This window comes from Anabas testudineus, chromosome 9 (genome assembly GCF_900324465.2).
Source record: "Anabas testudineus chromosome 9, fAnaTes1.2, whole genome shotgun sequence".
NCBI classification, from domain to species: Eukaryota; Metazoa; Chordata; class Actinopteri; order Anabantiformes; family Anabantidae; genus Anabas; species Anabas testudineus.
The window spans coordinates 18215556-18358230 of record NC_046618.1 but is presented as its reverse complement, the minus strand read 5'-3'; the positions used below and the strand labels follow the sequence as shown (position 1 = coordinate 18358230).

Genomic DNA, 142675 nt, shown 5'->3' with positions numbered 1-142675 from the left:
AGAAACCACTGGTGTACTGAATGACACTAAGGACTATGTCCAGCAGTTGATGTCAGGAACCTGAGGTATCACAATCTGCTTTTAACAGGAGACTTCATGAACAAAGGTATAGACAAGTCCAGAAGATACAAATCAATCTAATAAGACAAAGATAAACCTTTAAAAAAGTGATGAAAATGCTAAAGTTTAAAGAAACATAGAGTCTGTTTATGATCCTAAACATACAATTTTGGTCATGTTATGACTTGGGCTCACATGGATTCTTCTGTGACAGGCTCAATAATTCTCATTGATGACTGGTAAGTGACAAGTGGTAACTGTTTACCACAGACTTCCATGTGAAGTTCATCCAGATACATTTTTATATGATGCTTTTGTCCATTTTACTGACTCACGTTTTTGCACATTCAGACCACATCCTCCTAGTAGAACATATAAAGAGAAGAGTGTGCAACGAGGTGGGTTTCAGTGTGTTTCACCCTCTCATCAAACAGGGAAACGAAAACGAAATGTTCTGCCTAACGGGTTTTACTGCACTTATTCCCTGCACGGTCCTCCTCATTGTGCAGACAAGTGAGTAATATTCTAAATATTGGACTAATTTATTATGTGACCATTTATTCATGTAATAAAGTAATGTTACTGATCTCATTTTATCACCTGGCTTCTTTGTTAAATGAAACATTGGAATATTTTTGCCTCAGGTGATGGTTCTGGGATTATTGGTGGGAAAGAAGTGAAGCCCCACTCGATGCCTTTCATGGCTCTGCTGGAGAACGACAACTATATCTGTGGAGGGACACTGATCAGTCAGTCATGGGTACTGACTGCTGCCCACTGTGAAGAGTAAGAACAAGATATATATCTTTTGCAAGTTTAGATATTTTGGCAAAAACACACAAAATACATTCTCACTGATCATAATTTCTGATAAGTTTATTATCAACTTTCATGATACATTCCCTTTTGATATTTCTTGGTTATGTTAACAGAAAACACAATACAGTTGGGTTCACTAATGAACTTTAGATGCATATAAACGTAATATCTAAGAGTCAGGATTAACTACGCAGTCCTCATTAACTTAATCAGGGTCAAAAGTATGTAAGACATGTAGCTGTGACTTTGCACATTGACTTTTAAATGGCCTTATTGGTGTTTTGAGGTTAAAGCCACTTCAAAAAGCACAGGGCCTAAGACAGGATGTGCTCTTGATCTTTATAAGCCAGTTCAGGTGCTGTTGGTACACTGACCCTTAGTGTATGTGAATTTTAATATAACACTGCTGTGTTTTTGCTTTTTCAGCATGAAGACGGTCTTGCTGGGGGTGCACTCCTTCAAGAACGAGAAAAATGAAAAGAAATCCAGGCAGGTCCGAAAGGTTAAGAAACAGTTTCCTCATCCCTACTATGATGAAAAAAAGGATATCAATGATCTCATGTTGTTAAAGGTAAGATAACATTATACAAACCTGTAGTGAATACCTGCTAAGATGAAAGTGTTTAAAAATATTTGGAGCAATTTGTTTAAGATCAGAATTTGCTTCTTACATTTGTTTAGGCAGAAAAAAACTGCAAACTGCACAGTGGCGTTAAAAAGAAAGGAGGCATTAACTGACTGTTAATATCTAAGTAAAAAATATATGAAGTTTTCATGTTTTGGTTGTAATCTAAAAGAGAAATTTTGTATATTTTAAAATCTACTTGTGGTTTTGTTTTGCGACTCTGCAGCAGATTCTGGGCAGTGTGACCTATGAATATTCATTCATAAACATATCAGCTTTGTTAGTGGGGATGTTATGTTTCTTTATAAATCTATTTGTATTGTTGTGATGTTAGTAGAGTCCAGATGAAAGAAAATACAAAGGTAGTACAATTGGTGAAGGTGACAAAATTTTCAAATAGCTCTGGGTGCAGTATGATACAGTAGACTATACAACATAAAGGCAGATTTAAAAGATTTAAACCTGGTCAAGCTCCAAAACCCACCTGGAGACCATATGTTGTCCCCATGTTCCCCACCTGCATTGATTTGTACAGTTGTATATTGACTTGAATTTTTCATTAAAGCTGACTTAGCTACAGTATGCCTCTAGTACACGTAATATGTCGGTGAAGATTCTCAATCGTCCAGGTGAAGTTATCTGGAAGTTGAGTCATGGCAACTGGACTTCCTTTAATTAGTTGAAACGTTTCGCTACTCATCCAAGTAGCTTCCTCAGTCTGAAGATAGTTGGATAGAGGCCGCAAAAAATGGAGTACAGGTCAGTCATTGTGGACTTTGTGGACTGGTGTGAGCGCAACCACTTGTGCTTGAACACCAGTAAGACAAAGGAGATGGTGATTGACTTCATGAGGAGAACACCACAACACACACCGGTGAGCATCCAGGGTCTGGACATTGAGGTAGTAGACAGTTTTAAGTACCTGGGTGTTCACCTCAACAAGAAATTGGACTGGACTCACAACACCGATGCCCTGTACAAGAAGGGCCAAAGTCGCCTCCACCTTCTGAGGAGACTGAGGTCCTTTGGAGTGTGCAGGCCTCTCTTAAGGACATTTTATGACTCTGTGGTAGCCTCTGCTATCCACTACGCCGTGGTCTGCTGGGGAGCAGGCAGCACAGACCGGGACAGAAAGAGGCTCAACAAGCTGGTCAGGAGGGCCAGTTCTGTCCTGGGCTGTCCACTGGACTCTGTGGAGGAAGTGAGTGAAAGGAGGATGTTGGCCAAGCTAACATCCATCATGGACAACACCTCTCACCCACTACATCGGACAGTGGAGGCACTGAGCAGCTCCTTCAGTTGCAGACTGTTACACCCTCCATGTAGGAAGGAGCGGTTCCGCAGGTCATTCATTCCAACAGCTGTTAGACTGTACAATGCCACAGTTTAAATATACGTGTACAAAACCGGTTATCATGCATCCATAGCCCACCTGACTGTATTGTTTTTTACTTTATTTATTTTATTATTACGTATAACATATTATATATGTTAAGTCGTAATAGTGTATATAGTTGTAGATTCTCATAAAATGTTTATTAGTTTTGTATTTTTGCACACCCTCTCATTCTTTTTGCACATCACTGTTGTTCTTTTTGCACTGACCTGCTGTAGCAATTGAATTTCCCCAATGTGGGATCAATAAAGAATATCTTATCTTATCTTATCTTTCAAGTAGCAGTATGCTACTGTGAGGACGGTATACCACAGTATCCTATACAACAAAAAACCAAAAATACAAAATAAAGAACAGTGGTGGGTATTTAATCTCCAAAACCCTCAACACTGACACTGCTCAAATTCTGTGGATAAAAATTGTATTACCAGATAAAATTTATTTAGTTTGATAATAAGTAATGTTCCTTTTTTGACAGCTTGACAAACCAGCGAAGAAAACCAAAACAGTGCGATTGCTTAAGTTAGATAAGACTATTCAAGATCCAAAAGCTGGGACCATCTGTGTCGTGGCTGGATGGGGGAGAACAAACAGCAAGAATAAACAATTGTCAGATGTCCTGATGTCTGTCAATGTGACTGTAGTTGACAGGGAGAAATGCAACTCTCCTGAACATTATGACCACACTATCACCCGTGACATGATATGTGCTGGCTCAGATGGTAAAAACATAGCAGATACTTGTGAGGTAAGAATGCTTTGAATTCACTGTCTGCCCACCTTCATCTCTGTACCCAAACTAAATAGAAATAAGTATCTCTTCTCTCTGCAGGGGGATTCAGGAGGCCCACTGTTGTGCAACGGAGCTCTAGTTGGAGTCACTTCTTTTGGACAGGACTGTGGTGATATTAAATATCCTGGAGTTTATGCTTTTCTTTCAGCAAAACAACTTATTTGGATCAAAAATACAATGAAATCTTAAACATGGTGAAATGAGCGCTCACTGCTAATTATTCATTTTACCCTGAATTTTTGGATTCTTGTGCTGAATTCATTTTATCCCAATTAGATGTGTATTTGGGGGTTTATGTTATTATGGCTTCCCCTGCTGGAATAAAAAAACGCTTCTCCGTTAGTTTTCTTTTTGATGGTTGTACTGCATATCTCTGTTGCTAAATATATTCTCATAGCTTCTGGCTTCTCGTTGTAGCTCCAAATTTCAAATTAAAATGCTATCACAATTTGTGATGTTTATCAAAAATTTTTTTTGGTCACGTCTGATCATCAACTGAAACCTTCGAAACTTTTATGTGTTTTCTTTCTTCCACCTCCTTAGTTAGCTGTAGATGATGCACAAATGATTCAAATGAGACAATTGCAGTAATATGATCACAGAGAACGGGAAGCTCTGAATCACAAACAAATAAGTTTATCATGCACTCACTCAAACCAAACCACAGAAGACAAATTCACACACCTCATCTCAAACAGGAAACATGCAAAATGCTGCAGCGGTTTATACTGTTAAGTGCTTTTATTCTAAGACTGAAGGAGGTACTGACAGTGAACACTGTACAGTAACTTAGAAACTTTCTTCTTTGCCAGACGAAAAAAATAGATGTATTGTATTAAGAGAAAGCACAAAGTACCAGAAAACACACATTGGATTGGGCAAAAATAAGTCAAAAAATAGATGTCCTAAATTATTTATTGTATTTAATAATTTCACTGGCTACTGTGACAGCATGAACATCCACTGAACACTCCCTAGAGTTCACATTTGCAATATTTTAACATGTAGAGAACATCTCTAACCACCAAGTGTCAGTGTGAGTCAAGCTTTGAGTTAGACAGTCTGTCGGAGACTGGACCTGGACTCTCCACACAGACACCTTGAACCAGCAGAGGGAGTCCTGCAGAGAAACCTTGAAGCTACAATTTTAACATCACGTCACGTCACAGAGGAACAGAGATGATCTGATCCTGTGATACTGATCTTATAGTCACACAAAAACTATCCACAACAAATCAGTAAAACCAGGGAGTCACACATAACTCAGCTTTGATATGACGTGATTTTTGAAAAACTGTTTATTTGCACATTTCCACGGTGTCACTTATGTTTCAGCTTCCACATTAGTTTGATAAACAACATAGGAAATCAGTTTAACTCAGCTTTTCTGTGTGTGGACATTATTGCAGAAAGAGTAAATGTGAATAAATTAGTGTTTATTGTAACTGTCTTTAATGTGGATAACAACAGCAAAACAAAGATCCAGGACACTGTGACCATGTTTTTATCACACCGCTCTAAATCTGCAGGGAAAGTTAGTGATGAAGTTGGCAGCACCGACACTGCTGGACGACTACTGTAAGAGACATGTGGTGTAGTAGGTTCTCTATTTTGTGTCTGTGTTTGCTCCATGTTCTTGGTACAGTACATTACATTCTATTTAATGGGGACTATTATCAACCACAGATTAATACACATTGGGCCTTGTGGATAGTTATGGCAGCAGGATCATGTTTGTGTGCAACATCTTTATTATAATGAATCAACATATTAACAAGTACAGCATTATATTGTATGGTCTAGTGTTCTGTATGTCCATAGGTTGCACTGAGAAACATTTCATAATGATTTGGAATTTTATCAAATTTCCCCAAAGGGATAAATAAAGTAGGTCATTATCATTATTTGAAAGAAAAATATAAAAAAAATATTAGATTTCCAAGCATATCCTTTAAGTGGGACATCATAATGCACAAACTAAACTAATGCTAAAAGAAACTTGACTACTTGAAGGTTCAAAACATAATCTTCAAAGTCTTCTGCATTATTTCCTAGAAATGGGTTTGTGGCACTGTGGAGAAGACTCATGCACAGGAAGTTTGTTTAACATTTAGTTTGTCAATTTAAAGAATTTAAATAAAATTGCCAAAATCATCTGATGGTGTGTGGTGTGTTTTGGAGGACCTGCATTCATGGCCTATACGCTTTAAAGAATAAGTCAGAAGTTCCTGTTATCTGTTTGTCTTACCTTCACACGCCCCCGTTGACTCCTTAGGTTGTCAGGCACAGAATAGCTCTGTAACAGTCTCTCTTTTGTCCCATGTCTTCTCTCACTCATAGTCTGATGGGACATTTGGATCAGAGTCCCCAAACAGAACAACAGTCCATCTCCTCTCTGTGCTGGAGCAGAGACGACAGAGCTCTTTACATTGGAACGAAACAAGGGGAGATCCAGGTAAACGCCTTCAGCTTGATATAAAACTAGAACACATAAACCGTAGAAACTGAATCAAGAAAAGTGTGGTAAGTGGGCATGTGTAAGAGGAAGTGGAACGCTTGGTGAATCAGCACCATGACAGTTTGTGGCGTCTTTGTCTCTTTGTGTCTTTAGTTGTGGGATGTTGAACAGAAGTGGAATATGAGGTGTCTGCTCTCACACCTGTCTGTGGTCAGAGCACTTTCCTGGAAACAGCAGTTACTGAGAGAAGTCAGTACACTACATGTATTATACACAAAAGGACTCATTGAAACAATATTAAGTCTCATTTTGAGTGAAACTAACACTAAAAGCTGATACTTAATGAATGTGGAATGAGATAATAGGGGTGAGGGTTTTGGGGGTGTTAATGTTTAGCAGTATGAGTTAGTTTCCATGTTAATTTAGCATGTCGCTAATCAATCTGACGTTGTGTGCTGAGTAATATTAAAAAGCATCAGTGTGACTGAGAAGCTTCATGACCACCAGTGTGACAGTTAAACCATTGCTGCAGGCATTGTTCTATCTATCGTCATTCATGTCCTCGGTTTCCACTAAACATGCCACTATAAGTTTAACTCGTAGTCACACTTTCCCAAAGTATTGTTTATTAATATACTCACATTGTCTCTGCTGGAGCAGACCAGTGCTTTCTCATCTGGGACCTTTAAAATTCAGCGTTAATCAACATGGACGTTGAATGTTGTTGTGATCTGGTCAGAACTGTGAGAAACCTCTGTCCACATATATGTTACTCTCATTCTTAGTAATGTAACTGTGTCAAGCTTGTTCATTTCCTGTTCCTCTCTCTTAACTAACAACTGTGCAAAGTCATCTTTCCAACTATTCAAACCAATTCTCACAGAAAGATCCACAATGTAATTTATTTTTCTAGATTTTGAGGCTAAAATTGTGATTAACATGCCAATAATTGGACTAATGACACTGTTGCCCACTGTAAAGAGTAATAACAAGATACATATGTTATGCAAGTTTAGATGTTTTGGCAAAAACATACAAAATACATACAATCATGTTTCCTAATATATTTAATATCAACTTTCATGATACATTACCTTTTGATATTTCCTGGTTATGTTAACAGAAAACACAATCCAGTTGTGTTTCTTCACAAATGAACTTTAGTTGCATATAAACATAATATCTGGGAGACAGAATTGACTATGCAGTCTTTTGTGAGTGTAACAATTTTGTACTCACCAACTAAATCAGGCTCAAAAGCATTTAAGACATGTAGCTGAGACTTTGCATATTAACTTATAAATGGCCTTATTGGTGTTTTGAAGTCAAAGTCACTTCAAGAAACCACAGGACTCACAGGGCCTGAGACAGGATGTGTGTTGATCTTTATAATATTTGTATCTGCACTTTGGGCAGCAGTTTACTTTACATACATTAAAAAACTAGATGAGGAAAAGGCGTGAGATCCACTGGCATGTGACTGAACCAGTTCAGGTGCTGTTGGTACACTGACCATATGTGAACTGTAATCTAACACTGCTGTGTTTTTTCTCTTTCAGCATTAAGACGGTCTTGTTGGGGGTGCACTCCATCAAGAAAGAGAAAAATGAAAAGAATTCCAGGCAGGTCCGAAATGTTGAGAAACAGTTTCCTCATCCCTCCTATGATGAAAAAAAACATATCAATGATCTCATGCTGCTAAAGGTAAGATAACATTATAGGAACCTGTAGTGAATACCTGCTAAGATGAATCTGAAATACAAAAGAGTTGAAACCTTAAAGCTACAATTTTAACAACACGTCACATCACAGAGAAATGAAGTTGATCTGACCCTGTGATACTGATCTCACAGTCACACCCAAAACATCGACAACAAATCAGTAAAACCAGGGAGTCACACATAACTCAGCTTTGATATGACGTGATTTTTGAAAAAAAATGTTTATATGGGAAAAAATTGTTTTTTTTTTTAATGCAGAACATATTTAATCAATTTTTGTTTGTTGTCACATCTGTACTGTATAAAGACACAGAGTGCAGGTTCATGTTTTCGTGCCAGGACATTGTGAACCATGCAGCCTGCAAATGTTGCTTCGACCTCACTGAACAACTCTGTGGGTAACACCTAAGCCAGCAGCTTTGCATCACAGCTGTACAGACAATGTTGCTAAGAGACACATTTGTAGGTCAACTCTTGAATACATATATATTTATATTTATTGATACAATAGCACATTTTAACATCATGTGATATGAAAGTTTGACAGTAGCCATGTCATCAGAGGACAACCCTTGTTCCAAAATACTCACACACTTCACTGTATTTCCTCTGTGCCACGTAGGTTTTAGCTTCCACATTAGTGTGATAAACAACATAGTAGATTAGTTTAACTCAGCTTTTTTGTGTGTGGGCATTATTGTTATTAAAGATAACACGTATTTGGACAGAAGTTGTTCATAGTTCTGACCAGATAGCAACAACATTTGTGGTTCACGTTGATTAACGCTGAAGATTAAAGGTCCCAGATGAGTAAGCGCTGGTCTGCCCCAGCAGAAAACAATGTGAGTATTATTAGCGTTTAATGCCACATGCAGAGCTCGATGAGAATGACCTAAAAACACAACATGACTGAAGGTTTTACGTTAAAATATGCTTCCTAAATAAAAACTAAGTGCCTTTGTGTTCATTGTGACTATTAACATTATTAAGCAATAAAAAATCCCTCGAATGTTTTGGGGCCTTTGATGAGCTAAGTGTCATATGTATGTCGTGTCAACATCAGTTAAACAAGGGAGTTCTCCACAGAGCACCACAGGAGATCCTTTCTGCCAGTGGCCATCAAACAGTACAACGAAACCCTCCTCTGTAAGAGGGATAGGGACTGACAGTGATCACAATTTATGTCATATTTACATTTTCATTTTCCACCCCCGACTATCACTGACCTACTGTATAAAGTTGTTCTTCACACATTTAACCTTCATTTATCAATTGTTTAATTTATTGTTTTATCTTCAGTGACAGTGAATCAGTGCAAAACGTCATAGAGACAGATGAACAATATTTGCAGCAATGGTTTAAAATGACTGAGAGCTGTTTTAGGAAATCTATGCCGAGGTGAGGTAAAACAATGTCAATGTTTTGTTTCATATATTTATTTTCTTATTTTATGCTCACCTCCTGAGATATCCTCCTGATATACAGTATATAAATGTTTTTACATGTTGCAAATCTGGGTGCATAATTCTAGCCTATGAGCATGAGGTTTATTAGGTCTTGTGCTGCTCCTTCATTATCAGGCTAATTTTATACAATATTTGTTCATTATGTGTGTCACTTTACACACAATGCTGAGTTAGCCTGAAGTAACTTAACTGGATGATACAGTGTGACAGTTCTTACATTAAAGTTTATATGAAATACAGAGTGAAGTTTTCCTGGCAGAGACCTGTATAATACTATGTGTTTCCCTTGCAAGTATGTGACCAGACTAGACTTGAAAGCACACTTTGTGCAAACATGTCTGTGGTGAACACTTATGGTAAACAGTGTATTTGTTATGATGTTTGTATTCTATTGTATGAGTAACATGTACACCAACATGAAGTGGAGACGTGGTCATACATTGTTTGAGGTTTGGTATTTGTCCCCTCAGACTTCAGAACACCACAACACTTTACATCAAGATGCAGATAATTAGCTAGAGTAGCTGGATGTGCAACTTCTCACGAATAAATCATTAAGGTAGAAATCATAAAATAGAAACAACAAGATGGATCATTTTTTACAGTATAACCTGCTGCATAGTGCAACAGAAAATACACATTCTACTCTATGTTATATTGATGATATTTTTCAGTCAGAACTTCATGTGATTTCATATCCACCCGCCGTACAATCTGTACTGAGATGCACATGTAGACAGATTATGAGACCAGTCACACAGTGTTGCAAGTATCTGTGGTCGTATTGCATCTAAATGTAGTTGCTAAACTCCCATCCACAAGAATTGGAACCGTGAGACCAATTCCTTTATTTTTGCTGTAGAATGAAAACATTTAGGTTTGACATCAAAAGATGAATATGAGACAAAAGATTACAGTTTTTATTTTCATCTGTTTTCTATGTTTACATCAGAATCCAACAAACAACTTACAAGCTAGCAGCTAAAGTTTGAACCCACCCATTTTCCATGTGAGCAAAAGTGTTGGTGTATTGTTGTCCACGTGTCCTGTTACATTGATATTCAAACAATAGCACTGAATGTCTATGCTCAGTTTTAGATTAGGGTTTTGGTTGTTCAGACTGCATTAATAGTTTATTGAGGTTTACCAACATGAAAACCAGAGAGCAAAAAACAAGCATTTGTGAAGCTGAAATAAAACCAGAGCCATTGCGCAAACATTGGTCACAGCCAGTACAATGATTACTGAAGAAGAAATAAACCACTGGTGTACTAAGTGATACTAAGTCGAACAGGTAGACTAAGCAAGACAACAGCAGTTGAGGTCAGAGACATTGTGAAGTATCATTATCTGCTATGCACAGAAGACTTTATGAACAAAAGTACAGACAACACCAGAAGATGCAAACCAATCATTAGCAAGAAGAATAGGAAGGTGAGGCTGGAATCTGCCAAAAAATACAAACATGAGTCTTATAATTCTGGGAAAAGGTTTTATGGACTAATAAGATGAACCTTTACCAAAGTGATGAAAAAGCTAATGTTTAAAACATACAATGTTATCTGTGAAACACAGTGGAGGTCATGTAATGACTTGGTCTTGCATGGATTCTTTTGGGACAGGCTCAATAATTCTCATTGATGACTGGTATGTGACAGGTGGTAACTGTTTACCACAAACTTCCATGTGAAGTTCATACACATACATTTTTATATGATGCTTGTGTCCATTTTGCTGACTCACACATTTGCACATTCAGACCACATCCTTTGAGTAAAACATATAAAGAGAAGAGTGTGCAACAAGGTGGGTTTCAGTGTGTTTCACCCTCACTTCAAAGAGAGAAACGAAAACGAAATGTTCTGCCCAACCGGTTTCACTGCACTTATTTCCTGCACTGTCCTCCTCGTGGTCCAGACAAGTGAGTAATATTCTATATATTGCACTAATTTATTATGTGACCATTTATTTGGGTAAACACGTAGAACACAAAGTAATGTTACTGATCTCATTTAATCACCTGGCTTCTTTGTTAAAAGCCTCAGGTGATGGTTCTGAGATTATTGGTGGGAAAGAAGTGAAGCCCCACTCGATGCCTTTCATGGCTCTGCTGAAGAACAGAACAGACAAACCAGTCTGTGGAGGGACACTGATCAGTCCATCATGGGTGCTGACTGCTGCCCACTGTAAAGAGTAAGAACAAGAAACATATGTTTTAGTTTAGATATTTTGGCAAAAACACACAAAATACATTCTCAGTGATCATAATTTCTGATAAGTTTATTATCAACTTTCATGATACATTACCTTTTGATATTTCCTGATTATGTTAACGGAAAAAGCTATACAGTTGAGTTTCTTCACAAATGAACATTAGATGCCTATAAACATAATATCCAAGAGACAGACTTTTGTCAGTGTAAATAATTTGTTCTTATTAACACTAATCAAGGTCAAAAACATGTAACACATGTAGCTGAGACTTTGCACATTGACTTTTAAATGGCCTTATTGGTGTTTTGAAGTCAAAGTCACTTCAAGAAACCACAGGACTCACAGGGCCTGAGACAGGATGTGCTCTTGATCTTTGTAATATTTGTATCTGCACTTTGGGCAGCAGTTTGCTTTACATACTTTAAAAAAATAGATGAAGAATAAGTCTGAGAATCTCTGGCATGTGACTATATAAACCAGTTCAGGTGCTGTTGGTACACTGATCTTTAATGTATGTGAACTGTAATCTTACACTGCTGTGTTTTTTCCTTTTCAGCATTAAGACAGTCTTGTTGGGGGTGCACTCCATCAAGAAAGAGAAAAATGAAAAGAATTCCAGGCAGGTCCGAAATGTTGAGAAACAGTTTCCTCATCCCTACTTTGATGCCAAAAAAAAGAGCAATGATCTCATGTTGCTAAAGGTAAGATAACATTATAGGAACCTGTAGTGAACACCTGCTAAGATGAATCTGAAATAGAAAAGTGTTGAAAAATATTTGGAGCAATTTGTTTGAGATCAGAAGTTGCTTCTTACATTTGTTTAGGCAGGAAAAACTGTAGATACTGTACACATGCAATTTTGCAAATCAATTCAAAAGACGTAAGTAAAACATTTGTGAGCTTTTCATTTTTTTGCTTTAATCTAAAAGTGGGGATGTTATGCTTTTTGATCAATCTCTCCATATTGTTGTGATTGCTAGAAGAGTCCATTTTCACATAGCTTTGAGTATAATATGTTATAGCAGCCTATACAACATAAACAGAGATTTAAACCTACGCAACCTCCAAAACCCTCATGTTTTTACAGATGATTGATGGATGAAAGTTAAATAAATAACGATGTATAAAGAATTTAGTCATGTTCATCCATTAATCCATAATGTTTTGTTGTTTCTTTTGCAGCTTGACAAACCAGCGAAGCAAACCAAAACAGTGGGATTGCTCAATTTGGGTAAAAGTGTTAAAGATCCAAAAGCTGGGACCGTCTGTGTCGTGGCTGGATGGGGGACAATAAACAACAGTGATGAACAAATGTCAGATGTCCTGATGTCTGTCAAAGTGACTGTGGTTGACAGGAAGAAATGCAACTCTCCTAAACGTTACAATCATCTTATAACCAGTGACATGATATGTGCTGGCTCAGATGGTAAAAACAGAGCAGATTCTTGTCAGGTAAGAATGCTTTGAATTCACTGTCTGCTCACCTTCACCTCTGTACCCAAACTAAATAAAAAAAAAAAATATTTCTTCTCTATGCAGGGGGATTCAGGAGGCCCACTGTTGTGCAAGGGAGCACTAGTTGGAGTCACTTCTTTTGGACGGGGCTGTGGTGATATCAATTTTCCTGGAGTTTATGCTTTTCTTTCAGCAAAACAACTTATTTGGATCAAAAGTACAATGAAATCTTTAAAATGGTAAAATGAGCGCTCACTGCTAATTACTCATTTTACCCTGTATCTTTGGATTTTTGTGATGACTTCATTTTATCCTAATTAGATGTATATTTGGGGGTTTTATATTATTATGGCTGCCCCCACTGAAATAAAACTGCTTCTCCATTAGCTTTCTTTTTGATGGTTGTACTGTATATATCTGTTGCTAAATATATTCTCATAGCTTCTGGCTCCTGGCTTCTTGACCCTCATTGTAGCTCCAAATTTAAAATAAAATTTTTTAAAGTTTTTAACTTGTGGTAGCATTTTTTTGATATAAGACATAAGTCAAAATATTTAATATTTAAAATACTACAATATTTTAAAATACTTAAAATATTTATTATTTATTGTCTTTAATAACTTCACTGGCTACTGTGACAGCATGGACATCTACTAAACTCCCTGGAATTCACATTTCCAATATTTTAACATGTAGAGTACATCTCTAACCAGCGAGTGTCAGTGTGAGTCAAGCTTTGAGTTAGACAGTCTGTCAGAGAATGGACCCTGGACTCTCCATACAGACACCTTGAATCAGCAGAGGGAGCCCTGCAGAAACCTTGAAGCTACAATTTTAACATCAGGTCACGTCACAGAGGAACAGAGATGATCTGATCCTGTGATACTGATCTCATAATCACACAAAAACTATCCACAACAAATCAGTAAAACCAGGGAGTCACACATAACTCAGCTTTGATATGACGTGAAAAACAGTTTATATGGGAACAAAATAACGTGTATTTTTTTCAATGCAGTACATATTTGATCAATTTCTGTTTGTTGTCACATCTGTACTGTATAAAGACACTGAGTGCAGGTTAATGTTTATGTGATGGGACATTGTGCACCGTGCAGCCTGCAAATGTTGCTTCAACCACACTTAGCAACACCTAAGCCAGCAGCTTTGCATCACAGCTGTACAGACCATGTTGCAGAGAGACACATTTGCAGGTTAACTCTTGAATACATATATATTTATATATTGATATAATAGTACATTTGAACATTGTGTGATATGAAAGTTTGACAAAAACCATGTCTTCAGAGGACAGTTTTTTATTCTAAAACCCTCACACACCTCACTGTATTTCCTCTGTGCCGCTTAGGTTTCAGCTTCCACATTAGTGTGATAAACAACATAGGAAATCAGTTTAACTCAGGTTTTCTGTGTTTGGACATTATTGCAGAAAGAGTAAATGTGAATAAATTAGTGTTTATTGTAACTGTCTTTAATGTGGATTACAACAGCAAAACAAAGATCCAGGACACTGTGACCATGTTTTTATCACACCGCTCTAAATCTGCAGGGAAAGTTAGTGATGAAGTTGGCAGCACCGACACTGTTGGACGACTACTGTAAGAGACATGTGGTGTAGTAGGTTCTTTATTTTGTGTCTGTGTTTGCTCCATGTTCTTGGTACAGTACATTACATTCTATTTAATGGGGACTATTATCAACCACAGATTAATACTCATTGGGCCTTGTGGATAGTTATGGCAGCAGGATCATGTTTGTGTGCAACATCACATTATATTGAATCAACATATTAACAAGTACAGCATTATATTATATGGTCTAGTGTTCTGTATGTCCATAGGTTTCACTGAGAAACATTTCATAATGATTTGGAGACTATTTTTATTAAATTTCCCTAAAGGGACAAATAAAGTAGGTCATTATCATTAATTGACAAACACAAAAATATAAAAAATATAATATTTCCAAGCATATCCTTCAAGTGGGACATCGTAATGCACAAACTAAACTAATGCTAAAAGAAACTGACTACTTGAAGGTCAAAAACATAATCTTCAAAGTCTTCTGCATTATTTCCTAGAAATGGGTTTGTGGCACTGTGGAGAAGACTCATGCACAGAATGTTTGTTTAACATTTAGTTTGTTTTTCAATTTAAAGAACTTACATAAAATTTTCAAAAACATTTGATGGTGTGTGGTGTGTTTTGGAGGACCTGCATTCATTGCTTATACGCTTTAAAGAATAAGTCAGAAGTTCCTGTTATCTGTTTGTCTTACCCTCACACGCCCCCGGTGACTCCTTAGGTTGTCAGGCACAGAATAGCTCTGTAACAGTCTCTCTTTTGTCCCATGTCTTCTCTCACTCATAGTCTGATGGAACATTTGGATCCGAGTCCCCAAACAGAACAACAGTCCATCTCCTCTCTGTGCTGCAGCAGAGACGACAGAGCTCTTTACATTGGAACGAAACAAGGGGAGATCCAGGTAAACGCCTTCAGCTTGATATAAAATTAGAGCACATAGACTGTAGAAACTGAATCAAGCAAACTGTGGTAAGTGGGCATGTGTAAGAGGAAGTGGAACGCTTGGTGAATCAGCACCATGACAGTTTGTGGCGTCTTTGTCTCTTTGTGTCTTTAGTTGTGGGATGTTGAACAGAAGTGGAATATGAGGTGTCTGCTCTCACACCTGTCTGTGGTCAGAGCACTTTCCTGGAAACAGCAGTTACTGAGAGAAGTCAGTACACTACATGTATTATACACAAAAGGACTCATTGAAACAATATTAAGTCTCATTTTGAGTGAAACTAACACTAAAAGCTGATACTTAATGAATGTGGAATGAGACGATGGGGGTGGGGGTTTTGGAGGTGCTAATGTTTTGCAGTATGAGTTAGTTTCCATGTTAATTTAGCTTAATTTAGCATGTTGCTAATCAATCAGACGTTGTGTGCTGAGTAATATTAAAAAGCATCAGTGTGACTGAGAAGCTTCACGACCACCAGTGTGACAGTTAAACCATTGCTCCTATGTCGTCATTTTAAGCTGACTCATTCATGTCTTTGGTTTTCACTAAACATGAAACTATATTTTAAACTCGTAGTCACACTTTCCCAAAGTATTGTTTATTAATATACTCACATTTTCTCTGCTGGAGAAGACCAGTGCTTTCTCATCTGGGTCCTTCATCTCAATCTTCAGCATTAATCAACATGGACGGTGAATGTTTTGTGAGAACTGTGAGAAACTTCTGTCCACATACATGCGACTCTCTTTCTTAGTAATGTAACTGTGTCAAGCTTGTTCATTTCCTGTTCCCCTTCTCTCAACTAACCACTTTGCAAAGTCATCTTTCCAACAAGTAAAAAACCAATTCTCGCAGTAAGATGCACCACAATGTAATTTCTTTTTCTAGATTTTGTGGCTAGAATTGGGATTAACATGCCAATTATTAGAATAATGACTTTTATTAGTTAGCCATCACCCCATAGAACAACAGCATAAAAACAATAATACAACAGAGCTTTGTTAAGAAATGTCTGCAGGGGTCTTGCCTAAGGGACCCTATTGGAGGCAGGGCATGGCCGGGATTCGTACCCCAGTCTCCAGCACGGAGAGTGGCGATGTTACAGCTTCACTATCGAGCTGCATACAGGCCACACAGGTCTGCTCAGAAAGGGAACAAGGGGGTATAAAACCGAGACACCAGAGATTGTGTGGGAGCTTGTAAAACAGCACACAGTCAACGAATGGTCAAATAGGCTTTAGCATTAGCTGAAGTTAGGAAGAGCAGGTCATTTTAGATACCTAGGCATACAGTGTCAGAAACAAGGCATTGAGTCACCAGGTGGAAGGGCAGATGAACAAAATGTCCATGAGAATCCATTCGAACAAGGCCGATGAAAAGCTTAAGAAAAGTGAAGCTTCATGTTTGCAAGACAGTCTTGCACAGAATGATTGGCAGAGTGTGTGTACAGTTTAAGCAGGGAGGGATGGATGTGGGGGTGATTAGCCGACTGACACCAAAGACAGAGCAAAGGAGAGGTAAGGCATGCAGTAAGTCACAAAATTATGAAAATGACAAATGAGTCATGACAATATCTCTGCTGGTGTAATTTAGTGGGGAACTCACATGTAAGAAGCACTGCACATTCAATGATGCACTAAATGCAAATTACAGGCTGCTGGAACATTTATCAGGTAAATATTTTCTGCCTTTAGGCCACCATGATTTTCATGATAACATGTGTTTACTTTTCAGATCAGATATGACATGTGCATAAATCACAACCCTGATGTGTTCTTTCTTTTTTTTTTTCTTTTTAGCTTTCCTAGTTACTTTTTAGTAATTGATTACCATGTTTAAAGTCACAAAGTACACAGGGGAAAAAGAAAAGACCCTTAACTCTCCATTAATACCTTTAACTCTTAGAAACACGTTGTTTATCTTTATCAGTCAGCTGTTTCACACAATGTTATCTGCAGACTATTTATTCATTCTGTCCACTATTACAGGGATTGGAAAAACTCTATACACACATATATATATACATGCTTGTCCTCTAATATTTAATTTCCATGTCATGATCTTTCACCTTCACCGGTCAGGCTTCACATTCACTTCACTTTTCTCCAGAAGTCTTTCTTTTTTTCTGATTCATAACATGAGGTTCTTAAAAAGACTCAAAAATTGCATCTGACGTTTGCTGTTCCATAGTCGTCCCACCCTTACCGACATATCTCACAGCTCATATGTGTGAGCTGATTCACATATAAAAAGCCTCCACCATACAGCCTGTGGCAATGATGACTGGTAGTTGACAACCGTGGTTACCACAGACCTCCATGTCAAGTTCATACACATTAATTGTTAGACGATGCTTGCGTCCATTTTGCTGACTCATGCATTTGCAAATTCAGACCACATCCTTTGAGTGGAACATATAAAGACAAGAGTGTGCAACAAGGTGGGTTTCAGTGTGTTTCACCCTCACATCAAAGAGAGAAACAAGAAGAAATGTTCTGCCCAACGGGTTTCACTGCTTTGATCTCCTGCACTGTCCTCCTCATTGTCAGAACAAGTGAGTAATACCTCTACTATATACAGTGTATTGCACTCATTTATTATGTGACATTTTGTCCATTCATTCATGCAAATATGCAAAACACAAAGTAAGGCTACTTTCTATGTAACAGTGCTGTGTTTGGCCAATCATCTGGCTTTTTTGTTAAATGAATTATCTGAATATTTTTTGTCTCAGGTGATGGTTCTGAGATTATTCATGGAAAAGAAGTGACGCCCCACTCGATGCCTTACATGGCTCTGCTGAAGAACAGAACAAACTCACCAGTCTGTGGAGGGATACTGATCAGTCCATCATGGGTGCTGACTGCTGCCCACTGTAAAGAGTAAGAACAAGAAACATTTGTTTTATGTTGCAATTTAATCTTACAAGTTAGATGACGTAGTCTCAGTAAAACACATATACTGACCTTGTATTCGTCATGTGAACTGTTGATCATTACGTTTAGTACTGCTGGCACATTAACCTTTAATGTCAGATTAACCTACTGCTATAGAAACCTACTCTTGACCCCACCCTTGGAGAATTACAGCCCTGTCTCTCTTCTTCCATTTCTGGCCAAGACCCTTGAATGAGCACCTTTCATTCAACTGTCTGACTTCTTAACAAAATTATTCACCTTGATGTCAACCTTCAAGAGTGGCCACTATACAGAAACTGAGGCTTGTTGATTACCAACAGGACATCTCCTGTCTTAAGGGCATGCAGACCTGCTCTTATCAACATCACACCCTGGCTTTCTGAATATGCAACCCAAGTCATTGTGCAGGCATTGGATATATATTATGTTGACTACTGCAGTGCAATGCTGACAGGGCTACCAGTATGCATCATGAAACATTCCTCTTCTACAACTTACCATGCACTTAAGTCTACAAGAAAGTCTCATCCCATCTGGCGTTTGTATCTCATGAAATAGAAGCATTATTATTAATGTTAGTGTTATAAATGTTGTGGTGTGATGTGAACTGTGATCTAACATTGCTGTGTTTTTGCTCTTTCAGGATTAAGACCGTTTTGTTGGGGCTGCACTCCATCACGAATGAGAAAAATGAAAAGAATTCCAGGCAGGTCCAAAAGGTTAAGAAACAGTTTCCTCATCCCTGCTTTGATAAAGAAGATAAGATCAATGATCTCATGTTGCTCAAGGTAAGATAACATTATAGGAACCTGTGGTGAATACCTGCTAAGATGAATCTGTAACAGAAAGTGAGTCAAGAAATTGAGAAAAATGTTTGCAGCAATTTGTTTGAGATTTACATTTGCTTTAATTTGTTCAAGCAGGAAAAACAGATACCATGCAAATTTCAAAACTAACTAAATTTGCAAATTGATCCAAATCATGTGATTGGAGACGCAACGTTGGGCAACTAAGTTGCTTCTCTGAACTGCTTGACTTTGGTTTCCTACATATTTAATTCACCTTCTTCCAGCAGTTAAAATCCTCACCAACACAACAAACAGACCACACATTGTCCCCATGTTCCCCACCTGCATTGATTTGATCTGATGTATATTGACTTGAATTTTTCATTAAGGCTGAATTAGCTACAGTATGCCTCTAGTACATGTATGTGGAAATGTTTTTTTTATACAACTAATACAAAATAAAGAACAGTGGTGGGTATTCAATCTCTAACCTCCAAAACCCTCAACACTGACACTGCTCAGATTCTATGGATGGAAATTGTATTATCATGATGATACCAGATAAAATTTATTCATGTTTGATAATAAGTAATGTCCCTTTTTGGCAGCTTGACAAACCAGTGAAGCAAACCAAAACAGTGGGATGGCTCAAGTTGGGTAACAGTGTTAAAGATCCAGAAGCTGGGACCATCTGTGTCGTGGCTGGATGGGGGACAACAAACAACATTGTTCAAAAAATGTCAGATGTCCTGATGTCTGTCAATGTGACTGTGGTTGACAGAAGGAAATGCAACTCTCCCAAACATTATGACCTTAATCCTGTTATCACCAGTGGCATGATATGTGCTGGCTCAGATGGCAAAGACAGTGCAGATACTTGTCAGGTAAGAATGCTGAAAAAAGCCTGTTGAATTCACAGGCTACAGTGCCTAACCTCATCTCAGTACCCAAACTCCATAGAAATAAATATTTCATCTCTCTGCAGGGGGATTCAGGAGGCCCACTGTTGTGCAACGGAGCTCTAGTTGGAGTCACTTCTTATGGACGGAGGTGTGGCATGAGGAAATTTCCTGGAGTTTATGCTTTTCTTTCAGAAAAACAACTTATTTGGCTCAAAAAAACAATGAAATCTTCAATATGATGAAATGAGCACTCACTACTAATTACTCATGAATCATTTGAATCTCTTCCTTCTTTGAATCTGTTTGTTCTGAATTAATTTATATGCTTGGATGTTTATATCATATATGACTGCTGCTGCTGTAATAAAATCTTCTTTTCTAACCAACTGAACGAGACTGCTCTTTAATGTTAAAGTAATTACTGTTATTACAGTTTCCGAGTTTCCAACATAAATTAGTCATAGAATTGCAAAAAAGGGAACTTTAAATCAACATGATCATTTCCGAGTGGTGACGTAAGTCAGAGTGAGCATCGTACTGTAGTGAACAGTGGGGGATTATCCGAGTCAGAGGAGAGATGTTGCAAAGCAGATACTATTGTCAAAATTATCTTTATTGGATCTGGTATTAGTGGAATATAAAGAAAACAGCTAATCTCTGTCCAAAGACCAAGTAATCTACCCATTAAAAACATTAGCCCCTCTTCACACATTATTTTATCTTTAAAAAACTAAGTCTAATCAAAGTAGAAACCATTCCTCTGTCATGAGGTTTTGGTCCTGTTGGAGTACTGTTGGAGTTTTCCAAAACAGTTTTCGTGGGTTGGGTTGACCATAATCTACCTCATGTAAAATTGTCCAAAAAAGTATGTTGTACTGATACTGAAAACCAAATATCTATTCAGCCGGTCATTTAAGTCAACATAGTAATACTGCTCTTCCAGGAAGGAAACCATCTTCAGAGTCTTCATTTCCATTGCTTGATGATTCACCTCTAATAACCTGGGTTCACATGAACATTTTCAGTTTAGCTGAAATTCCACAGTGGGCCCACCCTTACCGACATATTTCACCCTGATGATGTGAGTGTGAGCTGCTTCACATTTAAAACGTCTCCACCACACTGCCTGTCAATAAAATGGCTATGATGACTGGTAATTGACTGAACTGTGGTAACTGTTTACCACAAACCTCCATGTGAAGCTCATACACATAAATTTGTAGACGATGCTTGTGTCCATTTTGCTGGCTTGTTCATTTGCATAGTTAGACCACATCCTCAAGGTAGAAATTTTAAATACAAGTGTGCATCAAGGTGGGTTTCAGTGTGTTTCACCCTCACTTCAGAGAGAAACAAGAAGAAATGTTCTGTCCAACGGGGTTCACTGCTTTTCTCTCCTGCACTGTCCTCCTCATTGTCCAGACAAGTGAGTAATACTTCACTCATGTAAATATGCAAAACACTAAGTAATGCTGCTTTATATATTACAATGCTGTGTTTTACTGGGTTTGCCAATCATCTGAAACAATATTTTTTGCCGCAGGTGATGGTTCTGAGATTATTGATGGGAAAGAAGTGGAGCCCCACTCGATGCCTTTCATGGCTCTGCTGGAGAAGAAAAAGCCAGTCTGTGGAGGGATACTGATTAGTCCATCATGGGTGCTGACTGCTGCCCACTGTAAAGCGTAAGAACAGGATACATATGTTTTGCAGGATGGGAATTTCATGATACATTACTATTACATCATTATTATTTCCTGATTATCTTAACAGAAAACAAAATCCAGTCAGGGCCCTTTAAAAACATATTTGCTGTTACAAATGATCTGCATAAGCCCTGTGATAGACTGGTGACCTGTCCACATTGTCCCCTACCTATTGTCTAATCACTCCCATGTAAGACATGTAGCTGAGACTTTGCACAATGACATTTAAATGACCTTATTGTTGTTTTGAGTTCAAAGTCACTTCAAGAAACCACAGGACACACGGAGACAGGATGTGCACTTGTAATCTAACACTGCTGTGTTTTTGCTCTTTCAGCATTAAGACGGTCTTGCTGGGGGTGCACTCCATCAAAGCGAAAAAAAAAGAAAACAAATCAAGGCAGGTCCGAAAGATTAAGAAACAGTTTCCTCACCCCTCTTATGCAGAAAGAGATCGGCTCAACAATCTCATGCTGCTAAAGGTAAGATAACATTATAGGAACCTGCAGTGAATACCTGCTAAGATGAATCTGTAATGGAAAGTGAGTCAAGATCATTAAGAAAAACATTTAGAGCAATTTGCAGGAGAAACAGAGAACAGGTGCTAACTTTAAACTTCATTTGCAAATTGGTCCAAATCATGTGATTTCCAAAGCAGCCAGGCAACTTAGTTGTGTATGTGTATGTGAACTGCTTCTTTTTGGTTTCCTTCCTAGACATTTGCATTTCAAATTCTCACTGACATCCCAAACAGATCCTACATCATTCTTGTGTTTGCATTGGTTTTCCTGTGCTGCATGTTGACTTTTATTTTTTTTATGCCTCAGCTGGCTGTGGTTTTTCATTATAATTTTAGTGAATGCAGAAACATTTTTAAGTACAGTAGGAATATGCTGAGTGCAGTATATTACAGTAGCCTATATGACATAAAGACAGATACAGTGGTGGTTGATTAACCTCCAAAACCCTCATTACATTATTTTTATACTATACTGATGGACACTGTATTCACAAGGATGTTGAATCATTTTTTTCTTTGTCCATCAGTTAATCTATAATAAGTAAGATTCTGTTCTTGGCAGCTTAACAAACCAGTGAAGCAAACCAAAACAGTGGGATGGCTCGAGTTGGATAACACTGTTCAAGATCCAAAAGCTGGTACCATCTGTGTCGTGGCTGGATGGGGGACAACAAACAACAGTGATGATCAAATGTCAGATGTCCTGATGTCTGTCAATGTGACTGTGGTCGACAGGAAGAAATGCAACTCTCCTGAACATTATGACCTCAATCCTGTTATCACCAGTGGCATGATATGTGCCGGCTCTGATGGTAAAAACAGTGCAGATACTTGTCAGGTAAGAATGCTATGAATTCACAGGCTACAGTGCCTAACCTCATCTCACTACTCAAACTGCATAGAAATCATTTTTAAGTATCTCATCTCTCTGCAGGGGGATTCAGGAGGCCCACTGTTGTGCAACAGAGCTCTAGTTGGAGTCACTTCTTATGGACAGAGCTGTGGCAATATTAAATATCCTGGAGTTTATGCTTTTCTTTCAGCAAAACAACTTACTTGGATCAAAAGTACAATGAAATCTTAAACATGACTAAATAAGCGCTCACTGCTAATTACTCATGAATCATTTGAACCTCTTCTATATGTGTTTGTGCTGAATGAATTTGAGGTTTGTGAGCAAAATGGATTTTATTTTTTTAACTGAATGAGCCACCTGTTTAACATGAAGCCATCAAAGTGACTATATTCAACCAGACATATACACTGCTTCCTTCATCAAATGCTTACATTGATTGAGACAGTGAGCTCAACTATTGTATTAAGGCTTTGTGTGTTTGGTTTTGGAGCATGTCTTATAATATAAAAGTTACTTTTTTTTTATTTCCTTGTCTTTTAGCTTTGTTGTCATAAGGTCTGTCTAACAGATTGTGTAAGATCATTGTTCAAAGTAAAAACTGAAAATGAACTCTGTTGTGTTTTCTTTCTTGCACCTCTTTAGTCAGCTGTAGATAATGCAAAAATACTTCCTGCATGTAATGATTACAGTAATGTCTTAAGAGAGAACATGAAGCTCTGAACCACAAAGAAAAAAAAAACTCAATCCATCATCAAGCAGTCACTCGAACCAGACCACACAAGACTAATTCACACAGCATATCTTCAGACCCCATACAGGAAACATGCAAAATGTCACAACGCTGCATGTTGTTAAGTGTTTTATTGAAAAATAAAGGAGATACAGACAGTGAATACAGTACATGTCAAACATTTCTATTCTATTAAAATCTAATGTTTGCCATCTTAGCTGTAACATTTAGTAAGAATTATTCATCAATATCTTTGTCTCCCTTATCTTAAACATTCCTGTGAGCTGACAGCAGCCCATTCTCCCTGCAATATTTGCTTCCCACACATTTTGTGCCTTTGTTGTGTCGCACAGGTCAACTAATCATGTCAATAAACCCTCCTTTATTAACCTTGGACCTACTGTTGTGTGATGCTCACACTCCCTCACGTTCTCCACACTATTTCTGCAGCCTCACTAGATGGTGCTCTCTGTTGTCGTGTGGTGCTGCTGTCATTTACATAAAGGAGTTATTGTGGTTGTTTCTTATTCTAAGAAGAAATGTTAGCTAAATGCAAGGACTTTGGTCCAGGTCTTGGTCTCCTTGAACCCTCAGACCTGTTCCTGGTATGATGTGTAGCCAGATGATTTCTGACTGTCTATACCAAATTATACTTCAGTGCATCTGATAGTTCTTGAGATATATTTAAACCTGAAATATTTATGTTATAGTGGCACTAAGTGTACCAATGTGTGTATCCATTCAGTAGATGGACCAAAATTGGGGGCTGTTTAACAGCCCTGTGTTATTTTACCAAGTAAAAAAATTAAAACAAAAGACATCCAAGCTTTGGCAACTGACCAGGTCCATTAAAAAGATGTTACCACACCCAGGAAATTCCAGTATGTCTTATTTGAGCTGGAAGTGAATTATTACTGACCAACCACCCTCCTGAGTGTTTACTTTGCTTCCATGGTCACCCACAAAAACATGCATGCCCACCTCGGTGCCACTGAAACTATCAGTATCCACCACACCCACATCAATGGATGAATGTTGTGTGCGTTGTTTATGAATGAATGGTTTTTGGAGTGTTTAAATACCTATTTCTGCCACGGAGGTCACTATCACACCCCCACATGCACATGAGAGTAAATGTTTACCTGGGCTTGCATCACCTGTGTCAGATGAGGTGACCATCTTGCTTCACCTTTACCTGTCCAGTGACGCAACAAACACAGTGTGAAATCTTGTTTTACAAAGGTAACTGGAAACAGTTTTACTCTGACAGGTGAGTCAGAGGTTTTATAGGTGTAAACACAGAGCCTCTTCTATAATATTAACCCAGATTCAAGATTACAAGACAACTATCCATTTTTCAACAATAGTTTTAGATGAAGATTTAAAAAATAGGGCCTGATTTCTAAAAGGAACTGATCAACATTTTGGGATATACATCGATTTGAATATTTCACCAATAAGCACCTGAAAAGCTTTGTCAAAACATGACTACACATAAAATCATTTTTGAAGATACAGTTGAAATGTTGGGTTCCTTTGCAGTCATTGGTATGTCGTGATTTGGGATTTCTTTCACTGCTGCAGGGCCTTGACAGTTTGCCCTTACTTACACTGACCCCAAACATCAAAGCAAATCTACAACAGAATGACTTCAGAGACACAAAACCTACTTTTTGGGTCGGACCCGTTAAAGCCCAGACCTCAACCCAGCAGAGATGCTGTGGAGTGACATCAAGAAAGTCATTTACACCAGACGTCCTAAGAATTTGACTGAGATGAAGCAGTTCTGTGAGTTCATCCTGAAAATTTAATCCACAGCTAGAGGACGAGCCTGTTTGAGGTTATTGCTGCCAAAGGTGGTTTAACCAGTTATTAAATCACTGTTGCCATTACTTCTTCTACCAATACTCTGTATACGTAATGAATGTGCTCAATATAGACATGAATGTTTGTGATGTACTATAATACAATATTTAAATGCATAAAATAATGCACCAAACAGGAAAATCTTGAAAGTTGAAACAATCCAATGCAGAATGTCCAATGTATGACATATGACAAAATGAAAAATAAGTTATTTATGGAGAACTAGAACAGAAAAAAAAAATCTCTACCACGACAATTTCCAAAATATGCAAAAAATGCAAAATGCATGTATGATGCATGGGAACATATTGGACTGGTGGCTTAATAAATACTACACGTAACTCATAGACTATGGTTTAGTGACACCTGCCAGCTGTGTTTAGTGATGAATTGCTTTCTGCTAATCACTCCCATACAGTTCCAAAAATAGAGTCAAGTGAGGGTAAGCCCATATCTTCAAACAATGCCTTTAAAAGGGCAGCCTGACGTGTGCTCAGCTATTAACCTCATCAAAGCTCAACACTGAGCTCAACTTCTAGTTTTCATTGTGCAGTTATGATGTTAAGGTAGTGTCGTGTTTTTCTTGACTTTATGTGTTTTTCAAAGCACTGTCTTCCGATCCCTGCACCACACAGAATGAACCTGTGTCTCTCCAACTGTATGCCACAGTCTATTTTAGGCTCCTTTGTCCTGAACAGTATAATTATGTTCAAGTCTTTGTTTGCACTTGTGTTGGGAGAGAACTTCACGTTACCTGGACATTGCCAAAATAGTTCCGACCAAACACACCCCTTGCTTCTTTTCCCAGTCCACCTGAGCCTCAGTATGTCTTCTATCCATTCACAAAGCTTTGGATGTCAACCCACTGTTGAAAACATTGCAGTGTCATAGCAACACAATGGTTGGTGTGTTTGTGAATGTGGTTTAATGCCAGCGTGTATAGCTTAATGTTTTTCATCAAGATAAGTTGTTATATCTACTAAGACTCAAGCACAAGGGGTACTGATTAATTCATGATCCAGCTTGCCAAACACACACACACACATTCACACCTAAAAAGACGTTCTGGTCGCTCATGCTTTTGTGTTGCCCTCATGATTCTCAGAATTCCTCAGTGATGTCAGAAAGGTTTCTCAGGATTTCTCGCTGTGTTATTCTTGTCTGCTCAATCTGTGTTTGGCTAAAAGGCCGAGATGTTTGTGTGAGCACGCTGCTGAAGTATGGGACGCATCCATAGATGGGAATGTAAACACTAAACTCAGACAGAGACACATCAACAAATAACACTTTCACATAACACTGAGACATTTTATTGGTGATCAAATTCCATCCCTTTTCCAGAGTGAGATGAAGAGCGCTTTCTCTGACCTATGACAACAGCAGTGCAATAAATAAAGACCGAACCTACAGGACATCGACGAACTGAATGCTCAGCATTCGCACACAATATTATAACAACAATCCAAACATACAAACAGTCATACAGTGGTTAGCAATAAATAATCACACTAAATAAATTACATTCTAACAAGTTCTGGACAGTGTTTTTTTTCCACAGCATCTAATGAAGCAGTCTATTCACGCTACTTCTTTCTTGGGTCCTCAGACTCCTCTGGCCTGCTTCATGTTTGAGTCACCTGAGGAAAAATGAAGAGAAATCAAAGGTCAGCAGTTATATCGACAGAGAAACAAGACAAAACAAGCACACAGTAGAAAACAAGATCATTAAATAAGACAATTAAGATGAAAATCGGCTTTGAAATGCATTCAAAGCTGACTTAAAATCATAAAGAATAGATACAGTGTATTGCATCTAATTCAGTCTTTACTGCTATTGATGAATAACTGTACATGCCAGGTTAATATAGATCTGCAAATGCTGGATTAGTTAAATGACGGTGATAATCATGAGGATGTTAATTATTATTATTTTACCATTTCGAGTGTGGTTCATTTTAAATCAGCCAAACCAATAAACCATATAAAGTGGATTAGCAATCTGTTCAGCACCTTCCCTTAAATGTTGTCCTCCCATGTGTTAGCAGTTGCTTTACTAAGGCCTACAATCCAATTACATGGCCAACAAGATATAATAAAAGACGCCTTTGTCTGAGGTTCAGTTCTCATGAAGTGACAGATCACCATGTTCCCAGTATTTGCTGTCTGTGCGAGCCAGACTTGCTTTTCTCAGGGTGGACAGTGAGTGACAGACAATGAGGAGAATGCTGCACGGCCACATTATTGTTGTCTTCAGGCTAGTCTGTCTAAACACGTGAAGGCTGCATGTGTATGTGTCTCACTCGTGGAGATCTGACCACACACACGGCAAGTTTGGTGATTAAGCTCTTACAGCAGGGTCATCACGTGTGCAGCGTGTCAGTACTGTTATTGTTTGGACACACAGGTGAATGTGTACTACCGAGTGTGTCATTTTTCTTTACGCTGGTATGTAGTGCTGAAATGGGACAGGCTGAGACACCCCCATCTAATCTGCACTAATTCCTCTAGTAGGGTTTCCTCTTTGCGTGATGCAACAAATTCAATAACAACAACAGGCGTACGGGCTGTGCTGTCATTCTCCGAGCCCACTCTTTCCTGTTTGGCTTAAGAATCACGTGAGCAGAGGCCAGAAGCCGCCCTCTGAAGACTTGAGCAAGAAAGACATCACCAAAATACCAAAAACCACCGGAAATGCAGGCGTGCGTGATTACATGTCCTTCAAATGACATTAACAGAGCATCGGTTTTGACTCCTTTTTTTGAGAGCAACTTCGAAATGAGGTGCAGCAAAATGTAGCTGCTCACCTGGGAAATTGTCAGTATTTACCACAGATATATCTTAATATTAACAGGTTGGGCCACAGCTGTTTAAATAAATCTAACACATTGTCAGCCTACACACTGATTTTGCTGTGTGAGTCCCACGCAGTAAGGAAATGTTAGACCAATGGAAGTTTATTTGTGAGCAAGCTTTTTTTCCTTTATTAACGTCTAACTTGACTAAATAATCTAGTATCAAATGTTCGTGTGGTGTCAGAACCGAATGATACGATGCAACGTGAACACTCGCGTTTGTGTGATAAGGTTCTCACAAGTAGGTCAGTAGCTCAACAACAAGACACCTACCTCATCGTAACTCTAAACTCTCACACCACCACGTCACCGACGGGTTTCTGTAGTTTCTCTTGCTCCGTTGCAGTTCCCAGGTAGGATGCCATGAAAGTTTTATGTGACCTGTAACTAGAAAAGACATTCAACATGAATATAAAAGGCAGGCATTGCTCTTGTGATTATCAGATGATGGCACTAAAGGTATTTTGACATGGTTCAGGCACCAGGATTACAGTCCATAAAATGCAACCACCCAGTTGTTCTTATTAGAAAATAAATTGGGGGCAGTTTTGCTTTCACAGTAATAAACTCTATTTTCTCTCTACATCGGTACTTCTGGCTAACTGTAGCTATAAAGCTTTAATTGCAATCCAATCTCAGTTGGACTGTTGACTTTGTCCCACATTCAAATAATATCTGTAATTTGGTTAAACACTGATAAGGAACTGCAATAATACAGTAAATTTATTGGCACAGTATTACGGTAAGTAATGTAACGTTGTTGTGTAGGTTAAAATACAGCAGGAGTAATACATGCAGACACAGATTTACAGATTTTAGATTTCAATACAAATTCTACAATACAACTAAGAATGAAACACAAACGCTGTAATAGTCGTTAAGTCCATTCTGTGAAGGCGGTGAGCAATACCTGTATCAAGTGGGTGCGTTTGGGTGTGTTATGTGCCTTTTGATGTGTCAGTCTGTCTAGATGCCAAAAAGTGTTTCTAGGCAGGATATTTAGGTGTAAGTTGAGATTTGCCAGGGTGGGGATGGTTGTAGTGGTTGAGAAGTTGTGTTGTTATTCACTATATCCAGTTCCTACGTTTCTTCCTGATGTATATGCTGACACTTGATTTCTAAACTAAAAATGGACACGAGGGGAGAAGAAGTTGCTCGTAGAACGAAAGAAAGATAAATGGTTTCTGTGAATCAGAAACTGAAAAACGAACTTTGAAATAAAATGAGCTTATTAATGAGGTTAATCTGATCTCACGACAAGCAGCTTTACCGTCACACGTTTTCCAATTTTACCACAGGATCCCTCACTGGCTTCCCACCCACAAACACAATTATTCCTATAGAGTGTGGGAATGAGACCAGGTCACTGCAGCGTTTTGTCACCACATTTCTTTAGCTTTTAGTATCGCTTTGAAACAACTGTGTGGCACTTGTATACTTACTGAGCACAGGTCATGAGCAGGATAGCGGTGCAGCTGATGACTGACAGGACCACAGCAATGATCACCAACACCATCTGCAGCAAGTCAGTATTGCTCCGACCTGATGTGGTTTTCGTCTCCAGAGTCTGGATGCCGCAGCGTTCCCCATCATAGCCCTTCATACATCTGCAAAATGGAGGCAGAAGAAACTGATTAGCCACGTCAAACTGTTACCTGGACAATAAAAAGAGGGTTAAAACTTCACACACAAAGCGAACTAATGCTGCACTCACATGCACACTGGTTCTTGCAGGCCCTCTATGTGTTTGCAGTAACCATGAATACAGTAGCCCAGGTGGGTGGTGGTGCAGGGATCTTCTGTGGTGCTGAGAGTTGACATGTGACCGTTGGTGAAGGTCATGTGCTCCGGGTTGAAAGGAGTTGTGCTTTTGCCCCTGTTCCTGTTCCTCCTCTTGCCTTTGCCTTTCCTGATTTTCCTCTCATCTTTATTTGACTCTGGAACCGGATAAATTTGAAAAAGACACTGTAGAAGCTTCTAGACGGTTTTACATGACGATTATAAACAAAATATAACAGGAGGCTGTGTATTGTTCACGTCAACGTCAAACGTCAACATTCCTATTTGAAGGTTAAGACAACGACATTGAAAGTTGAAGTTGAAGACTATTTGAAGTATTTTATGACTTGAAAACATCTGGAGAATTTTGATATCATTATTCTGGATATTTCAATTCAAGATCAACAAAATGATCAGGTCAATAAAGGCACCCTGAGAAATGGCACACTTCATTCAGTTTACTTTTTGAAAAATAATGTATGTTTGTAATAATAATTATTCATTATTATTATTATTATTACATGTCACTATTTTGTGAAGTGGAATTTTTTAAATTGTCAAATAGAAAAGAAATGGTTGTCTTACCATGAGAGTGGAAATTTTCATGGTCCCCTCCTGAAACTTCTTCGTCTATCTCTTCATCGTAGTTCAGCGCACTGTGGAGGCCCTCCCCAGAGGCCGGACCCCCAGTCACTCCAGCTAGTTCACTGGAGACGATGGCCTCAGATCCCTGCGTACCTATAGCACTGCAGATGACTGTAAAACCAACCAAGACACAGAGAAAAAATGGTTTAACAATCACATCAAAGCTACACAGAGATATGAAAATGCAGCAATAAAGAGGAATTGGGTTCAAAGTTTACATCATGTCATGCAACTTAATTTGACCTCAGTTTTTTATGTTATATAATAATTTTTTTTTTTCAAGTTAGAAACCAAATTAAGACACAAACCAGTTTGCTGTAAGAGATTAAAACAATACAACTATATGTGAATTTTACTTTTCTGCTAAATAAAATAACACAAATCTGGAAATGATGTGTCAATGTTTTTTCATTCTTCTTCTTCTTCTTCTTCTTTGGTCACAGATCACCTAAGGTTGCTTAGCTACTTTCTGTTGCTATTGTATTCAGAAATCTTGGCTCATTTACATGTGACTCATCCATTCATCTTAAAATATTAAAGGCAATCTGAGCTCACAAAATAGACACTCGCTGTATTAGCGCTGAAACCAGTAGAACCAGTCAACATCCCGAATTGTTGTGGATGTAAATGCATCGTTCACACCAGACGAGAACAATGATGAATAAGAGACAGCGAAAGGCTTATGAAGTATTTGAAATATGTTGACCTTTAGCACCATGTGGTGCTGTTGTACAAAGACTTGACTTGGTAAAGAGTTGGTTCCACAGAGACAGGAGTTTCTGAGAGATCTTTAAAACACCTGAGTATCTTCCGCCTGCCTCACAAGTCCTCTCTTGCAGACACATTTCTTTCTTCCTCACACCTGTCATCTGTCCTCATGTCATTTTACCTTTCTTCTCCTTCCATTTCTTTGATTTACACGCTTTACGCACGCTCTCGCAGCAACACACACAGAATACAGTTACACGTCCAGACTTACCTAAGCACAGCAGACAGGTGAGGATGAGAGGGTTCATATCCTAGGAAGAGAGTGTTGTGTATGACAGTCCTGTGTGGATCTCTGTGTGGAAGTGTGTGTTGGAATGTGTGTTTGTCCTCTGCTGGTGGAGATTGTGCTGTACCGTATTTACCTTCAGCTTGGGTGCAGCTTTTATAGACCAACGCCTGCCTCTAAACTCCAGGAAAAAAGAAGGGTGTGTATGTGTGTGTGTGTAACAGAGAGAGAGAGAGAGAGAGAGAGAGAGAGAGAGAGCAACCAACGCACTTTGTGTAAGTGTGTGTATGTGTAAGTGTGAGGGGGTGGGTACAATGATTAACCTGCCTGAGGTGACACATTTTGCAGTCACATATAATGATTAGTCTAAACAAGACTGAAGCACTGTTTGATGTATTCTGACTTGTTTCTCGTCACCATTAAAACACACAGAAATAACCATTACTGCTTCTTTAATTGTACTGCTTCCTCACCTCTGCATCTCTGGTCGCAAAGAAGGCTATAATTAGAGCTGCAGTGCATTAGTGACACACACACACACTCATAACACAGTCCGTTTCATGTAACATTTCAGAATCTGAACAGCAAAGTAAATTTTACAGTGTACTTTTTGTTTTATTGTGGATTTTTTCAGGTGTTGTGGGGAGATTTAATCACCATAAAAATACCTTAAGCTACACTGCATTTCACTCAAGCTTCAAAGATGCTCAATAGAAAAACTTTACATGATAGTGAAAGCAATACAACCATAAAATAGATTTTTATGATTGTGAATGATTGATGATTTGTAAAATGTATAGATAGTAACGCGACAACATAAACAAATTAACCTCTGAGCTAGCATTTTTGCTTTTGCTTTAATGTATATTCAATTCAGTTCCATTTTATTTGTATAGCACCAAATCACGACAGAAGTCATCTTAAGGCACTTTACAGTGTTTACAGTTCAAGACCTTACAAAATATAACTGTATACAGAATTATATAGAACACCCAACAGCCCCACTTGACCGACAGTGGAGAGGAAAAAACTCCCTTTAGCAGAACCCGGCTCGGGGTGGGCGGCCATCTGCCTCGACTGGTTGGGGTTGAGTGGAAAGAGGAGAGAGAAAAGAACAAGCAGGCAACAAAAAACAACAACAACAAGCAGCAAAAGCACTGGACAGGTCTGTAGGACCAGTAATTACACTCTGGACATACACAGCTCCAAGGCAGAGGACACCTGCAGAGGAGAACAGAGAGGAGGATTATACATTGTTGTATTTGTGTTTTTATTCAGTCACTGGTTGAAAACACCAGTAAGGCTGACCTAATGTTGTTTTCTTCAACAGGGTGTCTTTCTGTGTCTGAATTATTGTGTGTGGTTTTATTAAGCGATGCTGAGTGTTACTATTTCAGTACCTGTAACCAAGAGGAGACATTAGGGCGAGGGCGGGGATGCTGCACAGAATCGTGGTTAGTTACATGTATGTTGTTGTGTCTGCAGGCAGAGGCTGTCCCATCCGTCGTGCTCCGGTGGAATCCAGTAGAAACCTGCAAGGAATGCTGGGAACTTTTCCATCTCATTTCTCGACCAGAAGCTCCTGACACATTTTGTTTATAACAGCCAAGGAATTAAATTGTTTGGATTATGTGTAATGGCATTGAGTATATGTGATATGAATGTGTGGAAAGTCTGACACAAGCCAGGAGAGAAGCACCTCATAACAGCCGCCCACTGTAAACACACTGCTGTGTAGCTAACAGCATAAAGGATGAACATCTTCCGACTGCCGTATCTGTTTGGAATTAATCTTTGAATCATTTATTGTCACACATGCTCAGTAACTGTCTGCAATTTCTCTGTAAAGGGGATTATTGCCTGCATGCGTATGTGCAAATGCAGACATTGACAAAATACAAGACAAAGCATCAACAGACATGCAGACGGTGCTGTGATATTTATCATGTTTGAACAGACGCTGGTCTTCCTAAGACTTTCCTCTTAAGTTGATTGCACTGGTATAAACTGGTATAAATGCTGTGGTTTTAACATTTTATTACAATGGTGGAGCACAAGTTGGGGATCACAGTCATTAGACTTCTTCTCATCTGAACCGTGAATGTCTAGTGCCAGTTTATGTCATATTGGTTGAGATCTTTGACTGGATATGTGAAAAAGATGCGTGCTGGAACAACTAGAGGAAAAGTCAGGTATTCAGCGAGGTCACTAGGGTTCATCTTCTCGGCAACATCGGTGTCTTTACAAAGTGTCATGACAACCGTTTTTTAGAACTGTACATGTATCAGTCTGGACCAAACAACAGCGCAGTGTTGCCATGCCTATTCACGCTACTGTTAACAACAATAACAGTGAAAATGAACCAGTCTTGCAAAACAAATGTGTACATGGTACACGTGGATATTTTGTTTTGTTAAAGGACACGCAAAGATGTAGCTTAGTGGAGCTTCCACCACACTCCTTACTGCATGAGCAACTACTAGTACTTATGCAATAATTAGGTGATCACACTTGTAATGAACAGAGTGCGGAGATTAGAAGGCATTTCCTGAATTTTGAATATGTTTAGTCACAGGTTTTATATTTAGAGCAAAACAGACACTAGTGGAAGGGTGTGTTTGTGGGTCTTTGCGTGCGTGCTTATGTGTTTTTAAGTAAGTGTCTGCCGGTGAGTTAATGTTTACATGTAATCACTGTTGTTCATTAGCATAGAGAGGATATAAAAACGCTCCAGTCAGGTGTGAAAATGGTTCATTGACTCTGGTTGGAGCACTAATGAGGGTGCAGAAAGTAAAATGATGTTAGTGATTAACTTGACACCGGACACTGCTATTTATAGGGCAGACATGAACATATTGTATAAGCTTAGAAAGAAGCAACTTTAAATTTCAGCATTTGTCATGTTTAACAAACTGGCAACCATTTGTTATTGTCATAGCTTTTTGCATGAGCATCAATAAGTTGCTATAGGACTGGTGTATACATGTACTGTAGTAGATAACAATAAAAATATAAAACTTTAGAAAATACTGCAGGAGAAGGATGTTGAGATCTAAATTACATTACAGTGTATTTTAAACTAGTTATTAAACCATTGTGCACTGATAATGGTAAATAGGATGAGTCAAAGTGTTTCTTAAGATCTTTAGAAGAGTCACAGTGTCCTTGGTTTTATCAGACAGATCATGATATGAATGATCTTCATAATTTAATCACATCTGACTCTGCCTATTGTAAAGTCATAATTTTCATAGACTTTTCCATTGCAAGGCCAGAGGTGTGTATGTCTTTTACTGGCTACCAAAGGCATAGGTCTTCTTAAAATTCCCCTCACTGTTGTTTGATATCCATGTAAACCACTTATTTCTGTGGTATGCTGTATTACTCCACATGTCTTCATTCTCTCTTCATTACTGCCAACAATATGACTTGTTAGAGGCAGAAAATTCACAGCTGTAACTAACATTAAGATGAGAGAATTAGATGCTTTTAAGGTACATGAAGCTAAACGTAGAGAGTTTTAAAAAAGAGTTGAAAAAACAGTTTCATATGGTTGTAGCCCACATTTACCTCAAAGTACTCATTCAGTGATTACACTTTACTTACTGTATAATACTATTTAGTAGGCAAAACTATTTCAAAATAAAACTTGCATTTGTGTACCAAATAAAAACAGTCTAGAAAAGATAAGATTAGATTTACAAAACTAACATAAAAACAGAGAACAAGCTGGTAAATTGGAAATATATTTGCTTTAATTTTTTTTATTAAATATGTTTCCCTGCTGCATGTGAAGCTAATACTGCCATCGCAAAAAACATCATGTAAAACATGCTTTTGTTCATGTGTATAAATATTTAATATGTGTGAAGCCTGTCAACTAAATAAAAAGAAAAAAATTCAGTAGCAAAAAAGTTGTAAAAGAGAAGTTGTATTCATTACTGTAGCAGTAATGACATGCACAAGATCGCAATGTACATTATAATACTTTAAAATAACTTATCAAAATTATAATACATTCAGACAAGTTCAAGATGAAAATAAAAAAACATGGAATTGATACACTCAGTAGCCAGTTTAATAGCTGTAATAATGTAACAATAAATAAAAGCTAAAGAAAAATACAAGATATAAATTAAACTGGGATTTAAATAATAAAAAAAAAAGTTTTCAGTAGAAGTAGGCAGCTAAATTATTTTTATAAATCTCTGAACTTGATTCACTTGAAGACAATCTGCAACCATGCCAAACTAAAAAAAGAAATTTGCTCTTTAAAATCTTGAAATTCAACCTCACATAAAGAAACTACAGCACGACCGTGTGAATGATCAACATTTTGTCACTTACTGTCAGCAGTGGTACAAAGACTTGATGATTAATGCTTGACCGTACTTTCTGAAAGCACAGACCTCTACAATGTAACAGAAATGTTTGACACTTTAACTGATCCACTCTAACCTTTCATGATTTTCCATGACCCACCATAACTGTGGGTGGGGTAACTGAGTATTGTCTTCGTACATCTCACTTTTCATCTTTTCAATCATGAGGGTGGCAGGTAATGTAACATTAGAACCCATGCAGCTGGAAACAACACTCCCAGCGCACACAAAGCTGTTCCTTTTTGAACATTTTAATCTCTTTGTGTGGCTGTGTCTGCTCGATAAAGTGAACCAAAGCCGCATGACGTGAAGTAGCGTACGAACAATCCAGTAAAAACCAGCCAATGAGTGTAAACTTGTCAGGTAACGTCATAGTGTGTGCAAACCGATGATCATCTTGGTTTTCCGTTTCCAGCAGCAGGTGTGTGATGCTCTAGACAAGCTGGACTCCTCTGTAACCCTGTCGCTTCTGCTGACTTGCGAATCTGTTTTTCTTATACCTGTAAAAAAAAACAGCAGCATGTCAAAGTGTTTTATAAGTCGCCCTGAAAATCTACAAGCTCACTTTATTTAGTATGTATTCTCCAATTTTAGTATTAAAATTAAGTATTTTTCTTAACATATAGTGAAAAATCTGCTAGTATAGATTATGCAGACTATGAGATTGCGGATAAAAAAAAACATCACCTTACAAAATTCTTAAAACAGCTGACTAAAAGATTGAGATGGTACTCAATTGATGATTAATTTAAAGTGTGTGTAGCATATGAAATACAGTGAAATACTACAAAGTGTCTCCAGCAAATCAGTCATCTGCAGTAGCATAAAAAAGTTCTGGATGTACAGTGTGGTAGATGAAGCCTATAAAGTACCTAGGACTCAAATGAAATACCTCTCAAAACTACTTAAATCTGCAATGACTGGTTTGTTTGTCCACTTGGGGGCAGTGTAAACACACTGTAAACACAACAATGGCATTGTCGCAATTCAAATTAATATGGTGAGTGTGTGAATTCAATTGGTGAATTTTTCAGCAGTTCAGCCGTGGGCCAGGTAACAAAAGAATAAGATGAACTCAAATTTAAAACAACTTAAGCTAGAGACAGCACGTTTATCCCTGAATGAGAAACCAGCCTATGGCAACAGAAGTACTCCAAGAGGAACGCCCTCTGAAATAGTAAAGTCACATCAAAGGTCATAACTATAGTAAACACACATATTCATTCACAGGATAAGGCCTTACCATTTGCAGAAGAAGTACAGAGCTCCAGCCAGGCCTATAATTAGCAGGCACACACAGAAGATGATAACAATGATCTGTGTTTCTCCTATTGGTTGACTGACAAATTCCACTTCAGCACACCTGTGTCCATAGAAACCCCTGTCACAGCTGCAACACACAGAGACGAGTCATTAATACTAACACATTATGACTAAAAGGAGCACACACACAGACACACACGCACACACAAGATCGTACTTGCAGTGGTGTTCATTGATGTCCACAAGCAGCATGCACTGGCCGTTGTTGAAGCAGTAGTCCTCATACGAGCTGTCACAGCTTTGCGTTGTCCGCTTCACCACGTGAGGGAGTGCTTCTCCCTGCCCTGCAACAGCCGCAACAAGACAGCTGTTTAAGTCGTTCTTTAACACCAAACATTTGATGATTCAGGGTTCTGACTTTTACAATTGTGCATTTTCTGCAGGTGCAACTTGGATTACAATATGACATCACCATGTGCCCTAGGACATTGTGGTGGCCCTTTGTTTTATGATATATTATTGACCTCAACAAAATGGCGAAAATAGTTGGAAGATAATAAAAATGTTCAATTGTTTTGTTATTGAGTTTATAAAATTATTAGGAATGTTTGTTTTTTTTTTCCTTTCACCTTGTCCCATGAGGCTAGCCACTATAGTGGATCATGGTTGTCTATTTAATTCAATTAAGTGCTAACAATGTATGTTGCTTAAAGGTTTTATTTGAACAGGTCTGTACTGTATAACACATGTTTAAAAAACACACATAATATTGAATTTTACATATTTTTTCCATTGAGAGCTAATATATTTTTAACTCTACATTAAAAAAAACTAAGTGTATGATGCTAAAATGAACTTTAATGTAATGTATGACATCCCTAATAATTTCCTTTTGAACTTGCAAAAATAATAATAATCATAATCACACCAGTTGTTGGGGTAATTACCTGCAGTTAGAGAGCCAGTGTCTTCATTTGGCACTGTCACACTCTTGGTGAGAACATATGGCCAGAGCAACATGACACCTGTAGAAGAGAGAATACTTGTCAAATACTGATAATTTTATATGAACTTTGAGTTTTACCAGTGCTGTGTAGGTTGCTGTTATACCTCTGTATAGTGCCACCCAGAGTTCTGTTCTTTAACAACCCCATAAAGAGCTGGTTTTGGGCTGTACAGTAAGTCAAAGTCTTCACGTAACCCCTTGTCATGGGTTATAAATTAAAGACTTGCTTATAAAAGTGGTTGTCCCTCAAATTGTTTGATTAAAATCATTTCACAGTCTTAAAAAGTGAAATTATCCAGCATTGCCTGAGAAGAGTACGATTGTTGAGGCCAGAAAAGCATAATAACATAATATTTTTAATTAATTCATTTTGCACTGCACATTAACAAAATATTCAAAAGTCACAGGTATATGGAAAAGCATCAGATCTGCCAAAAGTTTCTCTGCGTAATCTTGGACGTGTGGCTTGTGTTGCCTGCCCCCTGCGCCTGTGCTAACCTGCACAACTTTATAATGCGTGGCATTTGCAAACGCCCACATTCCTGCAGCCAGGATGGAAAAACATGAATCTCAATGCTGAGGTTACAACTGGTTGCGAATCTGGTTATACTCGAAAACTCTCGGTTTCTGTTACTGTCTGTTGTTATGGCTGCAGAGATATTTTCTTCTGTTTTCAATAAGAAGACCCACGCTGGTTGTTGGGTGTTTCTGACATGGCTGACTGGGGTCACGTATACAGTAAGCATGAGCTGAAAGTATTGATAAAGCGGCTCTAGCTTATTAATCACTGTTCAACCAGCCCATTTACATTATTAGCTAATGTTGGCACCTTGTCACTGCAACTGTGTGTGAGGATTATATTTGTTTCTTTCCAGCATTTTGCACAAAATAGAAATACACAACATGAACATTTGGCTGGATGACCTTGTTAGGTGCTGAGCTGGTTTAAAATTTGGAATATGATCTTTGCTTCGTAATGAATTTTCAGCAGCAGTGTGCCTATTTTACAGCAAGCAAAAATGGGAGGAAATCCAAAACTGTGGTGCAGAACGTGTGTTTGTTTTCTTAGTCTCACAATCCCTAAGATTTTACATGACTCTCTAGAGGGGCCAGGAGATACTGGACAACATAAATGTAAATAAAGGACTCAATATAAACCTCTAAACCAGCTACAGCAGTGAAATTGCACTAATAATATTCCTTCCTTTACTTCAAGCTGCAAAGTAATGAGTAGTGTAGTAGTAGTGGTAGTAGTAGTAGTAGTAGTAGTAGTAGTAGTAGTAGTAGTAGTAGTAGTAGTAGTAAATGTGGTAGAATAAAAGTTAAAAAATTACAACAGAGGAAAGAAGACGTGTTCAGTTCCTTTATTCAACTTAGTAGAAATACAGTATGTACAGTAGTACTGTATGACCTGATTGTGTTAAAGTATTAAATGTTATTTAATTTTAGTTAATTTAATAATAACCATGTACTGATTGGTACTTGAATCCACTTTGACAAATCAATGGTAAATAAATGTGGTATCCTAACAGAGTGTTTCTCTCTCTGTTACAGTACAATGAGCACAAACTCCACATATACTCGTCATGGCTCCAAACTGCGCTGTAACTGCGTTACTTACATACTTAGTTACTTTTACTTCAATAGCTTTAAGTAACTAAGTAAAAAACGTGGTTTTGACACATTTTCGTGTGTGAAACCGCTTCGGGTTCACGTTTAAAGACCTGATCTCTCACTTCTTGTGTTGATCTCGGTCCACAGCTGAGCCGACGCGTCACATCCGAACCGAGACCAAGGTAAAACTAAAAGTGAAAAACATAAACCAACACTACTCACCGATCAGAGAGAGGAGAGTTGAGGGTCTGCTGCTGTTCCTCATTTCAGAAGCCGAGTAGTGACCGACAGGACCGAGGCTCAGGTACAGAATGAGTCAGTCCGGATTACAGACGCTTCCGACTTGTCAAAATAACCATCAAGGGGAAGGTGATGCCATCTGGAAAGGAGTTGCTTCAGTGCTGCGGTCTGGGTGTGGTGATGCACTTCTGTAATTCAGCAAATTTCACACTTCCAAAGCTCCAAGTAAGAAGACAGAGCCTGTACACTGACCCTACGGGCTCCTGATTTCAAGCCATCACTGTGAAGTCTAATAAATCTCTTTCTACATGCAACATGTTAAAGCAACATTATCATTTCTATGGTTTGCAACAGGCTGTAACAACGCCTTCCATTGAATTAGCTCATATTTTTGTTTTGTTTGGCATATTTTTAATCTAAAAAGCCAGTAAAAGCTCATTATTATTGTAAAAATAATATTAATATTATAAAAAATGATTGTGCTGTAGTGAAGCAGATGAGTTACATTAAAAAAAAGTAACTTATTACCAAAGTATGGTTTTGAGTTAATTTACTTACTTTCCTACTACGACCTACTAGTATTTTAACTTTTATACTCTGCTCTGAAAATGTTAACAATGAAAAAAATTTATAAAAAGATTCTTGAACCTTGTTGTAAACTAAAACCCCATCGTCTCCAGTAATAGATTACAAAAAAGGGTGTTTGACAGTTGGGTGTGTGTTGTGTGACTTTTTACCCACAGTAATAATTTTGGACAACAACTCATTTTTAGACCTTTATTACAAAACTTTAAATAAAATGAACATGTTCAATAAGTTAATTTTTATATTACATTAAATAAAAAATATTTTCTTCTCCTCACACCTTGACAAATAAAATAACACGTACAATAGAGTCTGTTTAACATGTCACACATTTTGCTTTAGACTGCGTCGTTTCACGGCATTTTACATATTTGAAAAATTAAACTGAGCAGTGGATTTCTCTCAGTGCTGTGTAGGTGTAGGGGGTCACACCGATGTCTCAGATGGTGCAGATTTTATTAGTGGTGCTGATTTCACACACCTGAAACAAAAAGACATCATATGAATTAGAAGTTATCGTCCTGATGTTTCTGCTTTTAGCTCATTAAAAGTAAAATTAAACACTGAAAACCCATCATTTTATTGTGATATATAAAAAAACAGGCAGATGAGTAGATACATGTTCACCATAAAGGTGTGACTGACTGACTTATTAAGGAAAGTGTCAACTAATAATACATTTCTCTGCTCTAAAAGGGCTCTAGAGAGAGAAAGCAAGAAGAAAGACTCACCTCTTTGAAGCATAGCAGTATATTATGATGGCCAGGGCCATTATGAGCATGGCTACCCCAAAACTGATGCCAATCAGTTTCTCTAACTCGGGCTCACTGTGACTCTGATCACTGAAGAAGAGGCAGCGAGGCCCGCTGTACAAAGGCGTGCAGCTGCAGACCAGGCAGAGAAATATGTGAGTGCATTCCAAACATGAACACGAACCAACTTGTGCATGTGCATATGAAGCACGTTGCTCACTGATCTTATCTCTAACTTACACAGGGGTGTGTAGGATACCTACACAGAAGGCGTGATGTAGAAGGTATGCATGCACGTTTAATAAAACTTCACACTTACATGCAGGAAGGTTTGTCGCTGTCTTGGGGATACATGCACTTTCCACCGTTTTCACAGTATTTCTCATGTTCGCCTCCACATGGTCTGTGCAAGGGCAGAACCACGGGGGTCTCCATGGTGCCTGCAGACAAAGAGAGACAGAGTAGCATTATAATTAATTATTAAAATGTTGTCTCACTAATAATTAAGTACTGAATAAACAACAAGAGCCTGGAAGTCATGGATCAATGTCAAAAACAATCCAAGACAAATAAAAAGGCATGATCATGCACGTTGTCTGCTTGTGATTTAGCATTTCCCCTGGTGGCAGGTGCTCGTCAGGCTGACTCACATCCCATTAGAGACACTCACTGTTGTCAGGCTGTGTGGTAGGAGCCGTCACCGTGGTTTGGAGGTCGTTAGTCAGCACTGCAGATTGTCCCGCTGTCGTCAGGAGAAGCAGCGCTGCCACTGATGACAGGAGGCCTGGAGAACATGGAGGCAAACAACTGAATTCATTAGTTGACTGTTCTCACCAGTGATACAAAACATATGCTGCTTCCTAGATACACCTGCTCTGAAATATGCACTGGTGTGATCACAAGTTGTCTGCAAATTGGTACTTTTCAGGCCTTTAGTTTAGTCTCATGTAAAAAGCTTCCAAAAATGAGTTTTTTCCTCTCAAATACTATAATTAAAAATTGACGGTACACAATAAACTAGACACTTACCATTCCTCAGGTATGTTTGTCTTTGTGTAAACATCTTGTCGTCTGGTGGTGAGATGTGTGATGTGTGATCAGCTCAGCTCCGTCTGTGCGGTGTGGTCAACAACAGGCTTCTGCTGAGCTTTTATCCTGCGCTCGCAGCCGCCGACAAGGTTTTACCAACCAATCAATGAACCCAACATTTTATGAAAAAAAAGAAGAAGAGAAGCATTCCGAACAAAACTTCATCCGCATCACTTCCTTTATCTGTGCCAAAGTCTGCATGCAGAGACAGATTCTAATGGTTGACGCTGGCAATGGGGACACGTGACTACCCAGAGGCTCTTTGGAGTTTCTTCTTTGGAAAACACTGAACCCACGCAAGCCCTTCGGCAGATGGGTAGTTTCACTCAGGTGCTTCCACCTCAGTTTCTACAGGTTGCTTCATTAACAATTGCAGGTGTTGTGAAAGCCTCCCTTTCTTCAGAGTGGTGATTACAGTAGGAAATGTTTTTTGTACCTTTACACGAAAAGAGGATGTGCAGGTGTTGGTATGACAAACCACAGATCTACAGATGACAGACATGTAAAGATAAGGCGACACGTTCTTTGTTGTCGTCAGATATGCATCCTTACAGGTCTCTAATTGATCCTGTCGTTACACACAAAAGCAACTCTGTAATGCATGAATCCTGAGGGCCCATGACGTGATTTAAGAGGCATTATGTTTTTCTAATAATAATTCAAATTTGGCACAAAGGGCCACTCGTTCATTTGGCAGATGCTTTTATCCAAAGTGAAATACAAGTGAGGTACAAGGCAAACAAACTGTCGGAAGAAATGTTCCCGTTTCATGACATGCCAGTGCAAGATGAACTGATTTGATTGTGGTCGTCAAAGGTCATGATCACTTTCACATCACATCATATTACATTACATACATTCATTACATCTGGCACGCATATTCACTTGAACTCATGGATGAACAAATTTGACTAACCCCACGTATCATGTCAATTCTGCAGTAAACTGTTACTCCACTATTTCAGTAAATGCTTGTTGACTCAGCCTTTCGTGTCTTTTCAACAGTTACACACTGAGTCTGGCATTCTTCAGTCCAATGTCTTTAGATATGTGCAGGTACAGGTTTTTCTGCACATATCTTCTAAAGAAGGTGATCTCCTTTTGTATCTCCTTCCTGCAGGGTAATTGGATAGAAAATTGTCTTTATACTGATCCTTTACAAAGAGGAACACTATCAGACTATACGATCTAATTCATTTGGCAGCATCCCCTGTATTTAGACAGGACAAGACCGTTGTTGGATTGGGACACAGCTCATCAATAAGTATTCATCACTGACTGTTGCAGTTTAAAGTAATTTATCAACCAGCAGGCTAACCAAGCTTTTTCCAGGCACAGAACTGCCCAAGCTTTGTTTATGCTTGTCCATAGATGAAAGATGGTCAAACATCCTTTCTGAGATATGTGAAGCACGTCTACCTTCCTGCTCAGGAAGAAAGAAAACCTCACCTCCCTCCTGCAAGTAAATCCAAGGCTCATGTAAAAGATTCACTAAAATCTGGCATGCCATTTCTGCTTCATGTAGGAAACTGGAATAAACCTGAATAACGACTTTGTCCTCATTATTTATCAAGTTTACTTTATTTCAGTTTACTCACTGTTTTCTTTATATGTGGTATTCTTGCTGTTTGTATTACCCCATTTACACCCACCGAGCCTTTTATGTCGTGTTGTTCTGTTTCACATTAAAATTCAATACAAACATTCTTATAAAAGTATTAGACTAATAGCCCTTTATGTAACTTAGCACTACATTTTTTTTGGAACTCTTTAGTCCCTCATCACTTACAATGATATTGCTTTAAGAGCAGATCACTTCAGTGCCAGCACAAACAGGAGAAAATAAATAACATACCAGTAACATTCTCATAATGAGTAATGTTTTAAGATGAGCCTAATAAAATGTGACTAAACATATTAAAAAAACATTTAAACACGTAGAAGAAACAGTCAAATTGTTTTATTGGCACAGCATTGTTTGTTATTTTTAATTTAATACTCCTTTTCCAGAGAATCTGGAACGTTCAAGAATGAACCAACATGACTCCAGTAGAAAATATATTAATCTAAATTCTTAGAAAGTGAACTCTCAAATAAATAAACAAATTAATAAATAAATACATGAACAAATTGACAATATAAATAAAATATATATATCAAGTAAGTTTCCCAGCATCTGTGGAATGTTCAATGACTTAAATAAAAATGTCTCAGATGTTTGAAAAAGTGTGAGTCTAAATAAAATGATGTGTGTGTACAGGTATGCGTGTGTATGCATATACCGTTTCTAGTGTATAGCATTCATTAAAACGAATGACTCTATACTTTGTCCGTGGTTAATGCGTCAGTGCGTTTCTAGCAGCAGTCACAGTGTTCTTCATCAGCATGGCGACTGTCATCGGACCCACGCCTCCAGGAACAGGTGTGATGAAACCTGCTTTCTCCTTCACCCCTATAGGCAAAAGAAAACATTCTTGAAATGAAAAGAAACTCTGTTGAGGTTGACACATCTGCAGCAAAATGGCAGAAAGTTTTTTCATATTGCCAAATGTTAGTGCTGTAAAAACACTTTCTGCAAAATCTGAAAACAGGTTTTATACAGTGTGTTTTCCCCCTTTTTGAAATTATTTACAAGTTGCAGTTTAAGTCACTGCTTCCAAAAAATGACCTATTTGATTATTTACCCTCAAAGTCCACATCACCGATGAGCCGGAGTTTCCCCGTGTTCGGGTCCTTAATGCGATTTATGCCCACGTCGATAACTGCTGCACCCTCTTTCACCATATCTGCTGTAATCAGCCTGGGAACACCTGCAGTATGAACAGAAACCAAGTGTTAAGTGTTAAAGGATGCAAAATTATGATGCTTCAATCATTTCGAGCATTATGGATAAAGAATAAAGGACACATTTTGATTTAATACTGTATGCACACTGCAGGCAAAGTATCAGCTGCACAATTTCTTAGAACTAGATTTCAACACAGAGCCTCTCTTGAACAGTGTGTTGATATTAAGTAATAAGGGGGAGAACACACCCTGAGGTCCTCATCATGTCTGTTCATTTTCTTCCTTAGTGTTGCATATTATTCTTAGGCAAAAGACCAAGAACTGACACAAGAGTTTTAGAGACAACAGGAGGCCTGTGGTTCTGAGGCCTGATGTTCACCAACACTTCTTTCAAACCTCCCTAACTCTCGCTGATAGTCTAACTGAACATGTAGATCTAAATCAGAAACAGTCTGACAGTTTGGTTAAGAATGTTGGTTTGGCATCTGCAGCCACCATGATATTCCCATGCTGATCGGCACACCAAAGTAAATATCAGGAACAAAATTAAAGTTCAACAGGCTCCATTAAGTTGTCATATTTGAGTCACTGGACCGCCAGATGTGGTTTCCTTTCTGTAGTCATGCTTGTTATCTCCTTTTAATCACAGGTTTTAGAGGAACACCGTGACACCTGGCACTTTACCTTGAACTTAAAAGGCACAATAGGATGACTGTCTACAAAGAAGGGAAGGAAATAATTAAACATTGTATATTTACTTTGATAACCTCTGTCTACTACTATGACTGCTAGAAAACTGCCAATTTGGCCCTTTCAGACTTTAATTATAGCTGCTCAACAATGGGATCAAGAATGAGCCAAATGCCATTTAAAGACCAGATTTAAATTTAGAAATTACCACCGCTCAGATACAGCACACACGCAACAGAGGAGTGACACACTAACCCCAAACTACACCCTAAGCCTAACTGCCTACTAACTGGAATTACAGCAGGTTCAACGACTATTTAATAATCAACACAGGCATCTGGAACCTAAATACATGCCATTTCCCAAGTAAAATGAAAACAGCTGGATGTTTGGGGGTCACTTCATCATATGGTCATTAAAATCATGGTTATTAAAGTTCATTAATGAGAAACTGAATACAATGTGCTAACAGTAAAATATTATCTATCTAAAAAGTCTTTCGACAGACCACTGCCCTACAGTGACTGATGGTTCCACATTCCTGTTCCCACAAAGCACTATTGTTCCTCAAGGAAGTTGTAATGTGAAACTACAGATTGGGCAGAGTAACAGTTAAACATACTGAAACGCTGATGTTGATTAAAGCGATTCTGACAAAATCACTTCAAGTAAGGGCTGGTAAGCACTTTCACAATCTTTCTCCTTCTTGCAATTCTGGGCCACATACATTCCTGAGTGGCAGTTCACGTAATAAAAAGTAATCTGACACTGGTTTAAGGATTAGGAGATTTTTGCAAAAGACAGATATCTAGTTCAAAGGTTTTTCATATTAACTGTATTCATTCAAAATTAAATTAATTTAATAGAAACATTACATTTGGGATAAAATGTATAAAAAAGCCACAAAGATTCACTTTTACCAATTAATGGGAATCAGGAACTACTGGGATAAACCAATTTATAATAGCAAAACTTTTTTTTTTTTTTTTTTGATTACCTGCAGCTGCAATAATGATGTCAGCCAGACTTGTTAGCTCCTTCAGCTGTTCCATTGGCGTACATCTGTGAGCAATGGTTACTGTGGCATCACCTGAGAGGAAAATAGCAGGGAGGAGATGCAAAAATGATTTTCCGAAGCCCAAACCCAATGCTAAAAATTTCTGAGACATTTACATCTAAGATTTCTTCCACCACTTACAAACCACTGAGGTGAATTAAATTTCATTTCTTGTACTTAAAGCAGAGAAAATTTATATTTTAATGTTTCTCAGGACACTTTACAGACAGGTTTTTCAGGGGCTTCCTGAGGTACATCAGGCCATTACTTAAGCACTTAAGTAATATAACAGTCTTAAAAGAATAACAAGTAATATATTAACTATACTACATAATACAATGCCCATTGTAGGTCATCAGAGATTAAAAAAACATGCTACACTGAAATATTTGCTCCTCACACAACAACACCACAGCCTGTAGACTCTCTGCACTCCACCGCACATGTGCCCAGTAACATTTAGACACCACAGATTGTCAGACATGGAGCCCTTGGAGCACTCACTGTGTTTTCAAGTTTTAGCTAGCAAGCTAGCACATATCCTGGAATCACTTAATACCATATTATGGTTTTAATACATCTTATTATAAAACACCTGCCATTAAGTATTATATTTGATTCATGTATTATCCATACAAGTACCATAAGCCTATGATTAGTCAAATCAAATACAGATATTAACAATAAATACAATTTAAACTTTAGATACAAACTAGATCTTTTTGATTTATGTATGGTTGTTTCACTATAACTACATAATTTGATCTGTCACTAGTATACTACTAAGGTTATATAAACTGACTCTTATATAGTGCTGATATAACTTAATATATATATATGATATTCATTTATTTCAGTTCCGTTTGTGTTGAGACCACCATTATAAGGCTTAATAATCCACAAGCCAAAACTGACATGCTCCCCTGCAGGTGGCAGGCGATGGTGGGGCAAGGGCACTGGATGAAGTCAGCAATTACACAACGAGGAAGCTTAATCTTTATCTAAGATGTATGAGGACAACCTGTGTAGTCATACTGAACTGTGACCGGGAATACAGGTGGAGCAAGACTATGACAAGAGGATCCCTACTAGGAAGATAAGAATGAGAAGGAGAAGGAGAGGCAAGTCACAACACATCACACCTGAATTTCACATGCCTTTTAGGCTGTGTGTGAGTGTGTGTGTTAGAAAGAGGGAAAGAGGGAGATAGAAAACTAGTGGGAAAAGAAAACAGCATAATTCATAATCAGATCAAAATATTTTGAGAGGTATCTAGGTTATATTATATTGTTTCATTTAGCTTGTTGAGAGCAAAGAGCAAAACCTGACGGCTGATGTGATCACAACTACAGGTGCACTGGATACTCTTGCCATACAAGCTTGTATAGTTAAAGGGTTTTTTGTTTGTTTGTTTGTTTGTTTGTTTTTTTGTTTTTTAATAAAAAGGTTTAGTACAGGTTTTCTTTCTAACATCCTTATTATCCCTGACAAATAAAAAGGCTTCCTGTTAGCCAGTCAGCCCCACTACACTACGTAACATACACTGACCACAAAATCCCCATTTCAGTTCTAGACAGGAACTCATTCCTGCTGGTGTTTGATGCTACTTTCACTTCCCGTCTTTTCTGCCCCTATCTGATATTGAGAAATGTACTACATACTTAATTAATATAAGGAAGGGTAGAAGTCATGAAGGGTAGATGTGTGCTTAGCCTTTATCAGTGCTGGTTGCTGATATGTACACCTTTAATAAATAGTATATTTGTTTAATTTTAAATTTATCAACTTTTGGTTAATTTGTGTGGCTAATGGACCTTTTGGAATTTTAAGCCATCCAAAAATAATTCAGTGAAAACCCTAAATAAAAATATGAATCCAACATGAATCCAACATAAACTGAATCCCAACCCATTTTATTTTATCAGACACTTTCTCTCTTTAAAACACATCTGTAAAACTTGACTTAACATTTTATTCGCAAGCCTCTGTGTTTTTTTAAAACTTAGCGCTGACCTGATCTACTATATTTTGACAAACATATCTTGTTGCTTAATCTAAGTGGCTAATTCTACGCAATACCTTCACAAATCTCCTCCCTTCTTCCTACATCCGTATAAGGACAGTTGAACTGCCTTTGTGCACACTGCCAAAAGTCTCGCCCTGCACTCTAACGTCACACTCCCTGGTTTTCCTTTTGTTCTTTGAACTCCTCCAGCAGGAAATGTATCAGCATTTATTGTTTGATTAAGAAAGGTGAGGAATCATTAAAGACACATACTGAAAAAGCTTGCAGCATCACATACACACGTGGGGAAAATTGTTGGTACCCTTCCGTTAAAGAAAGAAAAACCCACAAGGGTCACTGAACTAACTTAAAACTAACAAAGGGAATAATAAATAAGAATGAACTGAGAAAAATCAGACATTGCTTTTGAATGGCCCTTCGATAGAACCTTTTAAAAAAACATAACTAATGAAAATGATGGTCCCCTTAACGTAATATTTTGTTGCACAAACCTTTGAGGCAGACACTGCAATCAAACAATTCCGGTAGCTCTCAATGAGACTTCTGCACCTGTCAACAGGTATTTTGGTTCACTCCGAAACAAACAAACTGCTCCAGCAGTCTCAGGTTTGAATGGTGGCTTCTCCAGATGGCATGTGTCAGCCATTCTGTGTGTGTTTTATCTGTGTTACTGGTTATTATCCTGTTGGATGACTATGACCTGTGACAAAGTGGCAGTACATTTTGCTCCAAAATGCTTAAAAGTCTTGAGATTTCATTGTACCCTGTACAGATGTAAGAAACCCAGTGCTAGATGAAGCAAAGCAGCCCCAGAACATGTTTTTTTTTTTCCCCTTTCTTTAACGGAAGTGTACCAACAATTTTGTCAATGTGTGTATTCTTCAGGGAAAGCCAAGATGGTGCAATAGTAGTCAATTTACCTACAGCTCTTCAATCCTATTACAATGCTGGCAAAGATAAACACACATGCACTTACCCCCCGGGCGTTCATGGTTCCGATCAGTATGCAGCAACATTGCAATGGGCATTCCAACATTTTTAGAGCGACCAGCAACCAGCACATTCTTTCCCACTGTCTCAATACCTGCACAAACACATTTTCAAGGAAAACATTCTTGGTAAATTTTGCTTGATTGACCGCACTGCTAAGATGAAACAAAGGTGACCTTAAGCATGCAAGGAGTAAAAGCAATCCCTGGCATGTAAAGAGAGGTTAGTCTGCCAACGACATCACAGCCAGGCACCACAATGTCGCATGTAATAATTACTATATTAACTATCAGTCAACATAATGTCATTAAAGTCATAAACTAGGTGTTCTATAGTATGTACTTTTGGCCAGGATGTAGTGAATTTGAAAAGGTTATTCTATGCCCACAGGTATGAAAACATAAAAGTGTGGGAAGTTTACAGTGAAATGTTAAAATCTAGGAGTGCCCTGGTATCTGAAGGGCTACAGCGCATGTCAGCAGCATACTGTGTTTGATTCAGATAGGGGACCTTTGCTGCATGTTATGCCCCTTCTCTTCTCCCTTGCATGTCTGCCTCTTCTCTAGAACCTCTCAACTAAAAGTAAAAAATGCCCAAAAACAAACCTTAAAACAAACAAAAAAAAAAAAACTATGTAGCTTTAATTCCATTTAATTCATTTCCCTCTTTAATTATTCTTGTGTACATTCATTCCTTGTGTGTATTAGTATTATTACTGTATATAATCAACATCCTCTTTCAGTTACACATTTAGCAGATCTAGCAGGCTTTGTAGCACGCTTTCAGAGTCCAGAAAACACCAAGGGCTGTACTGATGGGAGAGTGTTATTTCAGAATTTAAACATCTTCAACATCTATGTATTTGAAAGCTTAAAGCACATAATTTAATACACTACCTCTAATCATAAAAAGCTTCATCGTCCCATAGCGTGGATTCATGTAATGCAAGGCTTGAGAGAAACCTTTAAATTTTAGCGCTTAATGTATCCTACATAATAAGCCGTACAAAGCCCCCTTCCACCATCCAATACTGTCTGGTATGGGGACTGCAACATTTCATAGCTGATAGTGAGAATAGTCATCAAGGTCTCTCACCCCTCCATGAATAAATGAGGAACCTTGATGGAAGCTTTAATTAGCAACAGTAACAACATTATTTACATAGCATAAAAAAAATTCACCCGGCATTAATAAAAAAATCTCTCATCGTCTCAGAATTCCTCATCATCTATCTGTCAAGAGGTATGAAAGTATCTGAACTATGTAACAACTTCTTTTTTGCTAAGCAGTCGAGCCCATGAGGTAACCTGGAATGAACCTAACAGATCAGCAGTCTGATTGGACTGAAACTTTGGTTCGGCGTGGGCCTGAACAACAGCACCCTCCTGTGGGTTAGGCAACCCACAGGTTAATTCCTTCGGCAGATATTTTTCACTTATTATAATTTTATTAGTGCGTGTAGAGTCTCCAATTACAGCCGGTACTTCTCAAATATAAAGCCAACATTGAGTCCTCACACAGAAAGAACAGCTGTGTTTTAACAACAGCAATCCTAATATTTACATTTTTATTATCATACATACATTCGATTTGAAGAATTTAAAACATTATTTCTGCCATGTTATTTAATTTAGGTTAATTTTTAATAATTTATTTTAAACTCACAAGTAAATCCAACTTTGAATTTGAATACTACATTCATTATTATATCCATCAAATTTTAGTTTGACTAATGAGTGTGTCGTGCCATCTAGTGGGCCCAGTGTGGTAAGACAGGTACACAAGTGCCTCACTTTGCCTCTAGAGTGAATGCTGCTGGCTGAAACTTAAGACTAAACGCTTGATGACTTTATATTATGAGTTACAGGGCTGAGTTATATTCAGTTTACATTACAGATCGAACTAAGTTGAAAAAGAACAATAAACGCACACAAGAAAAAACACTGTACAAAAACAGCATCAGCAAAACTGAGTAATAAGGGTTCTGGTGCATTACCTGCTCTTTTGATAATCTCCCAGACAGCTGCAGGTGTAGCAGGTACCATGGACCTCTGGTCCAGACACAGCTTCCCAATATTTACAATATGGAAGCCATCCACATCCTTCTCTGGAGCGATGGCGTTACACACTGCTCGCTCATTGATGTGCTCTAAAGAATGGAGACAGTTCGACATACTTTAGCATCTGCTAGAAGTAAAATATGCTAAGGGAATTTCAAGATAATTTTAGGTTTGCACCAGTATTTGGGATTTTTCTTCTATTTAACATGTATGTTATATCATAGGTCTGTCCCAGAAAAAGAAGAGTTCACATATAATCATTAAAAGCCTAGTGGATGCCATGTCTACGATATGTTTATGTAAACATCCAACTGCACTGGTATGTAAAATCACCTCAAATTGAACTATAAAGACCAGTTAACATCGAGTAACTTTGATGTCAGCAGCTGTGGCCCCTGTGTTTACCGGGAAGTGGCAGCTGGACCAACAAGCCGCTGACCCTCCAGTCACGATTCATCTTGTCAATCAGCTCCAGCAACTCCTCCTGGGAGACTGAGCTAGGCCGCACCACAGTGTCACTGGAAATACCTGGAGAGCACAGACACATCACGCTCTATGTTCAACATATTGCCATGTGCATGTATGGTTGCAGTTGTGTGACATTACACTATGTGACATATGTTACCTATGTTACCTTTGTACATGTCTTCATGTGGATTAATGTGTCCATGCATGTCAATGTAATGTGAAATGCATTAGATATATGTAATGTTGATCTGTGATCCACATTATCCATACAGGGTTCAGGAATGTGTTTAGTGCTCATATCTGACCTAGGATGCTGGCTGCACGGGTCTTGTTCTTAACATAGGTACGACTGGCTGGATCATCCCCTACTAGTACCACTCCTAGGTGTGGTCTCATGTTGCCCTGAGCTACCAGCTCTTCCACATCGCGTTGGATTTCTCTGTGGATCTGGCGAGCCAACTCTGTGCCTGAAATCACCACAGCAGCATGTCTGAAGAAATCAAGGGTACAGATTAGTAATGCCCATCTGACACAGATGAGCAGATACAAGCTCCATTTTTTGTGAACCACTGCTTCAAAACTTCTTTTGGTAAGGAAAAAGACATGTGACCGATTATGTCCTTTGAGTGAATCAGGGGACTGGCTCAAACCAGTCAATACTGCTTCGTAGTACTACTACGTAGTAATACTGCTGTGTCAAGCTTGTAGCATCACGTTCAAACAGACTTAAGGCTGTAGCTGGTGCTAAAGGTGATTCAACAAACTTTTGAGCAAAGACTGAATACTTATGTACATGTGACAGTTTCGTTTTTTGTTTGATTTTTTTACATTTGCAAAGATTTCAAACTAACTTCTTTCACATTGTCATTGAGGAGTATTTTTTGTAGAATTTTGAGAAAAATATTGAAATGTATCCACTTTGGAATAAGGCTGTAACATAAAATGTGAAAATGTGTGAATACTTTCTGAATGCACTGTACTTATTTAGACATTGTTTTGCTGTGTCTTATCTGGCCACTAGATGTCACTAAAACAAATCTTTGAATTAATTAACCAATTTTCGAGACACTTAATGAAATAGTTCATTACTGGTTCATCACTAGTACCGATATAGATAAACATACACACCACACACCATGTACTGTAACAACACTGTCATAATACAAAACTTTAGCAGCAACAGTTCTGATAATTCAGATAGTTATATTTTATGCAAATATGCCCTAAATTCACTGTTCATAAGTTCTCATGTGATTATCCCTAAGATGTATTAGTCAACTGTGGCTCATTTTCCGATGTTTTATAAACTAATTTATTAATTTTAAATAATAATCTGCAAAACAATCAACAACAAAAAATATTTTACAGGCATCACAGAGGTAACACTGTACTCACAAAAAACAAATGATATAATTATGTGCATTACAATTTGTTTGACACACCATATTTGATTATGTGAGTATTATACAACAATACACACCTTCATACTCAATATTTTTCGAAAAGCAAGTAGCATATAGTAAGAATCTGATCATTTATGATGTACAATGTTTTTTGTCTTCCCCAGTTTTTATTTAGAAAACATTAGTGGTTCATTTTGCCAGGATTTAACATAGAGTAACTGATCAAATAAAATGAGGCACAGCTTACATTAAAATACTAATAATTTTATTATATAAACCGTATTTATTATTTTTTGCCCTCAATTAGCCCTTTTGTCTTTAAATAGTCAAAAATGTTTTATTATTGAAATTATTAGAAATTGCCCATAATCATTTCCCAAATTCTAAAATACCATCATTGTGTTTCGTCTTAATAACAATACCACACTGAATATTTAGAAAACAAACAGCGACGTGTTGCTAAGGATTTAGCTTAACTAAATGTCCACTTGACAGGCATGATAGACCTAAACATGTCTGTGTGGAACGATGAGTAGATTGTAATGTTTAATAATAATAAAAACATATTTATATGACATTTTAACACGGTTTAAGGTTTGAGTTGCTGTGTTTGGTTTAATGGCGCCCTCTATTTACGTCATCTTGTCGCGCCTTCTTCTTCTACAGCGTTTGAACGGGAAACCCTAATGGAGGTTTAGCGCCACCACGCGTCCCTCTCGACGAACCAGCTCCTGCTGTTCGTGGCAATCCAGCGGCTGGACTTTCGCATTAATTCGCTGTTTATTTTGATGACAGACAGTTAAAACGTGCTCATCGTTTGAATGGAAACCCACTTGACCTCCCAGCTAAGCCGGCCCTCTCCGCCGGGAACGGTGAAGCCGTGCTGCCAATCAGCATCCCCGGACACGTGACGGCACACACGCCTTCGCCGGCGCTGAAGCATCGCTCATCATCCCGCCGCAAAGTAAAATCGCACAATTAAAGAGAAAAAAAAAAACCCCACGCCGTGTTTAAACTGCGGCGCAATTTACCTCGTCACCGACTGGTGCAGATGTCTCCGTTGACTCTCGCATTTTCTGTGCGTCCGCAGTTTGGCCCGGCAGCAGCGGTGGTGTAAGGTTAGCGGGCTACAAATCCTGAAGGAGGAGCGTAGCGGTGAAACAGAGGCGGCCATGTTTGTGTGTGTCGGAGAGCGTGCGTACGTCGTGCGTACGTCCGCCCGTGCGTGTGTGCGTGCACGTTAGGGAGGAAAGGGTGGGGGGGGTGGGGCAGCGTGTGGACAATATAGAAGATGAATGATGAGCTGCACTGTGCTTGTTTTGTTATTCTTTATTCAAACTGATTGATGAGAGCACCAGTAGGCGTGGAGTACAACTGCCTATGGGCCCTGAATGTCCCAGGTTTAAACTACATCATTAGGATTAATTATAAGGCTGTTGGAAATTAGTCCCCTATGGATGGATTATAACAGGTAGAGGAGCACCAACCTGAAAAACCATGAAAAACAATTACAGATGAGGCTGTGCAGCCATTTGGAGTTGTTCTGTGTCTATTTTTGTATGTTGTGTCTATTTTAGGATACGCTTTTATGGTTAATTTTACATCAATTAGTTTTTTTGTCTCTTGATGGTCATTTATCAATCGTCTGTTTTTGGTATTCACATCATTTATTAAACTGAGATCTTTGGTTTTTCAACAAGGAGAAAGAAACACTCCCGTTATAGAGCGACTCAGAGGCCCCTGACCTCTTAAGCCACTGGGCCTCAGCCCATTAGGCCTGTTTAGTAAAACTCTCACCTTAGAAGAAGACATTCTGGAGGGAGCATCCAAACTTTGAACAATTATGGGAGGAAATAAGTATACAGAACTTACAGCGGCCTGGAGAACATCCAGGATTTAAATGTAACCTGCTGAATGCACTATATGAGTCTCAGTATGTTGTAAACTTCCTCCTTATTTTGGTTCCTATGTCATAGCTGCTTATTTCTTTTAGGAGTTCAAATATTAAAATACACAGCCAATGAAAAGCAGCATTTCGCAGTTATGTCTTATTTCGCCACAAGATGGCAGCAAATATTTGATGCAATAACTGAATAATGTAGGGTCCATTTAAAATGTTTGTACCTGTATTGTAGTAGGTTCCCAGAGAACATGGGATTTAACAGGTCCAGCTGAAGGAAAAATGATGCAGTATAATGCCTTAAAGCCTGCTGGTTTAAACATACAGTTAGGACAACAGGGGCAGGTGGTGGGTCCTTGGAGCACATGATGTTCAAACCTGGGACGGGAATTCATCTCCTTTATTCTAATTTAATGCATTTAATTATTCAGCATTTAATTCTACACTCATTTATCTATCAGGAAAACAGCATAGTTCTCTAAACAATAGTGATTTTGTTGGCAGCGTTCAATAAAGTGAACATTTTGTCATTAAGCGTCCCGGGTGACGAGACGTTTTGTGGCAAAGACAGTTCAAGTTTGCAGTGTAAACAAATTCACCAACGCGAGCGGCATGTACCTCTGTATCAGTAAGCTCGCAACGAGTCAGCGTTTTCATTTCATAGTGTGTGAGCAGGTAACATGAGCCAGCGGTCTTTAGAGTCACTATTGTACTGTAAGTGGGCAACACTATGGCAACTGTTCAAGAAGGGACTAAACTATTTGTCTCACAGTCGTCCAGGTTATGTAATTGGATTCCAGCGTGTTGGTGTTAAAAAGTTAGGAACATTTGTTAAGAAAGAGCCTAAAGGAAAGTTAATGTCGCTGTATCATAAAGACCTGATCAAAGGTTTATTGTTTGTGTGTAAAAACAGAAATGTGTGATATTATCCTGATTCATTTGACTTGTTCGTTTGTCTTTGAAAAAAGACAGAAATCCATAGTTCACATGACACTTTTAGAGTTCAGGGTTGTTCCAGGGGTGGTAGTGTTTTCAGAATAATGTGGTAGACACCACACCCAGAACGTCTTGTCTGGACACAAGCCTGTTAGAGAACGTAGGGATCATCCTGTTTGACAAAGGCTAAAGCCCTGTTTACTTACTTAGTTAGTGGCTTTTCTGACGCTGTTACCAACCCATATGTATGTAAACTTTCCATTTTCTTTATAGAAACATAACGGTGCTGTTGATAACTGTGTATTCCAAAAAACGAAAAGACAAATAATCACTGAGTGCATGTGATTCACAGAGAACCTGGTAACATGGACGTGGTCCACAGCACAACAACAGCAGTAGATATTTTTGATGATCCAGCAGTTGTTTATTCTAACAACACACGCTGTACCAGTACAGCTACCAACCGGAACTTAATGTGTCCTGAGAAAACACCAGGAAACTGTAATGAAGCTGCGACATTTGTTGTGTGGCTGTTAAAAAGCAGACGGCACATCTGAGGCACCACATGTGGACCCCATGAAAAAATAAGACACGTTTCCACTTTTCTGAACAGGGCAAACTGTAACTAATAAACACAACTTTCTAAATTCTAGTTTTTTCACTGTCTTACTCAGTGTATTTTATTTTTTGTGCTTGTGACAGTGTGTTGGTGTTATGTTCCGGCATCTCACCAACCCAACAGTGTATTTACTGTATAAATTACTATTTTAATGCGCATTAAACGAGTTGTAGCACTAATGTAAATCTAGTTTAAGACGCTGATGAGATTTCACCGGATTATGGAGAAAGAAAAAGCCCCGTTTAATTTGTTGTTGGGAGAGTGTCCAGAGTGTTGGCCAACAGTCTGAACGCTGTTTTGGTTTCGTCTGGTAAGATGTTCACGCCTGTGGCCTTGTGTAGGTTGAGAACATTTACGCGGCTGTCCAGTGTGGAATAATAAGTTGTGCCCAGCTAAGCGTGGGTGAGGAGAGTCAGTGGTTCCACCACAGCACTGGAATGAATGGAGTCTGGTCTCAACAAGAGCCAGCATTTATACAAAAGAGAGAGGGGGAAACTATTTGTCAGATCACACACACAGCACTGATACATTCCTCTTAAAAATGAACTATTTCTTTCTTTATCATCGTTACTAACCATTTCAAACCACTCAAGGTTAAATCCTAGGTGACATTTGTAAACATCTGACACAAGAGACAACAGTTTTTCTTATTATGTTTATTCACCATCATGTCTCTGACACTAACACACATCTGTTTTTGCTTTCTCCCGCAGGTACTGCAAATTTCAATCATATCTCTGGTTTAATTACCCTCCTCCCTCCCCCCTGTCTCTCTGTCTCCCCCCCACCCGCTGTTGTTGCCTGGCTCGGACGTTATGTAACACATTTTATGCCTTCAGCACGTGGCCACAGTCATAATAGACGGCAATATTTAGACGGATTAAACATCGCTGCCGACCCAGTGATCATAACCTTGACACGCAACGCACATTTGACCACTGATGCTTAGAATAAAAGCGAGGTCACGGGGTTGGTGTGTGTGTGCGGAGGGGGAGGGGGGGGGGGGTTATTTGGCCAAATAACCGATTTTTCCAGCAAGATTCCTGCGCTTGGCACAGGTCCTTTCCGTCCACAACGACAGGAGCAACGTGGTTGCTCTCGGCTCGGTTACGCACTTGGATTGGACGGTTGCGTCTCTTCATGTCCACGGGAGCTTCGTGGAGCGGCGTTGATCCGCAGCACAGGCTGGACGCATGGACACGCAGCGTCCCGCTGTTGTCTCCTGCGTCCAGATGACGATAAACAATCACAACACCACCACTGTAATCAACAGTGCTGCTCATTCAGCTTCAGCCGTGAACGCACGAAATGCACAATTCAACGCAACCTCCCCACCTCCTCCTCCCTTCCTCCCCATGTGGTGTCATGCCCTCATCAGATTGACCACTACTCCCCCCTCTCTCTCTCTCTCTCTCTCTCTCTCTGTGTGTGTCTCTGTCTCTCTCTCTCTCACGCTATCTCCCCCCTCCTTCATCCCAGAGCTGTCATCCTGAGCAGAGTTGAGACGACGGCTCAATCCCTAAACGCCCGGATGACAGCAGCAGGCGACATTCAGGGCAACATGGTCGCATGAGTCGACGGCAACAAATTCGAGGGGGGGACGACGGCAACTGCTGGAATCTGTGACATTTTCGACGCAACCCACGGAGAAACTGTTCTGGAAAAAAAAAAGAAACCTCCAGGGAGAGACAGAGGCGAAGAGGAGCGGCACGTTTCCCCCCCCCTTTGTGGTGTCTTGTTTCGTCGGTGAGTACATTTGATTTCTTCTACCTCTGCTCTGGGTATTTTCTTTACTGGATTAACGTTTTGTTTAATCACTTTTCGCTGCGCACTTCTTTGTGGCGAGCTGCGTTCAGGGCCTGTTTTGGTGCGAACACGGACTGAAGTAGAAGTGTTGGTGCGTAAAAAGCGGCTCCTCGTCGCCGTGTCCTGCGTTTCACAGGACGTTTGTCCAACACAGGACGCTACACTTTTGGGTTTTTACGGTGCCATTGTTGCCACCAGAGTGAATGGAGCTGCTACACGTGTGTGACTCCACATCCGACACAGATTATGACAATAGCGCCGACTCAGAGCCGCCGTGTCTGGCGGCCTGAGCCAGTGCGAGGACCGGACTGGACAAAGCCAAGCAGACGACGTGGCTTGGGCCCCCAAACTCCGCTTTTAACGAGCCTCTCTAATCGTTTGGCTTTTAAACCGAGCGACTTCGTTACATTCTGCCGAGCTCGTCGTGCGCAAAGCACGACCGCTGCTCCGCTTTGCTGCTGCTCTCCGAGCATGCGCAGTGAGCCCTAGCACTGCCGCCCCATTGCCCAATAATAAAGAGCAGAAGTTGGAAGTGGTCTGTCCCAAACATCTCCCAAGTAGCTCAGGTCACATCCCCCGTGTGCATTAAGAAGTCAAGGGCTCATGCTTTCTTGTCACGTTGCTCGTGTGTCTGCTTTAATATCTGTCTGCGGTTGGTTTGATTGTTTCTGTTTCAACAACCAACAATCAAATCACCCACACACGAGGTATTGTGGCGTGTGGCATGTTTCTGCAGAGGCCTCGGTAGGTTTTTCAGAGGGGGCTCTTCTTTGTCACCCGCAAAGATTTTTTTTTTTCCCAACAGGAAACATCACAAATACTAAAACATGGGTACAGTGAACATACAGGATTCTGGAAAGAATAACATGAACACCCTGCAAAAAATTCAGCTGTGGCAACAGAAGTATTTAGATCAGCTGCAAAAGCAGAAATTCTATTATACACTTGAAATTGTTAGAGAAGTACAAGTATGGAAGCTGTTAGAATATTAACTTTGTAATAATAGATTATATTTTGTAAGATTATTGTTTAACGTGTAACATCAGAAGTGAAAGGTGCAATATTTTTTTTAAACGTGTTGCAATACAAGCATGTTCTAGTTTAAAATGCAAATAGCCAAGTTAGGAAAAAGCATCTCAAATTTGAACTCAAGCGAAGTATTGAAGTAAATATACTATACTCAAAGGGATTGATAAGGTGTCATTATTATAAACAAGGTGACTATTTATTCTAAAGCCAGTTTTCTAAGCTCCTGTTAGTTTTGTCCCTTGCCAGTTACATGTAATTACAACTGGAATATGTCCAATTCAGTTTTAGCTTCACATTATTTGTATTTCACATGTGCCACACTAATGATCTCTTATCCTGTTACCTACAAATCCAGTAGAAGTACACAACATTCAAGTGGCCAGAATGAGGATTGTCAGTTAATGATTAATGTGGATAATATGATAACAAAGGGAGAGAGAGAGAGAAAAAATGCCAGGATCTGTTGTTACCTTACTTGTTTTCTATTGTTTTCTCCTATAAAAGTTTTACTAAGAAAATGTAACATCAGTAAACCAGATGAACAAATACACTGATTGTTCTATGTCGTCCAGTCATAAAGGCTGTAAAACAGATAGGAAAGCAGGTTATGATAAGATAGGCGGATTAATGACTTCCCTCTTTTCACGCACCTTTATGCTTGATGTGAACAGGGGTGCACAGCCTGGGGCTTCTGTTTACCAGCCTTACCGATAAGGACCATGTTGCAAGCCTCTTATTGGTTTAATGACATACAATATGTCTAAGAAATCTCCTTCAATGCTGACTAGAATACTACTGCTACTCATTTGCTGCTCACTCACCTCTCCTTTCACCCATGTTTGTACCTTACATACACTCTTTGTAGTAACTTGAAGAGTAGCCAGCTTGCCTGGAAATGGCCTCTAAGCTTACTGCACTTGGCGCTGGTTAATTTGCTAAGGGAACCTGCTTTCCTAGAAATGTTTCAGTTCAACTTCTGTCTGTTAATGGACAGCAAGTCTAGCTGCAGTGATACTATCTCATCCAACCACTTTGACAAACAGGAGCAGAGAGTACTACTGTTGTTGCCCTCTGTTTGACTGGGCTTTAATACAACATTTCTGTCACTATCTTGTGGCATTATAGTGGGTTCCCACAATTGTTAGGGACATTGGATTTATATTTTGACTGTATTTTGACCTGTCCATAGTAAGTATAATCCTTAAAGCTGAGTGATTCACGCTTAAGTGGCAGTTTTGTGGCGACAGGGTGCAGCCACAGCTTAGACCACACCACCAATAGTCTCGCTTTATAACAGACAGAGCAGTGCATATTTAATCAGCAGTTAAACCAGGCAGCTTAATGTTGTGTTTTGGAAGTTCAGTCTTGAAGCTTTCTTCCAGCGGAGTAGGGGAGAGATGAGCTGTTTGTATAAAGTATGTGTACCTTGTGTAATGTTGTCACGTTCAACACAGTCCTGAGAGCGCAGTGTCAGACCAGTTTTCACAGAAGTGTGCTTTCTCATTACACGTGCACTCGTACGTTATGGGAATGTATCAAATGACAGTGTGAAAACAATGTGAGAGTAGATAAGGGGTCACTTATATGCCTGAACCTACATAAAATTATCACTCAGATCTGCAACTTCCTAGGCTTTATGTCTAAAAAAAATGAGTTTCATTGCTTTGCTGTCCAGCCCACACATTTTATAGTTTTTGCCTATAGCATTGTTACTGCCTACAGACAGACAGTTTGCTACCAGCATTTAGCAGCTAAAAAGCCAAATATTTCCCAGAGGGCAGGGTAGAGACCAAATATGAGTTAAATTCATCAGGGAGCCACAAACACTGCTCCATAACTGCTAGATGGGTAAATAAGTAATGGTTTGCTAACAAATGTGCCACATAATTGTAAAAGCTGATGAGCTGTCGCTGTAACTTTGACTGTAATGCTGCCCCCAAAAATCTGTAATTGCACACTTAAGCAATGTAAACACACAACAATAGACCAAACCATTTTAACTTATGTTTTTATATAAACCATGATGTAAACAGTTACAGCTACAACATGCAACTTTTTAGAATCATGCGACCCATGGCATCAAATACTGACCATAGATCTCTGGTCAAAAACTGTGGTGTCTCATTAGTGCATGACCTTTGACCTCGAGAAAGGAATATCTCTGCACTGCTGTCAGTGCTCTTCTGGGAGTCTGCCACAGGTTGCTTTGACCTCTTGACATAAAACATAATTATGCAGCATATCTGACATTGAAAATAGTTTTTAAACGGGTAAATCTTTTAAAGTTTGCGATCTCAAACATTCAACACATGATGAAAGTTCCAGTTGGATTGTTGTATTTCAGTAATAATAAATAATCGTGGAGTTAATCTACAGGTGGAATTACTTTTAATAAAGTTTATAAAGTGTACTGTCATTACTGTGACAGCAGTACATTTGACTATTTTTCAGTTTATTGACTAACAACCAATTAATCATTGCAGCTCTAGTTTGGACCACTGGTCAGGCTTAGATCTTAGAAGAACCTCACCTTGGACTTCAGAACTTCTAATGACATCTTTAAATATTATGTTTTAGACAAAATCATTACTTGATTGATGAAACAAACGATGAACATGATACTCGTTTCTTGACGGTGTAACTTAAAAGCTGGTAGCATTACGCAACTAATTTAACTTGAAGAACTGAAGACGTGCTGCTTGAACTATTTAAAAGTAAATTCACATTTTTCAAATAAAAGAAAAAGAAGGAAGAAAACAAAATGTATGCAAAAGGTGCTGGACTCTGTTCTGGTTTCCATGATGGTAGGGCCCCGTGCAGGCCGGCCCTTCTGCCAGTGGGTGTGTCTGTATCTCTGTGGGCGGAAAGGCAGTTGGCACCAGAGCTGGAAGTGTCACAGTCGGAGAACAGTCTGTCTCTGATCGGCCCACCTTACCCTCGGAGCACAATCACTGTTATGTCTGAGCCCTCTTTCACCATGGCAACATCACATGATAGCTGAGAAAAAGTGGGAATCTTGATGCTGTATGTGTGCGTACATGTTTGCACATGCTCTTACCAGTATTGCCTAATCCACGTTGTTGCCTAAAACCTTGTTAAGCACATCATCGACCACGTGAAGCTCGATAACGTCATTTTTTATTAACAGAGGTCAAAATGAGCACAATGAACAGGGCAGAGCAGGAAAGGTTGGGATGTTGGGGTTGTTGTTGTCGTTAAAGGAAACTGAGAAGATAGCACATTAAGCAAGCTGCGAGCTGTTGGTGATATAGAAAGAGGATGAAAACAAATGGAGGGGTTAAGGCGGGGGGGGGCTTCAGAATAGCTGTTGTTCAGATCTCTTGATGATTTAATTGCAGCATTACTTTAGGGTCAGGGCACCATTAAGGCTCGGGAAAATAATCCAAGCCATTTCAGCTCTTAATTAGACTACTTTACAACCACTGGTTGAGCTCTGCCTCAGTATTTAACCAGATCTAAGTTGTGTGCACACAGACATTCTTGAGGCCTCATTTATACACTTACATATTTGTGGTTTTTGTACACATGTATGCGTTTGCATCTGGTTTCAGGGAACTCCTGCATTATGGCAAGTTTACAACCGATAAGAATGCTGCCATCCCATAACGCTGGTACGTCTTCCTGTTACCGCTGTCACGTAGGCCCGCATTCCTCCTCGCCCCCAAAGTGGGCCTTAATAGCTCTTGATACTGAGATCCTCTTCACATAATGATTGTGGTGACTTTCGTCTTCTTGACAAAAATCTGTATTTACAGTTAGCACTGACTCAGTTTTTTAATGGCGCTGGCGGCTATAGGCTTCCTGTTAGTTTTCCTGTCTCGTTTGCTTTGAAGTGGGAGACCCTCACTTAAACTGGAGATGGTGCCACATTCAAAACAACTTCTATTCTTCAGGTTATGGCTTCCTTAAAGACTCTGGATTGTTCCCTTGAAAAAGGAAACCCCTTCCATCTTTCATGTGAACAATTAGCCATTTATTACCCGTTAGCGTGTGACTGCCTACACTCGTTGCATCATTTTCTCTGACCCGTTGTGTGTGTTTCTGGCCTCGTTTGTGCTCTCCACTCGGGCCATGAGAGCCATTTTGTGGTGTTTCTGGTGGCCTTCTGTAAGCGGCAGGGTCCGTATCAAAGCGCACAGAGCGTCTCTTGTTTGGGTGCTGGCCGGGTGTTAACTATGCTAATGTCAGGCTTACTGCTGAACTGTGAGGCATTGTGGTTTTATTTATAGAGTGTAGAATGGCCATTATTTTCCTGTTTGCTTCATTCAGGTATATTGTCCAGGTACACCTCTGGCTTACTTGTCTCTAATGAGTCATAAGTTTGACACCAAGGCCTGGGGTCACTTTGAGGTTTTTGGAAAATGATTGTTAAGGCACTAAAGGGAATACTGAGAAATAACCTGCAAAGTTATTCTTGGCATCTGGGGTGATTTGCCCTGTCATGCCAATGACACCTTTTATTATTTTTGTGCATGTTAGATACAAATGTATGCCCCTCTTGACTCCAAATTCTCTCCATAGTTTCAAAGAGCTAGTCCCGCACGACAGGATTGGCAAATACTCCTGCACAATATTGACAAAAGGGAAAAAAAAAATGTAATAAAAGCTGTTTGGATTGCTGCTTTACCTTTTATGTTGCTTAAATTTGAGTGGGTGGTTTGGCTAAATTAATGGGTTTGTAATTCTGCTGTGCAAGAAGAGTTTATGCGAAAATGTTTTCTCAAGCAATTGTACAGACATAACCCTATAAACAAGCATGTGTTTTTCACTGTGTCTCATGGAAAAAGGGGCCCACAGGCTTGTTTTGTACGCGTGAAAGTTCTTCTCAGTTTGTAGAAATCTTGATGTTTGAACAGGTGGGAGCCCATGTGTTCACTTTAACTCTGTTCTCATTGTTCTACCCCACAGAGTAGTGAACAGTGTGACAAGTCCCACAGATGAATGGCAGAGCATTCTGTGCTTTTCTATGTTGAAAATATTACCGCTTATTTGCATTTGATTGTACAGACGGGACATGGCTCCATGTAAGGATGCGCAGCTGGCTGACTGGTCACTGCCCACACTCATGTGACACTGCTATTTCTAGCCAAACCATTCCTCCTCCCTACTGCCTTTAGCAACAAGAGCAAGTGGTGGATATGTGACACTTCAGAAAGCAGCAAAGCTTAAAGCAGCGAGCGGCAAATAGGGTCCGGTGATATCTATCCAGAGACCTCGTTGCAGAGTGGGGATAAGCGAAATAGAACAATGGTGTGTGGGAATTGAATGGAAAGGGTTCTGCGGCTGTAATTAAACTATATTCAGTTAATCTGATTTTAAGATTGACGCCACCAAATTATCATTTGTCAAATACTGTTTGCATATTTTTCTGTGGACACACTCAAAATAAACATGTGCTCTTAGCTGACACACATCCATTATGTTTGTTGATGATTTCTCAACCGATCATGTGATATTGAGCTCTGGCTTGGCTGCTTGCCTAACAAACCATTTTAAAACTGGTTTTCCCAATAGTTCACTTTCCTTTAATCTCTACTCAGATGTCACATCAGTGTGTTTATATGGTCGGATAAGTTCCTTCCTATATCAATCATGTTACAGACCTTTGTACCGTCAGCTCACCGACATGTCCATCCTGTAACTGAAGATTCCTTGTGACAGCTTTTTATCTTTTGGTATTGATCACCTAAGTTTTTCTCTGTGACATTACCTAATTTGGTAAATAGGGTAGAGATAAAGTGTCCACAACACTTTTAAAGTGTGAACAACATTTCATAATTCTTTGTTTCAGTCCAACAATGTGAAAGTTAAAAGAGCAGTGTAGCCTGAGCTATTGGACTTTTTAGTAAATAGTGTCCTTCATTTCACCTACTGAGAAAGCCTAACACAGTATTAGGGCACAATTTTTCTTCTTAAACAAGAATCAGGCTTTTGAAGCTGAGTGATTAGTGGTATAATACTGGTCTCGTTGCCTTTGGTTTTATAACAGTAAATTATATAGTGGATCCTCTTTAGATCTATGACAGACCAAACATAGAGTTGTCTTGGAATAGAGCCTGGAAAAAAATATCCTGTACTACAAGAAACCCTGGGGAAAACAATGAATGGAGCCTCTTCAAGAGAAGCAAGTCATTTTCTTGAGTTAAGATCCCAAAGGTGTGATATTTTTGTAGATGGTTCACCTCTCATCTGAAAGGCTTCTTCAGAACCACTAACCATGACCTGGACGACTCCACAGACCTTGAGCCAGAGATGCTATTCCAGGCTTGTCAGGCCTGTAAACTATGTGAGGTGAGGATTAAATATTGTTGAAAATCTTTAGGGTTCCCTGTACTGAACAGGCGATGACATCTTCATAAGGTTTCACACATTCCAGTCCCGCTATGGCTCCACAGTGTGTGACCCCCCCAAACTCCCCCGGACTAATGTTGTGAAGGCTTACCCAATTTCAGTCCACAAACCTGTTAACACTATCTATACACTTCTATTCGTGGTTTGCTAAATATATAATAAGGTAAAAAAAATGCTGCCTCACACTGATCTATCAATCATTTAGTTGTCACTTGTCAACACATTGTCAAATGGGACTTCCATTTGCAAAAGTGGCAACTTTTAACAAACAGTACCAGTACTTTTTAATGCCATGGTTATATGTGAGTTTTATTGATGAATGTCAAATGTGCCTCTATTTAAATAAATATGCTAAATTGCTATTTACATATTAGTACTTTTTAGATACAGATCTTGTGAACCTCTTAGTTTCAGTGGGAAGTTTCATAATTTTCAGGTCTCACCACAGATGTAATATAGGATTAAACCTTTGACTGGGACACTTAAGATTTGTCTCAAAATCCAAACTTACAAACTTCATCCTTTTTACACTTATTGAGCCCACTGTGCTTCTGGGAACACTCAAAGCTTTAGAAAAAATTGTATACCAATGCCTTGATCTGTGCCTTGCCACAAGTTTATTACAGAGGTCTACAGAGAGTTCTTGGTCTTCATGGTTTGGTGTTTGTTGTGACACAAAAGAAGAATCATCTTCCTTCATGTCACAACAAACACAACAGAGCAGACAGCAGCAACTTCTCGAGATACTTGACTCCATATATTGAAAATCTAGTGGTTCAGGAGATAAATGAGGGGCTGTGAACCACCTCCTGGTGGGTCATGATGATATTCTGATTTAAGGCGATAGGTGGAAATGATGCATCCCAATAGGATTGGAGGTGACCAAGGCAAAACCACCTCTCCTCCCCATCTACCCTCCATCACCGGAACACTAGCAGACCACTTGTCACATTGCGTTTCCTTCAGTGCTGAGCATGCTGCGACAGCACTCAAGACACAAAGAAAGTAACATGTCAGCCTGTAACGGTGCTGTCCTTCCCCCTGAAGTCAGTACTGAACAGTTTTACGCTGCATACATCATTCTTTTATGTGAGCTTGTGTGTGGAGGCACTTGTGTAAGTCACATGTTGTGGGTTTAAAGTATGTGTTTCACCTGGCTGCAAAACAAATTTCCCTTCAGGGGCGAGGAAGTTGAAGCTTAACGTTGAATCATAAGGTGCGTCTGGGGTGTGACCGAGTTTTCAAAAATGTACACCACTCCTTAAAAAGGAAAAGCACAGTGTGTGTGTGTACACCATGTATTGTAAACACCTGCAAACACATGATAGATAACACTGGTTATGGTGTGTGCTGTGTAATTTGAACATTTACTCTCTCATACTGAAGTAGTAGGAATTAAAGCAGCATAGATCTGCTTATCCTGCCATGCATTGTTTTAATGCTGGGTTCTTGGGTAAAATTTCTTTGGTCAGAGAGAATTTCAGTGTGTTTGTCATATTTGTGTTGATGTATTCTGTGGGTAAGCAAAGTGTTTTTCGTCATTAGGATTCATTGTTGATCAAATGTTGTTAGGAGATAGCGGAAATGGCACATACAGTTTATCTCCCATGTGAAGACATGCTGTGCTGAATTCCCCTACAGTCCCCTCTCTACAGCTCTACAGTTTAACTCAAACCTCACCAGCTTTATTTCCCTCCCCTTTTAATTGATATTGTAAATACAGAAGATATTGTACAGTGTTGAGTGATAAATAGGTATTGAACCTGGGCCACAGAATATTCACATGTATGATACAGTTTGTGTAGTGACTAAAACACTACACACTTTAGTGCGAAACTAGTTAATTTGATCATATTATACTATTAAGAATTAAATTGGGAAATTGAATGGCAAATTTCACATAACACACATACACGAACAACACCCCCTTGTAAGACCCCTTTATGCGATTTAAAGATTGCTGCTGAAGTCATCATGTGAAATTCCTCTCCCTGTTGTGCCATACTATAGTCCTCTGTGGTCATCCCCAGCTAATGCTTGCAGCACGTTTTTCAGTATTACCGTCTGTTTTCACACAGAAAAACAGTGCCAGCTTATCTGCTGACTCACTGACTTGCAGGCCTAATCCGGCTAGTCTCGTGTTTTTTATTCCACTGTGTGTCTACTGTGTGCACTGAGACTTAAATGTATGGTTAATACAGTGTGTGTGTGTGTGTGTGTGTGTGTGTGTGTGTGTGTGTGTGTGTGTGTGTGTGTGTTTGTGTGTGCACACACACGCCCACACGTGTATGTGCCTGAATAGAGGCGAGACATTCTTGCAAAATCGTGGCAGGACACAAGACCCCATGTTCCAGTGCCGCCACATCTCTCACTACGTGTGCACAGCAGCAGGCCTAATCAAAGAACCCCGTAATACTGTTAGCTGGGTCATGTGCTCAAAGCCAAGATTAAGAGCAGGAGGTCACAGGCCACTAGATCCAGCTTAAGAGGGAGCACTCACTCTCTCCCCTTCTCTCTCTTTCTCACTTTCTTTTCTCCTGTATGCATCATTTAACTTCACTAATACAACGCTGTCTTGGTTATTATAGTTACACACAGAGTTAATAGAAACATTAATTTACATTGGTGTAACAACAAGTTATTATTATTTATATTATTATTATGTGGAGAGGTGCACCCTCTTTCTAACCAGTCAGAGAAGAGCAGCAGTTTCTGCTCGATCGGTAAGTTCTGCAGCTTCTCACTTACTGTAATTTCATAATGACTACCTGAAGGGTTGTTCAGAGCATGGCATAGCGTAAAGAGCAAAGCAAAGCTGTATCAGAGCAAGGGAGAGGAATAAGTGTGCGAAGAGCAGAGGGGATTGTGGGAGATTCATTTTCTGTAAATTGGTTGACCAAAACATTAAAAACAGCTCTTAATATGATGCCCACATTAAATGAGCTGCTGTGTTGGATTGCATTTATATTTGTAATTTATTGGACCGCCTTATGCAGGTCTGTTTTCACTTGGACAACAAAGGATCCTTTTCTTTTAATCAGTGTCAAAAAAGCCACATTAAATCATTAAATCCACATTGACTCATGTAATGTAAGACAGTAAAACATGACTATTCATAAGAGAATGAATAAAAATGAGCAAAACTGCACTGCACACTCGAAAGTCTCCATTATGTATAATAGGTGTAGATGTTAATGTTAAAGGTTTACACCAGAAGAGTGGCAGGGAAAAATCCATCTTCATGGTTATACACCAGTCTCTTGAGCTTGGAGATGTAAAGCATTTGTGACATTGTTACACTCTGTACTTTAAAAAAAGAGAAAATCAGTTTCTCAAATGGATCATGTGTTATTAAGATGCATGAAATCACATGATGTCATAATTCTGCATTTTCATAAGGCTCGTTTTAGCCTTTACACACTCCAACACAATGCTGGAACTTTTAGATTTCCCCCTTTGGAGACAACAGTTGCTTCATTTAACTTGTCAGTTGGCGGCTAAAAGTGAATGCAGGACGAAAACTGAAACACAAAAGGTGTAGTTATCCTTTTCAGTATGTTTAGCCTTAAACATACATCATCTTTAATCGTGTTGGTACCTCACCTTTTTCACTTTAACTTTTTGTGCTGCATTTTTAGCACTATTTAATACCAGCACCCACTTTGCCCCAGTAACACAATTTAATACCACAGAGCATGCCAACAGTAGATTACCAGTCTGAGCAGTCGAGAAGGAGGTAGCTAGGTAGGTTGGAGGTCCTGGCAGTGCTTTGTGAGTACAGAGCCAGATCCACATTTCTCCACACTTAAGACAAGGAGAGATTGGGAAGGGTAGGTGGTAGTGGGCTGAGTAAAGAAGAGGAACAACAGTGGAGGGGACAAGGGGATTTGAGTTGCTATTTGGTACCTTTGTGGAAGAGAACTGGAAGTGTCCTGTCAAAGCTGAGAGTGGGAGGGGGTGAGAGCAGAGAGGAAAACGGAGAGGGTCAAGGGAAAGATGACTCTCCCACTGAAGAACATGAACACAGATGGCTGAAGGAGAAGAAAGACGGACCGCAACCTTAAAAAAGCCACAATTGTTGGTAGGTACCAAGCCTAATTGTGTCAGTAGTCATATGATGTGAAGCCTAGCCAGCAAAGCCAGCCCCCTTGCTGTTGTTAATAAAGTAGTTGGCTCTATATTCATCTTTGAGGCACATTTTGATTGGTCAATTAGGATCCCTGTTGGGACTGTGGTTTATTCTCAGAGGTGACTAATAGTTTCTGCCAGTCTAAAAGCATTATTTTGGGCACTGCGTCCTTTGTGTTGCTCCTATTTTAAGCCGTAGTGGCTTTTATGCATTGTGAATGTGTGCGTGCGCACATGTTTCTAGAGAAGGATTTTCAAATTAATTTCTTAACAAGTAAAAAAGACTACACTGAAACCATTTTTTAAAGCGTTGGGTCGGCTGCATGATCTCCCTGTTTTCATTGTGTTGTTCTAAAGTAGTGTGCCGTCTTGTGCCCTTTTGAAAACCATCCCAAAGACAAACTGTACGGACAGCTCTGTTACTTAAAACAGTTGTACATACACTCGAATAGGGAGGAGTCGCTTCAGTCTTTGCCTTTTCAGGGTGAGGGAGTCAAACCCCTGCTCAGTCTCTACTGAAACCAGAGAGAGCTGACCTCGAGAGTATTTAAACATGAGCCTTACTCAACACTGGATGTCAGAGGGGGACCCGATTGTTTGCTGTTGTAGCACGGCTTGCTTTAGTGTTTTTAAAGGCTCAGATGCTTGTTCTCTCCAAAGCGTGTGAGATTGAAATTTCTTTTACTTCGACATCTTTTGAAACCAGACCGAAGAAGATATCTTGCTGTATGAATCCAGTCCTTGATGCCTTAGACAGAAAATTCCAAAGTAAGGTCTAATTAGAAGTGGTGCTCTGTTTTGAGCAGAGGTGGTACACAAGGTCAATTCTCAATACATGCTCTAAAATGTAATAATGCATTGTATTCAGAAGCTAAACTGAATAGACTGCTGTGGAAATAACATATCAATAAAAGGAATTATTTAAAGCAAGCAGTGGTTGTTATAAATCCATTTTACGTTTATGCTATAAAGTACAAACATACTTTTGAAAGTGAAAAATATGAAACAGAGAAATTATAGTTTAAAAAATGATAGTTAAAATATGTTACCTGGCGGGTTAGTGTGAAATAAACAACAGCAGAAGACAAGTCATATAAGTGGATATATTTCATTCATCCATTTATTCCTAAGTAAAGATATCTCTCTTAATCTCTAACATTGCAGCTGGTAAAGGTGTAGTTAATTTTTACAACTTTATATACTGAAATATGGTAATCAATCATCATAATAACCATAAAAAATCAGTTTACATCAGTACACATTTTGTGTAAAGAATTTGAATATACAAATTAACTAGTAACTAAAGCTAGCAATTAAAAAAAGTGCAGTAAAAAATAAAAAAATTGTAAAATTGACATAACATTGAAATACTCAAGTATAGCACAACTACCTCTAAGTTATACTTATCTGTCAGTACTTGATAACTTAGTTACTTCACACAACTACAATTAAGTAGCAAGCAGTTTGCACATTTGTAAGTTAGGAAAGTAATTTGGTACTTAAAGGTATAAGTGTTAATACTTGCAATATTTACAATATTACAATCTTTAAAAAGCTCTTGAAGTGAAGAACAACACACATGTAAAATGTTTTCTGTAACTTTTTGTGGCTCCAGACGAACCTGAGTGAAGTCCCATAAAGTGCGTCAAGTGATGTCTCTTGAAGTAACGTCATTAACGACTAAAGAGTACATATTGGGAAATGATGGAGGGAACAAGTGAGCTAATCCAGACCTCCTTAGCTTGCCCCTAATCTTTGTTTGAGGATGCATTTGCTAGTATTTGCATACCACACCCAAATCTCAGACTAGACAGATGATCAAGTTGCACCGTGGGTAATCAAGGCACCAGGTATTAGTTTTAGAATAAGAATGTGTGGACTGGGGAAAAAAACAAAGGCGTCACCTCTGGTTGTGCTGTAGTCTGGTCCGAGTCATAGGAAAGCAAACTTAATTCTGTGCATAAACAGTGAATTGGAACCTCGGGGCTGCCATGCCATCCCACGCTCACAGAGAGAAAACAAGCTGAAAGAATTTATGGAGATTTGTGTGCGTGAGAGGAGCCTTCACAAGATGGTGTTGAGAGCGACATGCTCTTTGCAGTCATGCGTGCTGTTGTTGTCATTCTTAAGCGACCCCCCTCTTGCCCGTGGAGGCTGACTGATCTTAACACTGTACACAGTGTGTGTGTACATGCGCTTGTTTGGGTTCTAGGAGACAGCGCCTCCCCACTGTGAAGCACAGAGTCAGAGGCAGCAGGTGCAGCTGACGCAGACAGGCTTTTTAGCAGGCAGGGCCATTTGGGGGACAGAAAGGGAGAGAATGAGTGAGACATGATAGAGGAGAAAGCCACAGGAACTCAAATACAAGATCCGACCAGTGAACAGTACTGAACAAATGAATTTATCACCCCTATTGTAGCCCTTTGTACAGTATGTGACAGCGAAGAGAACAGGACATGAACTGCTTAGCTTCAAAGGTGTACGTGAGTAAGGAGTGTTTTTAAGTATATGGTAAAACCGTGCCATGATCGTGTGGTGGCCGAGTAACAACCTGCAAGATAGAAGTGGTGTGAGGCAGATAGTTTGCAGTTGAGCTAAATCTCCTATGTTTTTCTATAGTTTGAGGAACATTTAAAAATATGTCGTCACTATTTAAAATGCTAAAATTATTGTGCTACAATCATAGTTTAGAACACAAAGTTTCCAGAAAGCATCAATTCATCCTCTTGTCTTAACTAATCTGTCATTGTCGTCTTCTTTAGAAAGACTTACTGTAATATTGTTAAAAACTTAGTATCTCAGACTACATCAATGTGCAGAAATGTTCACGTCATGTTTCGTTTTGTACCAGTGATTGTTGAGAAACTGCTAAGGAGACGTGTAACTCTGCTTTGTATTTTGTCAGCGACGCATCTGCAGTGACTCTGGACCACAATCTCTTAACGTGTCAACGAGAGCCTGGCTGAAGCCAAGTCGCATAAAGACATACTGTACTGTGTGTCTTTGAAAGGCGCAATTGTAGCAGAGAGGGAAACGCAGTAGAAGTGATGGGTGGCTCATAGCACCCAAGTGCCGGTGTGGATATTGTGTGTTCTTGTGTGATGAGCCTCTGTGTTACCAAGAGAAACGGTTCCAAACTGGGCAAGTTGATTTCGTCATACTGAATCCTTTGCAGCACCAAGTATCATAGACCATTGTACAACCCAGAGCTCATTGCCTCAGGTCATCATTCTGTATTTAGGTTCTAAAATCTGCATACTGGATCGATCTGTCTCCATTGTGTTGTGACCAGAGTAATGAAGACCGGGCTAGTTCTCTTAATGCCCTTGATCCGTCTGCACGCTTTTCTCTGGCTGTTAAAGACATCCACTCTCATTCTCATCCAGCCCCTTCCTTGGTTGTCCTCCACAGTCATTGGTTGCCTCCGCTCCATCTGTCCTTCCTCTCCAAACACAGATAGCCAGTCAGCAGTCCACCTCAGCCTCGCCAATACTTGTCATTGGCTGTTGTGTGCTGTGAATGCGGATGCTTTCCTTTAAGAGGCAGTCTAGACTCAGCTGACTGCACCGCTCTCCCTCTCCCTCTGTGTTTCTCACTCCTTCCTTCTCTTTCCTGCAACAACACCACAACCTGCTGATTTCTCACTGAAGCTCTCCTGCTCTTTCCCTCATTCCTTACACCTCTCCTCATCAGTTGTTGTCTCTCCTCGTAATCTTATTTTCTATCACGTGCTCGGCCGGGTTTTATTGTTGGTCTTTTCAGCCAACCATTTCTCTGTGTGTGCATTTCTCCCCTTTACTGTCATTTTGTCATTTGACATTCGATTATCTCCACCACTCTCTCACCATTTACTGATGTAAGGAGACATGAAGGTGAGTGGAGTTGATTTCCAGGCTCTAGGATTTCTCTTCTTCCTGCCTGTTTGACTTATCTTTTGTCTTTATCATATCTCTCGGTTTTTGAACTTGGTAAGATGTAAGCATCTGGTGTCCTTGGCGGCATGGACTACCTATCTTTCAGGTGTAACAATTAAGCACTGCCGGTAGCAGTCTGCTGTGAGTCATCATCTGACGCTACATGTATGCTCTAGTTCTGCTCCTTTCAGCATGTGCCTGGAGAAGAAGGGTTGTTTAATGAAAGGAGTGAGGGGGGAATTGAATCAGTGCATGGATAGTGCAGCCGCGTGTCCTCAAAATAATCCTCAAGACAGTCACCTCGCAGACTGAACCACTTAGTTTTTATTCAGTGTAGCTTTTTCAGATGGGGCAGCAGTTTATTTCAAGCTGAGTATTAGATAGTAAACAGCAGTTACATGGTGTTTTTCTACCTTAGCAGACAAAAGTCTTTGTAAATTAGTCTCTCTTCAACTCTCCAATTCAGCTCTGGGTGTGGGTGGGTGTGGGTGTGTGTGTGTGTGTTTGGGGGTCAGTGTATTATAATTGTTCAAGGACACATCAACATATGGATGAAGGGCTCCAGAAACTGAACCACCAGTGATTAGTGCACAGCCTACTCTACGTCTTCAGCTGTAGCCATCGAGAAAGTTACATTTCTAAAACCAAGAAATATCAAATTGAGTTAATTGCAGTAAATGGGAGATGAAGTAATCTTTAATAAAAGAACACACTATCCTGCTGTCCTGGTTAACAACTTGTATGTTCAGCATGCCCAAAAAACATGAATCATAGATAAACATTCTTCTTACATAAAGCCCACATAGATATTTCATGGCTTAATTGAAAAGCAAAGTGTGAACAAAAACACCTCTGACAGCTCCCACACCCCTGGTGGTCTCAGGTTCAGCACCTTGGACAGTGGATGTGAAACACTTTGTACTGAACGTTAAGTTTTAATATTCTTGTTGTCATCCTCCACCTGTCACAGATGAAATCACATTAACTTGAGCTGCTGTTATTTGAACAGGACAAAAGTGAATCGACTTCATCCATTTGAGCAGGGTACTTAAACAGCCTCATTAACAGTATTTTAATTCCACAGTGCTTTTTAAAATAAACAATTTTTTGCATGCTATAAATACAAAATATTAAAATGCTTTTTGCTGGATTGTGAAAGCAGCTGACATGCAATGGAACAATATGGCAATTGCACTTATTTTGTCTGTATGCTTTATATAGCTCTGGTATTGCAGTTGGACTTGTGTGTCAATGCATGTTGTACTGCATGTTCATTATCGTCACTAAGGCCTTAAATACAAACTCCACAGCCAAGATGGTGCGAGATGACCTACGTACTTTTTTGTTTGGACGCAAACATCATCTTTAACATTAGAATTGACATCTGCAGAGGAAACCTCAAAATGAAAACATAGGTGTCCTACTTTGTTTTCCATTCTGATAAATTGCGATATGAAAATAATAATTATTAGTTGTAAATAGTAACTCTGTATTAACTTCCCTTACTAATCAAATCATATTCGGTCCGGCTTCCTCTTAGTGCTAACATTGCAACATAGCTTGCACATCATCTCAAATCATCTTTCTTAAATTAAAAACAAAACAAAACATTAAAGCCAAATTTGAATTTAAATCCAGCATACTACTTTTCCAACACCTGTTTATTTTGCATCCCACTGATTAGCAAAAAACTGCATAATTATATAATGCTGTGCATTTGCATTATAATACTGCTATGTCTGGTTTCTTATTGGCCATCCTGACTATTTTATGTGTTTGTTTGTTTTTTTGTGTAGTAGACTAATCTTCTATTTAAGGAGAAATAAAAAGGAGAAGACAGAGAGTATGTTTTAAGGTTGCGTAACATTTTATGCAACTTCTTTTTATTTATTTATTTTACACTATCAAAGATTTTATAACTCTTAGCAGTTTGAAGGTTCCAAGGTGTCATTTGTTGGAGCAGTGTAAATGGAAGTCGCACAACTTGACCATGTAGCTGGACACAGTTTGGATTTCTTTAACATACTGAAGGTCTGAATGTTTGCAGAATCTATTAGCAAGAAATACGTTTCTTATAAACTCTGTGTCGGTTGCATCACAGCGGAATATGTAACTCAATCTACTGGTAATGTTGCACTCAGGATGTTTGCTCTATGTACAAATCAGTATATACAGAAAAGCCACAGCAGGCACATCAGGTCACATATCTCTTTGTCTTTGAGAATGCGTAAACATTTCCTGGCTGTGTCATTCTGATTTTGTTTTTTATAATAATTATGATAAATCAAATCTGTTTTTAATGTGTCTTAGTATCTTTGCACTTGTTATTGTCGTATTTAAGTACAGAAAGGTCCAGAGGTTTGAGCCACACCAGCACTAGCTGAAGCCCGTCTTCTTTCAGAGTTTGCATATTTTGTATGCATTTGTATATATTTGATATTTGCATGTGTTTCATGCAGGTTGCGCTTGTTTCCTTTCCCTTGTTGTGGCATTGGATTAAAAAGGCTCTAGAGTTAGATCCTGGTGCACTTCATATGGCTTCTGCTAAATATAATATAAAGGGTCCAGTGCAGTGAACACATTTTCCTACAGGCATCAGGTTAAACTTATCTTATCTTGTTATTCTACTATCTTCTCACATTTTGTATATTTCTGAGGATTTATTTTATTTTATAGCCTCTTTTATAGACTTTTAAAAATCTAAACTACAAAACAACCATATTAAAACCCTAAGGATTAATAAACAGAAAACACAAGCCTCTCCCAGTTAAAGTAACACTAAGAAAGATTTAAGGTATTATATTATTATCAGTATTATCACTTTTTTGCACAACTGTAAACTTTATACACATTAGAGTTTTATGCCTATGCAATTAATTTTTTTTTTTTGAAAAATTAATTCAAACCAGCAATGTTTGAAACGGCTCCCCCCACTTCAAAACACCATTAAAATGTTGGAATTCCACACATTATTAGCGTGAAGGTTGACATGTGTACTACACCTGGCTGTTTGATTGGGCCCCTAGGCAGTCATTTGGAATTTTACTGCATATACCGACTGCATCCTGTAACCCTGACAAAACTCCAGCACATTGTTGTTGTTGTTTTTTAATGTTTACTTTGGACTCTTTAATCCTTCTTATTGGACTTTCTTTCGTAGTACAACGGTCAATGAGAGGACTACACAAGACTCTATTATACAAGTTTCAGCCCCGGGCAAAATTGTTTCTCTGTGCACACCTGGGAGTGGCGGCATGTGAACTGGTCTTGAAAATGGACTAATCATCAGCTGCAGCTGTTGTGTTGAGTGTCTGTTTAGAAAATTGTAGACCTGATTATAGATTATAAAGGCTTGGTACTTGAGTGCACACCCACATTAAAGTCACTCATGCTCATTTTCCCCCCTGTCCTCCTTCCCACACTAAGACGCGCAGCTGAAGGATGTAGTGTCTGCTTTCTCCATTTGACATGTTTGACTGTTGGAAAGACCGTTTCCTCTGTGGAGTGTTTGGTTCTGCTTGGTGGAAGGCCATGTTTGACAGTGCGGTCCCCTTGTGCCACAAGTGTTGCCCAGATTAAACATTTACACAGCGCGCTGTTAGTTTTTCAAACTCTGCTTCTGTCAATACATCAACTGCAAAACTGCTGATTTATACAGAAGGAAGTCAATGTGTCAAAGAAGCTATTAATTTTGAAAGTATGAGTGTAGAAAACACTTTAGGCTCACTTAAGTCTCTTGACCTGCAGACTTGGTAAAACAACAGTTGTAAGTAACTATACTTGGCATAAAGCACTCAACAAATGTATTCAAATATTACACTTCAAACAGCTAGTGCTATGTTTGGTTATAATTTATTAACACGGTTAACCTTTTTAGTAGCCAGTATCTCAGTAGACTTCACCTTATCAAACTTTTATCCAAAGAGTCTCAAACCTCTGTGTCTGAGTCCGGGGGCAGTTATCCTTCACTGTGATCCTTCACTATGATCTCCTTCTCTCTGGAGGGAAGTAGGTGAGAAGAGAATTTCCCCTCAGGCATCAGTGTATCGGTGGTATATTCTTATATGGGAAATATTTGGCAGCTCTCTTCCCCTCTATATAAAATACGGACCTGGGAACAGTTGAGTTACTGTAAGGACAATTAAACTCGTCTTAATTCATCTGAAATCTTTAACTCTAACCTATGTCATAATTCTCAGCGTCACATAAAGTGCTGGATCTTGATTCAGGGAGGTCTTGCATGGACCTGATCTACAGACAAATTATTGTCATCTTTTTGTGTGTGTGTGTGTGTGTGTGTGTGTGTGTGTGTGTGTGTGTGTGTGTGTGTGCGCTGTGGTTCAATGAAGGATAAAGGATAGTATGCGACCTCAACTGTTCCAGATGGAGCCCTTGGTCAGGAGGAGGGAGCCATAACTTTCCGCAGGCTATTTAGAAAGGAGCTGTCTGCCCCCACGCGATGAGAAGCACTTAGTCAGTTCATGCAGAGAGAATGTACTAGTCTGGCCTTCGAGCTATTTACATTTAATGCTCCCCATTAACAATTGGCTTAACCATGGAAGGGAATGTGCTGCCATTAACCCCTATGAAATGACTTTGATTATGCTTCACAGACAAAAGAAAAAGAGGAGAACAAACCCAGACCAAGATATTTGCGGTGTAGAGGTTTCCCAAAGGACCACCAGAGGCTTCAGTGTTGGTGGCCTCATCATCCGTTTCTAAAGCCTGTTGTCACTGTTGCCATGTAAATAGGCCTTGTGGAACTTTACAGGGACAAAGAAAGCTGTTTGCTTGCTGTTCCAATGGATCTGATGTGATCGGCTTTCTAAGAGATGAACTCAAGTGCATCGCTGGAGCACAACACTTACTCTCCTGACTACAACAACATTTTGTAGTCAGGAGATCCTAACAATCACTGCTACAGGAATTATTTTGCTAGGTTTACACAGACCACTGTCATTATTGATTGAATTAAAAGCAACCACATTAATGTTTTAGCTATATATCTATATATATGTTTTTACATATATGTGCGTGAGAGAGAGAAAATAGTGGAGTTACCATCTGTCGAGATATTCTTTACTTTTACTTAGCCAACACCTGAAGTTGCAGTTTTGTGAACTGTTTCCACCTCGAGCAGCAGAACAACTTCACTGCTGATGTTCTTACTGCATTGCAGTCTCAACTCAAATTCATGCAGTGAGTTTTTTTTTTTCTTTCTTTCTTTTCAATTTTTTTTACTGCAGCTTAGCCTTCGATTTAGTTTGAACTCGGACACCAAAGCTTGTAACAAAACTTGTGTCATCCAGTGAGCACTGTAGCAGTCAGGCTGAGACTAAAAAAAAAAAAAAAAAGCAATGAATAGCAGGTTAACTGCAATGTGATGTGTCATTTAAACATTTACCAGTGAAACTTTCTCCTTGGGTAACATTCCTATGTTAATAACATCAGCTTGATCACACGGCTTCCAGACTTTTCTAATTGTTGTTAAAATAATCAGATATATACAATAGACCAACATTTAAAATGTTATGTGACAAAGGCAAAATCTGTGTAAAAATAAAAGCCGGTTTGGCAGAGACATCAGCTGCCCTGTTGTGTTTGGATAAGGTGTTAATAGTCTACTCTAATGTTGGGAACATTGCTCACATCTTCAACTCGATGTTGTGGTCTTTTTATAGTCTCAGTGCTGACAGTCGGCCGTCTGAACACTCTGATTTGATTTCTTTGAAGTGCAGACTGTGATTTCCCATTACGGCTATCTGAGATGTCCTCAGCTTTCACTGCCGCCATAGTGTTCTCCCTGTTTCACCAGAAACCAGTTCTACGTAGTCATCGTCCATTCTGAATCTTTCACTCTTTTGTCTTATATCTCTTACTCTCATAAACTCTTCTCTTTCCCTCTCTCTCTCGCTCTCTCTCTCTCTCTTAGTCCCTCCCCTTCTTTGTTTTAGGCTTTGTGAGGAAGTCACGGGGAGGTGTTGTCAGATGGTGGCTGCTGTTGAAAAAGAGTAATCATGGCTTATGACACTAATCTGTTTCTGTGTCTCCTCTCTCTCGGTTCTCTTGCAGGTGAAGGAACGTGCAGACACGCTGTCTCACACTAAGCTATGGAATGCTCCCTGCACCGACCATCACTAGTCTCCAATCTTTGGACTGAAATCCAAACGCTTAGTTAGCGGCTGTGCTTCTCCCCTCGAACTCTTTACAACCAGGGGACGAAGAAAAGGAGTGGGCTTAACAAGTCCTCCGCTAAAAACGCACAGAGCACTTCTGTTTTTTAGAATATTTAAGATTTAAAAAATAGTTTTTTTTTTTCTCGGCTTGGATTTTTTTCTGGTGAAATCATATCAAGATGGATATGGAATCATATCTGTGGATGGTGGTGATTGGGTTCATCATTGCCTTCATCCTGGCCTTTTCAGTAGGCGCCAACGATGTGGCCAATTCATTCGGCACAGCAGTGGGCTCCGGTGTGGTCACACTGAGGCAGGCCTGTATCCTGGCATCCATCTTTGAGACCCTGGGCTCAGTGCTGCTTGGGGCCAAAGTGGGTGAGACGATTCGGAAGGGCATCATAGACGTCAGCCTGTACAATGACACCGTGCCCGTGCTCATGGCAGGGGAGGTCAGCGCCATGGTCGGTAAGTTGGACTAAACTTTGACATCCAGTGAGTGGTGTGATTTGTTCTAACTCCATATCACACGTGCACCATTTAATCTGAAGCCAGCTGTTTGTCTCATGTCTGAGAGAACGAAGCCAACAAGTACATTAACGTCAAAGTCGCCAATGTCTGAATGATATAAAGACATTCCAGAACATATAGGATTAGTCCAACCACTTAAACAGTTATTCTTTTAGTCTTCTTTCAAAGAAAGGCTGCTTATCGCATGATATTATAGGTTCTTAAATTGGAGAAATTTCAAGATAAAATTAGACTATGTTCACATGATGGACATTTTCCCTCCAGGTTCGTGCATTTTCTAAAATAAACACTGAATTTATTTTAAGAATCATAGCCAGATCACTGAAAATTGTTCAGAGGTGAAATGTTTGAATGTGAACGCTTATCATCACAGTTCCCTGCCACCCAAAGTTAAATAAATTCCCTCTGCTGTGCATGGTTGATACTAATTAAAGTAAGTGCCTCATGTAAACGGAGACCCCTGTAAACACCTTCTTAGGAATTTGCTTCAGCTTAAGTTAAATGTTACCATATCTTAACCGTAGGGCACTCACACAAACACACACACACACACACATCACATCAGACTTAGCTGTTTTGTGTAACATGCACAGATCCTGATTCTTACTGTGTAGAAACTCTGGATGTACTTCTTGCAAACATCTCTGAGGCTGAGATAAATGTGCATACTGCGATCAGCGTCCCCTGTATGTCCGTCGGCCCAGGACCCTGAAAAGGGACATCACTTACAGTATCTTTTTAAATTCTATGATGTGTTTGAAATTCACGTCTGCACCTCTTTGTCTGTAACTTTACATACTTTGGCTATTGCATAGTTTTCCTTTTTGCTCACTACCAAAACTTAACTACTAAATTACAAATGACCAAATTTTTTTTTTTTTTTTTTCCTCTAGGAGTTTGCTTTACTGACTTAATGAAAAATGTAATGAAATGATTTTAGTCCTTGCAAAGAAGTTTAAAGCGTATAAGTTGTAGGAATGTTAACTAACCTTGCGGCATTGTACATTACTCTACTTAGTGTCAACATTGCCCAAGTTGATTCTCTGAAAACACTTCACCACTGTCCTCTCACTACAACGCATTTGCTGTGGAGCACAGGCTGGATCTGTTGAGCATTAACAGGACTTTGCACATCAACATTAGACTACCTCATTAAACGAATGGCACAAAACAGAAAACAATAGGGCACCCGTTGAGACAATACCATTTTAATGGCAGAGTAACTGCTGGGAAACTGTGATAAATACCGTGATATTGTGCACAGGGGATTCCCGTGTCGCTGCAAATTCAGGTGTGGCAGAGCCGTAATTGTTGGGGGAAACATTATCTCAAACAGGAAACCTTCATCACTGACATGTTGTTTGCACAGAATAAGAAGAAGTTTAAACTTACTGATTTGATAAAAGCAGGAAAATGCTTCCATTGTGTCCATCAGGTTTGAATGTTCTGTTCACAAAAACAATATGGTATATACTTGTCAGTGTCTAACACTGGGCTTTGAAGAAAAAAACAGTGTGGCAATGAGACACTGAGGAATTACTATTTAAATAATGGAATTTTTTGCCCAAGAAAAACAAAAGTAAATTTACCACAGGAAAAAGTATTGTATTAACTGACCCAGAGGAGTTTTATCATGGTAAATCAATGATGCTTTGATGAATGAACCTTTATTCTCCAAGTTGTTTGCCATTATTCACAGCTCTCTGCACATTGATTATTTTTATTTTTTTTTTTTTTGCAGCTGACTTGCAGGGTATTATAAAAGATGCCTTTGTCAAAGTCAAAGACTATAATCCCACTTCTAAATCACTGTGATTACTTTTTGCCATTTAGCAATTTCAGATCCATTTTTGCGGTGATGTTTACATGACATCACTGCAGGTATGTTATAACCTTTCTGAAAGCAGGTCTGTGGCGATAGAAGATGATGGGTCTGCACTTTTTAGAATATACTGAAACATAAATGACGGTTTCATTTGTGCCAAATTTACAAACAGTACAAATCTAGACCCATAGTTTTCAATTTCTCAGTTTATGTTGGCGTAACCCAGGTAGATGTATTTTTAGTGTTTTTTACAGTAAAGCAAACCACAAACCGTAACATAATGTTACTGGTTTTACATAGTGAGTAAGAAAGTGGCACCATGATGCTGATCTTTAGTTTACAGTTTGAGCCTCCCTTTGGTCTAGAACTACAGTTTTTAAAATGGAAAACAAAGTAATTATAAAAATGGCTGAGATTTGTTTGTCTGATCGGATCTGTTCACAGGGTCCGCTGTCTGGCAGCTAATCGCCTCCTTCCTCAAACTGCCCGTCTCCGGGACTCACTGCATTGTTGGCGCTACCATCGGCTTCTCCATGGTGGCCATCGGCACCAAGGGTGTACAGTGGATGCAGCTCGTCAAGATTGGTAAATAATTAAATAAGTTGGAATGTGCCATGGCATTACATAATACATAAATCACTCCTATTCACATAACCGCTCCTTTCCCAGTGGAAGAAGATGGAATATAAACTAAATAATCCCACACCGAGGTGTTGCCAGTACAGCTACAGTGGAGTTTGTCTTTGGAAAGCTAAAACATAAACAATAATTATCAGATTTTATTGTGAGCACGGACGACTCCCTTGGCCATTTTACACACAAAGTAATCTATTTTACAAGAGGCAGAGAAACCAATTTCTTCTCCATTAGGAGCCTCAATAGATGAGAATGCAACAAGATGAACTTTAAAATGAAATAAACCCACTTACTTTCTGCTACAGAAACTATTGCTTCTCTTAGCCATAGATTTATAACACAAATGATTTGACAAAGCTTACACCTTTTCCATATGAGATAAAGGTCATCATTTATAAAGGTCGGAAGATGAGTGATGCTGGAAAACAGATTTGACAAAAAACGCTAGTAACATGAGTGATGTTTGGTGGATTTCTAGTGGTGTGGTTATTTTCTGTCTACATTTTGTCCTCCTTCTCCAGTGGCATCTTGGTTCATCTCCCCCTTGCTCTCTGGGCTCATGTCTGGACTGCTCTTCATGATAATCAGACACTTGATCCTCAACAAGGTGGGCATTAAGACAGAACATCTCCACAGAATTGAGATTATTAATAATATTTTAACTTAAAAACATGTGAGAGTGAATGTCTACAGTCTGGGTACTGGATTACTAACACAATGAGCCGCTTAGTCAAAAGTTGAAATACTAGAATTTAGACACAGACACACACGTGTAAGCACAAACTTGTCCATAGAACTTCAGCATAGATAAAATCCATTTGATTTGGCAACACCCACAGATCTGTTGCATAACAGGCAGGCTCCGGCAGACCTGGAAGAAAAACGTGTTGCAGATCATCCTAAGGTCACGACTGTAGGATTATGTCTGAATGACTCATAGCACTTTTATCATTTGTACTGTAAAGCTGGGTCAAATACAGGATGAGTTCATCTGTATCTCTGCAGGCTAAGTCAGAATAATTGGCCTTTCTAATTATACGTGTGCTGTGTTTAGTCTTTTTTTGTTTTTGGAGACTTTAACCTTGGGATATTTGTCATATTGCCTATCTAACTCCTCATAATAGTGGACCTCAGGTTGCTTAAGCATGAATTACTGTTTAAGTTCACAGTTTGCAAAGATATTTCACCTTAGTGTCTTACTGATGTGCTACTGTTGTGTTTTGTGTGTTTCCTCTTTAGGATGACTCTGTCCCTAATGGCCTGCGAGCACTGCCGCTCTTCTACGCGTCCACCATCGGAATCAACACATTCTCCATCATGTACACTGGAGCCCCATGTAAGGGCTTAGTGGTAGAGATCCTGTTTCATCTGTGTTTATTTGACACCAGTGTGCAATCAAATTATCATCTCTGTATCACTGATAGTGTCCATGTCATTTGCTTGCTCAGAATTTCTTCTGAAGGTGTGACGAGAGTGTCAACCTCGAAACTACAGCAAGGTGCTAGGTTTATTTCTTACACCTGTGTTTGTGTTCATTAATTGCAGTGCTGGGGTTGGAGATGTTACCAGTATGGGCCATCTTTCTCATAACTTTAGCCGGATCCCTGGTCTGTGCAGCTCTGGTCTGGATAGTCGTCTGTCCCTGGATGAGGAGAAAGATAGCAAGTGGGTATCTGTGTGTGTGTGTGTGTGTGTGTGTGTGTGTGTGTGTGTGTGTGTGTGTGTGTGTGTATGTGTGTATGTGTCCAGTCTTTCTCACGCCATCTAAAAGCCCAACACTTTGACTCAGGCCTAACAACAGACCTTCAGCCTCTGCTAGCACAGTCTGTACTCTGCCAGCGGATGTGTTTTCTTGCCGGCCTTTGCCAGAGCCGCAAAAGCCACCAAAACAAACAAACTGTGACCTCTGTGTACTACTCCAGGTGGTTTGCTCAGATGCTTTCATTTTTAGCTACTTGGCCAGTTGCAAGGGGTCAAGATCATATTCTTCATTGCAGAAAGCTCTCAGATCAAGGTTAGGAATTGTTTCCCTAATGGGAAAATCAGCCTGCAGCAAAGCAGAAAATGGTATCAAGTACACGCCACACGACATAGAACAGCGAAATAAGAAGTAGATGAAATATCAGAGAGACAAATTTGTTAAATTAAATAATGTCACTTGATAGACATGATAAATGCTTTGCACTTAAATATATATATTAGGGTTTATTTTTAAAGACCTCTTACACTAAAAGTTATTGAAGTGATCACATCTTTATCTTGGCTCATGTGCAGGCTGACTTAACCTGTTGCTTAACATGTCAGAATCTCTGAATATCTGTGAGACTTAGGTGTGATGTTATCGGTCCTAATCTGGATTTTACTGCATCCGTCACAGTGAAACAGGTGATGGCAGAGTTTGTTTATGTGTTGTGCTGCGCGCAACGGAGGGGTGGCATTAAGTCAGCACAGGGGATTAGTTGAAATCAGCTGATGGCTATATGTGTTGGTGGAATGTTGCTGCATTGTTTTCTCTTTTTCCCCACTTGAAGCCACAAAACAAGACAGTTTTAACAAAAAAACATTCATGGGGAGAACAAAGGTTTGCATGCCAAATCAATGATTCACTTGTGCAACTTGTGTCCTGACTTCTTCTGTGTGCTGTAATTACAGTTCATTCAGTGAACTGTTAACTGTAAGCGATTGCTCACAATTTCCAATGTAAGCCTGACTTTAAACACAATTGTGGTATTTCTTCATAATTAGTGTTTACAGTGCTTTGAATACGTTGTTAAGGAGTAGGTGTAGTAGTAGTAGTAGTAGTAGTAAAAGGTAGTCTTTCCAGTTTGTTCTCTTAACCGAAACTTCCATCTCTCAATACAGGTCGTCTAAAGAAGGAGCAGGTTCTGTCCAGGATCTCTGATGAGAGCCTGGACAAGATCCCTGAAGAGGAAGAAGAGAGCCCCGTGTTTAAGGAGCTACCAGGGGCCAAGGGCACAGATGAGGCTGTGTTGCCGCTCACCGGGGGCAGCAGCGAACGTAGCACCCGCGACTCCAGTGGAGAACTCTCCAACATGGCTAATGGAGGCACGGTCCCGCCAAATGGCAGAGTCTATGGTAAAACATATTTACAGTAGCAATACAAGTAAGTGTCCCTCTCAGCTTTGTTTGGTTACTACTTAACAACTTCTCCATCTTTCCTCTTGCAGGTCGGACCCACTCGATGACCAATGGCTGCCTCAAGTCACCCATTTCTAATGGCAGCTTCAGCTTTGATGGCCACATGCGCAGTGATGGCCAGGTGTACCACACAGTGCACAAGGATTCGGGTCTTTATAAAGACCTGCTTCACAAAATCCACCTGGGTCGCATGGATGACCGCGATCGCTCTGGCTCCCACGTCGGCCCCCCTGACAACAACTACCGCCTGCTTCGACGCAACAACAGTTACACCTGCTACACAGCCGCAATATGTGGCATGCCTGTCCAGCCGCTCATACGCACAGAGTCACGCGAGGACAGTGAAAAGCTGGTAGGTGAGGGAGGCGCCCGAAGCAACAGCGTGTCCTACTCCAAGAAGAGGGTGCGTTACGATAGCTACTCATCGTATTGTAACGCTGTGGCCGAGGCTGAAATTGAGGCAGAGGAAGGTGGAGTGGAGATGAAGCTGGCCACTGAGCTTGAGGGCGTGGAGGAGGAAGGGGCTCCAGCTCCCGTGCCTGTGGATGAGGAGGAAGATCACGAGGAGAAGGATAAGCCTGAGGTGTTCCTGCTGTTTCACTTCCTGCAGATCCTCACCGCCTGCTTCGGCTCCTTTGCCCATGGAGGCAATGACGTCAGGTGCTGCATCCTGCTGCCTACACAACCCTTAGTGGCCTGTGTGCTCATCAAAATATAGATATTTGTAATAATATCTAAAGATACACTGTTATTTCTACTGCTTTTTCCTAATGAACTTACATTCAAGCCGCTTCAACGTCATCTAGTCTCAGTCTAGCATACACACTAGAGGAGCTGAACGGTGTTATATTGTCATCTTTGCAGTAATGCCATTGGGCCCCTGGTGGCGCTGTGGATGATCTACGATCAGGGTGGTGTGATGCAGGATGCTGCCACTCCCGTCTGGCTGCTGTTCTATGGTGGTTTGGGCATCTGTGCTGGCCTGTGGGTGTGGGGCCGCCGCGTCATCCAGACCATGGGGAAGGATCTGACCCCCATCACCCCGTCAAGGTGAGAAAGCCACCACACGGGAGAGTGAGTGTGTGTGTATGTGGCCGGATGCATTTAAAAGACAGAGGCAGAGAGTATTTGGGGAAGAGGTGAACTTTCCAACATGCTTGGGTTTTACTTGCTGCTTTAACTTGATGCCACAAGTCCATCCACGATTACAGCTTCCCTGGTAAGTACTTACATGCACACAACTGAATTGGAATACACACAGAGTGTCTTTAGTGAGGTTGTTAAATGTAACTTGAACAAACACTCAAGTGCTCCATATTCTCAGGTACAGTAAACTTCTAATCATCTAATCAGGGGTGTGTGTCTCAAGCAAACTCTGATTAATCAAACTCTACTTCCCCAGCAGAGCTGCTGCTCAATTATACTCATACTTAGTGCACAAACAACCTGTTGTTGTTGTACAAAGTGTTCTTTGCATTTTCTATGTAGGTACAGCCAACAACATTTTCAATTCAGTTTAATGAGAACAATTCTAAACCTCTGACTTAGTACAATTTTTTATCAGACTGAATTAGTTTGATTTTTATTAGGTACAATGCAAAAGTAGCAGTACGTCTTTTTCTATTTTGAAGAAGTCATTATCATTTTGACAATCATGCGTTTTTCTATGAACTTAGAAATTCTTCTTTACCGTTTCCAGTTTCCTCTCCCCTCTGACCTATTACATAATAGTTGAATAAATAAGTAGTTTTATGGAGCACAACACATGAAGCCTTACAGCTCAATTTGTCCCACAGCCTAAGCAGCAGACTTCCCGAATTCATAACCATTTGCTGCTGCTTCTCTGTCCTTGAGATCTTGAGATCTTGAGATCGATCTCCCTTTCTATCTATCTCTTGCTGTCCTCTTCTCTACCCACACAGTAGTTGAAGTGTGTGTGTCTGTCTGCGTTCACATACCCAAAGGGTGTTTTTGTATATCGTGTCAGCTTAAAGAAGCCAGGCTCATTGCCTGCAGGTTGTTATGTAGGGAATGTGCTGTATGTGTGCAAGCATGCATGTTAAGGTCTAATTGTTCCAGCAAGTGTGTGTGTGTGTGGGTGTGTGTGTGTGTTGCCTGGCAGAAGCATCACACAGGGTTACAGAAAGTTGTTTGGCATTCTGGATGAAGAGAAGTAGAGCAGGAGGGATGAGGGAGGGGCACAGCCACAGTGGGAACCCTGGCTTCTCTTTTCCAACCGCAGGGAGGGACGCCAGCCTGGCTCCTCTTGCACTTTTCTTTTTCCTTCTGTCTTATTTTTTTTTTTATTCCTTCCTACTTTCTCCTGTAAATCTCCAGTTTGCAATTAACTCTCCTCTTTGCTAACTTCTTCCTTCTCTTCATCCTTTCCCATTTTCCTCACTGCACCTTCTTGCCTTTTATTTTATTATTGGCATCAAACCTTTCAAAGTCTTGCAGTTGTTCTCACGCTCGCTCCACCTAATGATTTTCTCCTTTTTCTTCATTCCTCTTCCTTTTGGCACTTTTCACCCTGTGTGCCTGTTTTCTTTCTTTTTTGTTAATCTCCTCTTTTTCCATCACCAGCTTAGCCTTTTGCCAGGACTCTAAGACAAATTTGCTTTGGTGACTGTTCTGAAAGGCTCTCCTTCCTCCAGTGTCTCTTTCTATGCATCAGTCTGAGGGGGCAAAGAGATTCAAGTGTGTAGGTGTACTTGTCCGAGTACTTGAATGATGCACAGCCCAGTGTTTTTTTTACCTAAATTATGGATTTATATCATCTTGGGCAGCTCTCTTGTTGAATCATCAAAGCGATGGATTGCTGCAGATTCAAGTGACCTCTCCAGGTTTTGCCAGTGGGACACAATTGTGTCTCCGTGTGGGGAGGTGATCCTGTGTGGCACGCTTATATAATTGACCGGCTTACACAAATGTTTATAGTTGTTATAGCTGTTTGAGGTGGGGTGAATGGCGTCTGCATATCTGCAGCAGACTGAAGCGGTGCCAAAATCAAACCTTCAGACAGCTTATAGTAGGCGTTTTGGACATATCACAAAAGGAAATAATAAAACATGTGGCAGCTTAGTGCTATTCATCTGCTGAGGGTTGAAGCTTCTGGTGTTGTGTGAGCAGACATTGACATTTTGAGCATCTTACACTTTCTAGTTCACCCCCAAATAAACACATCCACAAACAAACCGGTTCAGTGCCATGTTGTAAACAGTGTTGTTTTAGTTTAAGCTTCTGTTCTTTTAGCAAGTAACTGGTAATAAGCTGTTAATGATCCACTTTGAAGTCGCTTCCTCACTCATCTGTTTTTTTTACAATTTAGTTCCAGTCCACAGTCTTCCAACGATCCTCTCTTTCCAGTGCCCCCACTACTTCGGTGTCACAGTGTGAATAATGTTCTGGAAAGGAGACATGGTTTCAAATGAAGTGTCCCGGGTCGGCACATGCACTCGCACATTTTGCCCCATGTGTGGGCGTCTGAGCTCCACATGTAACCATACTGTTTATGAATTACTAACACTTATTAGTGTTGAGCTGATACAAGTGCTGTCTTTGTTGTGTGTGTGTGTGTGTGTGTGTGTGTGTCTGTGGCTGAGAGACGGCATGCTCTAAAGATCTGTTCAATGTTCTACTGTGGTTAATGTGAATGCTGGTATGTGGTGACACGATTCCATCAGCAGTACGTCCCAGACATTACAATGATAGATGTCTCTTTGCCTCCCACCCCCTCCCCCCCCCCTCCTCCACAGTGGATTCACTATTGAACTGGCTTCTGCACTCACAGTCGTGTTGGCTTCAAATATCGGAATCCCTGTCAGTACCACACACTGCAAGGTATGAATGAGTGGACCTCCAGCTGGCCTCCTAACTGTCATCCAAGCATCTCCATGGGACCGGGAGCTCACACTGCATCTCAGGGCGTCGGGCTGGAATGAAACGTGCCACTTGAATCCAAGTCAGTCTTGGAATCAGATCTTTTCTGTGGCGAACACCCAGATTATCACAAAGAAAAGCTCTCTTTTAAATCCCTGCATCTGACAATCAGAACTAATTTTCAAATTGTCTTAAAAGATCCAGCCAGCTGCAGACGCCCCCAGTTAGCAGTGTGCAGCCCCTCTCCCCTGATCTTTTCAGGAACGTCGTATCCAGGCTGGAAGATGTGGCCGACCCCGTCCGGCTGGTGCCTCATGCTCTGTTTCATTTCCACCAACTCTCTTCCATTTTGCCCTCTCAGCACTGGCCTGGTTTGGTGTGTGGGTCCTCCACCGTCCGTCCGGTGCTTGGCTGCAAGCAGATACCCCCCACCCCGACACGCACACACCTCCACCACCAGCCTCTCCCCCCAACCCCACCTGTCACACTTGTTTTCCACTTTTTTTTTACCTCTCCCTCTCCATCTGTCTCTCTCCACTCATCTGTCTTTACAGCGGATTTTGCATTGAAGTAATGAGTGCGCTAACAGTGCTTGTTGCATCAAATGTGGGCATCCCAATAAGCTCCACCCACTGCAAGGTATTGGAGTCATTGGTAGTGAAGCTGTGATCGAGAGCCCTCCCAGAGCTCCACGCTGCTTCACCTGTAGCTGTCAATCGCCAATGCCAATCACAACCTCTGTTGTTGAAGTTTTGACCTGTCATGCAGTTTCTCTACAGCAGCAAAACCTCCACCTTTCCCCTTAATGGGACCTTTATTATATGAAACCGTTTCCTTTTTATTATCTTTTCTCGTCATCTTATTAGGTATCAAGCAGTGTATCACATTGAAGTACATCTTTTAAACCAAGTGGTTCAAGAAGTTGTCACCTCAAGTTATTTTTTTGCATCATTTTTTAAATTATTCTTAAAGATAAAACAATTTTAAACATTTACAGTAATCATATTTAATACTTAAAGAAACAGTTTTCATTTTGTAAGGTTAAACTTGAGCGCATGCTTCAGCAACAACAGCAGCCCTAGCTAAAGGAGTAGTTTGGCATTCATGGAAACATTTTTGGACGTTTGATGTCGTTTGCTCTGTAGAGTAACCTAATCATGTATTTGTTTGTTTTTATTTTAGAACAGTGCTTTAAAACATAAATGGTTTGCTGAAGGGAAACTGCAAAAGACTCAAAACTGGTTTCTAATTACTGATGATCAATTTATCTAAACATCAACATCGCCATCCATACCCATATTTTATTTCTCACCTCCAAAAACCCTTCCTTAAAACCTCAGATAATCAGCTGCTGTGCCAAAATGCTTAATGTACTGATGGTTAGAGGTATATAACTGTGGTGGTGATTTGATTGATTAAGTGACTGTGTCTTTGGGATCCACAGATATTGTTGAAGTGTCGTTTCTTTTTTTTTCCACTTTAAGGATTTTTCTCAATTTAAGCATTGTTAAAAGCGACACTGAATTTTAGTACCCAACAATATCTGTCAACATCTCCCAGATGGCTGCAAGAGTGTGTGTCTGGGTGTGAATGAGCGGGAACGGGCTTCTGTTTAGTTTTTTTCTGTACTTCTGTGTAGATGAAACTAAATCGAAGCCCAGCCCTGGTGTGTGGAGCGCAGTGGTGTGATTATGTACAGTGACTCGGTTCAAAAGCTCGACAGGCAGTCTCAGGTTGCACAAGTTCAGGTTTTATTGTTGCATGCCTGAAATACTACAAATGGCTATAAACAAACATCATGGTCACAAAGTTATTGTTTCACACAGACTCGGCTTTCGACTGTTTTTAGAATAACACTCATTATCCAAATGAAGGAGAATTTAAGAAATGAACTTTCAGTCTGCTTCACTGAAATCTCCTCAGCCGCAGACATTTTTGTGTAGTCCAGCACTAGTCTGAACTTTCAGTCGCTGCCATGACTGGTCTCTGTTGACTTGAACGTGTGACAGGAGAGTTGTTTCTCTGGCCATAGAAGAACAGGCAAACACAGTTCAACTACTGCACCTGCGACACCACAGACGGAGCTGGAAACAGTCACTGTACTTTTCATGTTTTGCTCCAACACACTGTGGTGAAATGTGTTTGTGCGAGTTGTTTGTGAGAGGTTCTCCAAATTGAGTTGTTGTATTCTGATTTTATTTCTTTCATACAGGTGAGTAATGAATACATAAGTGGAACTCTGACACTGGAGATTTATTTACATAACGAAAGGAGATTTGTTAAAGAGCAAATGTTGTATTTTTGATACATTAGATCTGCCTGTTTCAGACTTCCATACCTACAGAATTTAATATAAATAGTGATAACTTAAATAATCTGCTTGCTCTAACTAACATAGACAGTTTGGACCAAACTGGTCTCGAGGAGCTGAAGGTTGCGAACAGGCTTTCTGTTCATCTTTTGTTCAGTTAGCTGTCTTGTTGTTCAACTCAACTATTGGAAACGGTTGTTTTAGTTTAAGCTTCATCTAATTCATTAACTTCCCTTGCACACAAATTTATCGGCAGCAGTCATCCCATAATAAAACGTGTGTGATTTTCTATTGCACATGCTATGAACAGTCTAATTATATTAACTTTTGATCTGAGAAAAAACGAATCTGAGGTGTGTTGGGTGAAAACTGCTAAATAAAGAAATGTAAAAAAAAACTCCCACACACTGTAAAAAATGGTAATGTACCAAACTGCTCACATGATCTGAACACGAAGTGACAACTTGAACAACCTGCAGCTCTTCAGTGTCTTTGACTTGCCACCTGAAACATTTTGTTCTGTGCTGCTGCTGACTGTTTGTCTTTCGTGGCTGCGGCCTCCAGGTGGGCTCGGTTGTGGCCGTGGGTTGGATTCGCTCAAAGAAAGCTGTGGACTGGCGCCTCTTCAGGAACATCTTCCTGGCGTGGTTCGTCACAGTGCCCGTGGCTGGCCTGTTCAGCGCTGCCGTCATGGCCCTGTTCGTCTACGGCATCCTGCCCTTCGTCTGAGGGCACACTGCTGGGAGGGAGAACTGAGGAGAAGCGTGTCAGATAGAGAGGGAAGCCTGAGTTAAAATCATAGCGCAAGTGTCGGGGGTGCAGATAAAGGAGAGGGAAGTGACAAGAGGAAAAGGGTAAGGGTGATGGGGAAGAGAAAGAGAAGAGAGGGAGGAAGCTGCAGAGGTTTGAAGATGGATTTGGTTGTACTGAGGATGTGAGGAGGGTTGGTTCACATGCTGCCTGGCTCTGTAGTCCAGTTTCTGATTGGTCTTTATTTATTCTCTACAAGAAAGTGTGTAACCAGTGTTTTCACTGTATCATTCGATCTGCTGTACATACAACAGTATGGAGATTCCTAGTAAGTTTTAACTAAAATAATTTTTATTGGGGACTCAGCAGTAACATTTTCTGTCTTCATTAAAAAAAAAAAAGTCAGTCTAAAAGATGCAGACAACTAAAACCAATTAAATTGTTAATTCTGTTCACTTGAACTTACAAACACATCTGAATTGATCCCAGGTAGCATATTTATTATTTAGGAAAAATCCTGTATATATTGTAATATTGGATTGAGCGCGTTTTGTTGCATTGCGGCTGCGGCTTGCTCTAAAATAACAAAACAAAACAAAAAAACAAGGAGGAGAAACGGTGCGTGTGGTCAGCCAACCTATCCATCATCTCACTTTTAACATACTAGCCAGGTACAACTGGGGCCAAATGGAAAGGATGCCTCAGCAAGGGGTGGTGGGACTGTCACTCTGCTTTTTGTTTTGTTTTTTAATTTTCCACATGATACCATAGAAACCCGACTTGCTAAAGAGTTGATTTTTGTCAAAAGCTCCTGTATGTTTTTAGAGATGGATCTCATATTTTTAAATGATGTATTATAATGTAATTTGTACTGTAAATACTGTCCGTAAAGAGTTCGGCTGTGGGGGTTGGTGGGGCGGGGGAGGGTCATGGTTTGTTATAGGGGTAGGGGCTCTTCACCTCTTATGATGCCATATTATACAGTACAGTTTCATCCCACAGGCTCTCATTAGAGTAAACACTACACAAGCTGCTGTTTTTTTTGTTTGTTTTTTTGTGTGTTTTTCTTTTCTTGTCAGTGGTCGATTGGAAAACAGTGTTTAAATTTACAGTACTGAAACCCATTCACATTACACATTTCATTCCTTTTAATTTAATCGTATCAGTAAAGTACACAGTATTGAACGGAAGGTTATTTACGCGAGGGTTTTTTCCTCCTCGCGGTGGTTTTCACACGCCGATATTGGAGGGAGACTGCTCTCATTAGAGCAGCACCATGCCAAAGTAAGCTGCGTTGTCGCCGTATCAGCGCAACAGTTTAATGTAGAATAATGAGGTTTAGGTGCTTCACAAGCCAAAACACTAAAACATTGCAAACAAGAGAAATGCACATTCAAAAGGTCTCATGAAATGTTCACATATCTTCCTTCGTATGCCTTTACTTTAACACATGAAGCTCAGTTACTGCAGTCGTTTTCTCATATCGAAGGCGCCATGCCAACAATGGATCTCTGCACTGTCCATGTTCAGGTTAGTTCAAATGCCTCGCTCTGTTCGCTGGTCAGATTACACGTCTCATCTGTTTCAGTAACCCCGAACCTCGGTCTCATGCTCCTCGTGTGTCATAAGTGAGGTTAATGTGCAAAGATGCCTCCAGAAGTGAAAGCCTTGTCATATCAGAGGGCGATTATGTGTCGTATCAAACCAACTCCAACTGTTGTGTTGTAACTCAGCCACTTATGCAGAGGTGGAAAATGAGGGGATTCGACCTCAAACCTGTAGCTCCTCAAAACTAGCTGAAGCGTAGAAACATTTAGTCTATTGATCACTTGTGTTTCACTCTAAGTGCTGAAGTTCGACTTAGATATCACACGGTCAAGTTGGGAGCGGAAGCAAAGTCCAGTGTTTGAGGCCGTTCATATCGCAGAAATATCTTCTGTCTTTGGATCGTTATGTTTGAATGAGATGGTTTTTGTGTGTAGGGAGGGGGGTTGGGGTGGGAATTAGTACTGATCATCACCAGCTTTTTAACAGAGTCACCTGACCTGTAGATGAACAAAGTCTAAAGCTTTTCTTATTTGAACAAACTCGATGCCAGGTGTTTTAAAGTTTGTTTTGTTCTTGTGGTGTGTTACCTAATTTTCATTTTATTTCCTCATGAACAAATCTATGCTTAAGTAGCCACTTGCCTTGTAACATTGTGTTTTACTTTGTGTAGATATGGTAAAATAATTAAGTACTGTGGTGTTTACATCGTAACCATATTGTAGAATATCTGAAAAAAAAAAAGACTGTTGCCTAATGATGCCAATGAAAGACAAAACTATTAACCATGAATTTTTATGTGCAAGAAAAAAAATAACCAGAAGTGTCTAGAGAGAAAGAGAGTGAGGGCAAAAGTGCGTGTGATGACGTTTTGTTTTTTGTTGTTGTAGTAGTAGTAGTAGTAGTAGTGCTAATCATGATCCCTGTCACTTTACACTGCTACTACAATGTGTTAACACATGTATGGGTGCAATTCAGTAATGAAGAGAATAACTATAGAAATTTCATCGACTATATATTTTTCTACCATATCTGAGTTTTAACCTGGGTGAGCTTCCAGACACTTTGGACAGACTTTGGGGGTTGACGGGGAGTTTGGTAAACGGACTAGTTACTGTATAAGATCACAGCGATGTTGAAACGTGGTCTTGTTATCGGGTGTCTCACCTAACTGGTGCCATGTGCCACACTTCTTCTAAATCCCCGTGTGTCCTAACACGTAGACTGACGTGTCGCTTGCCAATAAATCAGATTTTTAAATTGCCATTTTTATTTTTGAATTTTAGATGAAAACACTTTGTAATTTTGTTTCCCTACTGCTTTGATCGTGAGCTGTGAGAGCAGGACAGCATCTTGCTAAAACCAGGACGACTGCTCACCGAAGGCAAAATCTAGAAGCTAAATCTTTGTAGTTGAGAAAGTTAAAACTCAAACGGTAACGGAAAACTGGACTATGAGGACATTGGTTTCCACTCTATAAGCTCGTACCTTTCAACTCTTGCACAGGCTGTGAGTTACGCAGGGGGCTGCACAGAGGGAGCAGGTGTGTTCAAAGTTAAACTAAAGTTAAAACTTCATGGTAGCTGCTCCTGTTAAACCGTAGTGAAGTCGATTTTATTCATGCATGATGTGTTCACATGTAAATGTCTAAATCTATAGTAGAAATTCAGTTTCAGCGGGAAAGAAAGTCGCTGAGACTAGTGCACGTTTATTGAGCTTGTGTTTCGCCATGTTCTGCAGACCCCCTTTGTAACTCACCCTGTCATTTTTCTTTTGTTTGTTTGTTTGTTCGTTCATGCATTCATCATCCTGATAGGCCAAAAGGGATGCACTGCTTGAGATGGGGCAGGAAAGTGAATATTGCTCTCTGGTGGCAGCGTTGGGCATGTTTGAAAGAAAGGTCTGGTAGAAAGTCTCCAGTTTAAATGTAAATGTAGAGGAAATATTAAACTCAAATACAAACCAAATCATGGTTGGAGCACAAATAATGTCATTCAGTTTTCCAACTTATAGCTTTTTGACTGCAGGAACTTAGTGGGCCGGTAATTTACGTTGTTGGTTCATGCATTCGTGAACTTTAGAGAGGTTGTGGGAGCACCCTTTAGGAGATGATAATAAAATTAGTTCCAGGAACTTCCTGAGGGGAGGGGGGAGTAGGTGCTTGTGGGGCTTTCACTTAAAAGTAAGAGCATAACAAGAACAGTGTGAAAACACGTGTAAACTGCAGCCAGGGAAAACCAAACCCGAACTATCCACCGTCCCGTTACCTTACAAACGTGAGATTATGGCGAAGCTCCAGGTTCAGGTTCACTTAACTTCCTGCAGTCTAAAAACCCCATTAGTTCCAAGTGTTTTAGAGTCTTTTAAGAGGTATGGTTAGGTATGAACGCAGCCACTAGATGGCGTAGTCTGACACTTTCCCCTCCCTGTAGAAAGGGACAGCATTGTAGGCCAGTCCGTTTCAGCTGATCAGTACCATCCAGGGAGTTACTTCACATCTACTGCATCATAACTGTTTTCTAACCGTTTCGTAGAGAGACACTAAACAGAATGTGCAATACAAGCTGTCTGTCGTCAAGGTGCAGCTACATTGATGTAGCTCCACCTGCCCCAGTGTAATAGCACCCTCTCCTGTGTGTGTGGAACTAGCACCACCTTAAAAAAAAAAAAGGTGAAGGGGCTTCAGTTCAGACCTTCATCTGGATGTGGCGTGCTGTCTCTAGTTTTCTGGTCTGTTTTGTAATAGAACGTGCTCCTCGGCCGGCCTGCAGGCTTTACAGCTCTGTGTTGTCTTTTTACTGTTTACTGCTATTTAACTGTCCGGTCCTTCATAAGTAAAACTAATAAATGAATAAAAAATAAGCTGAAAAAAAAATGGAAAAAAGAAACTGTAGCCTGCTTCTACGAAATCTTGAAGCTCTTCTGATTTGCATATATCGTACTGTAACGTTTTATTTAAGATTTTAGTGAAAACTGTCTGCATTTAAACTAAATGATGGGAATTAAAATTACAAAGAATACCTAAATTCCACTGAGACTCGTGTCTTATTTGTTGAACCTAAAAGCTGGGAACACTTTTTATGTTGTGTACGTGATCACCTGTTTATCTTTGCATGTCTTACTTTAATACTGTACAGGTGCAGCAAGGTGAGATCTAGCACACCATCATCATATTGCATGTCCCCATGTCTTATATATATATATACACATATCATAGCCTTCACACACACACACACACAATCCTGCTGTGCTCTGCTGATTCTTCCATGGCATTATCAACCAGGGGGCAACAGATGGCCTTTGTTTGGTTTACTGCTGCGGAAACACGTCAGCTGTGCTACATACATTTCTCTTTAGTAGATTCCAGTTAGGCCGGCTGAGACACATAATTCATATACTGTTACAGAACTGACAGATGCTTTTTAAAAGAGTCTCACCATTAACCTATTTACTGGAGTAATGACAATTGAGCCATTATTGAATTTATCATCACATATGAACTTGTTGTACGTCTGCAATACATTGCTGTGCCCTAAAACACTTCATGTGTCTCTATTCATTTCCCTCCTGCTCTGCATGCATTTGGTTTCCAACAGCAACCAGCCTCCTTAAAGACTGAATGAATCTGCCAGATCTTTTCAGGCTGCTGTTATTTAGGGTTTTGAGCTCGGATAATAATTCATTGACTTGGATCAGATTGCACTCAAAAGTTCCCAGCGCTGTGGCTGTCTGTGCTGGGTTTAATTTAAGACGTCTCTACAGTAACGCTGAGAAATGCATTGAATGGGATAATGGTTTCCATTTCATGTTGGTTAAATCAGTAACCAAGAAGAAATGGAAACCATAACCTCCCTGCAGTCCGAGCTTTGCAGTGCTGCCGTAACGGAGCCATTGTTCATGCTTTGTGAGAAGTATTTGTTCATCTCCTTTATTTTATTTGTGGTTCCTGTGTTGGTCCTAATTGACAGCAGAAAGTCCTTCAGCAGTGATGAAGTGTGGCTCCTGCACACTGTTAACAGTCGCCTCAGGGATCAGGCTCAGCGTTCACACAAGGTTTATAGTGACTCTTGGTAAAAAAAAAAAGAAAAACCTCTCAAGATAGAAATCAGTCAAGCAGGGAACAGGTTGGACACTATGTTGTCATTCCAACTAATTATTTACTCGTCCTTCCTGTTGGTGACTTCTGGTTTTAACTTTGTAGCTCGTCACAAATCTAATTATAACCCATGATCTGCGAGTGGCCTCAGACACTTCCTTTGCTGAAATAAAGATTTCTTAGGCTGAAACGTGTTCATCCAGATGCCAGATGACTTTTAGTGTTGTTCCATTTTAAACTTTCTGCCAATGACTAAAGCTAAACAGTGAACTTACTCAGTAACCGAATGAGGTTTAGTTATTTAATGCGTATTTAGAATTTTACCTTTGATTAATTAGCTTGACAGACCTTCCATGACGTGGATGAACTACAAACATAAATCCACCATAATAAAGATTATTAGAGTGGTGCGTGCTGCTGTTGGACAGTATTTTGTATTATACTGATGTGTCTAATATTTTGTCCACCCCATGAGATGATGAGACTGTGTTGTCCAGAAAGATGTTAGAAAATAAAGACGCCACAAGTACCTTCAACTCAGCCAGCTCCAGTAGTAAAACCCTTTCACATGAAAGTCTGAGTAGTAACATTTTAGATCTGGTATAAAAGTAAAACCTTTTCTACACTTTCAATACATGAACTACATTTTCTTGGTTCTACTAACATACTTTTATTTAAACAACATTTTGTGTAGACATTTGCTTGGAACATTGTGGCATTAGTACTTTTATTTAAACGACCTGGCCTATTTCAGTCCACTTAATTCTCACCTGTTCTTTGTTAAGTCGCTGCTACGAATGAAGACATACATCAGGAGATGACAAGACTAACTGAGATTGAACTTGACCTGTAAGATGTTTATTTTTTTACCATTTGCTGTACATGCTTGCCAGGACGTTAGCAACTGAGAGGAAAAACAAACAAACAAAAAAAATAAAGTAAAAACACAAACCAGAGCAGGTTAGGTTAAGGTTAGTTCATTTCCATCCAAAACATGTTTATTGTCCTCCAAACTGAAAGCTTTACCCTGTGATTTGGCTTGTTCACCAAGCCAAAAACATACATTGCATTTCCTCAGGTAGCAGTGGAGGCATACAAAGATCTTTTTGATTGAGAGAAATTAATGGAGCAATACAGGATTCTCTCCTTACAGTCACATGATGAGTAATCTTTGCATTCATGAGTAATGGAGAGAAGATTAATTTCAGATGAGGGGAAGCTTGAGAAAGTAGCATCTGGTTTTCCACAAAAGAGAGAGAGAGAGAGAGCGAGGGGAAAGAAACCACCATATGAAAACCAGGGTTGTGTTTCTTCCATGTTAGAAAAGGCCTGAAAATGTTCACACTGAAGAGACGGTTGCATCTCCGTTTGCCTCCGAGTTGTGTGTCGCCTTTATTCAGAGAATCTGTAGTGTACACAAATGGACACTGGATATGCAATTCAAAAACCAAAGTGCCCACAGTCAATATAAAGCAAGGTCACATGACCCAAAACAGGTGATGCCACAAGAGGGAGGGGGTTGAGACTGGACATGAATGTAACCAAACGCGTCCATCAGTCTGTTTGTGTGTGTGTGCGTGTTGCAGAAATGCCGGTGATGTGGCACTCAGCACCGTTAATTTACAGTTACTCAGGTGTCTGAACAACAGAGAAAGACCTCCCCGTCTAGTGACTGTGCAGTTAAAAATGGGCACATGGTGATTTAAGCTCATGCTTAAGTTGTGGTAAACCATCCAAGCACTTCTTTAATTAATAACTATAAATACACAGCAGCGTTTTTTTGCCAGAGAGGTTTCTGTCTGCTTCCTCTCCTGGGTGAGTGTGTGACGTGTTTGTCTCTTTGAACGGCTAACTACGCTTTGCTCATCTGCTAGAGGAAACTGGGTTATGAGGAATTGATTATCAACGTTCATATAGATTTTTCTATAATATATTTATATAGTTATTTGTCTTTCTCTCACGCACCCACCACGCTTGCTTTCACATTCTCTCGTCTCACTACTTTTATTCAATGTACACAACGTAATAAACATGGGGTTGAGTGGGGAGCGACAGAGCTGAAATGACAATCACTGAAAAAAATAAAATTAAAATAAAACAAAGCCAAAAAGAACTGCAGTTTTTTTGTCATCCGTTGGCAGTCGGACCGACTGAGCAGTCAGCCAGTTACAATGGTGGTTTGAGGGGAGGGAGTGGCCATGTCATCAAAGTGGCGGCGCTGGAGGCTCTTTCTTCGTTGGTGCCGTTTTAGTCGTTGTTTTCGTTGTCTTCGTAGCTGGGGTCGTCTCCTTGAGGTTGAGGTTCTCCAATGCCACGTCCAAGGTCATGACCTCAACACAGCCCATGGCCTCGAAGTCAGCGAAATTCCGCAATGAGCCGTGACAGTTGTCCTCGTCCTCGGAGGAGGAGGCCGAGGCGTCCTCGTCGGGCAGCAGTGTGGACAGCAGCAGCTCCGTCACAAACAGGCTCCGGTCGGCCCACTGAGCCTCACACACCTGCCGCTCTGCCTCAGACAGCCGCGGTTCGCTCAGCCTGCAGAGACAAAATGCAACGAGACAATGTAACAGCTGACAACAGAAGAACAAAACAGTGCAAAGATCCCCTTCAGATTGTTATTTCTACTGGGTGTTTCACATTCACTGTCCAGAATCATGTATGTGCTCAGTCTGACACTGGACTTTTGAAGTCATGTGCAGGATTTGTGACAACACAACTACTCTAGAAGCTAATCCTGAACTGAAATGCTACCTACACAAGTGTGATGTGAAAACATAAAGCAGCACTTGAAGCACTTGTTCATTTGTTGCATTCAATCATTACAATTTTCAAATGAAAAATAAAAAAAAGCTGCCATTCAAACTTTTGCTGTCTCCATCACTGAAAAGTCTATTCTCAATATGTGAGCGCTGCATGTTTGCACATGATTTTTTATGATGGACCACAAACAGCTTTGAAATGTGTGAAGTTACATGATACACATTTCAATGTGCAATGCACGCCACACATTTTAACTTGCCTGTAGTTTACTAGAGATCTCCACATCACTTGAGAAAGTTTCTCCCTTCACTAGCTTGTTGCGTCAAACAGTGCACACAGACAGGTTTGTACAGTGATTGTGAAACATTTAAACACTGGTGAAGACCCAGAAATGCAAAACCTGGAGTAGAGGAGACAATCCTACCTGCTGAGTAGAAACTGGGAGCTATGTGCAGTATGCTGCGTGTTAGACTCAGGTGGACCTGGGTTAGGACTGGGGTTGGTGTTGTGGTTGGTGCTGGGGTTGGGATTTGCAGCAGCTGAATTCGTATTTAGGATAGCATTGGCTCGACCACCACCCCTGGTGGCATTTCGGGCCGTCTCGAGCTGCTGACGCGCTGCCTGGGCCTGTTGGCGCTCCAACTGGAGCTGCATCTGAAGCTGTTGGAGCTGTGAGGCTGAGGGGCCCGAGCTGAGCTGGCCGCCTGCCGAACGCCGCACACCTGACAACTGGGACAGAAGCTCTGGAGGAAAACGATGGAGAAGACAAGGACTTGATGTGAAACAAGGACTGACACTGACTGAGTCAAGTTCAGTAATCTGTACCACCTCCACTTCAACTATCAGCACTGATAAGTACCAGGAGTAGCAGTGTACACCGTTTTACACACTGCAGGCTCTAGTGAAAACACTGTCTTCAAGGAGATCACGTAAACTTTATTCTTTGACACTTTATTCCTAAAAACTGATCTGTGAGTCTAAAATTAAAACAATCCTGTATTAACACAGCACTGCTGAACAGTCTCTGATCCACAATCAAAAATACAGCAGTATAACGCCAAAGACACAGTAAAATAAAGCCAGTAGCTGTGAGGTTCTTAAGCTTTCGACCAATCGGATCAACAGCCCAGCAGGTACAGCAGGTCATTAAAGAGGAGGCTGCCGCCCTGTTTGTGTGGCAGACCGAACAGGGACCCTCATTATGGCACAGCTGGGGCTGACATGGCAAATGCCAAGCACTGAACCAGATTAAAATTGGGAACAGGATAAACAAGAAATTGCCACAGCAACAACTCTGCGCACACATTACTGTACTATCCAGAATAATGAAACATGGTGTAGGCATGTACATTATCTACTCACTGCAGGATGTTTATCTGCATGTGTAAGAAACTATATAGTATATTAAGACTATTGGAGTGCCACATTTGATAGAGATGATTTTAGTGCTTTGTGTGTCAGAGCCCCTGCAGTTGCAACTGTGATTCTATATTTAACAAGGAAACACTGTTGCCTCATTGCATCCTCAACAAGACAACAGTTCTTTTTGTTTGACCTTCTGCAGAGCTGTTCTTCTGCACGAAGGAGGAGGACGACCGTAGCCAGGTGCTTTCCATGCAACATGACTACATCTCTGTGTTTAGGGTGGGACTGACCTGCTATAGGGTCCATGGCCTCTCTGCTGTAGTTGGAGCTCTGTGAGGAGCTCTGACTGGTGGAGAGCCCCCCTGTGGTGCTGCTGGTGAAGTGCATGTTAGACCTGCGGGCTCGTGGACCCCCCAGTCCGCGCCCTGGGTGAAACATCCTCCTCACATGTCGCACCCCACTGGACTCATCGTGAAAATTGCTCGTTAAGGAACACACAGAAATCCAATAACTCATTCTTTTCATCACTGTCATACATAAAACAAAAACAAAACACAAAACAATTATGTCACTTGTTAATGCAAAGAGAAGGGGACAGGGTGTACAATCACTCCCGTTCGCTGCGCTCTGCCAACAAACAATGTCTTATGGTCCCCTCACCTTGCATAAAAAGATCCCAGGCTAAATTCTTCAGCTCACTGCACTTAAATATTAAAAATGATTATGAAAAATCTTGCACTTGCACCTAATGAAGCAGAAACAGATCTCCCTAGAGCACATTACTTTTAAGTTTCTCCTTGGCTTAGATATTTTGTTTGCCTTGTACTTCACTTGTAAGTCACTTTGGATAAAAGCTTCTGTCAAATAACTAAATGTGAATGTAAATTAATAAATGCAACACTGTTAGGTGCTCAGCGTCACTATTTTCAATCTGTTTGTTTGTCCAACAAACAGTCCAAACCCTGAGGATTTATTTTAGGATGTTGTCAAGCATGTCCTCATATTTCAGAAGCTGGAATGAGCAGGTATCTGGATTTTTGCTTTTTATATAACTTTTAACGTTTAACAGACTAAAATTGTCAACACACCTATTAATCAACGTGTAGTTTCAGCACATATGACACCACTGTCATGCCTCTAAATGCTCACTACTCTCAGTGCCTCTGAATCATATTTGCAAGGCCCTCGGGTTATTGTTAACCCATGCATAAGACACTGCACTAAGTACACCCACAACGTCATAGCAAACATTAACTATAGTCCTATTTGTAGGTTTGAAGACGCAGTCGGTCAGTTTCATTTAACTACATTTTGCATATTTTGTCTATGAGTCAAAGTACTCAGACCGATGCCATCAGACTCAATATTTCAGCTAGTTCCTGAAAGACAAAAGCAGATTCTGCTATTTCTACTCTTCACACACTTTGATAAATAACTAAATGTAATGCTTACTGCCTTACTTCCTTGTACTTAGGTAGACAGAAAATACACTCCAACAGTGCATGCATGTTAATTCCCCATAGTACATGAAGTGCATTTTCAATCTCAGGGATGAAGTTTTAATGAGAGTCCACAGTAATTAAGTTTAAGATCAAGAAGACCACTACTCATTTTTAGAAAATTGAGTGTCCCGTTCCCATCAGTTTATAGTCACTTTCATTGGCACCGTATTACTTTTTGTGTCTCCAGTTCTTATTGCCTTCAGCAGTGGGCAGAAATGTGCTCTAGGTTACAGCAGAGCAGATGAAAACAATGAAAACAGCCAGACATGCACCAACTCAGCCAGCCCATTATCAGCATCACTACTGACCCAAGCTAGATTGGTGCATGACTACAAACTACAAACAAAAAAATTTAAGCGCTAATGGGCAGGCAAAATATAGAAGATTTCAGCTTTTGGGAATAGCCCAAAAATAAAAACATGAAAAGCAACACTTTTCATGATGCAGGTAATTTACCTCTAAGTGCCTTCTTTTTGAGCCACTCTCAAAGGAGGATAACAGGAAGAGGACCACACAAGCTAGTCTGAAGGAAAACAATAAGCACACTTGGTATCCACTCGGGCTTTCCTCCTCTTTGCATTAACCTGTGGCAAACTGCTTGCAAATCAATGGCACAGAATGACGCCCTGTTGGTTTTATCACAAGACACTGTTTTCAGTGAAACAGTACAACAGCCATGAAATAATTACTGCCTATGCTATACTTTACTGTACAAGTACCAATGTTCATTCACTCTGAATCTTGAAACCTACAGAACAAGGTGGATGGAAAAAAACTGCATTACTTCTTTCGCACAGTGTACTGTATCATAATGTGCTGTATCATTATGTAATGTGTATGTATGCAGTATCTGAATACTTTACACACACACACACACACACACACACACAAAACTTAATCTTCTTCTATTCCATATTTGTGGAGTTGCAGCTTGAAAAGGATATCAAGTCTCTGGGTGCTCTGTGTTCAAGTGTGAGATGAGCAGCAAAGTCGTCTGTCACATGATTTGGGTCGCCACCTGGCAGCGCCGCACATATGGGGCAGATCTAGAGGACAAGAAGAAAGAGTGTGCAGTCAACATCAGTACACTTCACTGCACATTTAACATTCTCCGGTCTGTGCTGGGTCTTTTTCAGGATTGGTAAACATCTGCTTCCACACATAAACGTAATGAGCTTCAACAGATGTAAAGTGAAGTCAAAGGCATGGATTGATTTTAAAGGTTTAAAGGTTCCAAAAAGAATTACAGCTGTGCTGTTGTAACGTTGACAGAGTTACAATGTTTGTCTGCTGATATGGAAGTCGCCACCAACTATTATTGTTAGCTATTCACTCTCTACTTGACATTAACAAATGACAACACCTTTTTCAGCTACATATGTCAGCTACTGTGAGATGAACACTACGGATGTGGGCATAAAACCTTCCACTTGCAGCAATATGGTAAAATATCACAATATTTCCTTCATATAAATTAAAATAGATAAAACAAATCACTTATTCTACCTAGCTGCTTAAATCTGACATATTCAAGCATGCTTATGTCTTTTGCACCAAAGTAGAGTACTGCATTTGTGATATCATTGTATCTAACCCTAACAAAACTATTTCAGAATGAATTACTCCAGTCTGTATAGCAGCATTAATGTTTTAAATAATTTGAACTAATTTCAAGCTTCGGTAAACTATGTATGGCTATGTAAGTGAATCAAAATCACAAGCTATCTGGAATATGGGATCCCCACACCAAAAAAAATATCTAAAGTACATGTCATATACTGGAAAAAGTTCAGCAGCAATCATGTATAGTAAAGTACAGATCACATGCTGACAGATGTTCAAGCACATTTCTCAGCAGTTTAAAACAGTGTTTTCTTGCTGTCAGAAGAAGTATCTATAATTACAGTTGAATAGTCAACCTGACATCAATTGCAGATTAGTTTTTGTTTCAGTCTGAAACTGACATCACAAATAGAATTTTACTGCAAACTGTCAAGCTAAGCAATGAATAAGATGTAAATATACCACAGAATACCTAACAGAAAACCTGCATTGTTCCTCTGATGTGAAGGACATTCATAGATACTGATTCAATTTACTCAACTGGGAAAACAAAATCTGAGGTATGTGAGGAAAATCAACACAATGTTTCCTGGTGTTGTGCAAACATCTAGTCAAGGTTTGATAGATGGCTGTGCGTAAAGCTCCAGCATCAATTTACCACTTCTGTGGAGGTCTCTGTGTGCTCTGCAGCCACGTGCTCCTGCAGGGAGATCTCTGTGTAGCCCATCCTGCCACAGTAGGGACATGTGAAGGCCTGGGGCTGCTCCACAGAGAACGCTTCTCCACCGTAGTACAGGTCTGTAGGGGAATTAAGACGGGCATAGCGTTCAGTGTCAGTGTTTTGGTATGTTTTACCTAAACGCTAACTTTTAGTGATGTTTCAGAACAATGTTTCAGAGTTAAGTCAACAACACAGATACTGGTGAAGGGAGTTTAATACGCCTCATAGTTAGCAAAAGCGTTTCCCTAGGCAACTTGCATAAAACCACCTGTAATGTAGGCTGTCTACAGACAGAGTGTAGCATCTGGCTTTCATGACAGCTTCACTTAAACGTACACTGAGTCATTCTTTTTTCCTCTAATCAACTGAGGCAGTCAAAACAAGCTGTTAACACAACGCTGACATATTATCACCTTAAGTTATTGTGTACATGAAACCAGCTGAAAAAGGGCATCATCTGCATGCATTGGAAGTCATGTTATGATCAGTTTTACTACTGTCAAATTCTGGGGAAAATATTTAGTTCTTATAAATGCTTCAAAGTGTAGATTAGCTACTTGCCTTTTTTTTTTATTCATGATGTGTCAATAGGTTTCTAGCAGGCATGGTAGCATGCTTATATCTGCTGATGAAAGTTGTGATACTCAACATAAAACAGTGAGCTGAAACAATAAACAGGCCATAGAGCTGAGTGGTAATAATTTTCTGTAGCTTTATCAATATCACATTGTCAAAGTTAATAAGAAAACACCTATTAGTGCAGGTTAAAAAAATAACAACAAGCTTATCTATTGCTATACCTTGCCTGTAGTCTATTTGAGGATAAGAAATCCAGCATATTATGAATCTCATCAGTTTTTCATAAATCACTTTCCATCTTTTCATCAACCTACAATTAATACTCTGTGTGTGTGTGCGTGTGTATATACATACATATACATATATATATATATATATATATATGTGTGTGTCTATCAACCATAAAACAGCTTGTTTCCTTAATAGAAAAGACAAACTCAAAAACACAGTAAAGGCAAACTCACACACACACAAATGAGGACTTCTTAGTGATCTCGCACCTTCTGCTATGTTTTCGGCAACAGTCTGCATTTTTCCCAGCACACTGGAAAACAGTGTTTCTAATGTGTGAAAGGCTGAATACTAACATATTTCACAGCACAAATGCATGAAAATATAGCAGAAGTGGTTATCCAAAATAAAAAGAAAGTCTCCATTCAACCAAAATCATACATTTATTTGCTACTGTTATGCATTTGAGATAGCCCAATGAATAATCCCAAGCTCACAAAATATGAATTTGACTGAATTGCGTGGTTTAATTATTATTGGAATATTTCTTTTCTGATCACTGCCATTACATTTTTATTAATTATGCACTGATCAGACAGACTCAGAACACCAAAGAGGGCAAATAGCACCACCCCAGAATCTTCTCAGTTATACACTGCTAAACCATTTGGGAACAATAGTTTGGAAGCAAAAGTCAGTACCAGCACAAGATAACCTAAATGGCAACAGTTTTACTGCAAGCTTATTAAAGCCACAGATGGAAAATTTTTAGACACTGCCAGTATTAGCAGACCATCATGCAGTAGATTCTGACATTACTTTGTTTTTTAACTAGTCTATCTCTCATCATATCATATCACATGCACATACATCCTCTTCCCTTTTTAGATGCAGATAAAAATGCAGTTTCTATTGACAGTTTAGAGTTAACACTAAAAATATGAGCAACATCATAATAATGAATGACATACTTTACTGATCCCCTTGGGGAAATTAGGCTGATGTGAGCATTGACTCTACTTACCAAAGTCGACTCGGGTTAAAATACACTGCATGGGATGCTCTGTGGTGTGTCTGGTTGTGGTTGCACCGCTCTCATAGCAGGATGCACACAGATCGTAGTCGTAGCAAATTAAACATTTGTATCGTCGACCTCTGAAGTTGCCTTTTAAACATGCATCACAGCTCACGCCTGAGGGGAAGACAGACAAGACGTGACAAGTGAAAAGAAAAGGGTTAGATGTTGGATATCTACTTAATTTGAGTTGGGCTAATAGAATATTGCCCAATAGGTTATGCAGCTAATTTTAAAGCACATAGTTTAATACATTCAGATATTTTTCAGATAACATAAATGAATTGCAGGCAATAATTCATTATGACTTCTCTGTTTTTCAACCGTTACATTAGAATAAATTAACTGTTCACTGCATTTAGATACAATGAATTTAAGTTTCATATTCAAATACAACAGAACTTCAAATGTTGACGATGGTGGACTGGATGTTTGTGTTGCTGTGTCTCTTATGTTGTTTGACATTTATCGTCCCACATGAAGAATATTTATTACAGGGTAACTTCTGAACCAGGAGTGACCAAAACACTTACAGACTACCGCCTGTCCCATTCATATTTTATTAAAACTACACTGACATGTACTGAAACACGTGCCCCATGAGGTAAACAGGACTTTCTGTGTTTAAGTTCAGGAATAATGTGATTGACTAAAACAGTTGTGCAGTGTATTGTATGACAGTCTCTTTAAACTCTAGCTAGCAAGCTTTAAAAGCTATATGTCAACTTGATCGTGCTGTGCAGTGACTGACACTTAGCTGTAGATTAATGATAGTAAGACAACCACATCTTATTGACAACTAACTTATGACTACAACAGGCAAAGTTGATAACACAAGCATGGAAAATAAAGGCTGCACAGGCACGATTGACTGTTTCCTAACGATTTCACAAATGAAAAGTGAAGCTGTGACCAGAAGGTTCCCAGTTCAATCCCCTGAGCGGCAGAATAAAAAACGATCACTTGTCCACTTCCTTATTAACACCTCTGTGTCTGTCTATGAACAAGGCCCTCACCCCCCACAGGAGCTCCAGTGTTTGCAGGTCAGACTGTAGTTCACACTGAAACACACATTCATACCTGGAAGCTCCAGGTATGAATGTGTGTAACTCAGGGCGTCTCTGAAAAAGAGAGGTGACCTCTCAGGGAACCATCCCTGAATAAATACATGTAAAAAAAAAATAAAAAATACAGCTACAGTAGCCTAACTGTTAGCTGGATAGCCAGTCACCTGCAGTAGACTTTCCTTTACTCCACTTTTCATTGGCTGATGAGCTGAAACACCAACTTAAAACGTGAAGTGAAATCTACCTGACACAAACAACCAACTTCAAGTTCAACAAGGTTGACCACAAGGACGATGTGAATGTTGGTTTGCTAAGTGTTAGCTTGTGAAACTGGAATCTACAGGCCAGCTTTGACCAAGAAGGAGGCTAAAACTAGCTAACATTAACGACATGACGAGCTTTAACCCAGCAACGCCATCTGTGGGGATTCGCTGCTCTCTTACGTTTCCTATCCTCGGCACTCCCCCTTTGCTACTCAGCTCGTTAACGTTAACCTACATAACCCATTACCACTTAGCTTACATGCTAGCTAGCACACTTTGCTAACCTTAACTAGCTTCTTCCGCTTATATGTCAGCGTTGTTTTGGTAATATAACACTGCTTGCTGTACATTTTCTGAAACACAGACGCCAACTGCAAGGTCCGCTGGGCTACATAGACATTTTCTGGCCGCCATAATGCGTCCCCACAAAATTACACTGCAAGCCTGCTGCTAACAGTAGCCAGCGTTAGCTAGGATGAGCTGCAAAACAAGAAATTCTCGGCTAGCTAACGTTAGCTAGCGGTGCTCTTACTACGTTTTTAATCTTCACCGGACTTGCTCACTCCTCCGGTGTTGAAGTGGATTCTTACCTTCATGACGGGACATCCTACGGACTGTAACGCAGCCCCTTGCTCGGGCTCCCTAGTTTACAGTACTGTATAATATCAGTGAAGAGAAGAGAAGCCGGGGCTGGCTGGCTGTCCCTGGCCTCTTCCCTCATGAAGGATCCGGTCTGGCTCGCTGCCCCCCTCCGCCTCCTGCTGTGTCACCGTCTGGTGCGCTGCTCCTCCGCCCACACGGTGGCGCTGTTGTCCCATTCTTGGGGGTTGAGTGTGGCCTTTAATGGTGAGTGGCTGAGATGATACTTAAACATCTGAGCTGTCAGATCAAATCAATCAGATCATTTTTAATCTACACCTCGTTGTTGCATGTTTAACTCTGTAAATAGTAAAATACTATAAATTGAGGACATTTCCAGTCGTCCTGTGGGTTTTTCAGGTGTCTTCCTTTGACCTTTCTCTGTGCTCCCCAGAGGCAGTGATATTAGTTTTAGTTTCCCCTTTTGACTAAGTTCATCTTTTCACTACCACTCCCTCCATCTCTACCTTTTGTGAAGCTTTCTGCCGTCATCTCCCTGCTCCTCCACCTATTAAATCTTTTCAGCAGCTACATCAGTCACCTCCACCTCACCCTGACCACCCCAGTGCCCGTCTACCTCCACCCTGTTCACGCTGCATCCTGTCTATTTGATAAAGAGAGACAGACAGAGGCAGAGGCAGAGACACACAGAAGTGCGGTGATGGAGGAAGCTTAAGTTTGGGGAACAGAAAACACCTGAAGAAATTCTGGGTTGTTCTGGCTTTTGGATGACATTATGGCAGTCACCGTATTTTATTCTTTGTTTCACCTTTTTGAACAAGCATAATATCTACTCTTAGATGTCGATTCATGCCCTCTTATTCAAGCACAATTTAAAAATTAAGAATTTCTTTTAAATGCTAAATTCTACTCTATTACATTTAAGAAAAAAAGCATTTTATAATGCTCAGCATTCAAGTGACAGCTTTACTTACTAATACGTTTTAATCTTAATGTCAATCATAAGATTGTCTTCTAACTGTTTAGACATACTATAAGCCAAATGGCTATTAACTGTTAATTAAATAAACCCCAAGTGTAATTGCATATGCACGCTATGGAATTAATAGTAAAAATTGTGCAAAACTTAAAGCCTCTAAAACTCTCAGGAACTTACTTAAATTACTTATCAAATACACAACCTCTTACTGTTTATGTGCTTGTGAGATTATACTGAAACTAATACTGAAAAGTGACAGTGAACCTGTTTAATCCACAAAACAAACCTGGATTTGAAAAAAAAAAGAGGACAGGACACTTGTCACGCAGCCCTTCTGGCTAGTTGATGACCTCCTAACCTGTCTGGTTTTAATCTTAACTGGAAGAATTTATGCAATATCATAAACCTTATTATTGACATGGTCAATAAATAAATCACTGGATTTTAGATTAAGCATTAGCTAATGCAAAAATTCCCTGTAATTCTTGCACATGCAGAGCAGCCTGAATACTGTAGGTGTACTTTTATGCTTTAATATTTCACAGTGTCTCATTGTTGCGCCCTGCCAGCCAGACCACACGGTAACATCAGGACAGGTCAGCATATAGTGCAAAATCAAACCGACACTCAGACCGGGCAGCTGGCTGAGGTATGTGGATGGAAAGAATAATAATTCCTCTGCAAGAAAAGCAATTTCTGCTTCAAAGTAAATATAACGTCCAATGACTGACGTCAGGTTTATTCTGGGAAGTCCTTGAGTTTCCTTTTAAGAGCTACATATGTCCTGTCACTCTCGTATTCATATAAATATTCTAGAAATAAAAGAAGGTGTGATGTTAAATCAAACTGCCAAAAATATGTTATTCTCAAAACAGAATCTAGAGTCTACTGAAGACAAGTGCACCTAAAACATATGATTCTGTTTATCCAGAACTACATAATAACCATTGTTTCTTCATGATCAAATATCAAGGAACGTGTTTAAGCATCTTTCTAAAAGGACCCATTAGGTATTTTGTGAGAAATTGTGATTTTTACATACAAGCAATGCCCTCTGGAGCATTCTGTGTCACGCTCACCTTTGTACTGTCTGCCCTATGCTCGACATTATGCCAACAGTTTAACAACATATCTCATGGAAAGTCTCCAAACAGGAGCAGATACCAGACAGATGTCATCGATCAACCCAGGACTTTATCTCGCATTGCCCCAGAGATATCACCTGCATGGAAAAGCTCCAGTCCTCTGCATCTGAGGATGTCTGTAAAGAAGTGAAATAAACACCTCAATCATTTCTACATTATTTCAGTCAAGATGCCCAAATTTACAAAATCACTACACTGAATGAAGTAATAGCCTTGCACTCGTGCATCTTTACGTCATCACGTTACAGCTTGAGCTGGCTGAAGGTACTCCCCAAGTTATCCCAGACAGACTGAATCCTTCTAAAACGAATCAGTGTGAAGTTAAACATCAGTGGCATGGCTTGATGTGATGTCAAAATACAAATTACATACATAATTGCAATTTTTTCTCAAGTTCCACGTAAAATAATGCTGCATATGAGGATCGCGGGAGAACAATGTCCTCAAATCCTTATTCCTCTTGTATTGTTTCATAATTCTGACACAACACATCCTGAGATGGAGCAAAGACGACCACTCCCAGACATGACAGTAAGTGAAAATGATGCAGGATTTCACGTTATGCTTTGCATCATGTCAAACCTTGAACTCCAGTATCAAGATGTAGCGAGATGCCCCTTGGTACTCACAAACATATGGCTATTAATACATGGGTACATAAACATGTGCTAAAAATAGAACAAGTTATCTGTAGCAGCTTCTCTCTCCACCTTTGAAAAATAATAATATATAAAAATAATATGAACAGTAAGTTAAAAAAATGGTTCTTAGAAAGATGAATCATTTCTTAACAAGTCAGTCTTTCATTGAGGACGAGATAGAGATGAAATTTTGATAACAATATACATAAAAATGATGTGCACAAACATGTTTAAGTACACAATACCATCATCTGTATACATGTTGTGCAAGAAGATAGATAGATAGATAGATAGATAGATAGATAGATAGATAGATAGATAGATAGATAGATAGATAGATAGGATGGATGGCCTTTACCCCACACTGGAATCAGGGAAATGGCAGCTGACACTTCCCACTGTGGGTGCTGATGTATTTACACCAAACAGCGATGTTATTGTAGCTTAGACCTTTGCGTGAGTGCACCCATTCTTTGCCTCATCAGTTCAAACTGTGCTGGGTGAACTAAGCTGATGGTTTGGCGGATCGCCATCCCCCCACACGCTGTCGGAGCCTTTTAAATGTTTCCATAGACGCGCAGAGGGGGTTGCGGGTTTCCCACGTATGATAATGAGCCGAATGGGATTTTTTTTGTTGTTGTTGTTGTTTATATTACTGTCAGGTTAAAAACTCGCATCGCGGCCACCGGGTCTGATTCTAGACACTCCTCCTCCTCCTGTCAGGGTTATAGTGGATCGGCTACTTTTCAAACCTGCTTTGCATCAAGGGTTAAAACGCGCAACGTGAGAAGCCTACTACAACTTCATTCAACGTTGCCACGCCTTTAAACGTAAACAAATGGGGGCTTGACCAATAAGATCCGCGGCAGATCAGCCGATGATCAGATGACTGAGAGGGTGAAACTATTTAAAACTAATGACACGCCGGGTGCAAGTTAATACATTTCTTGAGCAGTGCTTTCACAGGCGCGCACCGTAACGCAACGCCGGCTCTGCTGCTCTTTGTTACCGCTGGATCTAAAATCACCCACTCACCCACCAGTAACAGTCAAATAGCTTTTGTACTGCCGAGAAGCTTCAAATCCATCCACACTCGTCTGTGGCTGAGAAATGAATCATAAAGCCCCCTTACTGTGGATTTTCCTACAGTGTGCCGCTGCGCTCTTGTCGTTCGCTCTTGGGGAAAACGCTTTACTAAAAGGTAAGACGCGTCGCTGGGCGCATTGTTCATTCATCACTATTATTTCTTTATTTCTCACATGTGAAATGTCAAAATGGAACCTCGCACAAATGTACGGTAACGTTAACAGGCGCGTTTGTAAAATATATACTAGGGGGGGAGCAGATATAATAATAAATAATTAACCATCATGTTTTTATCGCATGCCGCTTTTATTAATTTGCCTTTTAAGGATTTTGGGGCTAAATTAGAAATATGAACAAGTGTGGCGGGGAGAGTGAGCCAGAAAAACGGGGATGGAATCACACGGTGAGATTGCAACGTGTCCTTCCTTGGAGAGGACCGGGCGTCTTGAAGCGGAGCTCCAAGTGGAGGACGCACAGCGCCACGTCTGTGTGAACTTCTTGGAAAGATGTCCCCCCCTGAATCCGCGTTTTACCTCCAACCGCTCAGCAGCAATTTTTACTACCCAGCTGAAGTCATTCTGGTCCGGGGCCCCATCACCAAAAGGGTGTGGAGTTCATTTAAATTAAACCAGGGTGGGTTTAATTTGGCTTTGCGGTTTAATTCACTCAGACACTGCATAAATGTTTAAAAAAAGAACAGTTTGGTTTGTCTCAAAATAACATTTAAATATATATATTTATTTATCATCGGAGTATTTTCACCTGCCTCTCTGGCGTCAGTCAGATCCTGCACCATTTTAGCCTCGTATCTGAGAGCAGTGCGTTAGAGTCGGATAATTACATGATCTCCTGCTGCAGCAGTAAGAAAGAGAGGTTAAATTATAGAAAAGTGTGGCTTGAGCGTTTTGGCTCCGCGACTGCGTCTCGGTACAACTTCCACTCGTCATTATTGCAGCAGATGTTGACTGAAAAAGCGCGTTGATTGGCCGTCTCAGCCGCGCCACGCAAGTGTGATGGATGATTGGCTAAGTGGCTTCAATATTGTGTTGTGAAAGTGACTCATGGAGAGCTTGGTGACGTTTTTCCCTTTTAATAGAGTGGATGCTTCTGGAGAGCATGGAAGGAGGGGAGGGGGAAAGGTTAATGTAGGTCTCCTCTTATAATCTTTTCATTATTGTTTTCTTCAGGTGAAGACAGCAGATTGGATGAATTCTCATCAGAGAGCACAGTTCCCAATGGTGTCATCAAGTACAACATGAGAAAGGGTTTGGATCTGGACCAGGAAGGCTGCTACCTCCAAACTGGGAGGAAGACTTGTCTGGAGGAGTGTGGCTTCAATGCTACAGCCAAGACAATCTTCATCATCCATGGCTGGACGGTACATATGAATTCATTTTTAAATCGGCACTGTTCACTAATTGCAGTCCATCACTAGGTGATGATTCATCTCACAGAGCAAAGGAAGCTCGGGCTTTAACAGATCAAAGTGTTCGCTTAACTGTAGAGTGTTGGAATTTATCATGTAAATGTGAGATAACTGAGAGAGGTCGGATCAGTTTGCCTGAAAATAATTGACTTCTCTCCCACACAGATGAGTGGGATGTTTGAAAGCTGGATGCACAAGCTGATCTCTGCAGTGATGCAGCGTGAAACTGAGGCCAATGTGATTATCGTCGATTGGTTATCAATGGCTCAGCAGCTGTACCCCGATGCAGTAAACCACACCCAGAGTGTTGGCCTCGACATTGCCACCATGCTTGACTGGCTTCAGGTGTGTACGTCAAGTGAAAGTTGGTTTCTACTGAAACTGCCATCTGCAAATGCACCACTGGGTTTCTGCTTTTTTTTTTTTTTTTTTTGAAAAAACACTTCACTGACACAAAATAACCTCACGCACATTGTATTACTCACCCATGTTTGGTCTAATAAAAGCACGATGTCTTTGAGTATGTAGGGCACATTTATAAATTGTTTAGCGTGTGTGTGATGGAAGCTGTCCTGGCAGTTTAGTCAGTAATGCAGAGTGACAGGCGAGCAGCAGAATACCATCAAAATCACTCATCCCCTGCCTTTGTTGCCACTGGTGTGGTTTAACGAAATGCATGCTTTTGTGAACATGACAGTGTTGTAGACATTTCATGCTAAAGATCCACTTTGTCTGTTTTTTGGAACTCCCAAGTTGTCCTGAGGCAGCTTAGCATACTTGATCAAAGTGCACATAAGGAAGAAAACCATCAAGGCTCATCAGAGAACTCAAGGATCATTGTCTATTTAGCACTTCTGAAGCAGAGACGATTCCATTCAGTGGGATTGTCACAAAATTGGACCTGTGCACAAATAAGTGAGAAAGGATTGAGGCATCCTGCCATGTAGTTTTAAACCCAGATAAAGAATACTTCATGGAGACAAACTCGGACAAATGGTGGAGGCGCTCTAGTATGGAAGTAGCTGTCAGTAGATTTTCTTCGGGTTAATCGAGGCAGCCACGACTAATCACTGGCAGAAGCTCAGCATCTGAATGTGGGTCGATGTTAATAGTGGCAGATGCTGATGTGAATAATATATTTTTTCCCCTCTATAACAGGATGAGCAGCAGCTGCCTCTGGGTAATGTGCATCTGATTGGCTACAGTCTAGGGGCTCATGTAGCTGGCTACGCAGGAACATATGTACGAGGGACCATTGGCAGAATAACAGGTAAATTAAGCTAATCCTAAATCCACAGTAAATACTTCACAAAGGTGCTCTCTCCTAATTTTCAACGATCTTCTGTTTCTTATTTTTCAATAGGCTTAGACCCAGCAGGACCAATGTTTGAAGGTGTCGAGGATCAGAGGCGCCTCTCCCCTGATGATGCAGACTTCGTGGACGTTCTACACACGTACACTCGAGAGGCTTTAGGTGTGAGCATTGGGATCCAGCAGCCAATTGGGGATATTGACATATACCCCAACGGTGGTGACGTGCAGCCTGGGTGTGCGCTGGGTGACGTGTTGGCAGTGGCTAACAGTAAGTGCTTAAGAGATGGCTGCCTGCGTCGACTCGTTTTCTTTGTCGACCCCGAGCACATCCTGACCTGTCTTTCTTTCTCCAGATTTCATGGAGGTGATGAAATGTGAGCATGAGCGTGCCGTGCACTTGTTTGTGGATTCCCTGATGAACAAGGACCACATGAGCTTTGCCTTCCAGTGCACGGGCCCTGATCGCTTCAAGAAAGGCATCTGCCTCAGCTGCCGCAAAAATCGATGCAACAACATTGGTTACAATGCAAGAAAAATGCGCAAGAGGCGCAACAGTAAAATGTACCTGAAGACGAGGGCTGACACGCCGTTTGGAGGTGAGTTGTAAACAGCCCGGACATGTATTGTCGGTTTTATCTTACTACAGTTTACTTCCTAGTAAAACTGATAAGCAGCTCTGCTGTATCTCAGTTCAGTTTCTTATCATTAACGTTCATATTCTACATGTGTTAAGATTATACAGCTGCCAGTGTAAACTACTACTGTTCACATTAACAATCAGTTTTATTTTTATTTTTTTTAAGGTTATCACTACCAGATGAAGATGCACGTCTTCAACAGAAAACATTCAGACGATGCAGATCCTACCTTCTACATGCAGTTGTATGGCGCCCGAAATGATACATCAAACATATTTGTCGATGTGTAAGTACAATATTTTAGCCCTTTTGCAAAACCGGTGTCTTCTAACAATACTTCACCATTAGAACGCATGAAATCACTATGCACTGTCCTATGTAGCCTGGTTCCTACAGAGTATGTAGCATTGAGAAGCACAGACATTGATATGAAATTTAGGAAATTATACTGACTGCTCAAAGTGGCACTTTGAGCAGTCATGCTTCTAACAGTTTTCTAGGCCTTCTGACTTAAGCTCATTTCTCATTTTTCCAGCCACGATGATAATGTTGGCCTGAACCTGACAAACACCTTCTTGGTGTTTACCGAGGAGGATATTGGTGACCTGCTGAAGATTCGCCTGAGCTGGGAAGGGGATGCTGAATCCTGGAACTCGGTGTGGAAAAACATCAAGAAGAGCTTCTGGACCTGGAATACCAAGCCTCAAAAACCTGTCCTTGAAGTCCGTCGAATTCGTGTAAAAGCCGGAGAAACGCAGAAGAAGTAAGTCAAGGAGGGGGAAGCTGAGTAGTCAGCAAACATCTTAAACTGTCCAGAATGGATTTTCTTTTCTGTGCTTAAGCATTTATTAAGGTTTATCATGTTGCAGGTTTACTTTCTGTGCCCAAGACCCTTCAAAAACTGAAATTTCTCCAGGGGATTCCTTAACTTTTGTAAAGTGTCGTGATGGATGGGAAGTAAAACCAAGAAAACGGTATGAAGCCTGATTTTAAATGTGGATTCATCAAATATTAGAGTCTGCTGTATGTTAAAAGGCTGTAGTATGGAGTTTGATTAATCTGCTGTTTGATCAACAGGTTGGCCATGTAACAACTTAGCACTTTGAAAAACCAATGCACCATCACCACAGGGGACCCAGCATGGATCAGTGAGAAGCACGGCCTTCTCTTTGAGCACTTTTTGTAGGAGGAGGAGGATTGATCGGCGCACGGTGGGGAAGGGCTACAGGTCTCAGACTGTGGAAGGTTTCCACTGGTGTCTGGAAGCAAGGACTCTGGTCTGTCCAGACTACTGGAAAATGGTGCATGTTGGAAGCAATGGCAGTCTTAAATGTCTTAAGATCGCCTTAGAAGTTACAAAATGTTCCGTTGTGTGGAATAGTGAAGAGGAAGCTGTGCCAGTGGATGTACACCAGCAATCATAGTCACTGTACTGTGTATTTTTAAACCATTATTTATGAAAGAAATGGAAGCACTGCAAGACCAACATTATTTATCAGAGCACATCCCTTAATGAAGCATAGGTTGAATGAATTTCTCCTACATGGTGTGTGTCTGTGTGTGTGTCGTGTATGAATGTGATTGTTGTGCCTATGAAGTGTGCCTTTGTGCTGAGAGATTACTGATAAAACTGTAAAACTGAAGGAGAGTCTGGATCTCGTTGCACAGTCTCTCTGACATTGTGTGCATTAGTGTTACTGTGTGTGGCTTAGTTGGGGTGTGTTTATGTACATAATGTAAATACGTTTTTGGAAAATAAAAGTCACCTGTTATTTGTAAAAACTGTTGTCTCTTTACTGACGGCCGTTTTGGTATTTTCATTGTAATCTCTCTTATTTCACGTGTCACGTCATGACACGTGAAATAACATCCTGCTGAGCTTTATTTTCCCACTGGGGGTCCTTTCTGAAGTCCATTTAAGGAAAAACTGGATCATAGAAACCCAGAAAAGTATTTTCAGTTAAACTGAAATGCCTGGACAGTTGGTGTAGAGGAATGTCTTAGAGTGGGCCACAATTAGAGAGGCACTTATAGTTGTGTGCAACTGATTCATCCTCTGTCAGGTTATGATAAAGGATAAATCACCAACATTTTATCCCTCTTCTATTTTTCTCTCTCTGTCTTCTGGTTGTAATTATCTTCAATGCTGTGATTCTTGTTGAAGAACGTAACTCCCCCAAGTCAGATGACCTACATTAATTTCACCAGTGTGTATTTCTGAGAACATGGAGCTATCATGCTCCCACACTAACCAACATACCACCCAGTTTTGGTTTAGTGACTCATTTCAGTTTCATGGAGAAACTTAACCCCTTTCTTACCCTTCGTGTTCAGATGTTCAGTTTTAGAAGCGAACAGCACAGTTATTTGTATAAAAACTTGCTACGTGAGGATATTTGTTGATGACAAGTGCAAGAGACTCCTGAACTGATTACACAATAAGATGGTAAAGTCCACTAGCCAGGCTTTCAAAAATCAAATCCATCATCACTTTCATCACCATCTTCTCTCTGAGTTCACCTTACTGATAGCTGAGGGAAGAAAAGAGTGTTTGTATCTGTTAGTTCTGACTTGTTGCTGTTGAAAGAGAGAACCACAAGGAAGCACATGCAACTCAGAGTGTAGGGGATGTATGAGGAGGTGTCAGACAGGATCGACTGTTCAGCGAGATCAGACAGGCTGGTTAATGGAGTCCCAGTGATTTTGCTACACACTTTAACCACTTAATGTGCATTACGTCTAAAATCAATACACATGTCCTTGGTTTTTGTTACATTCAACTCAAGGACGGATTCAGAGCAGCATTTAATAAATTCACCCACCACAGGACTAAGAGACGACTCGTCATTGCTCAGCAGGCTGACTATCACTATGGCGTCTGCAAATTTCAAGATGCGACAAGTTTCACACCTGCTGATACAGTCATTTGTGTATAAGATGTATTGGAGAGGAGAGAGAACACAGCCCCGTGGTGAACCAGCTGATACTGTGGTCTGAGAAGTGTCTGTTAACTCTCACTCTCTGAGTCCTCCAGGTTAAAAAGTCTAAGATCCAGCCAACGACATTTCCGTCTAAACAAACTGCTCCCTGAGTTTATTCAGCATCAGGTGGAGCTGGATGGTGTTAAATGCTAATGAGAAATCCACAAACAACAGTCGAGCATGATTTCCACTGCTCTCCAGGTGTTTGTAGATGTAGTTAAAGAGTGTTATGGTTGCATATTACAAACTAATAATTTTATGTCTTTGAATGTATCTCAAAAATCAAAAACCTTTGTCTCTTTGTCTGTGTTGACTATCGTAGTCTGATTTATGTGTGTGTCTGTGCAACATCTATGAATCAACCCAATAGTTCCAATGTTGCTACATGCTCCTCATAAAAAAAATGGCAAAATACAGGGGAACTCCATTTACAAAAAGTGAAAAGTGAAACTTGGCACACAGAAAACTCTAGTTTTGTTTCAGCATCTCCTCACCTTTCCAGTCAAAAAGAGACAAAGAACAGTAATGAAGTTTGTTCCTGTCGTCAAAGGAGGAAAATAAACGTGAAAACGGTTAATAATGTCCATGCTTTTGTTAAGGCCCTCCACAAGGAGTCTCGTCTGGCACAAAATGCCATGAGCACTTCTGCGCTACTCTCCTACCACGTGCCTGACAGATTAATGGGTGGTGGTGCACACATTGCTACATGTTAGGATATTGGCTCAGTCACCGATCAAGCCTCTGGCCTGCGGAACACCAATAGAGAGTGGATAGTGGAAGCAGGGGAGGTCCCCTCACATGATACTGGTCTGTGTGCTCACTGATCTTCCTCAGAATCGGGAAACACTAGAAAGACGATGTTGAAATGTTTTATGACATCACAGTGGCCACAGTGGAAGACTTGAAGTGAAGTTGGCTGTCGACACCCCAACACCTGCTGCGTGTACTGGACTGAGTGTGATTCCAACTGAACAGTTGTATCATTCCACTAAAGGTTTGGCTTGAGATCAAAGCACGGAGTCCCCACGGACTTTCTGAGTTTCAAAGTAAGACATCCTCTAATTTTTCTAAGAAAGTAAAGGGCAAAAAGGACAAACGTGGAACTGACTCCTTTTCAGCGAATACTGGATGTCCTATGATCAGTTGAACAAATAAGCCAGTGGACATTTGATCTGAAAATAATGTTTATCTTAAAGACATGTTGTGATCACGAAAGCCTGGAGCAGTGGAGGGTTAAACTGGATAAACCAAAAACCATTCTTTGCTTTTACAAGCACAATTTTGAAGCTTGTTTTCCCTTTAGGCAGCTAAGATGCCAAACTGAGTCATCAATTTGGCATGTTATCACTCTGTCATGAATATCAATCAAAAGCAAATAGCTTTTTCTTGCGTGACTGTTCCCACCACTGCAAGCAGACAATGTTCACATCAACAATATTCCCAGTCTTCTCATTCTTTTCAGTGGAGTCTAACACAGTAGAAGTGCGTCAGAGGTGGTTTTGACGTGATAATTTTCAGGAGAAGTAAAATCCTGTCTGGACTCCCTCCAGCACATTTTAATGCAGAGAACTAAAAATAATAATAATAAAATAAAATACTGCTATGGCTAGTAGGAATAATGTGTAGTAGTTAATGACAAGGTTAATGGGTAAACACAACCGATCACAGAGACATGCTAAATAAAGGCAATAGAAAGGTTTCTGGAGTCAAGTACACAAAGCACAACCAAATACGCCACCAGAAAGTGAAAACAAACAGTTGGGGGACACACTTGTTTTGTGCAGAGTCATTAAGCTACTGGTTTGACTAGTATGCAGGACATTTCTGTTCTTTTTGCAGCATTTTTCTCTAAATGCGTTTTCTCACGTAGCAGTGAGATGAGCCCTCCAGGCCACCATAAAAAACACATTCACCACAACATAAAAGTTGAAGCTGTCTGTTCTGCGTAGTATCTGATCGTGTTTTTTGTTCTCACGAGCTTGCACATTGATCGATGTTGCACACGGTTTGGTGAGGCCAAACGGAAAGCCAGGGTAATACTATTAACCTCATCATCAATAAGCGGTCAAAGAAATCCCAGCTAGAGATCACATGCTTTGAGGTTCATGTGTGATTTAACAGCACATGCAGTGTTTGTTTACAGGCAGCAATAAGTACACTGTCACCTGCGCTCTGTATAAGCATGTGTGTGTGTGTATGGGTGTGTTAGGGCCTCTTAGCTCCTACTGGTCCATGCATCCAAACTTGACGCCACTTGCTTCATTACAACCATGCTTTGTTATGTAATGTTCTGACAGGTTGAAATGTATGTCAGGGTCTCAGCTGTTGTTGAGGCACATGTTTAAGTTGTCATGTCATCTTTTACGACTTCCAACTAAAAATTCCTGGGGCGTATTCCAGGAAGCAGTTTAAGGAAGTTTTTTAAACCTTAGAATAAGCAAGAGAGCTCATATTTCTCCTACATTAGCTTCTCTCCATTTGCTCCCTGCAAAATAAAAATAATAACAATAATCTCCTCTATCCATTTATATTCCACCATTGCATGTCGTATATATATACATTTGTTGTGCTTCTTTCTCTCTGTCTTTTTCTCTCTCTACCTCCTCCCCGAATGTTTTCTGTGTTACTGGCCCTACCAACGTGCCCACTGCATTGTCTGCTGCATGCTGTTGTCTATTGGTTACTTGTTGTTTTTTTTCCCTTTCCTCTCTCCACTTATCCCAACCAGTTGAGGCAGATGGCCGCCCACCCTGAGCTTCGTTCTGTTGGAGGTTCTTGTTAAGAGCTAACAGGCCAGCAGCGAGTCAACTGGGAAACCAGCTGGAGGCTGGCAAACAACTGACAATCTCAGGATGTTGAAGGCCTGGAGGCTGACCGAAGGACAGAAACAGGTACAGAGGATAGTGGGTCAGAAATTAGTCGACTGAGAGGCAGACTGGAGACAAGCAGGACTAAGGCTTCCTCGCTTAACAATGGTAAAACTCTGTGTGTCAGCAAATCACAAACAAATCTTCAATAACCAGTTTTTGGATTTCTGCTATCACATTTTGATTAAAGCTTTATTTCCTGGACTTTAAACATCTATTCGTTCAGACAGAAGGAGCAATAACCCGGGTCATTGACCTGTCCTACAACTCTTGCACAGTTGGACAAATGCCTGGCTCTGAGCTTCCCACACCCTGTTGATCTCAGTCTCCCTTTATTCCCTGATAGTGTACAGTATCATAGCTTGTCCAACAATGACCACACCCCTACCACAGAGTGCCAACAAAGGAACTGGAGAGACTGGGGAGCCAATGATCGAAGAGCTGGCCTTGGTAAACCCATTTGACTCAGTCAGCTGTGAGCCAGTGAATCAGTTTTAGTTCTCATCACTTTTTCCTCACATGATGTCCGCTTTTGTAGAAAGAATTACTATTTGAACGTTACATTTTTGCTATAACCTTTTCCTTGAAATGTCAAATGGCAATTACACCATAATCAGCAATCAACAAAACCTCAGCCAGTACTCGGAAGATGGGACAACAGCGATTTGTTACTGAAGATGTTTCTTGAATTTTAGTCATTTCCATTTGCAGGGGAAATCCCAAATTCCATGGCATTCGCATGCCAAACCCTTGTTAACTAGTTTTGATTGACTAGGTTGCAACATTTTCATGCAGGCTGTGTTGCTGAATGTTACTGTAGTTCATCACCATCTTCTACAGACAATAGATCTCAGTAAACTCTGTGGGGTCTTGCCTTTTAAATGAATAATCAGTCTGGCTTAGGTTCTGGAGTTGTATGCCTACTAGCATGTCAAAAGCTTACTAGTTAACATGAGGTGTACTGTGGACATCCATCATACCTGTTTGATGACCCCCAGTCTTTATGCCATGCTAATCATATTGCAGCTCAATTTTAATGCACATATAAACATCTAAATCTATGATGGAAATAGAAAAAGTGCATTTGCCAAACTATTCCTTTCTCTAACTTCAGCTCTATGAAAAGGTTTTTTCATAGCAATGTCAAGAGGTATCTTTGATCTGAGCGAGCTCACTAATACCTGAAAGTCAACAACTTCTATATAAAGTGTCACTATGGTGGAACATATCGATTGCCAGGTTTGATGCCTTTTGCAATCCACATCACTGCCAGTCCACCTGAATGAGCTCAGAGGCCAGATATAATCAGGTGCAACACAGTTAACCACTCTCATTCAAGTTACTCAGTAACCCTGGAAACATTTCTGTAAACAAAACGTATGCACGCCGTGGAACTGAGTCACAGCATGTCCAGTTCAAGGTAGCACGCTAAATATGTCACTTGTCAACCGTGTCTCTGACGCCACTGTTTTCAAAACAAAGCAGTTACGACAGAGCTCGAAAGTAGTAGATGAAATGTGTGTGTTACATAATTGAGAAAGATTTACATAATTTTAAACTAAAATAAATAAAAAAGTTAAATACGCTCAATGACTTCCACTGATTTTATCAGGTGATGCAGGAGACCCAGTTCTTTCCACTGACGAATCAGTGCTCTTATTCATTATTTTTTATTGCTTAGTGGCTTCTCATTAAGATACACACACACACACTGAAGGTAGCTACCACAGGAATAAACCTAACAATTAAGAGTAACTGGGGTTCAACATTCGAACAGAGGAAGGTTTAACGGCTGTGACACAGCAAGCTGATGGTCAACCATTGAACAATGTCAGGCGTCCAGAGTGTGTCCTGCCCTAAGTTTTACCATGTGCCCTGTACCATTGGCACTAGTTGGATCCACTTTAACAGCTTTTCAGCGGACAGTGTCTGTAACATTAAAACTTTTAAGGAATGGTTGGCCACTTCCCTTGGCTTTTTCTTTCTTCAAACTACTTCCATCTCTTCTTTTGGAGACAACTAAGTGCAACACCATCAAAGTCGTCAATAGACACAGAGCTCTTAGAGAGAGATCAGTGAGGCAGTAGCTGAGAGGTTGTAATATCTGGGATCTCACCTTGACTTTGAAGGTGATCATTCAGAGCTGTTATAAACACTTTTGCTCTTCTATTTGGTTGAAACACACACAACTTCGTTCCTAGCATACTGAACTCTTAACCTCAGTCATCACAATAACATTTCTAATTCAAACCTAAACCTATTTCTAAAATTACCCTAAAACCAAACCTCAACCCTCAAACAGGCCTATGAGGGAGCCAGGACCGGCCAAAATGTTCCAAGCTTGCAATTTTATTTTTCAGTCAACCGTCTTTGATTGATTTTCACAGAAATGCAAGGAAACAAAAACAGAAGCTCTCCCACAGAATCACAAGGAACGTCTCTGTTAATGGGAGAATAGGGAGCACTGTGATTTACTCTGCTCCCAGATACACACACACACACACACACACAGAGCTGGACAGAACCTCGGATGCTGGTCAGAGCATTGTCATTTCCACTGTGGCTGTTTCATGGTGTCAGAAGTGTAGGCTGAGACTTTCTCATGGGAACGAGTCAGACGAGAGTAAGGAATGCAAAGAAATGCCCTTCTAGCTGAAAGAAAGTGAAAAAAAACATAATCTGCTGAGAATAGGATTTATGTAATTCTCACATGTTACAAAATAATACATTCAAGTCTGTGTCTAGGGTGAATTTTTGGAGCTGGCACATTGATTTGGCTTAATTTCTCACACTATACTCTTTAAAATCAGCTTATTTACTGACTGGGTAAAAGAAGAAGGTCCGCTCCCAGTGACGCTGTGGGTGGAATTACATTGCAAATATATGTTAGGTAGAAAATGTTGTAAAGTATTTGAACACAGATTTTTATATTCAGTTAACTTAGATATTCACACTTAAGGATGAAATTTAGATATAATTTCTCAGTAACCATTATTTGACCAGACGTCTATAAGCACTATCAACATTGTTCCTGCATGTTTATTACACTCAAACCAGAATACTACAGATACCAGCAGTCTGCAGGTTACACCAACAGGGGTTTAAGGCTGGTAACTTCTTTAAATAGGTGATTATTACTTTAAACCTCTACTGCTTGTATTATTACACACTTATTTTGTTTGCAATAATTAGCTTTATTAATATTGATCTATTGTTCATAATTCAATCTTATCTACCTGTGGTTCAGAGCTAGTTTTACCAATTCAAACACAATTAAGTTTAAATAACACACTTACTAATGTACCACGAGGGAATAAATACCAGTCTTCAAGTGGACTGACCTTTTATTGTAGGAATTCAGGGCTGTGATGTACTGCTGCCCAGCCACCTGCTACAAAGAGTAAAGGGTTTTAACTTGAAAGTCACATGGTTTCATTTATATAATTTAAGATTGAAACTTTTACAGTAGATCATACACTGTGGAGTGTCTATGGCCAGACTGTAGAGACAGATCCACCTCAAAGGGAACTTCACTTTTCATCAGAGCTGCAGTGTGGAACGAGGATTTAGTGTTAATCTTTTAATACTAAAATTCCAAAGACATTTTTTTCTGTGGAAGACATCAGAGAAAGGCTGTTGCAGGTGTGCAGATGTCTTTCTTTTAAGGGCTTATACAATTTCCAACGACTGTTCGTGCATTGACAAGTAAAATTGGACAGAATGCAGTAGAAACTTTGCAAATGAAGAAGAAATGTCAGAAATGAAGCATAAAACATGAAGAAGATGAAAATAGTGACATAGTTTGAATACTGATTTTATGTGGCTTAGTTATGTAAAAATAGCAACCTGTGAGGATACTTTCCTCTAAATATATCCTCTGCAATATTTGAATGGAATAAGGGTCATTGTTGTAATTGTTTGCATAACAAGAAAATCTTTTTATTTCACACCTACAACACTGTAACTAAACCACTAGGAGATGGCTGTGCCAGTCTGTCAAAATTAGCCTCACAACAACCAAGGAAGTACTGTGGTTAAGACATCACTACAGCAAAACAGGTTGCACCACATAAACTAGCATATGATATGCACACCCACTAACGGTCAGATACGGTTTTCTCCTTCTAAATGAACCCAAATCATTCCTACGATTTAGTTTGAAATGTTGGTCCTCATAAAATAGTTTTTTCTAAGTTATGGTACCACTTGTCACTTTGTTCACGCTACAACTGGTGTTTTCTAGCAACTGTTTCAGGTATTGCTATGGTGTGAACCCAGTGAGAAGTTTCTAAGATTTTAAAGACACACACACACAGACAAACACACAGGTGAGTTGTTTGGGCAACCTAACCCTAGTGCACCCATAGAACATGATGTGCCACTGGCTCTAGGGTCTAAACAGCATGCACTAGTGACGTGCATGCTGCCAAATGTTGACATGGCTACAGCTACTCAGCAGTTTGATTCCCCTTTCTGTGCAACAAATCACATCAGGTGAGAAAAAGCATTATTTTCATTATGATTTAGATCAAACAAATAGATTTTGGTATGTAAGTGAATGGTAGGAAACATACAACATATGAAAAATAAGCTTTCCAACAATAAATAATAAATAATATACACTATGAATATTTATTTGGATTAGTTTAGACAGAGCTGAACAGAAGTAGTTTCACATTACACTGTAAATTCAAGGGATTCCAAGAATTTATAATTGGCAGCATAAAGCCTGACTGTAATAAGTGACTGGAGTGACAAGGTTGACTAATCAAACTTAGGGTTAACCCTAACCCTGGCAGCAGTAACAGTTCAGATCAATTTTAATTAATGGCATTAATGACAGGCACGGTAAGAGATGGCACAACAAAAAAGCAAAGAACATTATCTGTCAAAACCCAACAGAAGAACAAAAACACAAAGGTTAATTGGAAGAACTTGAAAGAACTTGGTCTAGTGACACTACAGAGCAGAGTTTTGCAAACATGTGACTGTTGCTGCCATTGCAGCAGTAATGAAATTAGTTGTTGATATCCTGCACATCATAGTGCTGTGGATTATCATAACCCGTTGACACCTCCTGTCTCTTGATGTGATCATCATGAAGTACCAATTTCAAACCTTTCACTGTTGTATTTGCTTCAATTGAAGCAGGTTCAATTGTAGGTTCAATTGAACCTGAACCTACTGTTTATTTTATTGAGACTTTATTCATTTATGTGAGGCATGAATTGTCAGTTTAACCTCAGGCACACCCTCCTAGAAACAACAGGTGATAGATTTTGGCATGCTAGGCGTGGGAACCTAATATATAAAACAGCAGCATTTTATTTGCAGCTGTTGTTTGATAGATGCTTTTTGACTTTTTATTCCAGCGAGTCTTTTTCCTCTCTGGTGTCATTTCAACGTTATAACAATGTAAAATAAAAATATAAATCACCTATAAACTGACCTTACAATACCTTCCCAGCACCAAACTACAGACAGAAAAGGTTGTAGTTGAACATAATAGAGCTGGACGAGACAATAAACGAGTCTCTGCACTTTCACCAATAACTAAATTGAATGTTTAATTTTGTTGTGCTGCCACCATAAGGCCAAAAAGTCTGTTAGTACAGCTTTAAAAATTATCTATGAAGAAAAATGCACTTTATTTACTTTTCCCAAATATGAAATCATTAAACAACACGTGAATACTGATACAGGCCAGCAACAGACTTTGAGCCACGTTTTATCTGTTTAGAAAAAGCTGATTTATTAGCAGGTTTATCACCTGTACAGTATGTGAACATTGTATTTCTGTCCTTCCTGATAGAGGTATCTTTGCTCTGTTATTGGGGATTTTCCCTTTGCTGATTCATAAAATAGTTCTTCCTTATCTGAAATAGGGGTCTAAAGATATCTCTTTATTGCTTTCTATACTTTCATCTGCCATTTCTTTCAAAAATCTTCAATCATACGTTTTCCCTTCAGATTAAAGCATTGAAAGCAGGTTAAGGTTACTTTCCTCCAAAGATCCTTTCGAAATAAAACAATGAGTTGTTATCAACACGCTATCACCTCTCAAACTTCCCATCCTCCTGATGGGAACTGTGTGTAGTAATAAACGGAAACAGCCGTGTCTTGGCTTGACAGATATTATGCAACCCCTTGAGGCAAATGACGGCGTCCTTGCCTCAAATTACTCTGGAACACCTGCAAACATACAGTACCTGCAGTGTGTAAACCAATACTCACTCGTGGCTCCTAACCTAAATACAACCCCCCCAGAAAGGCGAGGATCAAAGATGGCCATAAACGGGAGACACTCCTGTTTAGTGCAAACACAGACATAGTCACGAGCAAAATACACTCAGAGGTTGAGGGATTTCCCCCTGGGACTGTGTATTTTGTGAATGAATGAGGAGCACACAATAGCGTGGCAGCCAAGCTCAAGAGACAGAAGGACAAGAGCTTTAGGAGAAAAAAATGACTGACTGGCACACATCAACAAATGGAAACCATTTCCGCCAGATGGCTTTTACACATGAAATAGTAGAATGAAAAGGAGGGGGTGGGAATGACAACACGTTGATTGGCTCAGGACAGGGTGCCTGATTCTAGTCCAGCAGTTGTGATTGGCTGAGAGGTATGGCCTCACCTTAAAAGAAAAAGGTTACTCCAGTTCAATGACACTGAGATTTCTGTGCATTCACACGTATGCGCATGCGTGCGTGTTTTGGCGTGGCCGAAAACACACAGTCACTATACAAACAATGAAATATATGGGTGTGATTTGTACATTCCTGATCCTTCCGTTACTAGTGTATTTCATTTCCATATGTATAAATCCAAAAGGAACAATACCATATTTGATTTTTTTGTTTGATCAAATGGCTGCGGATGCAGGATGTGGATCAGAAAACCATGTTTAATCATTTTTAATTGAAATCAAATACCTGATTAATTCAATCTAAAGCGGTTTCATGCATCACATTAGCAACGTTTGACAAATAGCTTCCTTTTCCACTTGGACCATTCAGGCATTCAAATGTCACAGGCAGTGTGTCAGTGTAATCAGCAATGGCATGGAAAGCGGTTGCTGGGAAAAACATAAATAAGGACCATAAAATCAGCATTCAAACTAAATTCATTTGTAAGCACGTACACGTTCCTGCTCTGTGTAGTGGAGCCATCCGCCCCATGCCAATTCTAACCTTAACCATGACCCCTTCCCTCGCTCTCCACCGTCAAATCTTTAAACTGACCCTAATCCCTAGACCATGACCCTGTGGTCTCTTTGAATGTTAGCCATTGAACGAGTGGCACTTGGCCAAACAAAGAGACTTTGTGTTAAATCCAAATCGAGTGCTTGGTGGGAAAATGGCAGTGGCACCAAACCTGCTTTTGATCCCCGGCTTACCGACACGCTTGATATTATCCTGAAGAAAATTCATAATATGGCTTTATTACGTGAGAAATTACAATCAATAAATGATTGTTTTTAAATTGTACCGTTGTATTTGTGTCTTTTGATCATTCCTAGTTTCTAGTAGTGGCTGAGTGAAATGAATTGGCTCAGTGGAGAGCTGTTTAACTGTGCACAAAGGTGTTTGTGAACAATTGCTTATTACACATTCAGTAGACATACAGCAACATTAACATTCATGTGAAGTCGTGTTCCTAGACAATCAGTTGCAGTTAGGCAGTATGTTGGTCTCCACTGAGGTCGCCCCTTAATGTTCAAGTCAGGGTCTTATTCCAATCTCATTGTATTATTTAAGTTCGATCATGTTTTTTTGTTGTTGCGCCACTGCACAGAACAATTCAATAGCAACTCAGCAGGCTGTATATATACATATATATATGTATATATATACATATACATATATATATATATATATATATATATATATATATATATATATATATATATATTTCCTTTTTACAAATTGTGTCTGGTCTCTAATTGTGTCTGGTCTAATACTAGAGAAAGGAGGGTAGTGTGACGCAAAACAGTCAAGCTCATTTCCTTTTTCCTAGAGTACCCTGCTCTAACTCTCCCTGGTGCTGAATGCTAACGACATGCACAAAGATGCTTTTAAACGAGGCACTGCCACCCAGTCTGACTTCAGTTGACAGCCCTATTAGCGCTAAAGCAGGAGAGATACTCCTGAGCTATGACCAGGGACCACACTATTTTGGGTGAAGAATGTCCACGTACTGAGCAGTCTAGCTGACTATTAGCAGACAGTGGAAAGAGGAAGGACGTAGAAAACCAAAATAAGATGAGCAATATGGGAGTTTAGGTGCTGATTCTTCTCCTATGTCACCACTAATGGGCATAGTGGGAGTAAGCTGTGGCCTTGATGATAAGAATGACAGAATTGTCAAAGTGAAACTCTGCACAGAGGTACTGAGATGAGTCTGTACTTTGACCACGACTGCCGGGTAGAGACTTGTTCATCAAAACAAGTTTACACATAACTGTTCTGTGGTTTAAGAAACAGGGTTAAAAAAATACATTATTAATGGAAAAGTAAAGCACTGATGATCTTTTAATAATGGTGCTTCAGTAATCCACAATAAAAGAACATATAGTGTTTTGGCTTAAAATAATTGAATGTACATCATGCACACAGCATCACGTAAGTAACCATTACTAAAACAGTAATTTGCCTTATTGGTTGTTCTTTGTTTAGTATTAATGTCACAGGAAGGCAGTCTCAGTCAGATACCATACAGGGAATTTATCATTTTTCTGTTTTTCTATGTTTTTAACAGTAATGGGAAAGTGAACCAAAACAGTGAATAAACCAAAACTTTTTTCTGTAAAACCGAGGTTTCTGTGAATTCATATTGCATCGTTGCACAGTAATTAATTATTAAAATATACAAATGCATTTATACACATTTGTATATTTTACACTTATTTTACCTCTAACTCTGCACATGCTACTACAGTGGAGGCGACTGTCATGGTGTGCTAAAACTGGTGCAAAAGGACATCTGGCAAAGTTCATGTTCGTTGGTGTGTATTGAAAATAGTAACGAGCAGGTGGGTGGAGAACAGTAAGGTGGACAGAAAGGTAGGAAGGGTAAGGTTACTTTAGGACAGTTGGGAGCGGCAGGTTGTGAACTGACAGTTGAGTTTGGCACAGGCAGAGACAGAATGAATGAATGAATGAATCATTTTAAATGACCTATGGGAATTGTCCAAATGTATGTGTCATCAGCTGTCTTGAAAATACAAGAGATCATTGCAGATCTCTTCCAAAATCCACCATATATCTTCTTTACAGGAAGACAGGATGCTTGCAAGCTGAGTCTGAACCAAGAAATTCAGTTTCTAATTCTCAGTAAAGATCGGCTTTTGCCAATAACAACACAGAGCAGATTAATTTCTTAATTTCCCATAGTCGTCATCTCAGCTCTCGCTGTTTGATGTCAAACTGAAACTGATCTTCTTGGCTGGATGAGTAGACTTGAGTTTACCTCTGAAGAGTGATGCTGTGTTGCCTCATAAATAGAACTTCATCATCAGAAGAGGTTTCAGGTTATTTACTCTAAGTCTGAGCTTTTACAAATCTGTTGATGCTGGATTCCTTAATGTTTAGTCTGTGCTGCAATTTCCCCTTAACCCACCAAAATATTTGTCTCTTATTATTTTGTATGTGTAGTAATGTCTTATTTTCTCTAAAACAATTTTGGTGTATTTCTTAGAATACAAGTGGAGGGCCAGTCGAGTTCACACAGCTATGAAGCAGGTGAGACAGAGCATGTAGGCCTGATATAGTGACATACTGTAGTATAGATAGTGAGTCATCTTACCATCCGATGCTCCTCAGGTTGAGCTGAAGAGCACAACATGAACCTACAACTGTCTACTATGATGTTATGTGTCTTTCATTCACTTGGACATTGTGTCATCCTTACATCTAAGCTGTAAAGAAGCTTTCTTTGTCAGACGGGAGTCTCTGAGGCAGATCAGAAACTCTCAAAACATTGTTCTGAAGTGCCTGGTGACATGGTTACTGTTATTGTCTCTGGTCTGACCTTGTTGCATGTTGTACCCATACCGCAACCATATTTCCTGTCTTTTTCCTGTCTCTCTTTGCTGGACACTGCTGAATGAAAGCAAAAACTCATTAGAGTTCATTAGAATCAAAAGATTACTTTGGAGCTTGTTTGCCCTGGCAAACGTCTCAGACTCCACGTCCTTGTGGTCCAACAGAGTTTTTGGCAAGTTTGGCAAACATAGGAATGTGTATTAAACAGTGATGGCTTCGTCCTAATGATGGTGCACTTTGATTTTTTGTTATTTTTCGGTGCTTGGACCCTCATTACTTACCTTTTATTTTCAAAATAAAACTTTATACCTTGCTTATTTCAGGGATGTGACACATAACCTTATAAAAACAAAATTACAATATTGTTCAACCTCTTTAATTCTTCAGTTTTGTTCTTCACAACTGAAAAAGTTTCTAAGTTACGCCTATGTTTCCAAACATATACAACACATACAAATAAATAAGACCATTCAAAGACAGTACAACTACCAAATGAATTTAAAGGAATTCCTGAATATTTTTAAACTTAACTAGAGGTTATAGAGGGACTGTATATATAATTGGGTGTGGAATTTCTGCCTGTTGCTTCATGCATCATGCGCAGTCAGATCAACAGTACGGTGACAACAAACAAAGAAAAGATCTAATGCTTGCTCTTTGAGAAAGCACTTACCTCAGTGCTATAATGAGGCATTTCACAGTAATTACATGGTAAACACAGGTTGCCTGCGTCTGCCTAAAGGAATGACTTAACACTTTTCATTCTCTTTGTATACAGCTGCAGCATGAACAAAAGTTGGATCAACATATAGACCATTATCTACTGTATCTATCAAGTCAGGGTTGCATTCTCACCACAAAGTGGGTAAGGTATCTTTTTGGCTCGCAGCTTCCTTTGCACTTCCTGCTGAGATGTAATAACTGCAAATAAGATTTGTGAAGAAAACAAGTAGGGTGAGCCCCGGATTAAGTTAACTACTAGTGCAAGGCCCTGGATCGAGTTCTGCTGGAACAGTATAATATTATATTTTGTGACTCCAAAGTGTCTTGACACATCACTCAGGTACTATGATTAAAAAAAGAAAGATCATTTTGATATTTTCTGGATTTCTTCATCTTAGAAGCTGCTGAAGAAATACTAAAACGTTGGTTGCTCTCACTAATGTTTAAGGATCCACCCTGTCTCCTAGAAATTCTCTTTATATATTCTTTTTCCAAATATGCTGTGGTGACAAAAGCAATTCCAGGCTGGATTTTGTACAAAGGCAAGTTGTTTTGTTTTTGCTTTTCTTTAGGAGTGCTGCATTTATTGCTGTGGTTGCTTGGAGGTGATGAAGGGCAGTCATACAAAACACAGGACTGTGACTCTCCCATTAGGCAACAAAAGCACTTTGGTTAACCAGTTACCAGACTCCAAATTTTTTATGCACAAGCCCATAAATAATGTGCCTAAAATAAAATAAAGGTTACTGCCGTTCAACCCCTTTGATCACAGCCACAACCCTGGTCTCAGTTAATCAAGCAATCACAAAAAAACTAGACTTTTTTTTCCCCAAAACAACAAACACATTGTACTAAAGCTTTTGTTCATTTGAAATTTGTGGTTTAAATGGTATTGAGTTTTGAATCTTCTCCTACAAATGACCTTTCTGGTCTGTGTGCTAAGCTTCAACAAATTCAAAGACAACTTATTTCAAGGAAATGTGAAGATTAAACCTGTTTCTTAAGCTAAGATACAGCTTTACCATTCTGCATCATGGCCACATGCACATGAAATGATGCTTAGTGATGATAAAAACTCTCACGTGACTGAGTTTCTCCTGTATTAAACCAGATCAAAATCTTTGCCCCACTTTAACCATGTGTGCCCAAACAGAACCATAACAAGTTAAATTAAAGTGGATATTGAACTGCAAAATAAGAAATAAATAAAAAGAAAAACAAAACAACAGAAATAAACGATGAAATACATTTTTTAAAGTTTACAATAAAGTTATTAGTTTGTCCCTCCTACCAAAAATGTAGTGGTGACAAACAGGCTATGTGATAATTATACCACGACCATAAAAACGGATGTTTCTGAGAGACCGGTTTCATTTGTCTGGTCAGCCCCCTTTATAAATGTGTTTTCAAATTACTGAAACCTATATTTAACAGCAGGTAACCATAGTAACAGTTGTTCTGCTGTGCGCTTTATTAACTACGAGTTGTGAAAATCCACCTAAACAGAGTTTAAACTGCAGTTTTCTGGAAACGATGTCAAACTTTCTATTTGTGGTCTGCGCGTAGGACTGAGACAACATTTTGCTGCAGTTTCACACTGGTGGGTCCAGCATGCAGGTGAACAGCTACACAGAAGAAACAGGTAGAAATCATAATTTAATATAATACTTTAAACTCTGATTATCAACATGGCCCTCTCTTCCCCTCTCCCTTCATTTTATGAAACATCAAAAATGACACCTGATGACATTTAAAAGCTCCATAGTGAGAGTCTATGTCACTCAGGGTAAAACTGGGTCATATAACCAACATCAACAAGCTATTCATACTTGAATAATTAAATTGGCCCGTCATTTTATCCATCATTAAAAAATTACAACAACTTTTGAGTGGAAAAGAATTTGCTCATCACATCAGACCTCTCAGAAAAAATGTGTTACTTTTGTTCTCATGACAAAACCTTTGGCTGCAGAAAAGGGTTCCCAGCAGATTAGAGCTATCGCAGTGTGTGTGTGTGTGTGTGTGTGTGTGTGTGTGTGTGTGTGTGTGTTTTCATCCATCTAGATAGACTTGATATCTTGATTTGGCTCGGGAAGCCCCTCTGACACCACCCACCAACACGCAACCTCACAGACACGCATGCAGACACAGAGTCACATTGCAATCACCTCATGCACATCAGACCACTTCTCACCAACTGTGTGTCAGGAAGTCTCCAGTAACATGTGTTTTGTGTGTGGGTGTAGAACAAAAAGCTTACCACTCTTTAGAGGTGACACACTGTATGTACTGTACTGTACTTAATCTTTAAACTTCTATATCATTTAAACAGAAAAGAAATCCAACATATTTAGAATACAATTGATTGTAATTGTGGAGAACCCTCAATTTAGCTTAAATTAATATTGATCCATCTTCCTTAGTTTTTTTCCCCCATTCATTCTATTGTTTTATTTAAAGTTTTTTTAATAAACATTTTTGGATAAAAAAAAATATGTTTCCTCTTGGCTGTCTTGTCTTCATCTAAGTAATTTATCTTTTTGACAGTGAGAATGTGGTATGTGTCGAACCTGATCTTTGGGAGTCTAGAATTACCACGTCAGTATGTGTTTGCATGTTGCAGGAATTGCCACTAGTCATTTGCACCAGCTTTCTGTTCTGGAGCTGTTATGTATACTGTGGATTAGAGAGTTTGTTGAGACAAAAACATCTTAGTGAACTTATTCCTCCTGGGTGATGCTTTTTTCTGTGAGGGGACGGACTGACACGGAGTAAACAGGTACGTACAAAAGGAACTATTTATTAACAACAAAAGGAAGGGACACGGGGAAACCAAACAAACACTAACAAAGTATCAACACAAAAGACCCAAAACCACGGTGGATAAGAACTAACAAAAAACCGACAGACTAAAAAATACAAAGTAACAAAAGAAAACTACTGTCGAGGGCAAGGCAACACAGGAGCAAACGCCAAAACCAAAAATACAAAGTGACAACAGAAAATCACTGCAGTCGCAGGCAAACAAAACTCACATGTGGGGAAACAGTCCAACAAACAAACGAGGAACCTGACGGACGAACCAGAGTTGCTGAGGACACTATGCGACATGACATGACACACAACACAACGTGACGAACCAACTGAGAAGAACGGACTGAGGGAAGCTTATAAAACAAAAGGGGAACACAGGTGAAATTAATCAGTCAATTAAGAGTCCATGGGTTGAGTGGAGGTGGAGGTGCAGGAAGGGAGAAAACAAACAGAAGGGGGAGACAAAAACGTCCAAACAGGCAGGTATGAGGCCTGAATCCTGACAGGACCCCCCCGGCAAGGGGCGGATACCAGACGGCCACAAACAAACGAGGACGGGCGGGAGGAGGGAGGCCCGGAGGAGGGCCCGAAACACCAGACCGGGTGGGCGGAGGGAGGCCCGGTGGAGGGACCGGGAGCAGCAGACCAGGAGTGCCTCCGGTGGACGGCCAGGAGGCGGCAAACGGACCAAGAGTGCCTCCGGCGGACGGCCAGGAGGCGGCAAACGGACCAGGAGTGCCTCCGGCGGACGGCCAGGAGGCGGCGAACAGGACTGGAGAGGCGACGAACCAGAAGGCGGAGCCTCGGGCGGACGGCCGGGAGGCGGCAGGACAGCCGCAGACCGAAGAACCTTGGGACTGCGAAGCGGAAGCCGGCTGCGGAGCTGAGGCCTGGAGAGCCGACTGCCTGGAGCGGAGGCCTGGAGAGCCGGCTGCCTGGAGCGGAGGCCTGGAGAGCCGGCTGCCTGGAGCGGAGGCCTGGAGAGCCGGCTGCCTGGAGCGGAGGCCTGGAGAGCCGGCTGAGGAGCGCCGGGCGGATGCTCCGGCGTCTGGAGTGCCGGCTGAGGAGCGCCGGGCGGATGCTCCGGCGTCTGGAGTGCCGGCTGAGGAGCGCCGGGCGGATGCTCCGGCGTCTGGAGTGCCGGCTGAGGAGCGCCGGGCGGATGCTCCGGCGTCTGGAGTGCCGGCTGAGGCTGAGGGGCCAGAACAGGACCACAGTTCTCAGGGGCCCCCAAGAAGACAGGAGCAGGGTGGTGGTGTCCTCATTGTCATCCCACCACATCTCCTGGGGTGACAAACAAAGTTCAAAGTTGAGAGACGGCAGCGACGGCCTCTGCGTAAACCCGTCCGAAGACTGAAGAGACGGCGACGGCGGCGGCGGCCGCTGCGTCGGCCCGTCCGAAGACTGAAGAGACGGCGACGACGACGGCCTCTGCGTCGACCCGCCTGGGAACCGGACTGGAGCAGTGGCGGCTGCAGGGACCAGATCAGCAGCTGACACCAGAGCAGCGGTGACTGCAGCAATCAAGGTGGCTGCAACTGCAGCGACAGCTGAAGGACCAGGAACAGGAGCCGGATCCGTGACAGGAACTGAAGAGGCTGATGAGGCGACAGGAACTGAAGAGGCTGATGAGGCGACAGGAACTGAAGAGGCTGATGAGGCGACAGGAACTGAAGAGGCTGATGAGGCTGATGAGGCGACAGGAACTGAAGAGGCTGATGAGGCGACAGGAACTGAAGAGGCTGATGAGGCGACAGGAACTGAAGAGGCTGATGAGGCGACAGGAACTGAAGAGGCTGATGAGGCGACAGGAACTGAAGAGGCTGATGAGGCGACAGGAACTGAAGAGGCTGATGAGGCGACAGGAACTGATGAGGCTGATGAGGCGACAGGAACTGAAGAGGCTGATGAGGCGACAGGAACTGAAGAGGCTGATGAGGCGACAGGAACTGAAGAGGCTGATGAGGCGACAGGAACTGAAGAGGCTGATGAGGCGACAAGAACTGAAGAGGCTGCAGCGGCAGCAACAGCTGTGACGAGGGCCGCTGCGGGGCAAACAAAAGCCGCATTGGCTGCACAATAAACGCTAGCAGCATGGGCGGCGGGGCTATCGCCAGCAGCATGGGCTGCATGAGCAGGACAAACTAGAGCCGCAGCATCGGCTGCAGAACCAGTACAAACAAAAGCAGCATCGGCTGCAGGACCAACTAAAGCAGCATCGGCTGCACGGCCAGGACAAACTAGAGCCGCAGCATCGGCTGCAGAACCAGTACAAACAAAAGCAGCATCGGCTGCAGGACCAACTAAAGCAGCATCGGCTGCACGGCCAGGACAAACTAGAGCCGCAGCATCGGCTGCACGGCCAGGACAAACTAGAGCCGCAGCATCGGCTGCACGGCCAGGACAAACTAGAGCCGCAGCATCGGCTGCACGGCCAGGACAAACTAGAGCCGCAGCATCGGCTGCAGGACCAGGACAAACTAGAGCCGCAGCATCGGCTGCAGGACCAGGACAAACAAAAACCGCAGCATCGGCTGCAGGACCTCTAACTGAGGCAGCATCAGCTGTACCACCAAATAAAACAGCATTGGCTGCACCCCTAGCAAGAACTGGCGCACAAACCTGGACTGAGCCCCGGGCTGCTGTGGCAACTGCACCCGGAGCCACATACACTGCCGACACAGGGGCCTGGGAGGCCCTCCGTCGCTGACGGGGACGTCGGCGCTTGCTGTGAACGGTAGTCTCTGGGGTCTCCACCCGCAGAGCAAGACGAGAACCCCAGTAAGGGGAAAGGTGAGGTTCACAGGGGGTGGGTGACTGGCTCACTAACACACCACACCGGAGATCTAGCTCTGGAGCCGACTGAGCCTTCAGCTCTGCATATATTGAGCGAGCTTCCTCAGGGCTCAGAGCAACAGGGGTTAGTGGGTCAGGTGAGGTGACTGGCGGAACCGGTGACGTACTGAGTGAGTGAGCGGCAATGGAGAACTGAATGGGTGGGGGAGCCGACAAAAACCGTTCCCTGGCCGAAATCAGACATGCCATCACGGCGTCTTCCAAATGTCTAAACTCGAAATATTTCAGTAGGTACTCCTTATCCTTGAAGGCTCTGATCAATGCCCTACACATGGCCTCCACACACTCCAACGTGTCAGCCATGTCCACGCACCGTAGCACATACGCTGAACTGCTCTGGAGGTCTAAATATTCATCCCTCAGGATGTCGTCATAAACACCATAGTGCATGAAAGACGGACAGGGAGGGAGGACGGTGCAACCAGTGGTGGAAGTGGGTGATTCCATGGTTGCTTCTGGCTGGTTCGTTCTGTGAGGGGACGGACTGACACGGAGTAAACAGGTACGTACAAAAGGAACTATTTATTAACAACAAAAGGAAGGGACACGGGGAAACCAAACAAACACTAACAAAGCATCAACACAAAAGACCCAAAACCACGGTGGATAAGAACTAACAAAAACCAGGAACAGACAGACCAAGTAGCAACCTAAAACAACGCAGGAATGCAGGTAAAAAATATAAAATAACTAAACACACAAATAACTGACTAACTTAACACAGGACTACACGGCACAAAACCGACAGACTAAAAAATACAAAGTAACAAAAGAAAACTACTGTCGAGGGCAAGGCAACACAGGAGCAAACGCCAAAACCAAGAAAATACAAAGTGACAACAGAAAATCACTGCAGTCGCAGGCAAACAAAACTCACATGTGGGGAAACAGTCCAACAAACAAACTAGGAACCTGACGGACGAACTAGAGTTGCTGAGGACACCTCCTGACATTTTTCCATAAACTTTACACTGTTTGTTTCCTTATTTGACTGATTTATTTATTTGAAATATAGCTGATTTATTGTTGAGAAACCATGTTGTTTTGAGAATTTTGAAACCTTATTGTTTTGGTGTTGTTATTGTCTTCAGTCTTCAGCCTCTGTGAGTAACCACATTCACAGACAACAATGTCTCCATGGTCATAAAGTGGCTGACAGGACGGACTAATGAATGAAACGATCAAAACATGGCTGTAGCATTTTAGCACTGATAAATCATTTAGTGTTAATATACACCGGTACATGAAGGCACATTTTTTTGTTTTTTCCTCTGATTTCTGTAGAAAACTAGTTGCGGGAAG

General features: G+C 40.3%; 11 protein-coding genes across 16 annotated transcripts; 6 read left to right on the top strand and 5 right to left on the bottom strand.

Annotated features, from left to right (window-relative positions):
- Positions 1-474: 474 nt before the first annotated feature.
- Positions 475-4135, top strand: LOC113150581 (granzyme A-like). Its single transcript, XM_026343147.1, has 5 exons — positions 475-573; positions 705-846; positions 1306-1450; positions 3379-3648; positions 3733-4135. The coding sequence occupies exons 1-5, from the start codon at positions 510-512 to the stop codon at positions 3880-3882; spliced, it is 771 nt and encodes a 256-aa protein (XP_026198932.1). The 5' UTR covers positions 475-509; the 3' UTR covers positions 3883-4135.
- A 1777-nt stretch (positions 4136-5912) lies between these two features.
- LOC113150574 (granzyme A-like) lies at positions 5913-20541 on the top strand. Of its 2 annotated transcripts, XM_026343138.1 has the most exons (7): positions 5913-6148; positions 7711-7855; positions 15398-18108; positions 18289-18436; positions 19116-19260; positions 19869-20144; positions 20246-20541. In XM_026343138.1, exons 3-7 carry the CDS (start codon positions 18045-18047, stop codon positions 20399-20401), a joined length of 789 nt encoding a protein of 262 aa, XP_026198923.1. In that variant the 5' UTR covers positions 5913-6148; positions 7711-7855; positions 15398-18044; the 3' UTR covers positions 20402-20541. The 2 variants fall into 2 exon arrangements, with proteins under 2 accessions (XP_026198923.1, XP_026198924.1); XM_026343139.1 differs by lacking the exons at positions 5913-6148; positions 7711-7855 and having other exon boundaries at positions 15404-15512; positions 17948-18108.
- LOC113150573 (granzyme A-like) lies at positions 9274-13503 on the top strand. Of its 2 annotated transcripts, none has more exons than XM_026343137.1 (5): positions 9274-11259; positions 11384-11531; positions 12109-12253; positions 12735-13004; positions 13092-13503. In XM_026343137.1, the coding sequence occupies exons 1-5, from the start codon at positions 11196-11198 to the stop codon at positions 13248-13250; spliced, it is 786 nt and encodes a 261-aa protein (XP_026198922.1). In that variant the 5' UTR covers positions 9274-11195; the 3' UTR covers positions 13251-13503. The 2 variants fall into 2 exon arrangements, with proteins under 2 accessions (XP_026198922.1, XP_026198920.1); XM_026343135.1 differs by having other exon boundaries at positions 9276-11259; positions 11378-11531.
- Positions 20542-21503: 962 nt separating the features above from the next.
- On the top strand, positions 21504-23791 carry LOC113150580 (granzyme A-like). The gene is made up of 5 exons (XM_026343146.1): positions 21504-21588; positions 21706-21847; positions 22206-22350; positions 22951-23226; positions 23323-23791. The coding sequence occupies exons 1-5, from the start codon at positions 21525-21527 to the stop codon at positions 23470-23472; spliced, it is 777 nt and encodes a 258-aa protein (XP_026198931.1). The 5' UTR covers positions 21504-21524; the 3' UTR covers positions 23473-23791.
- Positions 23792-27134: 3343 nt separating this feature from the next.
- areg (amphiregulin) lies at positions 27135-32251 on the bottom strand. Its single transcript, XM_026343154.2, has 6 exons — positions 32096-32251; positions 31057-31227; positions 30407-30629; positions 30135-30299; positions 28966-29079; positions 27135-27477 (listed from the first exon to the last, which is right to left on the bottom strand). The coding sequence occupies exons 1-5, from the start codon at positions 32130-32132 to the stop codon at positions 28986-28988; spliced, it is 690 nt and encodes a 229-aa protein (XP_026198939.1). The 5' UTR covers positions 32133-32251; the 3' UTR covers positions 27135-27477; positions 28966-28985.
- A 3592-nt stretch (positions 32252-35843) lies between these two features.
- Positions 35844-40804, bottom strand: LOC113150596 (proepiregulin). The gene is made up of 5 exons (XM_026343167.1): positions 40598-40804; positions 38703-38780; positions 37973-38099; positions 37736-37882; positions 35844-36992 (listed from the first exon to the last, which is right to left on the bottom strand). The coding sequence occupies exons 1-5, from the start codon at positions 40638-40640 to the stop codon at positions 36926-36928; spliced, it is 462 nt and encodes a 153-aa protein (XP_026198952.1). The 5' UTR covers positions 40641-40804; the 3' UTR covers positions 35844-36925.
- Positions 40805-41393: 589 nt separating this feature from the next.
- Positions 41394-43130, bottom strand: LOC113150595 (epigen). The gene is made up of 5 exons (XM_026343166.1): positions 42982-43130; positions 42623-42736; positions 42272-42392; positions 41932-42084; positions 41394-41681 (listed from the first exon to the last, which is right to left on the bottom strand). The coding sequence occupies exons 1-5, from the start codon at positions 43013-43015 to the stop codon at positions 41627-41629; spliced, it is 477 nt and encodes a 158-aa protein (XP_026198951.1). The 5' UTR covers positions 43016-43130; the 3' UTR covers positions 41394-41626.
- Positions 43131-45009: 1879 nt separating this feature from the next.
- On the bottom strand, positions 45010-55696 carry mthfd2l (methylenetetrahydrofolate dehydrogenase (NADP+ dependent) 2 like). Its single transcript, XM_026343132.1, has 8 exons — positions 55554-55696; positions 53425-53609; positions 53057-53179; positions 52588-52740; positions 50578-50685; positions 47516-47608; positions 45726-45851; positions 45010-45493 (listed from the first exon to the last, which is right to left on the bottom strand). Exons 1-8 carry the CDS (start codon positions 55694-55696, stop codon positions 45378-45380), a joined length of 1047 nt encoding a protein of 348 aa, XP_026198917.1. The 3' UTR covers positions 45010-45377.
- A 3525-nt stretch (positions 55697-59221) lies between these two features.
- slc20a2 (solute carrier family 20 member 2) lies at positions 59222-99067 on the top strand. 4 transcript variants are annotated; one of them, XR_003297678.1, is made up of 12 exons: positions 59225-59723; positions 81299-81870; positions 84203-84343; positions 84916-85001; positions 85634-85730; positions 85940-86059; positions 87257-87490; positions 87583-88213; positions 88418-88603; positions 91309-91393; positions 91987-92071; positions 94308-94438. XR_003297678.1 is itself a non-coding variant. In XM_026343108.1 (11 exons), the coding sequence occupies exons 2-11, from the start codon at positions 81582-81584 to the stop codon at positions 94470-94472; spliced, it is 2034 nt and encodes a 677-aa protein (XP_026198893.1). In that variant the 5' UTR covers positions 59222-59723; positions 81299-81581; the 3' UTR covers positions 94473-99067. The 4 variants fall into 4 exon arrangements, 3 of the variants coding, with proteins under 3 accessions (XP_026198893.1, XP_026198894.1, XP_026198892.1); XM_026343108.1 differs by lacking the exon at positions 91309-91393 and having other exon boundaries at positions 59222-59723; positions 94308-99067; XM_026343109.1 differs by lacking the exon at positions 94308-94438 and having other exon boundaries at positions 91987-92131.
- A 1903-nt stretch (positions 99068-100970) lies between these two features.
- Positions 100971-112006, bottom strand: LOC113150564 (E3 ubiquitin-protein ligase KCMF1-like). Its single transcript, XM_026343121.1, has 7 exons — positions 111848-112006; positions 109877-110044; positions 107980-108119; positions 106703-106804; positions 104547-104727; positions 103316-103634; positions 100971-102666 (listed from the first exon to the last, which is right to left on the bottom strand). Exons 1-7 carry the CDS (start codon positions 111861-111863, stop codon positions 102339-102341), a joined length of 1254 nt encoding a protein of 417 aa, XP_026198906.1. The 5' UTR covers positions 111864-112006; the 3' UTR covers positions 100971-102338.
- Positions 112007-115506: 3500 nt separating this feature from the next.
- Positions 115507-120868, top strand: lipg (lipase, endothelial). The gene is made up of 10 exons (XM_026343115.1): positions 115507-115823; positions 116896-117086; positions 117300-117479; positions 118293-118404; positions 118498-118716; positions 118802-119044; positions 119252-119372; positions 119622-119849; positions 119956-120060; positions 120164-120868. The coding sequence occupies exons 1-10, from the start codon at positions 115733-115735 to the stop codon at positions 120174-120176; spliced, it is 1503 nt and encodes a 500-aa protein (XP_026198900.1). The 5' UTR covers positions 115507-115732; the 3' UTR covers positions 120177-120868.
- The last annotated feature ends 21807 nt before the right edge of the window (positions 120869-142675 follow it).

Bases quoted from the DNA above. Each gene is read 5' to 3' on its own strand.
- mthfd2l (XM_026343132.1), bottom strand. From the start codon at position 55,696: ATGGCCGCCTCTGTTTCACCGCTACGCTCCTCCTTCAGGATTTGTAGC. The intron at 52,741-53,056 runs GTAAACACAGGG...TCCATTCTTTAG, and splicing joins GGTCCAGCTGCCACTTCCCG to AGCACATCAATGAGCGAGCA. The intron at 45,852-47,515 runs GTAATCAAAAAA...TTCATACTGCAG, and splicing joins CATCATTATTGCAGCTGCAG to GTGTTCCCAGGCTGATTACA.
- lipg (XM_026343115.1), top strand. From the start codon at position 115,733: ATGAATCATAAAGCCCCCTTACTGTGGATTTTCCTACAGTGTGCCGCT. The intron at 118,717-118,801 runs GTAAGTGCTTAA...TTCTTTCTCCAG, and splicing joins CGTGTTGGCAGTGGCTAACA to ATTTCATGGAGGTGATGAAA. The intron at 119,045-119,251 runs GTGAGTTGTAAA...ATTTTTTTTAAG, and splicing joins GGCTGACACGCCGTTTGGAG to GTTATCACTACCAGATGAAG.
- areg (XM_026343154.2), bottom strand. From the start codon at position 32,132: ATGAACCCTCTCATCCTCACCTGTCTGCTGTGCTTAG. The intron at 31,228-32,095 runs GTAAGTCTGGAC...TTGGTTTTACAG, and splicing joins CACCTGTCTGCTGTGCTTAG to TCATCTGCAGTGCTATAGGT. The intron at 30,300-30,406 runs GTGAGTGCAGCA...TCCATTTTGCAG, and splicing joins CTGCAAGAACCAGTGTGCAT to ATGTATGAAGGGCTATGATG.
- LOC113150580 (XM_026343146.1), top strand. From the start codon at position 21,525: ATGTTCTGTCCAACGGGGTTCACTGCTTTTCTCTCCTGCACTGTCCTC. The intron at 21,589-21,705 runs GTGAGTAATACT...TTTTTGCCGCAG, and splicing joins CCTCCTCATTGTCCAGACAA to GTGATGGTTCTGAGATTATT. The intron at 21,848-22,205 runs GTAAGAACAGGA...TTGCTCTTTCAG, and splicing joins ACTGCTGCCCACTGTAAAGC to CATTAAGACGGTCTTGCTGG.
- slc20a2 (XM_026343108.1), top strand. From the start codon at position 81,582: ATGGATATGGAATCATATCTGTGGATGGTGGTGATTGGGTTCATCATT. The intron at 85,002-85,633 runs GTGGGCATTAAG...TTTCCTCTTTAG, and splicing joins GACACTTGATCCTCAACAAG to GATGACTCTGTCCCTAATGG. The intron at 86,060-87,256 runs GTGGGTATCTGT...CTCTCAATACAG, and splicing joins GATGAGGAGAAAGATAGCAA to GTCGTCTAAAGAAGGAGCAG.
- LOC113150574 (XM_026343138.1), top strand. From the start codon at position 18,045: ATGTTCTGCCCAACGGGTTTCACTGCTTTGATCTCCTGCACTGTCCTC. The intron at 18,437-19,115 runs GTAAGAACAAGA...TTGCTCTTTCAG, and splicing joins ACTGCTGCCCACTGTAAAGA to GATTAAGACCGTTTTGTTGG. The intron at 20,145-20,245 runs GTAAGAATGCTG...ATCTCTCTGCAG, and splicing joins ACAGTGCAGATACTTGTCAG to GGGGATTCAGGAGGCCCACT.
- LOC113150595 (XM_026343166.1), bottom strand. From the start codon at position 43,015: ATGTTTACACAAAGACAAACATACCTGAGGAATG. The intron at 42,737-42,981 runs GTAAGTGTCTAG...CATGTTCTCCAG, and splicing joins ACAAACATACCTGAGGAATG to GCCTCCTGTCATCAGTGGCA. The intron at 42,393-42,622 runs GTGAGTGTCTCT...CTTTGTCTGCAG, and splicing joins TACCACACAGCCTGACAACA to GCACCATGGAGACCCCCGTG.
- LOC113150581 (XM_026343147.1), top strand. From the start codon at position 510: ATGTTCTGCCTAACGGGTTTTACTGCACTTATTCCCTGCACGGTCCTC. The intron at 574-704 runs GTGAGTAATATT...TTTTTGCCTCAG, and splicing joins CCTCCTCATTGTGCAGACAA to GTGATGGTTCTGGGATTATT. The intron at 847-1,305 runs GTAAGAACAAGA...TTGCTTTTTCAG, and splicing joins ACTGCTGCCCACTGTGAAGA to CATGAAGACGGTCTTGCTGG.
- LOC113150564 (XM_026343121.1), bottom strand. The intron at 108,120-109,876 runs GTAAGTAGAGTC...ATTCCCCTACAG, and splicing joins TTTAACCCGAGTCGACTTTG to ACCTGTACTACGGTGGAGAA. The intron at 106,805-107,979 runs GTAAATTGATGC...CTTGTCCTCTAG, and splicing joins CAGAGACCTCCACAGAAGTG to ATCTGCCCCATATGTGCGGC.
- LOC113150573 (XM_026343135.1), top strand. From the start codon at position 11,196: ATGTTCTGCCCAACCGGTTTCACTGCACTTATTTCCTGCACTGTCCTC. The intron at 11,532-12,108 runs GTAAGAACAAGA...TTTCCTTTTCAG, and splicing joins ACTGCTGCCCACTGTAAAGA to CATTAAGACAGTCTTGTTGG. The intron at 12,254-12,734 runs GTAAGATAACAT...TTTCTTTTGCAG, and splicing joins ATGATCTCATGTTGCTAAAG to CTTGACAAACCAGCGAAGCA.
- LOC113150596 (XM_026343167.1), bottom strand. From the start codon at position 40,640: ATGAGGAACAGCAGCAGACCCTCAACTCTCCTCTCTCTGATCG. The intron at 38,781-40,597 runs GTGAGTAGTGTT...TCTCTTCTACAG, and splicing joins AACTCTCCTCTCTCTGATCG to GTGTCATGTTGCTCTGGCCA. The intron at 36,993-37,735 runs GTAAGGCCTTAT...TTTTTTTTACAG, and splicing joins CTGTACTTCTTCTGCAAATG to GTATAAGAAAAACAGATTCG.